Consider the following 144179-nt stretch of genomic DNA (forward strand, 5'->3'; position numbering starts at 1 on the left):
AACACTATTGTTGAGAGCACAAGTTTTGCAGAGGAACAACAGAGGTGAGTCCTAAAGGTGGAACATCAATTGAAATTTAATGTGCCAGATTTACAAAGTGTGATATTATACTAATGATTTTTCTGATTGTGTTTTAAGGCAAGCGGAGCCTGTTTTCGACTTTCCTACCCAATGTGAGTCCAAACTATTTAGCAAAAGTCTAAATGTCAGCATGTTTCTTTGCAAGAAAATTCCAGCTCATTTCAAATGGGATGTTATCTAATAGCCTTCTGTCTTGCTCTTCACTCCAGGTTGGGTGACACAACTACAGAATGTGTCCAATAGCATGCAGCTGCAGGAGGACTCACTCGACAAGGTGTGTATGTCTCATTTTATCAGGTTAGTGTGATCAACTGCATCGGAATCACATTATCAAAGTGATGCTCAGCATATTCAGTTTCCCAATGCTGGTAAAAACAGACCTCAACATGACATTGAAGCATTTGCAGTTTTAAGTAATTTTTTGTTATGTGCCGTGTCTAAACATGCACAAATAACAGAATAAATAATTGAAATGGGTTTCTGTGTTTTTCTGCAGGAGGAGGAGGAGTTCTGGATAGATCTTCAGAAAAAGTACTTGGAACCTCTGCCGGACGATAAAGTGAGACAGCAAAAGATTAAGAATGACCTGCGAGAGCTGAGAAACAAGGTAGGTGTGGGGAGCTGAACTACAGTACATATTTAACAGGAAACAACTGCGCAATTTAACGTAAATTAATCCTATCTTTCTTAATACACACAGATAAACTTTGCCTACTTCATGATGAATGCCCTGTGGCTGGTGGCGACATTTACCCTCCAGATCTCCGGGACCGTCTCTATCACGATCCCCATACTCGACTTCAACCTCAAGCCCACCGGAAAAAACATACAAATCGACCCCATTGGCTTCATGTTCATTCTGGGATTTGCGACAATGGTTGGAATCCAGTTCCTTACAATGTTCTACCACAGGTGAGCACCTACATCAAATGATTTTGTTTCTCGTCCACAGGGTTTGGAATTTAATGTTGTTCATAATGTCCATTCATCTTTTTTCAATAAAAAATCTAACTTGTTCTGTTTTTTTATTATCTAGAATCTACACTCTGATCCATTATGTGGCCTTTCTGGACACAGAGCCCAAAGAGGAAAAAAATGAACTAAAAGAAGCATACCTTTCAGGCAAAAAGGTATTTACAACTATTCTTGTTGTTAGATCTACTACTGTAACTACTAATACTACAGCAGCTACTCAGACTGCTACTGCTGCTTTTTCTTCTACTAGTGTTGCCTCTTAATACGCCTGCTGCTGCTGCTAACGTAGTAGTAGTAGTAGATAACTTTATTGTCCCGGTGGGGCAGTTGGGTTTGCGGAACAATCGCAAGGCACTTTATAACAAGACATCAGACATATGATACAAACAAATAATTATTATATCAGACACCGACAAACAAAACATGAATATACATCACACACTACAATACACTATACACCCTTGGGTATGGTCAGACCAGCTGGACGACTAGCTTATTCTGACTGATTTAAGGCTTTTATGGCTCTATTGCTTTCTGATTGTCTTTTTCTGAGACTCAGTGGCATTTCCGAACCAGCAGATAATACAGCAAGTTAAAACACTTTCAATAAAAGCAGTATAAAACATTTGGAGCATTTTGTTATTGACATTAAAAACAAGCAGTTTACTGTGTCTTAGTCTGCAAAAGATCAGTCCAAGAGTCCCAGTAACAAGAGTAACTTGCAATAATACTACAATTATCGATATTCAATCAATATTTCTTTATTCTTTGTTTATTGGAAGGGTACAAAGTAGCCTTCTACATTGGACAAAACTTTGTTGAGAACACTTTGTGAGGAAACTCTGGGGTTGTGCACAGCAATAAATATCGTAAACAGCATTTTAACATCATGACAAGTCCAAACGCCAATGATGAGTAGGATCACTACGTACAGTATGCTGACAGGACAGAACACTTAATTGCCGTCAAAAATTATATTCCTTTAATTGATGAAGCCAGTAGATGCTGTATGTACTGTTGCACTAACCACACCCTTCTGCTACTGTTGTTAAGATAAGAACAATAGTTTAGTCACCTGGAGACTAAACACAAGGAGTGTCCCAGGTGTGGTGGCATTTAAGTGAGCTGATGTTCCTTTTATCTCCTTCCAGGTCGACTCTGTCTCCAACGGCGACTCCGTCATCGAATCCAGCTCCCTGGAGGACTCTGAATCTGATGAGTTTGATAACAGTGATGACGAGGATTCTATCTACATGTAACAGACGTCATGAGGTGTAAACATAGACTCTGTGCACAACACTTTTTAGCACTTTGAAATATCCAATGTATGTGAGCTTTTACCAAAAATGTCTTTATTATGTATATTAATTTATGTTTACATCTAGGCATGTGCAATTTATTTATAAAAAGCTGTTATTGAAATAGGGTTTGTCACACAGTGCTTTGCTGAAAACCAAGTGATGCATATTCTAATTGAAATAGTGTGTGTGAGTATGTGTGTTGAGTGCAAATGAAAGTGCCAGACAGCATCAGGTCGATAAATACAAGATTGGTAATACTGTTTATGGATCTGAAGTTATGTTATATTGTAAAGATTTTTTTTGTGTGTAACCTCAGTGTTTAATACACTATAATGTGAAGAGGAATGAATGAGGTTTAGACACAGAACGGGTAATGTGAAGAGGAATGACACTGCATCTGCTGTTATAGGCAGACTAGTGTTCTTTTAATGGTTACAAAACAAGTCTGAGAAATCTGGTCAGAAGTTGGGGAGATCATCACTTAACTACAAAGACAGAAGAAAATTATACTTTAAATTTACTTTTTTTCAGTTTGACTGGAATGTTATCTTAATTGCACTAGATATAATAAATAACTAAAGGTTTTTCTCTGAGGGATAAAAAAATAAGCTGCTGGTGAAGTTACAGTATGTGGCCATAAAAACTAACAATGATCATGATGTTTATTTATATTTATTTTTGAATGAAGTAGAAATAAGTTATGCCTAACCAAAATAAAATTCTGTGTAATTTTAGAGTTGTCTGTTTGTGGCTGTTTTGTTTTTGTTGCTGTTTCTCAATAAAGCACTTTGTAATAATAGGATTGGTATTTTTTTCACATTAGACTCACATTAGTGTGGACACGCTCTAATTCTAACTTCATCAGGCTGTGTAACTTGTAAGACTGGAATAAGTTAAGTTCATTAGATAAAAACGTGTTATGTTACTGCTTCCTCTAGTCCAGCCACTTCAAGGTGCCTATTATCTTTAATCACTCTTGTCTATTTACGACTGTTGATGACTACGCCTGTATGCAGTTATAAAACACACAGTATGTATAATTATAATGTTTTGTCTCACACACACCCATTTGTACTTGTTTGAACATGTTTGGCCCAACTAAATGTGAATTCAGCAATAGTTAAAGCTATAGTGCGTAGTTTCTGTCGCACCCATAAAGAATTCTAAGTAATGACAACAAAACTGTTGGCGCGTCCACATGATACATGATACACATGATTCTGTGATCGCGAAAAAAAAAAAAAAATGATAGCGAAAATTGCCGGACGACACAATCTTCTGATTATAGCCATACTGAGAAATACAGAGAGAGATGTTTGGATCTGATAGTCTTAAGGGTGAGGCTATTTGCACCCCTGGTACAATTAGCAGTGTATGCTATTTGTACCCTGGTGCAATTAGAAGTGCTATTCGTACCCTGGTGAAATTAGAAATGAATGCTATTCGTACCCCGCTGGTGCACACAGCAATGTGTTCTATTAATACCCCGTCTGGTACAAATATCAATGTATGCTATTTGCACCCCTGTGCATTTACAGTACCTTGGCATATAGTTACACACAGTTATCCATACTACTCATGTATTAGGCCTACACCTTTTTGGAATATTATCGCCCTGACATTCTTACCCTAACCATAACCAATCCCACTCCTGTTGCCTAAACCTAACCAACCCAACCAGAGCAGGCATATTCATGAGTCTTCCCCTACCACCCTACAAAAAAAATAATAAAATTTCGCGTTCGCAGGCCCTGACTTGCGCAAATTGCATGCAAATTATCCAATCCAAAATTTTAAAAATAAGATTGCCTCACAGTGGCATCAAACTCCAAACTCCCATACCAAAGGTAAGCGTACTAAACACTCACCTAGCAGTTCTTACAGAACCTTGTTTAACTGTTTACCACTTGATTTCTTCAAGCCTCGGTTGCTAGGTAACGGTACTGTATACAAAAAAGAGGTACTAGCTAACAAACTAACGGTTGTATGCTTTCACTGAAGACAGAAAGCGCAACTGTAGTATCCATTTTCCGCTAGAAATTCAATTGTTATAAACTTTAGAGACAAAACTTTGCCAGTTTTTGCGGTCATGAAAGATGAACGTCCGCCATGATTTCGGTGCACGCGACCAACGTGTGAATAGCTCAGCTGTGTGGCCGAGGCTATTCATACCGGGGATGCAAATAGACACTCCGTAGTCTTAATTAGCTTTGTAGCAACTCATTTGGCAATGGCTTGAACACTGTAAGAAATGATTCTGTGGTCATGTAGATTTGAATTATTATTATTAGGTAAAAAAAATATTCAATATGATTGTTTTTTTTGATTTTGAGGCAAATAATTAAATTTCAAATAAAAATGTTTGGAATAAAATCCACCCATTGTAGTTAAATAAAACATAAGCATTATATTTATCTAATCCCAAATAGAGAGAATATTGAGTTAATTCAAATTAATGTAATCAGTCAAATTTTAATTGAAAAGCACTTCCTGTCAACCTAGCTAGCTAGCAGCTATAATGTTACCCAGCATGCCGTTTGGCTGTGTAAATTTGTAAATGTAAAATTATTAGTGTTAGAAATTGTTAAAGTCACAAATAGTTGTGTGCTATGGTGTTTTATCCTGTTAAAGAGAGTTAGTTGTGGGTTATTAATTTAATATATATATATATATAAAAAAAAATTATGTATAGGCCTATATATATAAAGTTACAACCATGAGTGAGAAGGGTACGAAGTTAACAGGGCTCCCGTTCTGAAGTCACTCGCAGATTAATTTGGCTGTAGTGTTATCTGCGGCGATGCACCGGTGTTACGGTATATGAAAAATTCCTATCAAATGGGAAATTAACACCGGTATACTATAATGCCCAGCACTACTACAATGGATTGAAAGCACAAAATTAATTCATTGCATTGATTGAATTCAAATCAATGTGCAGATTAATGAAGATGATTATATCATTGATATGTAGAATTAAATTAATTTTTTTTAGTACTATTTACACATTAGGGAGTTTATGTTTTTCAAATCAACTCAATATTTTTGTTTAGGTTATAATTAATTGTGTAATGTTTTCTATTTGAATCTACTCATATTAAATGGATAACTATTAAGGGTCTCATTTAATTAATATTTACTCAATACCAAACCATGTGAAATTTAATTAATAATATTGCTTGTAATCTGTTGCCTCATTTTTATTGAGTAGATATGGTGTATTTTTTCTTACAGTGAATATAACGGACATTCATTAATATCCAAAAGTTACGCACTAAAGCTTTAATTCTAAAATGTTATGATGTGCAAATAAAAGATCACGTAGTAAAAAAGCTGTAAATGTATGTTAGCCTATTCTATTTATCTATTTTGACTATTATTTTCAGTGAATACATTAATTTATGTTGGTTTTTGTTTTTGTTTTTACCAGTTTATTTAATTCACCTTATCTGGTTGGAGGCCCTTTTGCCTTCAGACCTGCTTTCATTCTTCGTGTCATAGATTGCTGGATTCCTCAGAGATATTCGTTCATATTGACATGAAAGCATCCCACAGTTGCTGCAGATTTGTAGGCTTCACATCCATGATGTGAATCTCCCGTTCCACCACATCCAAAGGTGATCTATTGGATTGACATCTGGATATATTTGTATTTTATTCACAGTAACTGTTCTTTGTAATGTGTTGTATTTCGTCCCTAATGAAGGCATGAGTGCTGCTGGAATCTCTTCACAGTGCCACTTTCTTGTAAGGCATACTCTAATAAAGGGTTAAAAAGTTGTAACTAAAGGCTTTAGTAAGAGCTAATAAAAGAGGCTTTTAGATCAGATGTAAGCCTTTTATGAGAAGCTTTGGGTAACCATGTTATGAATAATTCTTTGGCTGCTGTGTATCCTCCCCAGAATTTAATTCATCAGCCATTTATAAAAAACATGGCATTTTTCAACTTTTTGTTGCTGTGTTTTGTTGGACTGTTGGTGTGGAGGAACACTTAATAAATTACCTTTATATCTACGTTCATAAGCAGATGGCCTATTATTAAGTAAGATGGAGTAACCAGTGACATTTCGATTTGGTTGGATAATTGAATACCAGTTTGGTCTGTTTGACTTGGTGATAAAAGATCAAACCCTCATAAATGAAACTAAAGCAGGGACATTTTTGGTTAAGATTAATTAGCTGGGGCACCTGGGTAAGTCACCTGGTAGAGCATGCGCCCTTAAATAGAGGTTTACTACTCGACGCAGTGACTGCGGGTTTGACTCCGACCTACGGCCATTTGCTGCATGTCATTCCCCCCTCTCTCCCTTCATGTCTTCAGCTGTCCTGTGCAAATAAAGGCCTAAAATGCCCGCAAAAACATTTATTAGCTGATTTTTATTTTAAGGACTGATCAACACACAGTTGATCAGTCAACAGTTGAAAGATTAATTACAATAAAATGCTTCATAAAACAGATGTCAGATGAAAGATGACGTTTGGTTGAGACTAAAGGTGGGAAACAGCTACATTTAAGAAGACATGGACCCTATTTAGGAGGGCTGGGTGGTTCACTCAGGCAGACCTGTGTTTGTGTCCCGTGCATGAAAGTCAGCTTTTGTAACTTTTATTACATTGATTAGTTTACTTACGTTCGTAACTTAATTTACGTAACAAACTTACTTATTTTAACCCAAACCACAATCTTTTCCTAAACTTAACCATGTCGTTTTGTTTGAATTCATACTGCAAACAACATTGCAACTCCTGTTCTGATGCACAGTCACAGTTTTTGAGAACACTGTGAATTGGTGGTTAAGATATGCGTATAGGTGAAGCTATGCAAATCATAATCTGAAGTAGGACATAAACAAGACTATGGCAAGGGCTGCGAGAGTGTGAGTTTATTAGTTGTTGCAGAGGGGCTGTACTCTGCATAGAAAGGGATACATTTTAAAAGTTCAATGTCATTTACATTTACCTTATTATGTGGCAGTATAGGTGGTAACCACTTTCCTGACCCGGTCTCAGTGGTATAGCAGATTTTTTTAATTTTATTTTTAAAGATTACATACAGTAAGAAGCTGCATACAACTTCTTGAGATGCCATATTAAAGATGAGGTTTGGTGACATATGGTTGGGACTAAAGGTGACTATAAACTAAGATAACACAGATTGATTTTGGATAGGTGACAATGTCTTTACAAACCACACAAAGCTGGTAAACCACACCATGTAAGGACAAACTGATGCCTTGTAATCTATTATCTTCGGGAGATACTTTAGCTAATACTTCAGCTTTTGTGTGAGCGAACTTTATATAACACATAAACGGCGTATCACACAACAGGAAGATGTATAATGTACGCCCATTGAGCATTTCCAAAAATGTAATTCCTTAATATGTGTCACAGTCATTTTAGAGCGTGCCTCTGCAGTGTCCCACACCCTCATATAGCACGTCTCCTAATCCTAACTAAGACTCTTACATACACAACCATTAACTTGGCCGTTTGGGCGGGCGGAATTCTTGAACTTTATATAACAAATAATTGGCAAATCACTCAAATGAGGGTGTTGTCATGCGTGCATCAAGCTGAGTGTATATTGAAGATAAATGTAGCTGAATAACTGAAAGATGCCACTAGAGAGCGGCAACAGCACACGAGAGAAAGGAAACACTTTCATTACAGCCCCATGCACAAGACTGACACACACATGTTGGTGTCTTAGAGAACCCGACAAGATATTTCTGCTTTTATGCCCTGATACATTAACAATAAAACTGAAGGTGCCTTGGGTTGTAAGTTGTTTGTCTTCACTATGCCACAACAAATCAAAATGATGCATTCATACGGACACCGTGTGTCATCAAAAACACCAGAACATCAGTTTTAACCTTGCAGAGCTTGTTAAATTACCACAAACTGAATCAAATCCAGTTTAGAAAAAGATCACAACAAAACCTGAGATTATTTCTTCACAAGGCAATAATTGGTTCGGAGGTGAATTGCATCTCTAATCTGCTTCTCTGCAAAACCTCCAAACGGCTCAGGTCATCTGGGAGATGACCTGAGCAGAGAACAAGCTTCCATTTTCCATAAATCACAAATCTGAAACAAACTTTGAAAGGGAGTCTACTCTGTAAATTTGTATGGCTTTTTATTTCTGCCCATCCAGCCTGGTCTCACAGAATTCTGTGAAATGATCACAAACTGTTGACAGCGCATTACGTGGTGGTGGGACTGAATGTGTGAAAATTCTGTGTGGCCACCACGGAAAACAATGCCAAAGTAAAGTCAGTGAGAAGATGGCATAGCATTAAGAGCGACAACGGCAGCGAGCAGTATGAAAGCCCGAAAATCCGTGTAAGTAGGTTAGTTGGGGAGGTGGATGGGTCAAACAACACAGCACTTTCAGCCAGGAGACCGGGGATCGTGTCTCGCGTGTCAAGATTCCTAAACCCAATCACCCCGTTGTTTTTTTCCTAAACCCAACCCGTCCACTGTACAGTGCCTTGCGAAAGTATTTGGCCCCCTTGAACGTTTCGACCTTTTGCCACATTTCAGGCCTCAAACATAAAGATATAAAACTGTAATTTTTTGTGAAGAATCAACAACAAGTGGGTCCCAATTATGAAGTGGAACGAAATTCATTGGCTATTTCAAACTTTTTTAACAAATAAAAAACTGAAAAATTGGGCGTGCAAAATTATTCAGCCCCTTTACTTTCAGTGCAGCAAACTCTCTCCAGAGAAGTTCAGTGAGGATCTCTGAATGATCCAATGTTGACCTAAATGACTAATGATGATAAATAGAATCCAGCTGTGTGTAATCAAGTCTCCGTATAAATGCACCTGCTCTGTGATAGTCTCAGAGGTCCGTGTAAAGCGCAGAGAGCATCATGAAGAACAAGGAACACACCAGGCAGGTCCGAGATACTGTTGTGGAGAAGTTTAAAGCCGGATTTGGATACAAAAAGATTTCCCAAGCTTTAAACATCCCAAGGAGCACTGTGCAAGCGATAATATTGAAATGGAAGGAGTGTCAGACCACTACAAATCTACGAAGACCCGGCCGTCCCTCTAAACTTTCAGCTCATACAATGAGAAGACTGATCAGAGATGCAGCCAAGAGGCCCATGATCACTCTGGATGAACTGCAGAGATCTACAACTGAGGTGGTAGACTCTGTCCATAGGACAACAATCAGTCGTATACTGCACAAATCTGGCCTTTATGGAAGAGTGGCAAGAAGAAAGCCATTTCTTAAAGATATCCATAAAAAGTGTCGGTTAAAGTTTGCCAAAAGCCACCTGGGAGACACACCAAACATGTGGAAGAAGGTGCTGTGGTCAGATGAAACCAAAATCGAACTTTTTGGCAACAATGCAAAACGTTATGTTTGGCGTAAAAGCAACACAGCTCATCACCCTGAACACACCATCCCCACTGTCAAACATGGTGGTGGCAGCATCATGGTTTGGGCCTGCTTTTCTTCAGCAGGGACAGGGAAGATGGTTAAAATTGATGGGAAGATGGATGGAGCCAAATACAGGACCATTCTGGAAGAAAACCTGATGGAGTCTGCAAAAGACCTGAGACTGGGACGGAGATTTGTCTTCCAACAAGACAATGATCCAAAACATAAAGCAAAATCTACAATGGAATGGTTCACAAATAAACATATCCAGGTGTTAGAATGGCCAAGTCAAAGTCCAGACCTGAATCCAATCGAGAATCTGTGGAAAGAACTGAAAACTGCTGTTCACAAACGCTCTCCATCCAACCTCACTGAGCTCGAGCTGTTTTGCAAGGAGGAATGGGCAAAAATGTCAGTCTCGATGTGCAAAACTGATAGAGACATACCCCAAGCGACTTACAGCTGTAATCGCAGCAAAAGGTGGCGCTTCTACAAAGTATTAACTTAAGGGGGCTGAATAATTTTGCCGCCCCCAATATTTCATTTTTTATTTGTTTAAAAGGTTTGAAATATCCAATAAATTTCGTTCCACTTCATGATTGTGTCCCACTTGTTGTTGATTCTTCACAAAAAATTACAGTTTTATATCTTTAAGTTTTAGGCCTGAAATGTGGCAAAAGGTCGAAAAGTTCAAGGGGGCCGAATACTTTCGCAAGGCACTGTATACGGCCGTCCCGTTCTTCTTTTCCTAAACGTAACCCGTTGATGTCCCGCCCACCCACGACCTTTTCCTTAACTTAAGGGGCCGTGTTCATTTCATGGAATTCTTCCGTGGGCCCATCACGGAATCTTCTGCGATTCCGTGACACTGCCACAGATTTTGAGTTAAGGGGCCGTGTTCATTTCACAGAATTCTGTGAAACCAGGTTGGCACATCACCCCTGATAATTTATAAATCATGCTATCTGATTGGAATAAATGTGCATCTTTTTTATTTTGAAGTTTTCAGTATCAGTATACATGAGTATACAGCTCAGATGTTTCTGAAGATTCAGCTGGTTAGGGAACAACTTCTTTAAATATTTAACTTAACTTGTCTCTTGTACAAAATATAACTTTTTAGCATTAATGTAGAACCCAGAAAGAAGAAACTTCCACGGAGGTGGTGTTTATAACTGCTGGATGTCCAGCACTACATTTATTTCCAGATTAACTATTAACAAAAATGTATTTATATGTCACACTTTTTTCTTATAGAGGTTATGCCTCTTCACAGCACAGCAACTCCTTCACTCTTTTAACTTGAGTCCAAGCAAGCAGGGTTGCCAGATGCAGAATTGGGCTACTTTTGAAGTGTTGCCATGGGTTGAATTTCTCATCCGCTGGTTGGATAGACCAAGCGTGCACACACACGCACACGCACACGCACTTGCACACGCACACCTCTCTATAAGGCAGCAAATGGACTAGTAAGGAGTTTACAGACTACTAACGGAGGACAACAGAGGTAAGAACTGAGCTACCAAAGCAAAAGTACAAAACAACAGGTTAGTTTGTGCATCAGTGAAATGTTCGCAGACCTATAGTTATTTATTTAATTATAATAATATATTGTATCTACACAACACAAGGCAAATTTAGGACGTAGGTGAAAACTGCTTTTAATGTATGATGCTTTTGTAGATATTGCAATACATTTGGCAATTAAAGTATTGCTGTTGGACTTTAAAAGCAGCGCATAGCTGACCTACCCATGAACAATTGTTTCTTGTTTTGCCTGACACCTCACTCCCCTTTTACATATTATCTTCTTACTGGTTTTGTTATATTTAGTTATTGGACTATCTTTTTTCTTTAGGTCCCGCCCCCTGCTACAGGGAAAAACATCTCTCCGCTCTCCATTTTCTTGTATTGCGTGAAGGTGCCTCCCTGCCAATTCTGTCTACTAGCAAACAACAGAAAAATGCCTAAAAGCTGCTGTGTGGTGGGATGTTTGATGAACAGAAAACTTTTACTTCTAGACAAAAGTGGATACAGGTGTGAGGAATCAGCAGGAAAGATGGGAACACCGTGGGATCCTGACTGACACTAATAAAACGATATGTCCAAATATTACATTTGCAGTAAGCATTTTGTTACCATGTCAAATATCAAAATGTCAGTTTTAGGCTAACCATATTTCTGTAAGTTACCGTAAGCTAAAGCATTTTATACACAGTTTGCAACGTGTGTTGCGTGAATCAGAATGCCATGCAGTATTATGTTTTGCAAGTGCCTTAGCTTGCTAACACATAGCTAACAGCTAACTTGTCCTCTCTGGAAGACATACAGACCCTTTCCAAAAAATTAGAATATCATGGAAAAGTTTATTTATTTCCATAATTCCATTCAAAACGTTAAACTTCCATAGATTATAGATTCAGGGCCCACAACCTAAATGATTTCAAGTATTTAGTTGTTTATTTGTACATAATTTGGGCTTCCAGCTCATAAAACCCACGAAAACAGGATTTCAAAAAATTAGAATACTGTGAAGAAATCACCATTTACTTCTCAGTTTTTGCAGAAAAAAAAGAAATTAGGATCACATCAAATCAAATCAATCAAAATATGGTACTTTCAAAACGATACGTCAATCTTCAATACTTGGTAGGGAATCCCTTTGCCTTAATCACTGCCTCGATGCGCCGTGGCATTGAGCCAATCAGCCTGTGGCATTGCCTGGGAGTTATGGAAGCCCAGATTTCCTTGATGCTTGCTGTCAGCTCTTTTTGTTTTTGGGTCTGGTGCCCCTCATTTTCCTCTTGATAATACCCCATAGATTCTCAATGGGGTTTAGGTCCGGCGAGTTGGCTGGCCAGTCAAGCACTGTGATGGCATGGGCATCAAACCAGGTTTTGGTGCTTCTGGCGGTATGGGCAGGGGCCAGGTCCTGCTGGAAGATGAAATCTGCATCTCCATACAGATCCTCAGCAGAAGGAATCATGAAGTCCTCTAAAACATTCTGGTAGACTGATGCGGTGACCTTGGATTTAAGAAAGCAGAGTTTACCAACACCTGCACTGGACATTGCACCCCAAATCATGACTGACTGTGGAGATTTCACACTGGACCTCAAGCAGCTTGGGTTCTGTTCCTCAGCCGTCTTCCTCCAAACCCTTGGACCTTTATTCCCAAATGAAAGGCACACTTTACTTTCATCGGAAAAGAGGACCTTGGACCACTGGCCAACAGTCCAGTCCTTGTTATGGTGATTTCTTCACAGTATTCTAATTTTTTGAAATCCTGTTTTCGTGGGTTTTATGAGCTGGAAGCCCAAATTATGTACAAATAAACAACTAAATACTTGAAATCATTTAAGTTGTGGGCCCTGAATCTATAATCTATGGAAGTTTAACGTTTTGAATGGAATTATGGAAATAAATAAACTTTTCCATGATATTCTAATTTTTTGGAAAGGGTCTGTAGGTTGCTAAAATAATCAATAATTGATGTTTTTAGACAGCTACAGACTTTGTAAGCGTTTCAGCCCATATTTGCATATTTTGGTGCCGATCATTTTCCATTTTAGGTGTGGTTTTCAGAGTAAGACCGGATGCACTCCGTCTCTATACATAATGAAACATTCCTTCACACTAAACAAACTCTAACCCATTGATTCTGTCAAACCTTGACAAGCCTCTGATATACTAATTATTCCTTTTCATGCTCATAAAGGTTACCACTCAACCATGTACAGAATATGAACAATGGCCATTGCGTCACAGCTGCTTGTCTATGTGACGCTTTGGCAAAGGACATCCCCAACCTTACCATATTCAGAGTTAAACTAGTTGTCTTGTATTTTTTTTACCTGTATTTTGTGGTCTTTCCTTTTCCTTTTCCAGACATTGTTTCATTCCTTTTTTGTTTATACGACTTTTTTATTATTTTGGAAATGAAAGGCAACTTAGAGACTTGTCTATTGTTCGTGGAAGATAATGGGTTAAGCTGTCCATGATGCTGAAAGTGCACATAATGCATTTAAAGTTTCAGACACTTTTCATTCCCAACAAAATATGGCATTGCTTTTGTTTATGTTTGCTGTTTTTGCTCTGTTTAATTTTCATGTGAAATGCCTTTTAATGACAATGAGGATGAATGTGACTAACAGCTCGGTAAAAACAACAAGCATGCTTACTGTCTAATTTTCTTGTTAACTGTTGTTAAGCCAGAGTATTCATTGTAAAACAAATTTCGTAATGAAAAATTGTCGTTAGCCACGAGTAAAAAATTAAATAAAAGTGCATTTAAAGAAACATGTCAATTGTTATTTTGCATGAAAGTTACAGGATAAAGTTACAGCCCTTACGCGTTCCTAACATGTCAGTCTGGATTCATTTGACACATACACGCTTTTGGGTGTGGCCATTTAATTGTATCCCTGATTGTGATTCCGCTGTCATGTCGATGACATCTGGGTGGTGTAGAAAAGCATTGTTCATTTTCATGTTCATGTTCAGTGGATTGTTATCTAGATATTTACTGTGTTCACAGTAGTCAGAAACATGGATGAAGACAGGAGCTTACCTAAGTGAGTAGAGACTTTCTTAACTGAAAAAACTCATATAGCTCATATATTATTTTATACAACTGTTATAACATTTATATTATTTGTTATTTAATACTCAAGATAGGAATCAATTATTTAGTCAAAGTATACTAACTACCCACTTTTTTTTCTTTTGAAGCATACTTTCTTAATGATATTTCCTTAAGTGAACATTTTAACCTTTTAAATGACTAATATTTTGCTTCTTCAAGCTGAAAATTAGAACACATTTTAAGTCATTATTGTTCCATATGTTGATTAAGTGAAATGCATCTGAAAAAAACTTTATGAAAGAATGAAAGAATAGATTTTTATTATTTTTTACTTATTATATAGTTGTTTTTTTCTTTTGAAAGAAAAGATATATTCTGACAGTTATATTCATACTCACATTTGTGCTTGAAAGTATTTTTAAAAATAATTGCAGTTTTAGATATCCTGTGGCTACAAACAAAGCTGCTTCAAATGAAAATTACAAAAAAGTTTATATTTACACTATTTTTGCTATTAATCCCATCGTAACGCTATAATTAACACTTTAATTGCTCTTGTATAGTTATTTTTTTAACTTCTACTCTCATAATAGTTGTATATACACCTTTTTTATTTATTCTTATTTTTTGTTTTATGTTTACTTCTCTATTTATCTGTACTTATCTCCCTCTTTGTGCTGCTGCAACATCTGTCATTATCATGCCTCTGTGTATATTATATTTTTTTTTTTTTTTTTTTTTTTTTTTTTTTTTTTTTTTTTTTAAATTTTTTTTTTTTATTTTTTCCTCTACCTATAAACATGTAATTACCAAACCCACATTTCTTACCCTCCTACTTACCCAACAAGTTATCCTCCAACAAACGTGCGGACGATTACTCCTACCAAAAATCATTTTCTACCTACAGTCATCTCAGAGTTTGACATTTGGTGTCTTTATTTAGGAGGCCGTGGGATACCTGCCGTGAGGTTCCCGTCATTGAAGATGAGCAGACGCCATGGAAGATGATCAAACTGCTGAAGATCATTACTCTCTGTGTGGTCGCCTTAATTGTGTTTGGGTTGGCTGTTTGTAGCAAGGTTTGTTCTTTATAAATATATGTGTATGTTGCAGAAACACACATTTCTTTCACTTATTTACCTTTGGGCTTGCATGGGAGATTATAATCTAAATTTAATTTAACTTTTGTGTAGGATTGTGACCAGGACATTTAAGTTGTCCTCTTTATATGGTTAAATATTGATTGTCTTTCTAATCTAGATTTTAATAATTGAATTCAATATTTATGTAAAACTTAAGTCCATCTGACACTTATTCCCAAAACTATTAATCTGCCATTCTCATGAATTAACAGGTGTAAAGTACTGGTAAATGTTAATTGATTATTTTAAATGAAAGTAAGTTATTTCACTTTTCAAATCTTGAGGGAAATGTGAAGTATTATTGACTCCCTTTCTATTTCTATGAAGCACTTATATATTTTTGCCGTGCCTCGACTTTCTTCTGTTTCCAGACGTCTTTCCTCCTCCTCATCACCTTGTCCAATGAAGGCACCAAGACCCTCCCAGCTGAGCAGAAACCCGTCGCTCTGCTGTGTATCGGCTGCGCTCTCATCGCCTCCAGTGTGCTCCTCTTACAAAAGAGCCTCTGGATGGCGTGTTACAAATCCTCAAAGCTGCCGGCCAAAAAAACTGTAGCTTTGGTAAGAAAGATTTAATAGCTGTCCCTCTTCTTTAACCAAACATCCAACCTGACACACAATCCTTTAATTACCCAGCTTATGAATGTCATATAAAATGTCTTCATTGCCTCCTCTAATGTACTGCACAGCGACAAACACCTAATTTTTCCCATGTCAAACTTATCAAACTAACCCTAAACTCCATACTAAACAGATACTGATGCAGTCTGAGTTATACCAATACCATGAACAGGGCTGGACTGGCCATCTGGCATACCGGGCATTTTCCCGGTGGGCCGACGGACTTTTGGGCCGAATCGCCGATATAAATAGGCCTTTTTTATTTTTTGGCCGGTCCGGCCCATAAAGAAGTCACAGCGGCCCATTGGTTAATTTTCTTTATTGGCACTGGCCTGACCCAATGAAATCCAGGAACCCCCTTCCCCACTCCGGGCCGCAAATTTACGAATCCCACTATGGCCACGCCTCCCGGCCCTGAGACGTGAGCTGTAATAGTTATGCTGGAAGTTTAGCATTCACGTTATAATGGACAAACGACCACCAAGTGCAAGGGAGGTGCAGAGAAATTAGAGGAGAAAAAGATTAAGAATCTACAGGCGGATTCCTCAAAAATTTCGGACGTTTGGGTCTGTAGTAGCTGCTTCAACATCAGCATTACCTGAAGTAGAGGAGGAGAGGTGGCTGGCTATAGAAGCAGAAACAACGATGTCAGGGAAGAAGGCGAGGAGGAGGCATATACTGTCTATGGGAGGAGGCGAGTGAGGAAAAGATGGAAGAGAGAGTAGATGACGATGTGGTAAGGAGTAGGCAAATTAACACAGACTCTCAGGGAGGGAGGGAGGCTGTGTGTGTGTGTGTGTGTGTGCGTGTTTGTGCGCGCTCACGCGCGAGTGTGTCACGTCATAACGACAACAAGCAGTTTGGCTGTGACATTAAAGTTAGTGGCTGTCAGGTAACCTAACAGCTTAAGCTTACATTGAAAATGCTAGCGGTTGGCCTGTTGGGTAGCTGAAGAGTCTGTGGATCTATACAATCAGTGATGATACAAGCATCAGTGTTCCTTGAATAGCTTAATTAGCTTCTCTTGTATTGGTGCTCTTTTCCAGGGCATATACTACTCTCAGCTTTATTGTAGCTTTTAGGAAGGGTTATAGTTATGGTTATTGTATTTAGCAGACACTTGTGTCCAAAGCGACAAAATATGAATCTTACAATAGTTAAAATTAACAGTAAACTGTTTTTAAAGTTGCTAAGCCAATATTAAGCAAAATAGTAATAATAAAAATAATGACAATACAATATCAAATATCAATAATAAAAAATTATAAAAATACCATAAATATACAAATCATAACTCTAAGAATGAATGATTTAAGTGTAAGATCAACAGATAAGTCTTGAGTCCCCTCTTGAAGGATCCAAAATGATCACATGAACGCTGAACACTAGGCAACTCATTTAATGGAACGCACGCATATTTTAAGAGGACTGTCTGCAGGGAATTTGTCTGACCAATCACGGTGGGTGTGGGCCGCCTGGCCCAAAAATGCCAGGGCCGATTTTTTGTCCCAGTCCAGCCCTGACCATGAATCAGACTTTGTAACTTGTAGAAACCCTTCTAACTCTTTTAATTGTGAAGCTGAACTGATGCTTAACGAAAAAGAATTGCACCTTGAAAATCACTAACAAAACATTCTTCTTAAATGTATTGTCAATGTTCTACTTCTGCTTCTTCTTCAGGTCCTGTTCTTTGAGTTCCTGGCGGCTATGGGTGTAGCGATTCTCACCATAGTAGCAATGCCACACTTGGACATTGTGACCAACGTGACGATTCTGAATGGTGTAGCCATCCTCTCCGCGCTCCTACAGGTGATCACTCAGTGCTGCGCCAAAGAAAGAAATCGCTTCCTGCTGCCGTCCATCATCGCCTTAGTCCTTATTTTGCTGGGTTACGCCCTCTTCCTCTATCTATACATCACGAAGCATCGTACTGATATCAAGATGATCATTTGGGTGGGTCTGGCTGTTGGTGCGTCCTTCTTGGTGTCTTTCAACTGGTGGGAGGGCTACTTGAGACTTATCAGTGTGAACAGCAGCTCCGTCCTCCTGAGAGAGCTGTGTAGAGACACAAGAAGGTGCCAGAACATGCTAAACATCCTCACCAGCCTGCTCAGGATCGCTGTAACCGCCTGTGTGCTCGGAGCCTACGTCCCTCTGGCCAAAATGGACTGGAACATCGTGACCTCCATCCCGAGCCGTGAGACAAAAATTATAGCCATCATCATTGGGGTCCAGCTGATCTCATCTGCACTCTGCCACTGGTTTTCTTTGGTAGCCTGCAAGATGCACGCCCTGCGGCGATGCTTCATCCTGCCTTTGTACCTGGCCTCCCTGGCCGTGATGGTTCTGTTCGTCGTCCCCGTTATCGTTTACTATCAAGAGTACAGAACAAGTCTGAATGGGACTGCAATCAACTTCACAAGCTACTGCAATCAAGTTGTGGATGGAAGAAACCCAAGCCTAAATGGCAGTGTGTTCCCACAGCTGGTTTTGGATGTCACACACACTCTGTGCTTCCTGGACATGTCCAAGCTAGCTGACATTGGACTACTGACAGGTAATAAACTGGAGCTACAGTGAGACACCAAACGTTCATTATCAGATGTAAAAGTTTAAAAGTTGTAAAGTTTTCATTCACTTAAATTGCATGTATGATTCTCTTGTGGCTTTATTGGAAATTTATGAAAAAACTAAGGGGAACAGAAGCTGGTGTGGCAAGTTCAAAGAAAAACGAAATAAAAAAAACTAAAATTAGACTGTCACAGATTAATGATTTCAGTTCAATTAGAGCATTTCTTTTCCTTTAATCCTTTCAATGATTTTTCCTCAGGCTCGGCAGTGTCCTGGTGGCTTGGTCTTGTGTTGGCCACTCTCCACCTCTGGTACCTCAGTCTGTATCGCATCCAGAGGACGCAGGACTTGTTCATGAGAAGGCTATATGAAGGAGGATTTTTAGAGCAATCACTGCTTCTAAACACTCGATTTGACATCCAGACAACTGCAAAGCGGAAGAAGTAAGTTTGTGTGTGTGTGGGTGTGGGTGTGTGTGTGTGGGGGGGGGGGCATTTTCTATCCACAGCTATTCATTCTAGCATATTTTTGGGCCCTCATCACATGAGGGACCTGGGTACTCAGTCCCCTTTTTTCCCCCAGTCCGACGCCCCTGTGTGTGTGTGTGTGTGTGTGTGTGTGTGTGTGTGTGTGTGTGTGTGTGAGGAAGATCAGAAATACCCTACAAAGTGAGGTTTGTAAATGCAAGTTTTGAGTTTGTACGTGTACGATTAGTTTAGGTTTATGTTTCTGGCTTGTTTAAAGGTCCCATGGCATGAAAATGTCACTTTATGAGGTTTCTTAACATTAATATGAGTTCCCCCAGCCTGCCTATGGTCCCCCAGTGGCTAGAAATGGCAATAGGTGTAAACCGAGCCCTCGGTATCCTAAAATGAAAGCTCAGATGAGCCGTTTCTCTGCTTTGCCCGCCCAGAGAATTTGGCCCACCCATGAGAAAGAGAGAGACATCATGGCTTTCAAATGAGCAAAGTGGCAGTTGGTCAAGACCACACCTCCACTCTCCACCTTGCCCCTCCCTCTCTCCTCCTCAATAGCTACAGACAAAGAAATGGCACATCCTAAGGAAAGCTCATTGTGGGACTGGCTCTAGTGGCTGTAATTCTGCACCAAGGCTGAATTTCGGGAAAGAGACTTCAGATACAGTATTAGGGGACCACTAAGGTCTATATAAAAGCATCCAAAGAGCACCATGTCATTGGACCTTTAAGACAATAAATGGGGTACAAAATACTGGAATAAAACTTCTTTCAAATGTGTAGCAAAATACCATGAAGCATGATTGTATCTCTCTAATTTTAACTCTAAGATTTTAATTATACACCTGTGTAGCTCTGAGGCATGCTGACATGTTACATAACACTTGACAACCACTAATTTCACATAAGTATAGCCTTTGCCTTTAGACAAAACGGTGCGGCAAAATGAAACTACATGACAGCGTGTGTGTATGTGGGACTGTTTTTCAATGTAAAACTCATTTGTCAAAAATTTGAATCTTGTCTTTTCCAGATTCACACCACTCGACCCGGTGAAGGTGTTCCTATGTGCGACCATGTGGCATGAAACCTACGATGAAATGATGAAGATACTTATTTCAATATTTCGGTAATATTTCACAGATGGTTGCCTACATGGGAAACAGAAACAATCAATAGGCAGGTCATGTGTAGATGGCAACCCAACATTTGCAAAAGTCTCGTGAGATGGATGAAGTTAGGCATTGACCTTGAATGGTAATAGTTAGGATAGGTCTTAGGGCAGGCTTAGGGTTAGGGTTACGAGTTTTCGCGAGTTTTCGTGAGTTTTCGTGAGTTTTCGTGAGTTTTTGCAAACCTAAGGTTACCATCTAGACATGGCAGTAATTTACCTGTTTGTATTTTGTTCCCTTTTTTTCCACCTTCTTACTTGCATGTAGGTAGGCAAGATTTTTAGTCTGAAACCAGCGGATACATAGCATTAGAAGAAGAAGAATCTAAAATGCCACTGGCTGTCTTTGGCCTCATTGTTATCCCAATGGTTTTCGCTGTGGTCACCTGTAGAGCAGCAATATAAAGGAAGTATTAATTTGGTTTTATGCACAAGGACACTTAACAGTGTTTGCTACCTTGGGAGCTTAAAGCTTGACATACAGTAGGTACAAAAGTTTGATTGCCCCATAAACATATTGTTTCATCACTTGAGTACTCTTTATTCCTGAGATTTAACATTCTGAAAATTCATGGTAAACAACTTTTTAGCAAACTTTTTAGCAGTGTGACAACCAGTGTTGGTCATCTTACTTTAAAAAAGTAATTAGTTACAGTTACAAATTACTTCTCCTAAAACGTAATTGAGTTAGTAACTCAGTTACCACATTGTAAAAGTAATTAGTTACTCAGCAAAGTAACTGTGACGTTATTTTTTATGTTCTATAACGCTTTTACGTTCTATAACATCTTTAACGTCAAAGATGTTTATATTAACTGATTGAAGAATAAAAAGCGTCTCCTTCGCTGGAGCTCACGCTAGCTGCATTTGGGCTTGGGGTTGGGTTAGCAGCAGCAACAAGTGTTGTGTTAGCATGTGTTGATGTGAGGGGCTTCGTAAGATTGAGTTGCTTGAGGCAGACATGGATAAAGTCTTTTTTCCTGGGCATAACGTGCATGTTACATCAACATTCTTGCCTTTAAATTCAATGAGGGAGAAGTAGTGCTGCTACTTCCAGTTCAAGAACGCTACCTTTGAATCTCCCTGGCTCGTCGCTATTGTAACTCTCTTGTGTTTAGTGGTAGTCAGAGCGTGCAGTGAGACAGCGTGAGCAGGGCATCCGCCCACCCAGCCAATCATCATCGCATTTGCAATGGTGTCATCATCCCCCGTTCTCTCCAGGCAGCTGGTGTGTAGCCAAAGCCTGACACCTCACGCTTCATTCAACCAAGTAACGCGGCACTTTACATTCTCAGTAACGATAATGGCGTTGCAACGATGGGAAAAGTAATTAATTAGATTTCTCCGTTACTGAAAAAATAACGCCGTTAGTAACGATGTTATACTTAAACGCCGTTACTCCCAACACTGGTGACAACCTCCAATTTTATCGTGGTATACATGTACATCCCTTTTGATTCTTTTAGCCTTAATTTAACATCAACATCATCACCACAGTAGCTTTTTGTGATTCTTGTAACTCCCCAGACTGGACAAGTACAGGCCGAAGAAGGAAGGGGAAACAAGTGATGTGAACTTTGAAGCCCATATCTACTTCGACGACGCCTTCAGAGATGTTCCCGGTAGTCAGGGGCGCCACGTCAACGAATATGCAGAGATGCTCGTGGAAATTATCAGAGAAGTTTACGGGTAAGAACTGTGAACTCAATCTTTATTCATAGTAAAATAAAGGAATGATACATCACAGTTCATAATCAGAATGCCAAGGGATCTCACAAATTGTCACTTTAAATGAATATGAAGTATCTTTCATCCTCTGTCATCAGTATCTTCATAAACATCAATAAAGGCCTCTTTAAAAAGCAGCAGCAGATCCCTGATCAGAAGATCGTTACCACACCGTACGGAGGACGTCTGGTGGTCACCATGCCACATGGAAACAGTATCACGGTTCACTTCAAGGACAAAGAACTCATCCGCCACAAGAAGAGATGGTCTCAGGTGATAAAGAATGATGTAACAGAGTTTGATAAGTATCCAGTTTGAAACTTTTCATAGCTTAAAAATGTCACGTCACCTACGATCATTGCCTTTCCTTTACTGCCAGTGAGATGTAGTAGCGTGAAATGTAACTTTAAGGAAATAGGGTTGCTACAATGTTTATGTGACTGTGTCAGAGTGTGTTTGCTGAATAACTTTTGATATTTTACAGGTCATGTACTTGTACTATCTGTTGGGCTGGAAAGTTTCAACCAAGTGTTTCAAAAGGTGGAGGAAAGGAGGGGGCAAGGGTGAGAGTGAGCTGTATAAAGAGTTTGAGGTGAGATGAGAGAAAACACATGCACACACATGGTATGACCAAATGCATGCGTTACAATATAATACAAAATTGTGTCTGCTCCTCCAGAAAGAGAAGCACAACACCTACATCCTGGCTTTAGATGGGGACACAGAATTCCAACCGGCTGCTGTGATGCTGCTCATCGATCGTCTGAAAATGTACCCGCGTGTCGGAGCGGCGTGTGGCAGGATTCACCCCACCGGATCAGGTTGGTCAAATGCAATAAAAGGACAGGGACAAAATGAGTTTGGTTGTTGATTAAAGCTGGGTCAGAAGTATACTAGACCAATCAACAAACATCTTACAAGATAAAATATATACAAAAATTGAATTTTGTGAATAGTTTAGTGGAAGTTTTCAGAAAATCTGGTATACTTTTTTTTCTGATTGAAATTCAGAGGCAGCAACCTAGCATCTAATCATCCAACTGCATGTAGGAAGGGTTTATGTTGTCAAATAAATAGGACAATGAATTGTTTATTTTACAGTGTAAAAGTTAAAGTAACCAATGTCCAAAGTTAATTAATTCATTACCATGACAGACCCCACTGAATCATTCCTATGAAAAGTCGACAAGTGTACTCTGTAATGGATGTTGTTTAAAATAGAGCACATATGTAAGTAAATAAGTGTAAGAATAATGATTACAAAAAGTTCATTTACTGGCTTCCATCTTCTTGATCACTTCAAACTAATTTACGCTCAATGGTGTTTTAAGCCCCCCAATGTCTCCTTCCAGGCAGCGCTGCGACCATTGACTTCATATCACCTAACCCTAACCCTAACCATTGGAAGGAGATGTTGGGGGTTTAAAACACCAATAAACCTAATTTACTTAAAACACATTTTGTAGAAAGTTGCCTCTCAAGACAATCAACACTTTACTAATCAAAGAGCTGTCACAGACAACTACTACAGGAGCAGATAGTAACAGTTGTAGTAACAGTTGTGTATTTTGCTGGCAGGTCCCATGGTTTGGTACCAGAAGTTTGAATACGCTGTGGGCCACTGGCTTCAGAAGACCGCTGAGCATGTGTTTGGCTGCGTGCTTTGCAGCCCCGGCTGCTTCAGTCTGTTCAGAGCAGCGGCGCTGATGGACGACAATGTGATGAAAAAATACACCATCAAGTCCTCGAAGGCTCAAGACTACATCCAATACGACCAAGGTACGTGAAAAATCAGAAAAGCAGTTGGCCCGTCTATTTCTAGAACTAAATAAATATAAAAGTCTGACAAAACACAGAGCTAGTTTACCTGACATAAACTGTAGTAATGTGGATTTACAAGGCAAACTCATTAATGGTGTCGTGGTTAAGGTAGATTTGACACTGACAATCTCTAATGGTCCCTGCAGGCGAGGATCGCTGGCTGTGTACTCTGCTGCTGAAGCAGGGATGGAGAGTGGAGTACAATGCGGCCTCCGACGCCTACACCAATGCCCCAGAGGAGTTTAAAGAGTTTTACAACCAGGTTATTAGAAAAGCCACTCAGAATTGTATGTTATTGAGATTGTCATTTTCCAACATGAAGGGTAGTCTGATCCACTTTAACATGTGGTTAACGTTGTGTAATCACCCACGTCTTTAGTTTGGTTTAGGAAAAAATTGTGGTTTGGGTTAAAATAAATACGTTTGTTATGTAACCTAAGTCATGTACGTAATTTAAAAATCATCAACATTGACTTTGGTTTCACACAGGACACAAACAGCTGGGTGAAAGTCCTGTGTTTATTTGACCCATCCATCCACCCCGAACCTCCTAGCTTTGCGGACTTTGTCGCTCTTTATACTACCTCGCCTAACTTTTTTCTTAGAAGCAGCCATGCACGTTACAAAAATGGCTCTAGAGGGACCTGACCAAGCGGTCATATCTGACATGTTGGGATTAAGAACTGGTTGGACCTACATGTGAAAAGACAAATAAAAAAAGTGTGAAATCATTCATGCAACAATCTTTGGACCAGATCCAAATGCCTAACCAGTTCTGCTTCATGAGAAGTATTTAGCTCAATCGTTAACCGTCATAAATACCAGGTGTATTAAGTTACTGAAATGACTGTAGCTTTGTCTGCACTAACAAAACACTGCTTTCCACATCTTCCACCATGACAAGTGTGTATCATTCATTTTACAGCTCCGTGGCATTAAGCGGATTCTGTCATGTGTTTGCTATTTAAGTGAAAATTACAGTAATATCGAGATATCCTATCCATAGTTATTACAAATATATTTTAGATGAAGAGAAACAATATTAAAGGTCCCATACTACGTTCATTTTCAGGTTCATATTTGTACTTTAGGTTTCTACTAGAACATGCTTACATGCTTTATTTGTTAAAAAAACACATTATTTTTCTTATACTGTCCGCAATTTATCTGTATTCACGCTCTGTCTGAAACACTCCGTTTTAGCGCCTGTTTCTTTAAGCCCCCATCTTGAAAAAAGCCCAGTCGGCTCTGTTTGGCCAGTGTTTCCGGGTCTTTAGCATCTGCGCTATCAGCGTCTCTGCAGTCATTGCAACCAGGGAATGATGGCACTGTAGCTCCACTTCATACTCATTTATGGAATAGTGGTGATATCACAACCGTACGGACTTCCTGACAGCTCGTTTAAATGCAGTTTCTGAATACGGGTTGTGTCCATTTCTCTGTGGATTGAGCACTTTGATACTTTTACAGTATTTACATAGCACCTCAACCTGCTTTATCAAAAAAGGACCGAGCACCTCACTGTTACAATAGTTGAACCTTTAATGGTTTTGTTGGTATGCAAAATAATAAGAAATTTATTTTGCGAAAATATTGGGTCTCCATAATGTGATGGTTTACTGGCTTGAGTCTACTTTTACTTAACCAGAAACATGCTGGTTTAACTGAAACTACAGCAAGCTGCAGAAATACAGAAATATTCTAATAACTATGTCATTTTGTCAACATTTTACTGTATAATTTATGCTAATGTTTACTTGCTATTTTCAGCGTCGGCGATGGGGGCCGTCAACCATGGCCAACATTGTAGACTTGCTGGGCTCTGCCACCCTGATTTCCAAGAGAAACCTGTCCATGTCTAGATCCTACATGGTCTACCAGCTTTTCAACTTGGCCTCGTCCATACTGACACCTTCCTCCGTCATCCTTATGATTGCTGGTAAGGCTTTTTCTTGGTTTATGTTGTTTTTCTGCCAAATTTACAAGTTTAGCAGGACCACAATGGAAATAAGATTGGACTGTTTTATTATGTGTCATGTGTCAAATGTAAGCATAAGAGCTTAATTCTCAATCATGCAATTCGTAACTTGATGCAAAAAACAAAAAAGGCCAGTAGCTTTTCTGTAATCCTGTTGGCTGACAGACAGGCAGACAGACAAACAGAAAAAATGAGCTGAACACATAACCTTCTTGGAATGGATAATTGCAGTTACAAATATGATGAACTCTCCTGTTGTCCTCAGGTCAAATTTGACCCTTTTTCAAAATGTTTCTATGTCAGAAATTTGGGTTTCTTTCAACCAAATTGTCAATAACATGGATGGTTCCATACAACACTCTTCACAAGGAAAAATAACGATCAGGTCACTACTTTCATTGAATTTGGGTGTTTTGTTCAATATAATAGCATTTTAAGAAAAATTTATAAAAGAACGTTAAAAAATGTGACAAAAACATCAAAAAATATAATAGATAAAAAAACGAAACAAATTACCGGGAAGGAAGCCGAAACGTTGAAAAATATGTCATGCATGGTCGACGGGAAGACAACACAAGGGTTATAATGCAAATGAATGAGGATGCATACTATTATTATTATTATTATTATTATTATTATTATTATTATTGTTATTACTACTATGTGGTTGTAAAACCATTTTTTTTGTTTGCTTCCTGTCAATCATTCAGGTAGTTTGACTGTGCTGCTTGACATTCAACCCAACGGTGCTCTGATCATGGCTTTGATACCTCCTGCTATCTTCCTTGGCATCAGCTTCAAGATCAAGCCAGACACTCAGATTCTTATCGCAGAAATCATGAGCACCCTGTACGCCTTCCTCATGATGATAGCCGCCATTATCATAATATGTACGCAAGCCCAAAAACCAATAAAGCCTGTTGAAAACCAAAAGGTTTTTGGCTTATAAGTCTCATTTTCCATCTGTTTCTCCTTCATCAGGCAACATAGTGAAGGACCAAACCATCCTGACTCCCTCTAGCTTGTTCCTCATCACCCTTGCCAGCTTTTACCTTGTTACTGCACTCATGCATCCTCAGGAGATTGGCCTTGTGTGGTTCGGCTTGCTTTACATCCTCTGCATCCCCAGCTCCTACCTGCTGCTGTCGATTTACTCCATGGTCAACATGAACAACGTGTCCTGGGGCACCAGGGAGACGGCGCCTGCTGCTGGAGCTGCAACACAGGCAGCCAGAGCTCCACAAACCACAGCCCAGAAAGGTAGTTGAAACTAGATTAGATTATTGTGCATGCATGCATTTTGAGAGCGATAAAACCCCCAAATATTACAGCCAGTTAATAAAAAATTTTTTTATGTTGAGCACTGGACCGATTAGTGGATAATATAGCAACTTTTTATTTATTTCTGGGTAAACTATCATATATTTGTATTTGTATGTTCAAATTAATTTTGTTATTTGTTTTGTTTGATTCTGTTTTCTCACGTAGTTGCTAGTTTTATATTGATCAATGCATGTACATTTGTGAATGTACTTTATTGGCGATCAATTAACTTGTAATCTCACCTTATATAATTTTATGTAAATACAAAAAAAACATTTAAAAAAATGTATGACAAAAAAAAAGTAACACAAGTTACGTTTTAGGGGATTGATTAAAGGGCAAAACAATAACCATTACATTCCTCCACAGCGCTGCGGAGGGGGTCTGGCTAGTCCACACAGCATTCTGGGATGGGAGAGAAACATGCTCTGGTTTATTCACATTTCTTTAAACCAATCACAATCGTCATAGTCGGTGCTAAGCTTCGGGCAGAGCCCCGCTGCCTCTGCAAAATAGCCTCGGGAAGGAAATTGTTTTGGTAGAACGTGTACTTTCAAAAGTTATTTTAATCGTGCTATAGAAAACTCAGATTGGACAGATAGTCTAGCTAGCTGTCTGGATTTACCCTGCAGAGATCTGAGGATCAGTTAACCACAATCCTCAGAGTTTAAAATTCCAACACAAAGAAAGTGGAAGGTAACGGACATCCGGCCAAAAACAGTGAAATCCAATGGAATTTCCGGTGGCAACGGAGCAATCTCAGAAGTGGAACGTCGTGGATATAGACTAAACTACTACAAATACAGTTACACTATGTTTCTCCATCAGTTGTTTGAGTTGAATTGAAATGAATGATTTACTCTTGCAGCCAAAAGCACCCTCACACGGTTCTTCTCGCGGGGCAAATGCTGTAGAAAACTCTGTTGGAGAGGCAGTGCAGAAGAGCTCATCGTCAGCCGAGACATCCAGACTATGGAGGCAACCGAGCCTGACGCTCAACCCCAAAACACTATTGTGGAGACTGTGAGGAGGATGCCTGAGGAGGAGTGGAGGTAAGATCTGATGGTGGAACATTGATCGGAGGGTTAAATGGTATTTTTTTCGTCTTTATTTGATCGCACAATTAAAACCTATTGTATGGTAAAAGACATACTAATAGAGCATCAATGGATATGTGCAGGCAAGAAAGAAAGCCCAAGGGCCCAATACAAAACAATTCAGTCAAGTATGATCATAAACATTACACAAGACAAAGCAAAAGTAAAAGAGGAAACAAGAGAAAAGAAAAAGGTAAAAAAAAGAACATAATCATTAACTTATTTAAAAATTACAATAGAAATACATTTTGTGCAGCATGTTTTAGATAAATTCACACTGCCAAATTGCAGTGTAAAGTACGTATTTTAGAAATAACTTCACCATCAAATGTACGGTAATGGCCCAAAATATTATGAGTGACTAATCTTGTGAAACCTCTTCACTGTATAATGAGTTTTCAACCCTACATTGTTTGCACTGGTGTGTTTCTGACTGTCATTTCTTAATTAGTTCTGGGCAACAGGAGCCTGCTTTCACCTGCCCTAACCAGAGTAAGTACTAATATGAGGAAATTTAGAAAGAAGAAATCAAGCTTAAAATCAGTTGCAAGAAATTATGACTCAAACTCGTTCATGTTGTTTAATATTTTGTTGTCTTGCTCTTTTGTCCAGGTTGGGTCACACAACTGCAGAGTTTGTCTGATGACGTACGCCTGCGGGAGGATACCCTCGACGAGGTGCGAATCTCTCTTTTTATCACTTGCCGTAATTGTCTAATTGTAACTGTCCTCTGTCTCTTTATTACCACTGCTAAATATTATGTGTGATCATTTCTGTCCGTCCGTTTGCAGTATTGGCCAGAAATTTGTTGCACTTGTGCAAAAGTAAGACGACTAACAGTGGTGGTTCTAGGGGGGGGGCAAACGTTGCCCCCTTAATATTAAGCCTTGACGCATACATTTTAAACCCCACCTTCATCCCCAAAGAGGGGATATTACTTATGTGCAGTGATAAATAAAATGTAATGATAAACACTAAATGAGTATTCTTATGTTAATTGTTATATATGTTTCGTGTAGAACCAAACCTATGGAGGTTTGGTGTGGTGGTATGTAATGCTTTTATTTGGTACCCCTAAAATTGCATGTGGCCCCACCCTGGCCCCTCCATTTGAAATGGTTGAGAACCGCCACTGGACATTAAAGTTGGTGATCCTGTGATTATCGGGGTCAAAGATATCAGGCCAAATTTTAAGTTTTTAATCTAGTGATGTTTAAAACAGCACTGCGAAAAAGTCAAACAACATAATCCTATGAAGTAATTATGTCAAATGAAAATATTATATGATTAGGTTTTTTTCTCCAAAAACCTGGAAAGTCACGTTAACATTTGTGCAGTTATTGTCCTTATTTTAATACTTTAACTTTGGCAAACACCATAAAATACAACAAGGGTATACGATACAATGCAATATATTTTTCCAACCCTACTTTGAGGTAGCATGATAAACACATGGAACACTTTATTGAAAGAGGTTCTATATTCCTCTGCAGGATGAGGAGCAGTTCTTCAGAGAGCTGACAGCCAAATACCTAGAGCCTCTTTCTGTGAACAAAAAGGAACAGAAAAACATGGCTAACAAACTCAAGGAGTTTAGAAACAAGGTAACTATGTGCGTGTTTAAGTGGAGAATTAAACTACATGTTGGCAAAACGCTTTGATGATGCTGTGTTTGAATGTAAATAACAACAAAATTTTTTTTTTACAGATTACCTTTGTCTACTTCATTTTTAACGCCTTCTGGCTCATATCAACGTTTACTCTCCAGCTCTTGAGCTCGCCTCTCTTCATCCAAGTGCCAAAGCTCAACATCAACCTGCAATACACTGGAGAGTACATCACCATTGAGCCCATAGGCTTCATGTTCCTCCTGACCTTTATCTTCCTGGTTCTCATCCAGTTCTTAGCCATGCTGTACCACAGGTAACCAATCACCTGCTGTCAGCTCAAAGCAAATGAGTAACTTATTTTATATAAGAGTGTTTGATTTTCATGGATTTAGAAAGATCAGTTATTAATGTTCTTGTTGTTTTCTTTTCAGAATATGCACCCTGATCCATTATGTGGCCTTCCTGGATACCGAGTCCATGTCTGAAAAACAAAAAGAGCAACAGGCACTCAAACAGGTACATACAACTGCTATAATACTACTGTTACTACTAGGGTTGGGAATCACCAGAGGCCCTACGGTGCGATATTATCACGATATTTGTGTCACGATGCGATATTATTGCGATTTTAAACATATTGCGATATTCTGCCATATGTTGCAATTGAGTCCCTTTTTCCAACTTTGAAATTATGTCCGCAAAGGAAAACTTTGTCAACATGTTTTATCATTCCACTTCAATGTGCCATCTAGTGGACTGAAAAAGCAATTGATTTATTATTCTAATTTAGTAGCAAAGAGTTGAATTCTCGTGCAATTTAGATCGATACTTGGCATCTGTGTATCAATACAGTATTGCCATGGAAAATATCTCCATACCATGCTAGATTAATTTTTTCCCCCACCCTCAGTTACTACCACCATTACTAGTGCTGCTACTGCTATAGTTTTGAGCTGTCCAACTCTGTCTTCTCATTAGGTACCCATACTGCACTCTCAACTACGTTTCGCACATATGAAAAAGTTGCCCGTGGTTAAAGTTGTGAAATGAAACAAAACTGCTTGGTTAGGTTTAGGAAAAGATATTGGTTTGGGTTCAAATAGTGCCTTTGTTACTCCGTAACTTAAGTTACATACGTAATTTAAGTACATTTTGTACTGTATGTGACATCAGTTAAGAACATTATGTATGCTAACTAATGTATATAAGTTAAGTACATTATGTACTGTATGTGACATCAGTTAAGTACATTATGTATCCTAACTTATGTACGTAAGTTAAAATAACTCAACGTTGACAATTGGTTTTGTACGGGACACAAACAGCGGTTTCCTGGGTGAAAGTCAAGTTTGTTTGACTGACTTACGCAAACAATGTATGCAGACTTTGATTAGAAATGTATTTGTGATACGTCAAAAATAATGTGGGATGAAATATGTTTCGATCGAAACCTAATTGAGAATGTGAACATAAGTTTTGAGACAGGGCTGAGCTGTCCCATGTTACATTATACGCAAGGCCTTCAGTCACAGGTGAAGTAAAGGGTTTTCAAAATACAGTACAACGCAATCTAAGATATAAAACCCTCCTGTTTGGGCCACGACCATATAACCATTATAACCACACAGATACTGTGTAACTCGTACCTTTCTCAAAGCACAATACTTTGTCAACAAATCAATTTATGTGACACTATAGTGCAGATTTTACTTCATAGTAGAAGGAAAAGCAGCAATGAGGTTACTTGAAATAAATGTTCATCCCTTACTGCTGCGGCTAATATTGATAATAATAAATCTATAAATCAAATGAAACACATCAGCTCTCAGATAGCGTTCGTGCTGTGATTCAGTCTTATTGTTCATGTTCTGAACACATAACAAGAACATTAGAACATAACTACTGAGTCACAAAGTCAAGTTGTTGTTTTCCAAATGTTTGTCAAGCTTTTAGTTTTATTAGCGCATGCAAGCAAGCGCACAATGAGTGGGAGCAGAGCCATTTAGAAAGGGCCAATTAATGTGTCAGAAACCTAAACACTGATGTGACAGCATTAAACCTCACCCTTTCAGTATCATGGAAACATTGTTGACAAGGACATTGTTTAAAGATTTTCTAAAGTATTCTAGGTGTGGTAGCACTGCTGTGAACTGATCATCTGAATTCCCCGCAGGTCAAAGATGACGAAAGCGATGACGGCGAAGATTTAGTGTTTTCAAGGGTCCTCAACAGCCACGGCGATGGAACTCTGGTGTAAAGGACGAGGAACCTCACCATAACCGAAACCAGTTTTTAGCACTTTGAAACAAGCACATACTGTACTGTAGGCTACGAAGGAATTAAAAAGCTAACTGTATTATATTTAAATTCTTTTATTCGACTTTATGATATTCATAGAAACGTTTTAATGACCTCTCAAAAAACTGACAACATAGATTCCACTGAAATGATAAAACAAGCAACTTCAATTTGTTTCGCTGTGTGAGTCTTGAGTGTGATAGACGGTTGCCTGTTAAAAAATCCAGTTCTTAAAGAAGTTAAAGAATTATGCTGTTGAGTAAAATGAACAGCAAGAGATGGTTTAACTCAGCTGTACGTTTTTATAATAACCAATAATGGTTTGTGAAAAGCTATATTATATTTACAGGTTATACATTTATATTTACTGCTACATTTTAAAATCTGTGTCGTGTCTCTGTTTCTTATCATTGTCTTGAATATTTAGAAATTCCCTCGAAGAGTGTTTTTAAAGTTTGACATGAACATCAAACTGTATAAAACCAATTTTTTTTTTACTTTTACTTAACTAAGGTCATGTATATAATTTATGTAACAAACATACTTATTTTAACCTAAACCAAGATCTTTTTCTAAACCTAACCAAGACACACACACACACACACACACACACACACACACACATCTTCAGACTTTTGTACAGTAGTCTTGTAGGACCGACTATATGTCCTGAAGAACTGATCAATACTTGAAATTTAAATTGCTTTTTTGGAGAGAAGGTTGAAAAATTTGAAAAAAACTTGAAATGTGGTATTTTCTTTAATTACCATGCAAATTACGATCGTGGATGTCCAAAGACAGCATATTAAAGACACTAGAACAGTTAACATTCTTTTATTTATAAAGGACCACCAACACTTATGGCATCTATTGACAACTTTTGCACAGTTAAAAAGTTTAAACACATATTTCCTACAACCTATTTTCATACAACAGTTTCTCTATAATATTATATTATTTACAAAGTAATATGTGTTACAGAAACGTTACAGAAATGTACAACAAACAAAGAAGAACTGGGTTCATAATCCCTAATTGCAGTGACATTTAAATCAAAGTGTTAACACTGTGATCATTCAACATGATACTGCTGCTCCAGGAAACAGCAGAACAGAAATACCATGAAACCTAAAAAGCATTGAGTTCAAGGTAAACAGTCTGATTGCACAGACGTGTGTAAGTAATCCACAGAGAAACTACATTTTCTTTTTATGAGTCGGTTGCTAAGGACTAATGTTCATTGTGCAGCTTATAGGCTTCGTTTTATTATTATTATCCAGATGCATTTGTCCCATAAAAGCCGTGAATGCTCTGCCCACTTCTGAACCGAGCTTACTGTTTATTATGTACAATAAAACCCTTTGGAGCTTCTCTGATGGTAGAAAACGAAAATATGCATAGAAACCAAGTGACAGATTATTTCAAACGCTGTACAGATTCAATTCACCTACCCTTCCTTGTGACCCGTGACCACAAGACAGCGTCAAGTTATTACTGGCTTTCCTTTTAATAGTCTCACTTCCCTCTGTCTTCTTTCCTATTCCACCATACTCACCACACTTCCACTTTCCATCTGTGACTTTAATCACATGCATCAAAACACAACTTTACAGGAAAATGTGATAAATAAAAGGTTCTTTTGAATGGCAGTTGTAGAATTCAGTTTCAAAAGCCCTTCCAGGTGGTTCTCTCCACAAGACTAAAGTTATTTGCATGTACTGTCGAAATCAGTACAACCTGAGCTAAAAGGTTATGCAAGTCACTAAGCCATTATAATGAATAAAAGCATTGAAATTGTGTCTAAAATAATACATCTGTTTTCATCTAATTTAACTAAACAAACACACAAAACACATTGATCCAAAAGATTTCTAAATGTAGAAACTAAGCAAAATATTTCCTCAATACTCCAGAACTTATTTGAACATTTTTGAGATATGCTCGTTTTTATGAGCAGAATATAAAAGGCATTTTGATGATTTAAGAATGGTTTCACGCGGATTTGCACCAGACGTCACGAAATCACGAAGTGTGCAACACAATATCACAATAGACAGAAGGTTAGCTTTCTGCTCCAAAAAGAATGAACTCTCTAGCTGCTTTTATAAATGCTCAAAGAAACTCTGGGAGAACCTCAGACTTTATCTACACCCAATATTGTCTGACTCCTTTCTTTTCTGACTGTACTGTGTTTCAACCCGCTGCTGTCATCCAAGGAGCGATCGTTGGACTCGGTCGTCTGTCCATCCACGTCGTCTGCCAGAGCTCTCTTGTACACCCCTGCCAGACTCTGCCTGAAGCGCCCCCTCACGTCCAGCCCCATGCAGAAGTACAACAGTGGGTTCACACAGCTGTTAAAGTAGGCGACGCCCTTCGCCAAAGGATGCCAGATCTTCACCACAGCGTTCTTACTGTCCACCATCTTCACCAGCAGGAGGCAGTGGTACGGCGCCCAGCACAGGAAGAAGGCGGCAACTAATGATGCTAATATGCGCAGGGGGCGGGACTTCCCAGACAGGCGGGTGCGTCGGATGCCAAATCCGGCCAGGATGTAACAGATGAGGATGACCATGAAAGGCAACATGAAGCCGCACAGGAAGCGGATCGAGTAGAGAGCCAGTTTAGTGCCGCTGCTCCCCTCCTTCGCCTCCTTCACTTCCAAAGAGCACTTGCTCAAGTTGTTCTTCCCCAGGTAGACTTGGCGGTGGACGAAGTACGGAGCGCTGAAAAGGATCGAGGTGCTCCAGACGCAGACAGCCACCACCCTCGCCACCCACAGGGTGCGCCGTCGCTTGGTGAAGACGGGCTGCCAGACGCAGAGCGCTCGGTCCAGACTGATCACAGCCAACAGAAAGACGGAGCAGAACATGTTTGCGTATTTGAAGAAGCCGTTGAACTTGCAGATGAAGATGCCGAAGGGCCAGTGGTCGAAGAAGAGCTTCTTAGTGAGAGAGAAGACCCGCGTGAAGCTGAAGATTAGGTCAGCAATCGCCAAATTCACCAGCCACACGTTTGTGACTTTTGGCTGAGGAGAAAGGAGAACATAATAAATTAAAAGTAAAAATGTAGGAAGGGGAATCAAGACCAAAAGGAGAATTTCTCGTTTTGTTAGCAAAAAAAAAGTCCTGAGTGCGACCATTAACTAAAGTAAAACATCGAACCAACAGTGTGATAATACTTTTGGCAGCATACATAAGCTGAATGCTTTAATAACACACTGTATGCTCTAAATACAAGTATTGAGTTGATTTTCAGAATGCAGAAATGAGCTCAGTCTATTTTATATTTAAATATTGCAAATACCCATGCACTAGGCATATAACAGATGAACTGTGACTTGACTTTGGCTTGTTGGAGAGAAAATTATGGAGCATAATAAACAGATGTAGTGTTCAGTGGTCTGGGCTTTTATAAATCATATAGTGCGTTCCATTTACCTCAGAACTTGGAAGCCGACGCTGGGAACAACGTCACACCCGAGTTGAATGCGTTCCATTTACAAGTTGGATTTTGATTGTTTTCATTAGCTCTAGTTAGGTTAGCCATTGCTAGCAATGCTAGTTTAGAACAACGCATTAGGCTGTTCTTTTGTGCATGCAAACAGCGTAACAACAAGATAGAACAGATAGAAATTGGACAGTGCTGCGTGTACGACTGATTTAGTGAAACACAAATAAAACAGAAGTGCTAATAATTGTATGTTACGACAGCTTTCACAACTGTTGATGCACGGAGCAGCCATGTTGGATTTTTAGCACGGGGTACTCGGCGGATGCCTGAGTTCCGAGCTTGAAAATCCGAGGTCATGGGGAATGTTTCACACTTTGACCTTGGAAAATCAGACATCCGAGTACAAATGGAATGCACTAATAATATCTCTTTATGGAGATTAGCAACACACTAATGGGACAATCAGCTTCAGGAAAATATTTATTTTTTCTATTTGTAACTCTCTTGTAAATCCACCTTGAGCTTGAACCCGGCCACCCAGATCACCATGAAGTTCCCTGGGATGCCGAGCACGACGGTCAGAGTGTAGAGGACGATGGAGACGTTGTCCATGATGGCGTCGACATCCACAGTTGTCGCCTGGTCATTCTTGGAAAGCTTAAGGGTGGGAAAGGAACCATTGGGAGACATGGTCTGGCTGTAAAACAGAGAATACACTGAAATCAAAATGTAACCCATCATATAACTCCTGCTCTAACAGACAACGGGGAATAAAAACAAGGGGATATGGGGGTCATGTTGGATTAGTTAAAGGCTATATAAAAATACAGTTTGTGAAAAGGTTTGTTTCTGCAGAGCCTGAAAAGGGGTAAAACCTTTGCACAGTCTAGTCAAACTGTCGGCATTTGACAAGTTGGGGATTGGTCTGTGAGAGCCATGTGGAGGCAATCCCAGCCCACTTTTTTCAATTATCATTACTGCCCCTTTTAAAATACAGTACGTAAGTTAATTTGAAGCAAATTAAGTGGTTTTAGGACACACATGACTGGAGAAGTTATTCATTTGTAAATGACATTACATTTTATGTCAAAGCAGAATCAAAGCTACTTACAATAAGTGCATTCAACCATGGGTACAACCCAAAAAGTGCAAGAATCATACATCAACTTCTTGAAATACACTGATCATCTTCGAATGCTAAAATGAGTTTATTTTGGGGGCGGCATAGCTCAGTCCGTGTGGACGTTTGGGAACTGGAGGGTCACCGCTTCAAGTCTCTGTATGCACAAAGTGCGGATTGTGTACTGGTATTTGACAAGTTGGGGAATGGTCTGTTAACATCTGTTATAATCTACAAAGTCTTTATTAATTTAACACAATGTATGTTAACACCAGCTAGCCGTAGAATGCAGGTCTGTCAAAAAGGGTCAAACTGAATTTCACATTTTTGTGGGAAAATATTCAAACTGTTTATTACAAAGACAACTCTGTGTTTCCTTCCTGTTTTCTCTAATCTTGCAGCAGTGAGGAGACTAAAACAGGTTCCTGGTCAACCAAAGATCTAATTTCGAGGCCGGTTTAAAAGTTCCTGGTTTTGGGTTACTTCCTCTTTTACTGACATGCGAAAAACACTCCGCCCAAGAATCTTAGTAAAACATGAGGGGCAAGAAACACCTCTCTCAAACGAGTAATCTTTTCTGATCACTAGCTTTAATCTGCATATGATGCTATGAAAATAAACATTAGTCAACGGTAGGAATTATGTGTTTATGGATAATCTGTGCGTATGTGACGAGTCAGATGAGTCATTGTGCTTCAGTGTCTGAGAATGTGTCAATCTGTATACAATTGCACATGTCTGTGTGTGTGTGTTGGCTTAAAATACAATTATGGGTGTGAAAATGATCTGTTTACACTCTTTGTTTCCTGTTAAATGTTATGTGTGCCTGATACACGTAGCTTTATGTGATTTCTTTTGTATTAAGATAATGTTTTATAGTATTTGGGTCTAATATAAAGTATAAAATGTTTAAACTTTGTCTGCGATTACCTAACAAACTTCTGCACAGCATTCCAGCTGATTTGTGCATGTACAATAGTGAGCTTGCAAGCTAGTTGGAGTTGCTGGAAGGTGTATTTATGTACTTTTGTACTAAATGCCTGTGACAGAGGCTTGCAGATCAAGCTAACGCAAGCTGTACTTCTGAGGGTTCAGAGATCAAATTGATTATCTTCAATTAACTGAGATAAGATGATCCTCTCATTTTATATAAGGTAAAAAAGGCAGGTTGACTTTCACCCAGGAGACGAGGGTTTATGTCCTACTAGAAAATAAAAGTAAATAGCAAGATCAATCGTAACATTTCCCACATGAGTGGTTTATGTGAAAAGTATATAATTCATTAGATAACATTACGCAGGTCTCTTCTGTTGTTTATCATTTGCAAGCGCTCTGACATTTTTCTCAGTAGTTATGAAGCTCAGCGTAAATTCTAAAAGGAAGACTTCATATACCTTTTCCATCTCATAATGATCAGCTGTTTCATGGTACGTCACTTGTCAGTAGTAATCAGATCCAGCTGTGTCGTTAGTAAACCAATCAGAGTCGGCCATTTGTCACGGGCCTATCACAGCATGACATCCTGCTTTAAAATCTGCTCTCTCTTCCACGGTTGGCAGTTGTCGTTTCAGGAAATAGAGTGCGTCCCGCCTCCTCCCCTTCTACCACCGGTGGTCACGCCCTCGGACCTGGGTGTCATCTGTGCTTGGCTGTTGATGGTTCATCTGCTCCTCCATCACCACCACCAGTGTCTGGACTCCATCGGGGGATATGTTTGGGTTTCCTTAACCCTTTATGACATTTGGTTTCGATGGAGTCCAATCTCCAGAGATTTGTTATATTTGCATGTTTGTCTGTACAATAAATATGTTCATAATTGCAAGGAAGTCTCTCCTGATTGAAATCTTTCTTGCACATTTGAGTGAAAAATACTCATCAGTTTCAGGGGTTAAACTGAATACTTTTCTACTGCTATTCTAATTCATTCTAATTCAGCTGCAGGTCCATCATTTAAAAACTGCGCATTTGTAACTGAAGCAAAACACACGATACATGCAGACAATAAAAAATAAAGTTACATTTATTTTGAATCCAAACCTGTCAAGTATCCCGTTTTGGCCGGGAAAGTCCGGTATTTTACCCTTCTTTCCCGCCGTCCTCCCGTATTAGTATTTTCCCGTAAATCTCCCGTATTTTAACCTGCGTTATTAAAAAATAATAATACCCCGGGCCCGAGCGGAGTAAAAAAAAGAAAAAAAACATTCCCAATCTGAGCTCTGTCACTAGCCTCGCGATAACTGCCACGTGCAGTATCCTACTACAGGTACTGTAGGTGGCAGTTGTCGTGAGGTTAGTGTGTGAGGTCAGATGATGAGTGACAACGCGGGGGAAAAAAAGAAGAAAAAAAACAGAGACGGATGATGGATGCTACGACAGAGACGGTGCGCTGCCAAAACTTATGCAGGCTTTACTATGCATTCCCCATAGCAATGCAAGTTCAGAAAGGGTGTTTAGCATGGTAATGATTGTTACAGAAAATAGGATGACGTTACTCTTATGTAAAATTAACCACTCTGGCCCAGCCCACAAATACACTCCTTCCAAAACACTCCTTCCTTAAAGAATGCAAAGTCTGCAACAAATTTGTACAATAACTCACTAAAGAAAAGTTGTGTGAAATTAAAAAAAAAACTGTAAAAGAAAAGCAATATGAAATGAAAAGAATGTGAGGAATGCAAATAAAATGTAAATGTAAAGACAAGCAATGTTATAAATTGTAAATGTTTTCAGCATTCTGCATCAAGTGGTGATTTTAGCTTTCTTGTTGGGGTGGTGGGACTGCTCGAGGTGGGCACTGGAAAATGTCCCTTATTTTCAAATCCAAAACTTGACAGGTATGTGAATCAAACTCTTTTCTTTCATACTTCACACAAACACACACACACACACACACACACACACACACACACACACACACACACACACAAAAACAATGTGGCGTACCAGCGATAAACCACAAGCTTGACTTCTTGAGACATGACATGAAAAGCAGTTCTGTGAAGCTCGTTGAGACATATCCTGCACCTTTGATTAGCCACAGGTATTTACCATTTCAGTACCAACTCCCTTTATTCCTGAGACAGGTTCTGTCTAAAGTCAAACAAGGGAAAACAACCAAAATGTCACTGATAATAGTGTGTATATCCAATTTAAACGATTGTCGCTCTGTAAAATCTAACTAATATTTAAAGAAAGTTTGAGCTATAATCTTTCTTTGTTGTTCTTTTAAATAAGTTAGTTAATAAGTTGTTGCTTGAATTAGAACCAAAAAAAAAGGTGCCAGCTCTCTGAATCAGCCGCTGGAGCTCAGACATGGAATACGTAACATCGCTGACGTAATCTATCTGTTCGAGGAAGTTTCAATGATCTGGACAGAGGAACAAGACAGAGTCACTGTGGTTGTTGGTATTAGATTGTGGCAAAGTGAAAATATGTTGATATAAAACAGATGTTTAAAAATAGGGAGGGGGAACTCCAGCCTGTTTCAGAAAGAGAGGTAACTTAACCTCAGAGTCAGTTACTATGGTAACGGAGTCTGTGAACCTAATGTGGTCGGGAGCAGGCTCAGTCTCCTCCCTCTGAAACAGCGCTCTACATTTCCTCATTCAGTCAGTCTGTATCAGGTGCATTTTAGCGCAGTTTGTTATCGGCATGAATAAAAAAAAAAATAGTTGGTTTATTAAAAATGCTAGGCAGACTCTAAAACGTTTTATTTCCCAAAACATGGTTTTTCCTTTTGTCGACGATCCCGTTGATGAAGAAGCTGTATGACTTCGCAGGGAGTTAAACATACGTCGGGAGAGGATATTGAGGTCCCGACTATAGATGCATTTTCATTTCCAGATCTACCTATTTGAGCGGTATCGTTTTTCTTCCCAGTCTATCAGTTACGGAGCCTACATAACCTTATTCGTCCTCATATCGCTTAGGCCAGCTACACACTGGCTGCGTTTCAGCTGTGTGGCGTGTCTGTATTTATTTTGTCTCCCATGTTAACAGGTTAGAGCTTGCACACTGCCTGCGTGACATGCATGTCTTAGGCGCGGCTCGAAAAACGCGTGCATGCTAGAAATAGGACTGACGCCTATTTTTCACGCAACACGCGTTCAAAATAGAAAAATAGAATAGGAAAAGATGTTTATATGTCATTTTGACACAAATACATTAAATAAATGACATTTTGATGTTTGAAAGTCTCGAGGTTTTGACATAAATGCAGATATAAATGTAATTTATATTTATATTTATATAAATAACTATCGATTTTCAAATATTGCCTCCGTCGATACAGAACAAAATATTCTGTAGCCTATTTTGCCGTCAATACTGCCGACGTTGTCTTTGCTGTAATCAGATCAGTATATAGCGTTGAAGAACACACTATTATTTCATTTTGTCAATGGGAAACATGCATGTGTACAGACAAGGCTAGCAGCAGCAGCGCCGCGTCAGACATGTTTCTGGTGTGCAAAGACATAGAAAACGCCACGCAACTGACACGCAACAGAAACACCACACTCACGCCACGCAGCCAGTCTGTAGTCGGCGAAACATCACAACGATTGTGTAGTGTTCACTGAACACAAACCAGTAAGGAGTTCCGCAGTATTGCAGGTGAATGATGTAAACCCTTTGAAATAAAAGATTATGAATTATAATTCTGTTAATGATGGTGCTGAAGCCTCAGAATGGGATTAGTAGGCCTAGGACTTTTTCGCCCGCAGGATTGCACCTAAATGAAATAGATTATAGGTTCAATACCATTTCACCAGTAATATTATACTTATGACTAAATATGATATTAATACACTATATTGGAATTTACGCATTTACTCTAGCAGCAATTTTCTCCCACGCAAATTCTCTCTCTTTTGTAGTAGCCACTGTGTTGCTTTTTTAATGAAATATATGTTCAAACTCGCTGTTTGTGCGCATGAGTATTTTCGCCAACCAGTTTGTTTGTGGTTGTTACCATGGTGAATTGTAGTATCTTGGCTCCATTCATGCTGCCCTTTTATTGTAGTGGTGTACAGTGGCCGACAGGGGCAAACGCCCTGCAACTTAAAAAAACACATGCAAATAGACAAAATACAAGCAAATTAAGAAAACATCTTCATTAATTTGACAACACATGCGCAGCATTCAGCAAACGCGCTGCAAATACACACAACACAACCAAATACATAAACGTGCTGCAAATAAATGTTGTGTACAATTATCTCCATCACAAAGGAGATAATTACCAGGTATACAGAATGTCAATATGAGATGCAATTAACTTAGCCAAAAATAATCCTTATATTGTCTACGCCGTCTGGCTTCCTCCTTGACGCAGCCCTGGACGCCTAATTACGTTGGTTATATACAAATGAAATGATGCATTACCTTTTGGAGGTATGAGTGCGAACAGTGGATGAGAACAGCCTGAACAGTTACCTGTAACCAACAACTAGATGTTTTTTGACCTCCGAATCATTAGATTAGTGCTTTAAGTGAATTTAAGTAAACATCAAACTAACTGATGCTTTCTGTTTGCCATTGTCTGGCTATTTCCCTAAATACAATAAATCAGAGGTTCCAAACATGGGGGTATGGATCTCCTAAAGGCCAATCTGAGATAGCTAATATAAGAAAGAAACTAAAACATCACTGAAAGGCAGAAGAGACCACTGAAAATTTCCAAAATTAAACCAATCTGAGAAGGGAACAACTTCCTTAGCAATCTTTTAAGAAAGTACAACACAACATCAAACTTATACATCACAAATACTTTGTCATTCCGCTAGTATTTTTCTCCAGCATCTGCCTGACCTGGCCATAACCTTTTAGCTAAGTCCGTCAGATTTGCAGTGAATCATTTGATTATGATTTTACATGTCGTGCACGGTACCTTTTAAGTGATTAGATGAAGTGTAAAAGTGATGGACTCTTCAGTGACTGCTCTTTTATATATATTTATATATATATTTATTTATTAGTTCCTGGCTACATCACCATTATCAGGATGGAAAATGAACCATGTTTGATGGCTGTACTCAACTGAGGAGTCAAGCATGACATCCGTACAGTAGATTGACCTCCGATTGTGCAGTTGATGCCCCGCAAAAACATTACCCGTCTTCCTCAGATTGTTTTGATTATCAATTTTTATCAGCATAATATGGAAAGGTTGCTGTGATATATATATATATATATATATATATATATATATATATATGAAACACATCTGTAAAATTAGAAAAACTGACTCCAAAAATGTCATTATTTCTTACCTGCAGATGTTTAGCTGATGTTGCAGCGATGAGGTCAGCTGCTTCAGTGTCAGTGTTCAGAGGAAGAAATGAAGACGCATATTTGTGAGCTGTCTCGGTGTGTGTTTATGCACAGTGAAGTTCCCTTGTGTCACTGTTCCTTCAAGTGGTTTTATTGCCCAAAAAAAAAAAAAAAAACCTTCATCTAGACACACACACACACACACACACACACACACACACCCTTCCTCTTTCTCTCTCTTTCGCTTTATGTCATGTGTGTCTGGCTGCGTCTTCCGATGTGACTGCTTCTGTTTTTCTCAGAGTCACACTCACTTTGTCTCCCTGTCTCTCACACACACACACACACACACACACACACACACACACACACACACACACACACACACACACACACACACACACACACACACACACACACACACACAGAGTGGATCTCCGTCTTGTGTTAATCAGATGGCCTTTTCAGCCAATCACATTCCACTAAGCAGGGCCAATGACCTTGTGTTATTATTTCACAGGAAAAAGCAAATAATCCATCATGGTATTGTTGGACTTTAAGTTATACAAACTTTTATTTTTCTTACAAACAACTTATTACATTTTTGGGGGGTTTCCACACTTATTTCAAAGTGATTGCAAATGGATTTCGACACACACAAAAAAAACACAAATAAAAATTTGTATTTCAACTTGATTGCAACATCATTTTATGTTCCCACTAATCATAAACTGTTCATTGCTGTTGACAGTTCTGGGTCATTGCTGGGTCACGGTTTGATCACAGTAATAGGAAGTAAAGAAGAAAAAAAAGAAGAAACTGCAAAAGAGACACATAGCATAGACAGACAGACATAGACATAGACAGTTAATAGACACTTAGGGCCCTATCTTGCACTCAGCGCAATTGCCTTTGTACACCGACGCATGTATCATTCCTATTTTGCACCCAACGCACAGCGGACTTTTCCCTCCACAGACGCACGTCGGTAAATTAGGGAATGTATTTGCGCTCCTGGGGGCGGTTCAGCGAAAAAGAGGAGGCGTGTTCCGGCGCAAACATTACATGGTGCTATTCTGCAGTTTCAGAAAACAATTCCGCCACTGACCAGGAAAAACCTGGTCTAAAGTCAGTGGCGCTAGTCTAAAGTCAGTAGCGCGTTATTCAGATGCTATTTTAGGGACGCATGCTTGGCCATAATGTAGCGTGTGCACAACGCACATACACTTCTCTCATCTACAGCAGTTCCCATTTTTGAAAACCATACATAATTACAAAGGAAAATATTACTGAAAATGCGCTTCATGTGTTTGGATAGGTCAGGAGGCACTTTACAGTACAATCCTCAAAAAGTCGCAGCATTCTTTGTGGCTTGTTGTGTTTTACACATTTCCATGAATCATGGATGTGTTGATGACATAAATGAGGAAATATTAGAGGACTTAAGGAGACGTGATGTTGAACTACGGTGGGATTGGACACTCCGGCGGAATCTGGTGAATCTGGAGTATCGGTACGATGCTCCTGATGGAGCGGGTGGATGGAGATGGAGTGGGGGAGGAAAGGGAAAAGGCACAACAGGTGCAGGTGGTGCTCCATGGCTGCAGCAATCCTCTCCAGACTTGAGGAGATGCGCCCGAGTGGTCGCGAGCAACATCGCCACCCAGCCAAGACGGGCATTTATTACTTTGCCGCGATCTCGTAACGGGTAGCTCCGCTGGCGTGCGCCAGGCAAATCACCGGCCATAATAGCAAGCCACCATGGAACAAGCGCCCTGCTCTTAAAGGGAATGTGAGAAGACGCTCTGATTGGTTTATTGCACGTTACGCCCAAACCACACCTAGCTACTTCAGACCAAACCATTTTAGATTTGCGTCGGGCGCAAGAGTCATTTATCCCGCCGGTAAAATAGCAACAGCGCCCGAGATCCGCCCACAAAGCTACTTGCGTTTTGCGTTTCATACTTGCGTTTCAGATCGTTAAAATAGGGCCCATAGACATGGAAGACGACACATAGTGTTGAAGCCATTTCTATGGAAGTGATAATATAATTTATATTCAAAAAGAAGAAGCCAGCCACTCGTGAGGACGGTGAGCTAATGACGGCGAGCTAATCGACTGGGCTGAAGTGAGGAAACCTGCTAACGGCTGATAACGAAAACACTAGACCAAGACGGCCGAAAACCAAGTCACAGACATGACATGGCAGATGAAAGCGCAGCTGCGCGTGTTGACCAAAGGAGGGCGCCAAAGCCCACAGAAAAGGCTGTACAGGAGAAGATACAAAGGCTGAAAGGAGAACGCAAGGGAAAGTTGGCACAAATAACCAAACAGAAGAATGACTTAGCCAAATTGAAGGAAAATGGACACAATGTTAATTTCATTAAAGATGAAGCATTGCTAAAGTTTGAAAGATACTTAGGACAGTATGAACGGATTAATGAAGAGTTGTGCGAGTTAATAGATGAAGAAGATAAGAAAGCGGATCAAGATGCTTATGAGGACAGATATTCGGAATTCAAGGGGTTTATAGAAGACACAAACAAATGGATTGCAGCTGTCTTACAAGATGAGGAAGATGATATACGGCCACGTGATACTGTATCCAAAGCTAACTCTATGGTAAGCCACACTTCCAGTACTAATTTTGCAATGCTGAGAATTAGAGCTGAACGTGAAGCGCTGTTGGCAAGAGCTGCAGCAATGAAAAAGAGAGAAGCAATAGAACAGGAAGAAATTCACTTGCGAATTAGAAAAGAGCAACTGGAGCTTGAAACTGAGCTTGCTGCTTCAGATGCCAAATTAAAGGTGTATGAAGAATTTAAAGATGCTCATGAATCTATCGATTTAGTAGAGCCACTTTCAAAACCAAGATTGGAACCCCTGACGCGTAGACAAGAAAAACACAATGTTGACGATCATGTGCATCGTGGAGCTGGTAAGCCATCTCTTACCTTTAATCCAAAGCCAGCCACTCAAGTTGGTGCTTCAGTTAGAAGACAGTCATCGTCAAGGTTTGATGCTGGCAGCAGCACGCCGCATCTTAATCATCATGATCACACAGATTCTTCTACAGATAGCCTGCATGAAGTGCTACAGCGTCAAAACGAAGTCACCGAGATGCTCATTAAACAGCAGAGTTTGTCTCAACTGCCTCAAAGAGACATATCCACGTTTACAGGAGATCCTCTGACTTACAGATCTTTCATAAGGGCATTCGAGCATGCTATCGACAGTAAGACAGACAGTCATCAAGACCGGCTGTACTACCTCGAACAGTTCACGAGTGGGGAGCCACTTGATCTCATTCGGAGCTGTGAGCACATGAGACCCGACAGAGCTTACAAAGAAGCCAGAGACCTGCTTGAACGTCACTATGGAGATGAAATGACCATCGCTACAGCTTATATCAAGAAGGCTATGGAATGGCCTCAGATAAGGCCAGAAGACAGAAAAGGATTGAATGCCTTTGCTTTGTTCCTGGTTGGATGTTGTAACACAGTAAATGATGTCGACTACATGGAAGAAATGAACAACCCTACCAACATGAAGTCCATTTTATCCAAACTTCCATTTAAACTGAAAGAAAAATGGAGAAGTTATGCTTATGACATTCAAGAAAGAAGAAGAAAAAGAGCCAGGTTTCCTGATTTAGTGGAATTTGTGTACCGTCAAGCAAAGGTTGCCAATGACCCACTGTTTGGAGACATCCTGGATTCTACTTCAGGTAATCAGAACAACACAAAGAAACAACCAAGCATTAGAAAAAGTGAGTCTAAAAGAAGCAGCTTTGCTGTGAATGTGTCTGCCACTGAAAATAACATCAGTAAAAGCCAACCTGAGAAGAAATCTTTTGCAGTCAAGTCAGCAAGTGTCTTTCAAAGTCCCTGTCTTTACTGCCGGAAGAACCATGCACTTAATGTGTGCAACAAGATTCGAGAACAGCCTCTGAAAGAAAGAATTCAGTTCTTTAAAATGAACGGCCTTTGTTTTGGGTGTCTGACAGCAGGTCATATGTCCAAGGACTGCAAGAAAAGGGCCTCTTGTCCAGATTGTTCACTCAAGCACCCAGCTATCTTGCATGTTGTTAGGGAAGATGCGTCATCAAAGAACAGTGCAGATGACCGCTCACAAAGCACAAGTGAAGTCAGTGCTCTTGTGTCTGCAGGATGCAGAAGAGTTGACCATACTGGGGCCGGGAACAGTGAGTGTATTCTTCCCATTGTACCTGTGCAGATAAAACACAAGAAAGACACAAAGATAATCAAGACATATGCTTTCCTGGATCAAGGAAGCACAGCGACTTTCTGCACTGAGGACTTGGCGAAGAAGTTGAATATGCGAGGCAGAAAGACAGAGTTCCTGCTTCGCACTATAGCACAAGAACAGAAAGTGAATAGCTATGAACTAAGCGATCTGGAGGTGTGTGGCTTAGAGGAACAAGATTACATCCAGCTGCCCAATGTGTATACTCAGCCAGATATACCTGCAAAAAAGGCCAACATCCCACAGAAGAAAGATTTGGAGAAGTGGTCTTACTTGAGTCGAGTCCATCTCCCAAAACTTGAAGCAGAAGTTGATCTTCTCATCGGTGTCAACGCGTACAAAGCCATGGAGCCATGGGAGATCATTAATAGTCAGAACGATGGACCATACGCTGTGAAGACAGCTCTTGGTTGGGTCGTCAATGGGCCAATCAGCAGATGCCAAGAGAAGGAATCAGACGATGGCAAAAGACAAAGTTTCCTTGTCAACCGTATTTCTGTGACAAGCATTGAAGACATGCTGATAAAGCACTACAATGCAGATTTTCCAGAAAGAAGATGTGACGACAGACGAGAACAGTCTCAACATGACAAGCAGTTCATGCACACAATGACAACATCAGCACAGCTCATGGATGGTCACTTCCGCATCAAGCTGCCCTTGAAGGATGACAAGGTGAAGATGCCATGCAACCGTGGTATTGCTGAACAGAGGCTTAACTCTTTGAAGAGGAAGTTTAGTAGGAATACAGACTTCTTTCAAGAGTACAAGGCCTTTATGGACAACATACTGGAAAAGGGCTATGCAGTAAGGGTTACAGAAGAACAGTTGAGTCGCAGTGATGGAAGAGTATGGTTCATCCCACACCATGGGGTGTACCATCCAAAAAAGAGGAAACTCCAAGTTGTCTTTGACTGTGCGGCAACTTACCAAGGTGTGTCTCTAAATGACCAATTGTTGCAAGGGCCTGACCTAACTAACACCCTCATCGGAGTGTTGCTGAGATTCAGACAGGAGCCTGTCGCCATGATGGCAGATATCGAGTCCATGTTCTACCAGGTGAGGATTCCAGACACGGACACAGAAATGCTACACTTTCTCTGGTGGCCAGGCGGCAATGTGAATGTGGAAGCAGAAGAGTACCGAATGTGTGTGCATCTGTTCGGTGCTACATCATCCCCTAGTTGTGCATCGTATGCATTGAGAAGAACAGCGGAAGATGCAGCATCTAAGAGCACCACAGAAGCCATACAGACAGTCCTCAAGAACTTCTATGTGGACGACTGTTTGAAGTCGGTAGCCACAGAAGACAAAGCCGTTGCTCTTGTGAGGGAGCTGAGGACGTTGTGCGCCAGTGGTGGTTTCCGCTTGACCAAGTGGGTCAGCAACAGCAGAACCCTTCTGTGCTCCATTCCTGAACACAAACGAGCGGTTGAAGTCAAAGATCTCGATTTGGAGCATGATGAGTTACCAGTGGAACGGGCATTAGGTGTACAGTGGTGCACAAGTTCTGACAGCTTCAGGTTCAAGATACACCTGCCGGACAAGCCATGCACAAGACGGGGCATTTTATCTGTAGTCAGTTCGGTGTATGACCCGATGGGTTTTTTAGCACCACTCCTATTACCTGTCAAGCTCATTTTAAGAGATCTCTGCCAAGAGAAGAAGGGTTGGGATGAAGAGATCAACGGAAAGTCATGCCGAAAATGGATGAAGTGGCTGACCGACTTAGCCAAGCTTTCAGAACTCAGTCTGAACAGATGTTTCAAACCCCCTGCGTTTGGGCCTACAAATGCTGCTCAAATCCACAATTTCTCAGACGCCAGCCAAGATGGATATGGTGTTGTGTCGTACCTCTTGCTGACAAATGACCAGGGTGAGAAGCATGTATCTTTTTTGATGGGAAAGTCCAGAGTCGCTCCACTCAAACAGATCACGATCCAAAGAATGGAGTTGACAGCAGCAACGGTTGCAGTCAAGATCGACCAGATGTTGAAAGAAGAACTTGAAGTTCCCCTAATGGAGTCAGTCTTCTGGACGGATAGTACAACAGTACTAAAGTACATTGAAAATGATGCTCTTCGTTTCAAGACATTTGTGGCAAACCGTGTCTCTTTCATTAGAGAAGCGACTACATCGTCTCAGTGGAAGTATGTCAGCACCTCACAAAACCCAGCAGATCAGGCTTCAAGAGGTTTGAAGATCCAAAGCTTCATGGAAAGTAAGAGCTGGTTTCAGGGGCCTAGTTTCCTGCGAGACGAAGTTGAATGGCCGGAACAACCTGAACAGTGTACTTACCTGACTGAAGATGATGTTGAGGTGAAGACATCCGCTGCAGTGTCGTGCACAAACCCAAACAAGTGCACAGATCCATTAAACCAGCTCGTTGAGTATTACTCCAGTTGGCATAAGCTGAAAAAAGCAGCAGCCTGGATTTTGCACTTGAGAGGGACGTTGTGGCACCTGAGCAAGAAGAGAAAAGAGTTTGAGCAGAACATACAGCAGGGTGAGATTGATCCAGAGAAATGCAGATCCATAGTTGAACAGCAAATGGTAATGTACAAGAAGAACCTGGAAAAAAGAATGCTTACCATGGAAGATCTATCCAGAGCTGAAATGGAACTGGTTAAATACAGTCAGAGACAAGCTTACGCAGAGGAGATACAAGCCTTGCAGCCGGGAGGCTCCTGTTTGAAAAGGAACAGTTCTATCTTCAAACTGGATCCATACTTGCAAGACGATGTGTTAAGAGTAGGAGGACGTCTGAACAGATCGGCGATGCCTGAGGAGGCCAAGCATCCTGCCATTCTGCATAAACAGCACAGAATAGCCCACCTCATTCTCCACCACATCCATCAAGAGTGTGGACATGGAGGTAGGAACCATGTTTTAGCCATATTGCGACAACGGTATTGGATACCAAAAGCCAATGTTGCAGCAAGAAAAGTGATTTCAGAATGCAACCTCTGCAGAAGACTGCATGCAAAGGCAGGAGAACAGAAAATGGCCGATCTGCCTCAAGACCGTCTGCTCCCTGACAAACCACCCTTCACCAACACGGGTGTGGATTATTTTGGACCTTTCGAGGTCAGAAGAGGACGTGCAAAAGTCAAGCGTTATGGAGTGCTCTTCACATGTTTAACTGTCAGGGCAGTGCATATAGAAGTAGCCCATTCTCTTGACACCGATTCATGTATAAATGCTATACGGCGTTTTCAAGCCAGAAGAGGCCAAGTGTCAATCCTTCGTTCCGACAATGGCACGAACTTTGTCGGCGCTGAACGAGAGCTGCGTGAGGCATTATCAGAGCTCGATCAGTCTCATATCAATGAAGTCATGATGAGAAAGGGTGTGCAATGGATTTTCAACCCGCCTGCTGCGTCCCACCACGGCGGCATCTGGGAGCGTCAAATTCGCACAGTGAGAAAAGTGCTGAGCTCTGTTATGAAGCAACAGCTCTTAGAAGATGAAGGACTACATACTCTCCTATGCGAGGTTGAGAGTATCATCAATGGGAGACCTTTAACCACAAACGCAGACCACCCCAATGACCTTGAGCCGCTGACGCCGAATCATCTGCTCGCGTTGAAAACACAGCCTAGTTTTCCACCTGGTGTGTTTGCTAAGGATGATGTCTACGCCCGCCGGCGCTGGAGACAAATACAATATATGGCGGATCTGTTCTGGCGAAGGTGGACTCATGAATACTTACCGCTTCTGCAAGAACGGCAAAAATGGCTCGGCCTAAAGAGAAGTTTAAAGGTTGGAGATGTCGTCCTTGTTGCAGATTCGTTCCTACCAAGAAACTCCTGGATGTTAGGCAGAATCATGAGAGTGATGCCCGACTCCAAAGGCGTTGTCCGAAGTGCTGAAGTTCAGACGAAGACCAGCATCATCCAAAGACCCATAACTAAACTTTGTTTATTGCAGGGAGAAGACTGAAGATAAAAGAGAAAGACTTGAACAAACTACAAACACTTACCAGAGTGGATTGAATATTGAATAGAAATTACTAGTTTGAATAGTCTGTGAAAGGTATTTAGTTGTTAATATTTACCAGTTAATGTTTACCTTTCCTGCTAAAGGGAATTGAGAAACTTTTAGATGTAGAAGTGTAAATGGCTTCAGTTTAAGTTTAAGTTGATAATTGATATGTTAAGGCCTAGTCAATTAGGGACCGGGATATGTTGAAGCCATTTCTATGGAAGTGATAATATTTTGAGTTTATTTTGTAAGATCTGAGAAAACCTGTGTTGCAAATGGAACGAAGAAATTGCTATGTACACAGTTGACCAGTGAGCTAGAATAATGTAATGTGATTGGCTGTTAGATTTAGTATAAAAGAAACAGAACCGTGCGAAACAGCCAGAAGCCACTGGACTTTGGAGCAACACAGTCTTTTGACCTACACAGAACCACAGTTAATTTGTAAGAAAAGTAAAGATCCTAAGTTTGTTATACTTTATGTTTTGTAATTCATAAGTAAACAGTCAAAAGAAGCTTTGGATTCAAGACTTGTATTTACTGACGTTTTGTGTTGAGTACAAAGGAACTTTGAGGTCCTAGGCTAGTGAGTCAGCTTGCGGCACTCACACATAGCATAGACAGACAGACATAGACATAGACAGTTAATAGACACATAGACATGGAAGACGACACAAAGCATAGACAGGTAGCATGTCGACTTAATTTTGGCACAAATGGAACCCCATATATAATCTTTCTTTGTTGCTCTTTTAAATAAGTTAGTTAATAAGTTGTTGCTTGAATTAGAACCAAAAAAAAGGTGCCAGCTCTCTGAATCAGCCGCTGGAGCTCAGACATGGAATACGTAACATCGCTGACGCAATTTATCTGTTCGAGGAAGTTTCAATGATCTGGACAGAGGAACAAGACAGAGTCACTGTGGTTGTTGGTATTAGATTGTGGCAAAGTGAAAATATGTTAATATAAAACAGATGTTTAAAAATAGGGAGGGGGAACTCCAGCCTGTTTCAGAAAGAGAGGTAACTTAACCTCAGAGTCAGTTACTATGGTAACGGAGTCTGTGAACCTAACCTGGTCGGGAGCGGGCTCAGTCTCCTCCCTCTGACACAGCGCTCTTCATTTCCTCATTCAGTCAGTCTGTATCAGGTGCATTTTAGCGCAGTTTGTTATCGGCATGAATAAAAAAAAAAATAGTTGGTTTATTAACCATGCTAGGCAGACTCTAAAACGTTTTATTTCCCAAAACATGGTTTTTCCTTTTGTCGACGATCCCGTTGATGAAGAAGCTGTATGACTTCGCAGGGAGTTAAACATACGTCGGGAGAGGATATTGAGGTCCCGACTATAGATGCATTTTCATTTCCAGATCTACCTATTTGAGCGGTATCGTTTTTCTTCCCAGTCTATCAGTTACGGAGCCTACATAACCTTATTCGTCCTCATATCGCTTAGGCCAGCTACACACTGGCTGCGTTTCAGCTGTGTGGCGTGTCTGTATTTATTTTGTCTCCCATGTTAACAGGTTAGAGCTTGCACACTGCCTGCGTGACATGCATGTCTTAGGCGCGGCTCGAGCCAAAACGCGCGGCATGCTAGAAATAGGACTGACCCCTATTTTTCACCGCGGTCAAAATGCCGTCAAAAATAGAATATAGAATAGGATGTTTATATGTTTATATGTCATTTTGACACAAATACATTAAATAAATTACATTTTGATGTTTGAAAGTCTCGAGGTTTTGACATAAATGCAGATATAAATGTAATTGAAAAATATTATAAATAATTATCGATTTTCAAATATTGCTTCCGTCAATACAGAACAAAATATTCTGTAGCCTATTTTGCCGTCAATACTGCTAACATTGTCTTTGCTGTAATCAGATCAGTATATAGCGTTGAAGAACACACTATTATTTCATTTTGTCAATGGGAAACATGCATGTGTACAGACAAGGCTAGCAGCAGCAGCGCCGCGTCAGACATGTTTCTGGTGTGCAAAGACATAGAAAACGCCACGCAACTGACACGCAACAGAAACACCACACTCACGCCACGCAGCCAGTCTGTAGCCGGCGTAACATCACCCATCGTGGACATGCTGTACATCCCAGCAGATTCCTTGTGTCACATGACGTTTTTTTGCAAACGGCAGTTTTCTTTACAACATTGGTGATGCGGAGCATATTAGTAAAGCCACTGTAGCAAAGCGCCGTCAAGAGTGTGACTCGCTCTGAAACGTGTTTTAAACGTTTGTGTAGTGTTCCCTGGACTCAAACCAGTAAGGAGTTCCCCAGTATTGCAGGTGAATGATGTAAACCCTTTGAAATAAAAGATTATGAATTATAATTCTGTTAATGATGGTGCTGAAGCCTCAGAATGGGATTAGTAGGCCTAGGACTTTTTTCGCCCGCAGGATTGCACCTAAATGAAATAGATTATAGGTTCAATACCATTTCACCAGTAATATTATACTTGACTAAATATGACTAAATATGACTAAATATGATATTAATACACTATATTGGAATTTACGCATTTACTCTAGCAGCAATTTTCTCCCACGCAAATTCTCTCTTTTGTAGTAGCCACTGTGTTGCTTTTTTAATGAAATATATGTTCAAACTCGCTGTTTGTGCGCATTAGTATTTTCACCAACCAGTTTGTTTGTGGTTGTTACCATGGTGAATTGTAGTATCATGGCTCCATTCATGCTGCCCTTTTATTGTAATGGTGTACAGTGGCCGACAGGGGCAAACGCCCTGCAACTTAAGAAAACACATGCAAATAGACAAAACACAAGCAAATTAAGAAAACATCTTCATTAATTTGACAACACATGCGCAGCATTCAGCAAACGCGCTGCAAATACACACAACACAACCAAATACATAAACGTGCTGCAAATAAAAAACGAGGCAAAAAGAAAAGCACACAAACCCTGAAAACAAAGGCAACAAAAAACGCTGCATCCAGATTACACAACGGAAGTTCTCCAGGCTTCTAGAGGGAGCAGCTAAGGGGAACAGCTTGATTTTCGACCCCACGGGGAGAGAACACTCTGCCTTTTTATTAGAGTCGGGTATGGCTGCAGCCTGGAGAACACCATTAACTGTATATTACATTTATATTATTATTATTAATAACATAATATATTAATAATGTACAGTCTATGCTCCCGTCTCATGCCCTCCCGGCTGGTGCCGTCCCCGAGCTTCGACTTTTCAAAATAAAAGCTTGCGTCTGGTCCGCTATATGTCTTTGTACTTTGGTGTGTTGGATGTTTGTGAACTAAACAGTGCAGCAGTCACGCTAATGAATACAATAACTTTTTCAGCAGATGTCTGACACCCACCAAACGAGAGAAAACATATCTCAAACATAGATTTAATATTTATAGTCTAGACTATGATCTCAAAGCAGTTGCGCTCTCTCTCTCTCTCTCTCTCTCTCTGTCTCTCTCCCCCCCATGGGGTCGAAGGTTTCCCATCTCAGGGTAAATCAACTCATAGATCAGGGTTAGACTCAGAGTTTGTTAAACCTCCTTCCTGAAACGGACCCCTAGCTCTGTGTCAAACAACCACAGACCTCTAACCGCTGTGTGAGCTACGTACCCCTCCCTGCACTGTGGTGGGAACTAATCTGATTAAACATTACAAGAACTAGCCCACTGTTAGCCTGCATTGCAAGACTATTATGTAAAAGTTTGCCTATCAACAGTAAAAAGTATCACAAGAAAATAATGAAGAATTGTTTGTGTCAAAGAATTAGCGAATACAAAAAAGGAAATGATATCAGACACACTCACTCACAACAGTCCAACAAAAGACAGCAGCTTCAGGCTTTGTAGTGTAAAGAAGAAATGACCTGAGCCCAATAAAGATTTCCTGTTCTAAACCATTTTAACTTTTTCGCAGCAACAACACGCCAAAGATTTTGCTCTGAGTCTGCTCACAGCTTCTGCTTTAAAAAGGCCGACTGTTTCGATATTTGTACAGAAAAAACCTTCCACCACACACACACACATGTACATACACACACACACACACAAACACACACACACACACACACAGTACTGTTTTTTTTTTTTTTTACATTAAGTGTTTCTGGCTTCCAAATATTAGTGATTTGCAGGTAGGCATCTCAGATTAAAACTGCTGGATTTGGTTGAAAAGTGAAAGTCTTTTAGAAGTCTAAGTTACATAACAGCTCCTCTACACATGTTGAAAATATAGCCATCTAAATGCTGTTAAAACAGTTTTAGTATGATATCTTTTACAAAGTACGAATCTCCAGCCACATGAGCGATCAGTGCGTATGTGCAAGCCCCTGCAGTAAAAATTTTTTTTAAATGCTTTTCACACTGCATTCTTTTAGCCCTGGGCTAAGATATGACCCTGGGCTTACACACACATTGTTAGCCCAGCACTATAAGATTCACACTGCACTTTTACTAGCCAGAGGTTAAATGTCAGTTGGAACACGAAACACACATACTTTTCCCCGTTTCACACTGTCGACGTTTTGCCTAACCCTGCACCAGAACAGGGCCAGCAAGCCCTAGGCTAAAGTCGGGGTTAGCCCACTTGGACTGGCCAGGATTGTGCCAGTGTCAACGCTTTCTTAGCCAGGGGCTAACAGCTCCCTTAGCCCTTTGGTTAGATTTAAAAAAAGATTGCGGTTTGGGTTAAAATAAGTGCATTTGTTAGGTAACATAAGTACGCGACGTTAGTTAAGTATAATAAGTCACTTAAAATTTGCCAACGTTGATGTTTTCTTTCACATGAGACACAAACAGCGGCCTCCTGGGTGAAAGTTGTGTGTTTGTTTGACCCATCCATCCACCCCGGCCTCGTCCCTACGTGTACTTTCTTGCTCTTTATACTACGTCACCTGACTTCCTCCTTAGAGGCAGCCCTGCCCTGCATGGGGCGCTTAAGGGGTAGGCTACCCAGTGTGTTTAAAAAGTGACACGAGAATGCCCGTATATGATGGGTTGGATCAGCATGTGTTGCATAAATGTGAAAGATGTTATGAAACACGGTGGACCAGATCCAAGTCCCTAACCAGTTCTGGTTTCTTAGCTCTGATGTGTACAATTACCTCCATCACAAAGGAGATAATTACCAGGTATACAGAATGTCAATATGAGGTGCAATTAACTTAGCCAAAAATAATCCTTATATTGTCTACGCCATCTGACTTCCTCCTTGACGCAGCCCTGGACGCCTAATTACGTTGGTTATACAAATTAAATGATGTGCGAACAGTGGATGAGAACAGCCTGAACAGTTACCTGTAACCAACAACTAGATGTTTTTTGACCTCCGAATCACCAGATTAGTACTTTAAGTGAATTTAAGTAAACATCAAACTAACTGATGCTTTCTGTTTGCCATTGTCTGGCTATTTCCCTAAATACAATAAATCAGAGGTTCCAAACATGGGGGTATGGATCTCCTAAAGGCCAATCTGAGATAGCTAATATAAGAAAGAAACTAAAACATCACTGAAAGGCAGAAGAGACCACTGAAAATTTCCAAAATTAAACCAATCTGAGAAGGGAACAACTTCCTTAGCAATCTTTTAAGAAAGTACAACACAACATCAAACTTATACATCACAAATACTTTGTCATTCCGCTAGTATTTTTCTCCAGCATCTGCCTGACCTGGCCATAACCTTTTAGCTAAGTCTGTCAGATTTGCAGTGAATCATTTGATTATGATTTTACATGTCGTGCACGGTACCTTTTAAGTGATTAGATGAAGTGTAAAAGTGATGGACTCTTCAGTGGCTGCACACTGTCAGCGCAAACACAGAGACTCTTCTGCTATATATATATATATATATATATATATATATATATATATATATATATATATATTAGTTCCTGGCTACATCACCATTATCAGGATGGAAAGTGAACCATGATGTCAAGCATGACATCCGTACAGTAGATTGACCTCCGATTGTGCAGTTGATGCCACGCAAAAACATTACCCGTCTTCCTCAGATTGTTTTTATTATCAATTTTTATCAGCATAATATGGAAAGGTTGCTGTGATATATATATATATATATATATATATATATATATATATATGAAACATCTGTAAAATTAGAAAAACTGACTCCGAAAATGTCATTATTTCTTACCTGCAGATGTTTAACTGATGTTGCAGCAATGAGGTCAGCTGCTTCAGTGTCAGTGTTCAGAGGCAGAAGTGAAGACGCATATTTGTGAGCTGTCTCTGTGTGTGTTTATGCACAGTGAAGTTCCCTTGTGTCACTGTTCCTTCAAGTGGTTTTATGCCCAAAAAAAAAATAAAAAACCTTCATACACACACACACACACACACACACACACACACACACCCTTCCTCTTTCTCTCTCTTTTGCTTTATGTCATGTGTGTCTGGCTGTGTCTTCCGATGTGACTGCTTCTGTTTTTCTCAGAGTCACACTCACTTTGTCTCCCTGTCTCTCACACACACACACACACACACACACACACACACACACACACACACACACACACACACACACACACACACACACACACACACACGCATAAACAAACAGAGTGGACCTCCGTCTTGTGTTAATCAGATGGTCTTTTCGGCCAATCACATTCCTCTAAGCAGGGCCAATGACCTTGTGTTATTATTTCACATGAAAAAGCAAATAATCCATCATGGTGTTGTTGGACTTTAAGTTATACAAACTTTTATTTTTCTTACAAACAACTTCTTACATTTTTGCTGGGTTTTCCACACTAATTTCAAAGTGATTGCAAATGGATTTCAACCACAAATAAAAATTTGTATTTCAACTTGATTGCAACATCATTTTATGTTCCCACTAATCATAAACTGTTCATTGCTGTTGAAAAAAAAAAAGAGCTGCTGAGCTGGGGAATTAAAAAATACACAAATAGTGGATGAGAACAGCCTGAATTCCGAATCACCACATTAGTGCTTTAAGTGAATTTAAGTAAACATCAAACTAACTGATGCTTTCTGAAAAAAAAAGAATAAACTGCAAAAGAGCTGCTGAGCTGGGGAATTAAAAAAATACACAAATAGATGGTAAAAGTGAGTTTCTGTTCTATTGTCAAACTGGATTTTGGTTATTTTTCATCCAATCTTCAGCTGTTGAACATAGCATGTTAAAAAAGTAAAATACGATACGATACAACTTTATTGTCAGCCAAGGCTGAAATTCTTTGTGCAAAAGTGAAAATAACATAATAAAGCCCTGCAGTGCACAATGTAAAGCCCAAAGTACAGCCAGCTTATATGTTTAGCCTCAGGGAACAGAATACGTAACTGCACCCTTCAGTAAGTCATTAATTGCTCTCATTCAGATTTAATTAACCACTTTTTTTTCCCTTCTTACTTTCTACTGTCTCTGAGAAATGTTTCAATGTGCAATCGCTTCCTTCTTTCGTTGGCCCCGTTAGGCGTTGGGCTCAGGGACAGACACTATATCATCACACACAGTCATTCAACATTTCAGATTTCCTTTAAACACATTTAAGTAAAGACCAAGTATGTCTGTGTGTGTGTGTGTGTGTGTGTGTGTGTGTGTGTGTATATGTGTGTGTGTGTGTGTGTGTGTGTGTGTGTGTGTGTGTGTGTGTGTGTGTGTGTGTGTGTGTTCTCGTCCTTCAAGCTTTGTCAGGCCCGATAGAGTTTTAGACCTTTAGAATGAGGACATCAGTCACTTCTTCAATAGGCTGTTTGAGGGTTAACATTTTAGGATTAAGGTTAAATTAAAGTTTATATTAAGATTACGGTAAAGGTTGATGTTATGTAAACGATAGCCCTCACAAGTATTTAATCACAGACATTTGGTATGGGTTGGGAATGTGCTCTTATAACAGCTGCCTGCTAACATCTGATTCTGCTGCTATGCTGCCCTGTGGTGGCAGAAAGTGAAATTGTTTCATTGTGATCCCCCAGTTTTTGAAGCCTTGCTAAATATTTACAAGTGTGCAGAAAGACAACGTAGCACTACATCAGGTTTGATTCAATTTAAGGGATCAACTCCCCTAAACTATAAAAAGGTAATTGTTCACTCACCTTTAGTCCTGTAAAGAGTTTTGTTTCTGTCTCCATGATTTTAGCATCAACACCAACATATTTGGGGTTAATGGAATTTAGCTTTTGGTCAATTTGGTAAAAATGCTATGGCTGTAGACTCTTGTTTTTAGAAGAAAAACTATAATAAGTACAGTGTTTAAAATAAAGAAAGAAAAAAAATACTCAAGGACAAGAACACACACACACACACACACACACACACACACACACATACACACACAGAGTTGAGATTTCACCACAGACACATAAAACAGAAGCTCACTGCTAACTTTCTTCTTCCTCATTCACTGAACAAACACATTAAACTCTGCTGGTCATCATTTCACAGGTAAGATCAAGTATATCAATGTGTGTGTTGTCTAAAATCAGAGGTTTCCTAAATGACTTGTTTAACTTTAATATTTAATTTCTGTCACCTAAAATGAAACGTCTGTTGATTAAGTCAAAAATTTGGGTTTGGAAATCAGTATAAAATGATGTCTCTCATGGGAAATTCGTTTTGATTTATCTCGGTATGACTTATTTTACACTTAAGGCAAAGCAGAGTTAGAGGTTCAATTCCTTATTTTAAGTGCTATTATTAATTACATTAAACAACAGCATCCACAAAATGCCACGTTATATTTTAATTGCTTCCCGGAAGGCGATTCTCTTTGATCCATTGTCTGAGTAAATAAATTGTAATTTTTTTTGCATCATTAGCAGAAATAATTTTGTGAATTATTTAATTATTGCCTTTTCTCTCTCTTTATTTTTGTTTAAATGTTCAATGGGACATCTTGATTTAATTTCTATCTCCTCTAGCAGAGATGGGTGTTGGTCTGGCAGTTGTCATTTTGCTCACCGCTCTGATGCAAGGTCGGTAGTTCCTGATCGCAAATGTAACGGGTATTTCAAGAGGTGGAAGTGTCGTTTTGTTGTTGATATTTTCCAGTAAAAGGAGAAGGATTGTGGTAGAGAGAGTATTGCATATCCTGTTGATTTGTCACAAACATCTGCATTTTAAATACTTCAATGTTGCCCCTTCAGGTGTCTTTTGTCAAATTTGGGGTGTGACGCTGCCCAAAAGCATCATGGGCCTCAGTGACTCCTGTGTCACAGTCCCATGTCGTTTCCAGATCCCCAACAATGAGGAAGCAAACATCCTAAACTGCTCAGATGGCGGGATTTGGAGGAAAGGAAGCATGGCCGGTCCTTTCGTCTTCAATGCACGCACTCCTCACTCTAACACCATACAAGTAAGTGGTCCTTTGTGACACAAAACTCACGAGTTATCATTTAAGTGAACTGCTACCTCTGAAGCAACAATCAAGCAATTTGTTAATTAATTAAAATGTAACAAATTTTCCGCTTACTACTAAAGATTTATTGGGCCTAAATCATCAAAGGTGTCAGTGCTGTTTTCATTAGTAATGTCACTTGTTTAATTGTTTAAGAAACAGGAAATTACAACATATTTAGTATGTTTGGGAACTTCTGATCTTCAAATGAAACGTTTTTTAGGGGCTAATACTTGGGGACTTAACGAAGAAGGATTGCACTACAGTGTTCCACAGTTTCTCCGAAAACTACAGCGACAAGTACTTCTTCAGGCTGGACTGTTCAAACCACGTCAAGTTCAATTTTGTTGATGGAGTCATCATTACCTCCCTACCAGGTATGAATGGATGTGATCAAAGACAAAAAATATATTTTTTTAAAAAGGTAACTGATTCTGTCTCATATTCATGACTAACTAGTGCGGTGCCCATTGAAAATGTGCCTGTTTGGAACGGGCCGATTGCTTGGCCTGTGGTATTGCTGCTTGTAGAATTCTTCAAAACCAAATTGTACCCCAAAATTACTTACAGAAGGACCCCAAACCACTTCATATGCACCTCCCCTGTATACCCTACTACTGACTTACAGTGTAGGCTACTTCTACATCAGAGGAAGACCTTGTACTACTGCATTTACCTGACAGAATCAGAATCTAATCACAAAATATCACAATGACAATGTGGAGTAATTAGATATTAGCCTCATGGACTCATGGCAGTGTGCTACCCAACTGGCCTGTTATGAGAGCTAATCAGCACATATCTGCGATCATCAACCACCAGAACCAGACCGTGTGTGTGTGTGTGTGCGCGCGCAGAGAGAGAGAGAGAGAGAGAGAGAGATAGATAGATAGAGACAGAGAGAGACCGAGAGAGAGAGCGAGAGAGAGAGAGAGACAGAGAGAGAGAGAGAAACATTGTCGTTTGATTGTTAACGTAGTGCTACTTTGCATGTTTTTGGGTCTGAGGTGTATGTCACATTTTAGCTGCCAAAGCTCTGCTGCTCTTTATCTGTCTCTGGTCCTGCTCACTGCTCACTCAGTGTGAGAGGGGGAGGGGCCAGCGGCTAGAGCAGCAAAAGCCAATGTGTGCTTCTTTTACCGACGATATCTTTTGTGTTTCTTACCTAAACAACGTCAAACTTGGCACCGCACTTACTCATGCCCATAGCAAGACACCTGTCAAGTTTGAAATCCATCGGACTAACGCTTCAAGAGATATGCACTTAACACACACACACAGACAGACAGACGTTCCTGCAATTTATAGATAGATAGATTGCAAAATGATTGACCATAACTTAATCTGTCACTAGTCTCACTTTACAAGACCGTCCTCCACAGCGCTGCGGAGGAGGGTCTGGCGAGTCCACACAGCATTCCGGGATGGGAGAAAAACATGCTCTGGTTTAATGGCATTTCTTTAAACCAATCACAATCGTCATGCCCAACAGAGCAAAAATAGTCTCGGGAAGGAACTTGTTTTGGTGGAACATGTGTACGTTCAAAGGTTGTTTTAGTCGTGCAACAGAAAACTCAGATTGGACAGATAGTCTAACTAGGGACCGTTCGGTATTTATGGAATGGACCACCGGAGGAAAATAGGGGAGAAAATTCAAAAATTTCAAAGTGGCTTATTTGGTGCATATTTTTCCATGTAGCTCTTTAGTCTCGGCCCTCCTTCGCTACCAGATGGGTCTGACCCATGAGTTTGCTGTGGGGAACGGGGAGCACTGCCCCCCTGGTGGCTGAAACAGGTAATTGCATTGTTTAAAAAATGAGTGGAATAATGGCATGACCAGATATTTTATAAATATCTTAGCTAAAAAACACAAAACACCTAAATGGTGGTAGGTAATACATCTGATTTCATATACTGCTTTAGTAAAAAAAGTATTTCCTGGCTGACGATACGAGCAGCAGGATGTAAAAAACGAAAATAACTGTTGCACTATCTGGACATCTTACCGTGCCAAGGTTACAATAAAGGTTTCCTAAATGCCACATTTGATGTCAGCTTACTAATTGATTGCGGGTTTTGTGTAGATTTGGACTTTTATACGTTTATTCCACTTTGTTTAAACGGCGAAGTGGAGGAAGCCTAGTGACGAGTCCATAGCAACCAGTTTGTGTGTTGAATGTTACCCAGAGTGCCTTGCTGAATGGTCTCAATGTTTTATTGTTTTATTTCATGTGAATACTAGTTTACTAGAGGAGTAACTTAGTAATTTAAGTAATGCAGTAATGCAGGAAGTGTGCATTTAGTTTCCATGCTTATTGTGTTTCCACAACAACGTTAGTGAGTAAATCTACTGAAATGGCCCCCACACCATAACAGAGGAGTGGGATAAGAGCAGAGGTTTAGTCACGTATGTCATTGCTGTAAAAAACAATGATAATCTGTATATTTTTGCCAAGCGCAAACCAGTACAGAAGGTATCAATAAATTGTTGGGGGAGGGTCATGTCTTTTTTCCAGATTGTTTTGGAGGGTCATAGAAAATTTGTTACTGGCGAGGGGAGGGTCAAGTTTATTTTGACTAAAGGTCCCCAATCTCCTCCGGTGGCCCCTTAAAGAAATAATGAACAGTCCCCTAGCTGTCTGGATTTACCCTGAGGAGCAGCTAACCATAGTCCTCATGAAATCAACACAAAGAAAGCAGACGTTAATGGATATCCGGGCGGAAATAGCGTGATCCGGCGGAATTTCAAGTGGCACCGGAGCAATACAGGAAGTGGAACGTCGTGGATATAGACCAATCTGTCACTAACTCCTAGATTGTTTGAGTGTTTGTTTGGCTTAGCAGCAGAAAAAAACCCACTGTCCACTCAGCACCAAACAGCAGACGGACACAGTTAGCGACCAGCTGGGGAACACGTGGAGCATTTAGCAGCTAAAGAGACAGATAACTTTCTAAGGAGTCAGTGGAGTTTAAACCTGAGCAAAATATCAGGTCTGTGAATGTCTCTTTGTGATCTCTGTAATGTGATATCTCATTCCTCCCTACCAGAGCCGCCTTCTCCCCTGCTGACCACTGTGAATCAGGTGTTAGAGGGGGCCCAGGTGAGGCTGCAGTGTTCGCTCCCAGTGCCTTGCCCTGCCCTGCCCCCCTCCGTCACCTGGCTCCCCCGAGACTCCGGCCAGGAGCAGACACAAATGCAGCAGGTTCATTCATTCATTACTTCATTCTTTCATTCATTTACCGAGGACATTATAGGTGCAGGTTACTCAATTATTATACTCGTGATGAGGCTGACTTCATTCTAGATTTTTCTCATCGTCAACAAATTCCTTGAAATGTTTTCCGAGTCCCCTCCTTTTCATTTTGCTCTCAGCTTCGAGGTGAATACGTGAAGCTCTAAAAACAGTTCACAAATATATCCTTTCATTTTTAAAATAGCTAAATCATCTCCTAAAACTACCACACGTTGCTGGACGAAATTGTGCATTTGTTGGGTACTATTTTCTGCTGCAGAATAATAATAAAATGCACAAACTACAGTGTGTTATCGTGGTAATGGAGAAACATGTCATGTAGTGTGGATTATTCATGAAGCCAGGTCCTGACAGCTCTGCTGGGGAAGGATCATGATTTTTGAATCCCTTATTTGTCTCTCGTGTAAAAAATAAAACATTTTCTGCAACAGAAATATAAAATATACTAGGGTTTTTAAAAAAGAAACGGAAAATAAAGAGTCACGTAAGCCGTATTGTTGAGTACAAGTTCGAGGTATTTATAATTTACTTCCATTTTATGCTACTTTATACTTCTACTCCATTACATTTAGAAAGGAAATATTGCATGTTTTTTACGTCACTACATGTATTTTACAGCTATGGTCACAAGTCACTTTAACAACATATGATCATATTATAAAATATGATGAATTGTTTCAGATTAAACTACCCAACTTTATAACAGATTTAAAATGAGCTTCACTGCTGTTTTATAATTCCATTAATACTATGATATTAATAGAGCATAATTTTATTTTTACATCTTATATACATTTTGCTGATGATGCTTTCACTTAACTTTGTGATGTCGGACATTTAATGCACTTTGCACATTTGTATTGCCACATTTACTTAAACAAACTTCTTCCTCCACTGTTCCCTAACTCATTTATATTATAGCTTCTTGAGTATCATATAGGTAGCTTTTTGTTATACACTGTGCTTTATTTCATCAACTTTTCAGTAATTTATTTGTTTTCCCATCTCTTTTTGCAAAAGCAGAGTGTGGAGGATGGACAGACGATCATGACGTCCACACTGACCTTCATCGCCTCAGCCGAGCATCACAAGCAGAACATCTCATGTTCTGTCTCCTACCCGCTGACAAAAGGGGGCAGCAGCCAGCCGTCTTCAGCGACTCAGAGTCTCGACGTCCTGTGTGAGACACTCAGTGTTTGTGTTTATATGAACCATGCAGAGGTAGAAAGAGTACCACAGTGGCCTCTGCTGCAGTAGCACAGGATGTTTTATTCATGTGGAAACAAAAGCCCTGATATCCAAATACATTTGAGCGACTACAATAGCTTTTATTTAAAATGTGGACCTCTCTGAAAAGTTTTCTCTCCATTGCTGACAATTCATTAGCATCAAAGCGTACTTAAAGGAACACGCGACTTATTGGGAATTTAGCTTATTCACCGTAACCCCCAGAGTAAGACAAGTCGATACATACCCTTCTCATCTCCGTGCGTAATGTAACGCTGTCTGACGGCTCCAGCATTAGCTTAGCCCAGCACAGATCCTGCAGGTAACTGGTTCCAACTAGCCTACTGTCTGCCAAATTGTGACAAGGACTAACGTTAACATGTTCCTATTTACATGTTGTGATTTGTAGAGTCACAGCATGTACCTAAAACAACGTAACATGAGACACAGCCATCTTCTATCCGTAAACGAACCGGGAACTATATTCTCAGACAGGCTTGCTGCGAGCATATCACTCCGCCCAATTACTATATTCTTCCGCCTGAGAATATAGTTCCCGGTTTGTTTATGGTTAGAAGATGGCTGTGTCTCATTTTACGTTGTTTTTTGTACACGCTGTGACTCTACAAATCACAACATGTAAATAGGAACATGTTGGCATTATTTTGTCACTTATTCGGAGCAGTAGGATTACGGGAACCATTCACCTGCCTGTTCTGTGATGGGCTGATGCCGCTGGAGACGTCAGACAGCTTTACAGCACGCACAGAGATGAGAAGGGTATGTATCGACTTGTCTAACTCTGGGGGTTACGGTGAATAAGCTAAATTCCCAATAAGTCGGCGTGTTCCTTTAAAGTACCAAAAGTAAAAGCACTCGTTCCACAGAATGGCCAATTTCAACAATATATAAAAATGTGGCGCAACTACTTCGTATACTGTGGTGTAGCTTAACCTATAATAATACATGATTGTATTTGTTGAATATATTTTGTATTAATAATCTGAATCTTTAAAGTGGCCAGTAACTAAAGTTATCAAAATAAATGTAGTGGTGTAAAAAGTACATATTATCCTTTAAATTGAAGTTGAGTAGAAATTAAAATTAAGTACAGTTTAAATGTAAGTCGTTACAGTCCATAACTTAGGGGACTTAAAAAGGAGGGGAAGTCAAAAAAGTTTGGTGACCACTTCCTTAGACCAAATGATCACTGAAAGCTTTATTGAGGAAACAATTTAACTCTAAAAAGTCACTCATTTAGCAACACATGGTTGTTTTCTCTTTGAATTTCTGAGTAATACCCACATACTGTATTTATGATTAATTTATTCATTCAGTTCTTTTTCCCTTACTTCTTTCCTTCATTATGAAGAACACTCATGCTGATTTATTGCCCATTAGGTTGATAACTGTGTTAGATACAGAACAACGTCAACTTGTTTCAACATGACTTCGTCTCACTTGACCTGAAGGGGATTTTTCTTTTTCTTTTTGAACAGACGGAAGTTTTTCCTAAACCAGTCAGTGTTTCAAGAGCTGAACTTGTCATAACTTGGTGTTGACGAAAGCAATGAACCACTCAAGTGTTTGGCTGCATGACACAAGGTGCCTTTGTTACTGCATTGCAGGCAGTGGTACTGTGTTGTGATAGTGGAGAAAGAAGTACTCATCTTTTACTTAAGTAAAAGTAGAAATACTCTTTGACAGGTAAAAAGTCATGCATTTACAAAAGTGGTAACATCAAAATGTACTTCAAGTACCACAAGTAAAAGTACTTATTATGCAGAATGGACTATTTGAAAACAATTAAATAATTGAATTATAATTATCGATGCATTAATGTTTATATCACTCACTCAAGGTGGATCCAAACTTTTAATTACTTTAAACACTGCTGGGTAGTTTGTGAATCAATAAAGTCTTATCTTAATGTAAAAATAGGTCATCATTTATTTGTTGATTGTGTTTTGTATTATTAATTAACAGTTTAAAGGTGCGGTAGGTAAGCCTTATAAAACTAACTTTCTATCATATTTGCTGAAACTGACCCTATGTTCCAGTAGAACTACATGAAGCAGGCAATAAAAAAAAAATCTTGCTCCTCTGGCACCACCTACAGCCTGTAGTGCGATTTGCAAAAATCCACAGCTCCCTGTTCAGATGCACCAATCAGGGCCAGGGGGGGTGTCTAACTGCGTGTCAATCACGCATTCATTCTCCCTTGTGGGGCGAGGGGCTTAGGAGACCATTTTGGGCTTTAGCAGAAAGGGGGGAGGGATTGAGAAGTTGTCGATGATGTCGAAAAAAAATTTGGGGGGGCATTCTTAGGCCTTTATTCAACAGGACAGCTGAAGACATGAAAGGGGAGAGAGAGGGGGAATGACATGCAGCAAAGGGCCGCAGGTCGGAGCTATCTGGGCGGCCGATGTTCACATTTTTTGGCTAAGTCCTGGATCTTCACAATCCTACCTACGGCACCTTTTAACAGGGAGAATCTCACATGCACTCACATGCACTCATGGCCGGCCCAGCTACCAAAACAAAAAAAACGAGAATCTCTGATTACAACACACACAAAAGAGAGGAATTGTGACTTTGTTCTCTGCTCATGATGCCTTTACTCCATTATATCTTTACATTGCAAATATGTGTTTGCTGCAATATTAATGTTCTGAATGTTGTATATAGTCCCTTTAACAACAGATATCACTGTCTGTTTTCCAACAGATGCTCCTAGAGTCCCCGTGGCAACACTGGTGACGTCTGGTCCTGTTTCTGAGGGCGGGGCTGTGACGTTTACATGTTGGAGTGATGCTAACCCCCCTGTGAGCCTCTACACCTGGTACAGAGCCGACAGTGGAAAGGTAAGAGACAATCTTTCAGAAACTCATTTTTTTCACCTGCTCCATGTGGACAAAAGTATGTGGACAATGCTCTTCTGATACATTCATGGATCTTTAATCTGCAGGTGTTTGTCGGTTTGAGCTCAACCCCTTAGCTCCAATGTGAAGGGGGTCTTAATGCTGCAGCATACAATGATATTCAACTCAAAGTGCACAACACCAGCTACATATAGAAATGATTTTCTCACTTTTGTGTGGAAGAACTTGACTGGCACAGAGCCCTGACGTCAAACCCATCCAACACCTTTGGGATGAACTGCAACACAAACTGCAAGCCAGACCTCATTACTAAACAGTTTCTGATGTTCTTGTTACTAAATGGGAAGCAATCCCTGCAGGCAGGTTCAAAAGTCAGGTGCAAAGCCAGAACCCAGAAGAGTGGAAACTTCTATAGCAGCAGATTAGTGTTCATGTCTTTGAATGAGATGTTTAGGGCTGCCTCCTCTTATAGTTGATTAGTCGAATAATTGGTTGTTTTGGTCTTAGTTTACTAATATTTCTGTGGTCGATAAGTCACTTTTTATGCTTTTTTCATCCTAAATTACTTATTTCCAATAGACTTATGAGCACATCTCTGTTTAACACAAAATTTAAAGTGGTGGTTTTGCATGATTCTTTGTGGAGAAACTCATTTTTACAGATCTGTCGATAATTGATTAGTCGACAAAATTATTTTATTAGTTTATTTGTCAGGGACAATGCAGCGTACATTATTACATACATAATTATCATAATCAAAGCCATAACAATATGTGTAGATGTGTTGCATAAAAGGTTTCTAGCCAATTGGCTAATTTGCAACCCCAGTCCGCAAAATCATATGTGTGTTAGTCGACTAACTACGATAAGAGATCCAAGCACATCCTATTCAGTATGCAGTATAAAATCCAGATTCTTTCAAAAGCTGTACTTTGGTTTTCCTGATTTACACATGTATGAACTAAAACAGCACAGAGGACTACTGTGTTTTTTTCCCCAAAAAACATTGCCTCTCTCTAGCTTTGACATGTTACTGGAAAATGTATCACCTCTCCTCATCTTAGTTGACTAAGAAGGGGGAAGGAGAAACGCTGGTCCTGCAGGTCCATCAGAACGACAGCGGGCAGTATCTGTGTGAAGCTCAAAGCCCGAGGGGCTCTCAGAGGTCCCGACCTGTGTCTCTGGAGGTCAACGCTACTACAGGTTAGAGTCACAACACTAGCAACGCTATAACAGCTTCATCATGCCAGTGCTCTTACTCTGGTCATCGGCACAAGCACTGACTTGGAATTGTGTCTGATGATTCGGTCAGCAGTCAGTGAATCAGGGAATATCTTGTGAATACTGATTCATAAGTGAGAGTAATCCAATTCACTAGAGAAGGATTTACCACCCACTGATAAAGGAAACAGAATGTGAATGAGATTAAATCTACAGTAAAATACACACAAACTGGCAAGAGAGCATTTTTTTTTTTTTTTGGTATTTTGCAACAAAGTTAAAGGTGCAGTAGGTAAGCCTTATAAAACTAACTTTCTGTCATATTTGCTAAAACTGACCCTATGTTCCAGTAGAACTACATAAAGCAGGTAATAAAAAAAAAAAATCTGGCTCCTCTGGCACCACCTACAGCCTGTAGTGTGATTTGCAAAAATCCAATCAGTGTCAATCACTGCTCATCCACACACATTCATTCTCCCTTGTGGGGGGAGGGGCTTAGAACATTTTGGGCTTTAGCGGAAAGGGGGGGAAGGGACTGAGAAGTTGTTGATGTTCACATTTTTTGGCTAAGTCCTGGATCTTCCCAATCCTACCTACAGCACCTTTAAGTAAAGCTACAAATTAAAGTAAAGCTGCAAAGTAAAGCTACAAAGTAAACAACACATTTCATAACAGGTTAACACAATACATGCATACAGCAACAAGCAACATAAACAGAAGCATATTAAACTAGAAGTGCAGACCTCTGCCAAGACATGCCCTATTTCACCAATGTTAATGCAGTTTGAATGTTCTGTCTAGAAGTTCTTTTTCAGATTATTCCGACACCAAATGAATCGCAATGTTAACAAAAGTGAAAAATAATTTGTGCATCTGCCCCATGATTTGGATCCACTCCAAAAGTAAATGGGTTCTTCCTTGGCCCCTTCCACCTCATTTCCACCGATAAAAGCAGTTTTATTTTTATTTTTCCGACTCTTAATAACCTGTTGTCTTGTTGTTCAATTGTGTTTTAATTCTGTTGCTCAGGCAGCAGCGAGAGTGGTGTGATGATTCCCTACATTATATGTGGAGTGTTGCTGGTCCTCTGCATTATGACTGTCGCTGTGGATGTGTACAAGTATCAAAGGTAAGAATGTAGTGTTTGCCATTTCCACCTTCTCATTTCCCTCCTCCACATCTCCCATTGTTTTAGAGCAGTGGTTCTCTAACCTTTTCAACAATGTACCCCCTTTGAAATATTTTTTTAGTACCCCGTCACGAGCGAAGAGCATTTTTGGTAGAAAAAGAAGCATATGTAAAGAGGTACATTAAGGCGCTGCACTGTCAGTGTCTGATTTACTAAACAAAGACCATGTAACTGAAAAACACTTAAATGCTACTATAAATGTTTAGAAACCATAACTTAATAAATGTATTATTATGGTATAATTATTTCAGGGAAGTATGCATGACTGATATATTTTTTTAAATTACCATTTTTTTTTATTTTTTATCTCAATTACCCTGCAGTACTCCAAAGAACCAACATGACATCATGACTTTGCATAAACATACACGCGACTTTCTAAAGCCAACTGGCGTGTTATCTGTACGCATTTTGAGCTATCCGCGTGTATGTCTACGCTGTATACAGCGGACGGCAGTCTGCAACGTCACAGAGTAAACATACACACCACTTTCTAATGCCATGTGGTGTGTTATCACGAGGCTACGCGTTATCGCGAAGGTTTATGAAATGTCACACGTGGGTTGGGTTTAGGAAAAGAACAAAAGTGGAAAAGAAACGTCACATGCCAGAACTGGTTGTCAGGGGACAAGGGTTGCAAATTAGTCATGGCTATAAACCTGTATGCATGGCATCTACTTTGTATTCTTTATAAAGCAATGTTCTATGCATTTGTCCCTGTCAAATAAACATTAAATAAAAAAAAAAAAAAATCTTCAGGAAAAGAACAACGGGGTTGGGTTTAGGAAAACAACAAACGTGGAAAGGAAACATGACACGCTGGACACGATCCCCGGTCTCCTGGGTGAAAGTCCTGTGTTTGACCCATCCTCCACCTCGACCATCCTCCCTACGCGGATTTTCGGCCTTTCATACTACTCGCTACGGCGTCAATTCACACGCAATCGCAAGGTAATGTAAGTCAATGGAGGCCAAACGCCGTTGATAAACACGCTAAAAAGCGAGTATGCGTCTTGATAACGCCAATAATGGCATACGAATTGGCAAGTCATAGATACGCCACTTCATGAGATCTGTCTGAAAGAGGGGTACATGTACCCCCATGTCAGAAACACAGTTTTAGAGGGTTAGAGTTTTCTTACTGTAATATTATATCAAGATGTTGTACTTGAGTTATAAGACACTCCCAGTTCTTGAAAATCAGACATGCTGTAATTTATGACACAATAATTTATGTTCATCTTGGTGTCTTAGTAATTTTGGTTAACATTCCTTCTCTGTTTGTTTTTCTTCTCGTCCCAAGTATTTCCAGGAGGCTGAAGGTAAGCAGAAACAGTTCACCTCAATCAGAGAAAGTGGCAGGCAGCCAGACGAGAGACAGTGAAAAATGAGTCCCCGCACAGCACTAATACTAGTAGATCTGATAAGGAGTTTTGACATTGTCTGCATAACACGGTCTAGTCACTGTCTCGTCTGGCTGACATCCTTCGCCCTCTCAGTTTGACCGAAGCAGGAAGTCGGGGTGACTAATGTTACACATATGTAATACGTTTGTTTTTTTGTCCTTTGAAAAAGTGAATCTCTTCCCTGCAGCATTCACAAAATAAACAAACAATCTTGGTCTTATTCATTTTCAAAATATACAGGTGTAGGAGTACAAAGTCTTAAACATACAAACTTCCATTCATGCTGTTAAGGGTCTCTCAATCAAAACAATAACAAAAGACTCAATTTGGTGACATCGTGAAGTATCATGGGATCATGCGAGTTGTTGTCTGAACAACCCTAACCCTAAGCTGTTGCTGTCATTGCAGTTAGCTTCTCCCGGTGAGGATTCCTTCAGTGTTCATCGGTCAGGAGGGTTTTAATGGGAGCCAAATTATTTGCAGAAGTCTCCTCCTCTCCAAAATAAATGGACCTGGTGATTGAAACCGGTAAAACAATGATGAAAGACACAGGCTCGTTAGTGGAGAGGCTGCGAGCCGCTAACGCTAACGTTTGCTCAGCTTATTTCTCTGACAACTTAAGATCAAGATGTTCGAAGACTAAATCTTTCATCTGCTGAAAATATAGAGTTAAAAAACAACCAAGATGTAAAAAAAAAAAAAAAAGATCGTAAAAATGTGTCTTAAAACTGGATAAAAAGTCCATTTATGACAGCTTCTGGCAGACAACCATAATGCTGACGCATGCATAAAGGGGATAGGACGCCATTGACAGGCGTCCGAATGTAATGGGCCGTTGCCTTGAATAAAATACAAATTTCTCTGGGTTTGAACCTTGTTGGAAACATTTAGTATAATGTAAGTACCAAACTCAACAAAATATATAACATAGGTCTAGTTGTTTTGTATATCTTTATAAATCATAAGTTACCATATAATCAATAACATAGTGAGAGTAGAGGGAGGCAGGCCAGTACAGCCCGATCCGCCAGGGGAGAGTTCAAGCACGATCCGGCACCTCTTTCTAAGCTAACCTGCCTCTCTTAGCTATGCTATTATAATTCTAGACTGCCGGGGAAGTTCCTTCCTTCCTATGACACACTGAGCTGCTCTCTCATCTCTGTTTTCACTTGTTTCCTTTTGTATGCATCCTGTCCCAAAAATTCTTGTTACTAACCTATCTCTGGGGAGTTTCTCCCCGGAGTCCTTATGTTTCTTCATAAGCAAAGCTCTGCGATTCCCTGCAATGCCCGGACGCGTCCTGCTGCGTCCTGTTGCGTCCTGTTGCGTCCGCCGCATCCACCCATGCTCTGCAGTGCCACGTTACATCCCACAACGCCCTGCTGTGATGTTCATACGCCCAGAGTAATCAGGATCCGGTATAGGAGACCACACTACTCAGTATGACACGACGTGCCCTGCTATGACATGAACTTCCACGACTACCTTCAAAGTCACTGTTCCATTATCTCTAATGTGACTATTACGCCACTGTTCATCACACCTCCAACCGGCCCCGTCAGACACCGCTTACCAAGAGTCTGGGTCTGCCGAGGTTTCTTCCTAAAAGGGAGTTTTTCCTTGCCACTGTCGCAACAGCCACTGCTAATGCTTGCTCTTGAGGGAATTACTGTAATTGTTGGGGTTTGGGAATTTAAAGAGTATATATATATATATATATATATATATATATATATATATATATGTATGTATGACAAATTCAACAATTACTGGAAATGTTTTCAATGCCTAATCTTGACACATGCAAAAAATAAATGCTACTTTGAGTGTGGACGTTTATACGTGACCTGGAACAGTCAATTTTACTAATTGCTCCACTGCCAATGTAATGCCACAACATAATCACAGTTTACTTTCCTTTACTTCCTCTTTTTATAGCCCCTCTAACAACATTACACAGAGTAGTGAAATTCAGTCATGGTATTGCTCTCACATCCTGAAATACTGAAAACATGCTCAATGAAAACATCCAATGCTGCGGTTAGAGTTGTTCAAAGCACCTTTTTTTTCAACTTTCCCAAAGTAAGAGTCAACATTTACTTTAAATACATTTCACTCTATGTGGGTGGTTGATGTCAAATGAGTTTGGGCTTTCAGGCAAGTTAAAATGTGTTCATGAATATGAAGGAAGATGTTACCTGGATTAATATGATTTCTTTCATTTTCTCAGCAGATTGAGCTGAAGGGGGAACAAACCTATTCTGATCTGAGGACCTGCAGTGTCACTGCTGACTATGACCAACTCCAGGTATCTGCAAACCTTATATACATATTCATGGTGATAAATCATCTTATTTTGTGTTAAAATCAGACAACACTAGATTTCGACACGAGATATCTAACTAACTGTTGTACATGTGCACATGTGTCAGTTGTGAAAAGTAGGATTAACATTAAAAATAAATTGAGAGGAAGCAGAAAGAAAAGGGTGATGTAGCATAACAGAGACACTAAAGGCTCACTAAAAAAGGTTTGAAGCCAAAAGCACGACTCTGTGATCAGGCTGGTAAAATAAGAAGTTTACCCGAGGTCGAAAATAGGCAAAAGTCGAAAGCAGGTAGGGGAGGTGACAGTCAGTACGTTTACATGCACACCAATATTCCACTATTATTCCGAACATGACAATATTCCGAATTTGATACAGGTCATGTAAACAGCATATTCCGGTTGGATATTCCGAATAAGGCCTTTTTCCGAATATAGCATTTCCGATTAAGATGTGGGAAATTCTGGTATTATTCAGGTTTTATAGGCACTCTTTGGACATACAGCGCATTCGGGATATGCATCTCAATCAGGGATATCACGGCAGGTTTATGTCAGCTCTGTGCGTTGCTATGTGGTTTCTGTACACAAACCAACCATCCAACAGTTTGCAAGGCTGCAGACCCGATAAGAAGGAGAAACACAGCTAATTTTTTTAATTATCAAAGACTTGGATATCAACAGGTTTTTGGATATGCGCACACATCGCTATGCCGACCTTTTCAAGAAGTTGGTTGAAGGAATGAAAGAGGGAGATTGTGTTTGCACAGTCCAACAAGTCCGCCATCGCTGGTGAACTTTGAAAAAAATCGTATTTTGCACGGCTACATTTAAACGGGAATATTAGTGGAATATTCACATTCATTAGCCATGTAAACAGCTTAGTCGGAATATTGTCTTTTTTGGAATAAGGGCAAAAACCGGAATATTATGTGCATGTAAACGTAGTCAATGAATGGAAGCGGGCCGGTATCTGTGTTACCAACCCAACCTTGGTGTTACTGAGCCGATAGGGAAGTGGAACAGGTGTCCAGGTGTTACTGCAGGTGGCAGTGCGTTAGTACATGGCAGGGGAAAAGCAGATATGGACAATTTTCAAAAAAACCTCAGTACTTACTGAGATGGCCAAAATGTAAAAAAAAATGTCATACTGATCCCGAAAAAATTCTACAGTATGCATTGGACCAGTCTACCTCGCTACAAACCCTAACCCACAATGCAAAGTGCTGGTCACAAAAGCCCGTCATTACTTCCACTTTCAAAAACCAGAAATTGGCAAAGCGTGGCCTAGCACACTGCAAAAATACTGCAACTGATTTTCTTTTAAAAGTTCTCGTTTTGTTTTGGAGGTTTTTTTTGGTCATTATACAAACATTTAAATTAGCAACAGTATATACTTATCTGTGTGTTCCTGTACTCTAATGTGTGTGCATTTTTGTTTTTGCCAACTAGCCGCGAAAGCCTAAAACGATGCCCTCTCCTGACGTTTCCGACTATGAGAACACCATCGCCCTGGAAGCAAATTTCAAAAATCAACCCGCCACCTAAGTTGACCTGAAGAATTGGGTTGAAATGTTCCTTTTAAAGGAGTCTAAATATGTATGTTAAAGCTTCAGTTTTAGATAAACATAACAATATTATGTGTCCGTACATGTCAAATGTATCTACTCCATATTCCTTATCTACTTATTTTTTTAGCATTCTTTGAAGCATGTTGCTTTTTCATCTACCTTGGTAACAAGCAGCACACAGTGCTTATGACAACATAAACTTCTGTCTTGGTTGGAAAATGTAACAGCTGCATAACATAACTGTCCATATATGATGATCTAATCCCCCTCGCACAGAATCCAGAATGAGATCAGAGTAATGTCCGAGTCTCCGCCAGCACATCAAACTCCCACATTCTCAAGAAATATCACAGGAAGCGCTTCCACGCCGGTTACTTCAAACTTTGCTTTGAATTCACGCTTCATTTATTTTCTATGGTGCCGATCTGACTGTTGTCTGGCTGTCATGCTGAATGCCTGCCTAATGTGATTAAATTGGTGGCAGTTTAGTCTGTGTGTGTGTTTGATCCCTAAAAATAGACAATCTGTGTCAAAGCGTCCGTGGGCCAAATGCCAAAACGTGTCTTTTCATGCCTTAGCTATTAGGTGGTAATGCAAGTGCCAGCTTGCATCTTTTTTTTTTGCTCCGTTGTTGCCAGTAATAAATGTAATAAGAAACATCATCAGATAATATTTTTGAAACTTTCTGTGTGCTCATATCAGATTCACAGAGCAAAAAAATAAAAAAATGAAGTTATTTGCATGCAGCCTCACCCATTCGCCCATTCACTGCTGCATTCCTCACATTCCTCCATTCAACAGAGGTCAGGAAAGAGAGTGAGAGAAAAAACACAGATACAAAGTGGATGATATCCGGAACGTGGGTGGTTGGGGAAATGATTAGTGGGCCTGTGAAAACCACTATTGAGGACAATAACACACACACACACACACACACACACACACGGCCGCTACACTACCCCATATGGCATTATCTTTGATGACAAAAGGAGGTTGAGCGAGTCATCTCTGCAACCGTTATGACGTATGTTTCCGTGCATCACTTTCACTGGCCCAAAGTTCAGCAGTTCAGCATTTGATGCCATACACCATCTGTGATATGATGACAGCAACATAGACATAAAAAAAAAGTTTAGTTTTTGGGGAGGTTTGAGGATGCAGGATGCAGCTCTCAAGTTTCTGTATCCTGTTGGGCGGAAGTTTATCTATCACAAACATTTCATTAGAAGCAGGAAATTAGTAGCTTCTTGGAAACTCTGCAACGTCATTCCTCAGGTGCTGTTTACCCACTGACAATGCAGCTTTGACACAAGCCAAGTTAAGTGAGTAATATAAAGATGCTACAATTTAGCTTTTTTAGCTGACACTTTCACCCAGAGCTACTTCAACTGGGTGAGTAAAGTGTGACTTATTCAACAGTTGGTCTCTGAAAAATGTCCATTCATACAGCTAATTTGCAGTAGCAAACGTAATAGTAGGAAAAGCACCACCTGGATTATGGATTTGTTTCGACATAGGACACGAATGACTGCCACTGCAAAATGTAGCCTACAAATGAAATATATCTGCAAAATATTACTGTCAACACATTTTTTTAGTTTTCCTACAATATCTACACTCTGTAGAAGTACTGTAACTAAACCATGTTAAAAACATTTTTATGTTCAGGGAATTTAAAGCACTTGGAGTTAAGGAAAGATAGATATCTTGGTTAATTATTGATAAAGTCTACACTGACTTGAAGCACGAGACAAAAAGACTTATATACAATATTTAACCAAAATCTTTCTTTGTGTAAATAGCCTAAAACTTGTGGTGCATCCAACCATCCACCACAATCTCGTCCCAATAAGTGCATGCCGGTTGTATTTTCTTAAAACTCTGAACAAAGCCTCTCTCATCTGTTTTAATTGGTGTCATGAATTTGTATTAGGAATTATAACACTGTTTTCCTTTCTGGATATTTATCTTTGTGAACCTACTTTGAACCAATCCTCATTTTCTATGGAGCTTCTTTCTTAGCTACATACTCTCACGTCATCAAAGTGAATGTAGCGATTGTAAGAACATGTATGTATTCTTGTAAACCTTTAGAACATTGTGAACTGAACCCTGCTTCGTGTCGCTTTGTTCTCCAGAGATCTCGTATCTGCTTTCAGAATTTGTAAAAAAAAAAGTAATTTCTTTTCAGAATCAACTCGCAGATGTCAAGCCAGTAGATCACACGTGTCAAACTCAAGGCCCGCGGGCCAAATCAGGCCCCTCGCAGATGCAGATCCGGCCTGCATATCAATTTAGGTTCACAATACATTTTGTCCCAACTACTTTTTGACACTTTTGCCGACATTTTTATTATTTTTTTCTGACGTTTTTGTCACTTTTGCTGAAATTTTTGTCATTTTTTCCAACATTTTTGGCACTTTTGCTGAAAGTTTGGGCGCTTCTTTTCTGGGATGGCTGAGGAACTTTTTCCTGACTTCTTTAGGACTTTATATTGTTTATGTTTTAACTGTAAGTGAGAAGACTATATAGCCCTATTCGCACGGGATAAGTATTACCTGGTAACCTCCAGTCATTTGTAATAATTGCGGAGGTTGTCTGTGATCTTAATCCCGTGCAAATCGGTCATGTCTGTAATTTGTAAAGTAATAATTCCCCCGCAAATGACCTACCATATTTCGCCGAAAACGGAGGTCCTGTGATAATATTAGTCCCGTGCAAATCGGCATCTCTGATTTGTCCAGGATTTGGCGGGGCTGTCTTTCAAGGTACCTATTTCCTTCTTTTGCGCCTTTTTATCCATCTTTCGCGAAGAATGGAGGGTGCGTTGGAGTGTTTTGACAGTGTTTTGGGTGCTGGGTCATGTCGCTATACATCATATACTATTTGCAGAAAGAGAAAGATGAAAACCACCACAAGTGCGAAGACAAAAAGAATGATTAGATGGCGATGGATGACATGTATTGCAGCATGCGGTAAGTATATTGTTTATGTTTGTATCATACATCTAGAGATAACGACAAGACATCTCCAAGCAATAGCTTATCAAAAATAATGCACAATCAAGCGAGGGGGCTCACTTCATAATTAGAGGTTAATGTTACAAATAAATCAAGCTTAAAGGTCCCATGACATGGTGCTCTTTGGATGCTTTTCTATCAGACCTTAGTGGTCCCCTAATACTGTATCTGAAGTCTCTTTCCCGAAATTCAGCCTTGGTGTAGAATTACAGCCACTAGAGCCAGTCCCACAATGAGCTTTCCTTAGGATAAGCCATTTCTGTGCCTGTATCTATTGAGGAGGAGAGAGGGAGGGGCAAGGTAGAGGGTGGGGGTGTGGCCTTGACCAACTGCCATTTTGCTCATTTGAAAGCCATGATGCCTCTCTCTCATGGGTTGGCCAAATTCTCTGGGCGGGCAAAGCAGAGAAAGGGGAGGTAACCTTGCTTGTTATGACCTCATAACAAGCAAGATTCCAGAACGGCCCATCTGAGCTTTCATTTTCTCAAAGGCAGAGCAGGATACCCAGGGCTCGGTTTACACCTATCACCATTTCAAGCCAATTGGGGACCTTAGGCAGGCTGGGGGAATGCATATTAATGTTAAAAAACCTCAAAGTGAAATTGTCATGCCATGGGATCTTCAAAGCTTGAGCTAATAGATTTTAACCTGGTGAAATGTTTTGTTTTATCCATCTAACCGGACCCTGCTTGACACCACCCGGAGAAAAAAGTGAGAGAAAGAAAAAGGAGAGGTCGCAGTTCGGACGATGACTGACTACCCGGTTGAGATTGTGTGCGTGTGTGTTCTCGAGATCTGACCACACACAAACACACATAGCAGAGCTACCCACACCCATGTTTCTACTGTTGCTTAATGTCAGTAAATTTGAGTAAAATCACATTCGCTTATCCCGTTCGAATGCGCCAGATGAAAATCAGACGTGGGTGGGTAATTTATAATTCACATGAGGTCCCTAGATAATACTTATCCCGTGCGAATAGGGCTTATGACACATGCAATAATACAGTCAAAGATATTTTACTTTTTCGATTAAATAAAAGCCTATCAATAAACTAAACATTTCCGACCCTTGATGGGATTCTTATTTTGCAGTGTTGCCCTCTGGGAAGTTGAGTTTGACACCCCTGCAGTAGATGATAGGATACGAACTACAAAACAATCTTGATCGGATTGTTTTATTACAGTGCCAAACCAAAAATAAAAAACAAAATCTGAATGGAATATGAGTGATTTTAAAAATAAAAGTTGAAATATCACAAACAACTTTTAACGCTTGGCGACGCCTGGTGAAACTACCATGGCATCATCTTCAATGTGACACTAGTTGGATCCTTTCATTGGCAACCAATTAGAGGAACATCTGCACTTGTACACCATAGTGTACGTAGTGTACAGCATAGTGCGCCGTAGTTTTGCCGTGTGCCATTTTTTTCCAAATCTGGATGAATAAAGTGGCTGTTACTGATGGTAGTTTGGCTATTTAAACATGGCAGGATTTTGTAGGATTTCCTGTGTCACGCTGGTTACTGCAGTGATTTATTAACTCCACCTTCTTGTATCGGCTCAGCTCGATCGGGACCTCGACCGAGGTGGTAACAATAAAAAAAAAAAAAAATGACATTACATACATTGAAAGAGTTGTATGTTTGATCTATGGTCTACTAACTTTCTGTCATATTTGCTGAAATTACATGAAGCAGGTAATTTAAAAAAAATAATCCGGCTCCTCTGGCACCACCTACAGCCTGTAGTGCGATTTGCAAAAATCCACAGCTCCCTGTTCAGATGCACCAATTAGAGCCAGGGGGCGTGTCTAACAATCACTGCTCATGCACACGCATTCATTCTCTCTTGTGGGGGAGGGGCTTAGGAGACCGTTTGGGCTTTAAAGGAAGCAGAAAGGGGGGGAGGGACTGAGAAGTTGTCGATGTTCAAATTTTTTGGCTAAGTCCTGGATCTTCCCAATCCCATCTACAGCACCTTTAACTTCTTGCTTTTTTACAGAATATTTTGGTTTCACACCCCCTGGTCTAAATATCGATGATGATTAATTTAGGGGATTGCTTCGGTGCTGCCGGAACATCTGCCGGATGTCCCTCATTTTTAGCTGGATGTCCGTCACCTTCCTCTGTCTTTGTGTTGGCCTTCTAAACTCCGGTGGATTTATGAGGACAATGCTTAACTGCTCCTCAGATCTCTGCAGGGTAAATTGAGACAGCTAGAGTTTTCTGTTGCACATCTAAAACAACTTTTGAACGAGCACATTGTTCCACCAAAACCAGTTCCTTCCTGAGGCTATTTTGCAGAGGCACCCTTATTGCGCCCAGCGCTTAGCGCTGCCTATCCCAGAAAGCTGTGTGGACTAGCCAGACCTTCCCCTGCAGCGCTGTGGAGGTAGGTCTGGCAATGCGAGACTAAACACCCGTGGCGTTTTGGAGAATAGTGCAAAGAAAATAGTTTTGAGCATGAACGCCTTTTGAAGCATCTATGGAGGCCTGGTGTCTTATAAATAAGGCTTCAAGTTGTGGATGGACAGAAACTCTGAAGCTGAGAAGAAACTGAAACTCACTATTGCGGTCTGTAACGCCGAGGAGAGGTGATAACTCTCTGGCGGGTTCATATGAGCGACTTCTTTCACATTGTAATCTTTTCGCATTGTCATTTCATACATTGTTCGTATAATAATATTGATTATAGCCACTTTAATCAGGCTTCATCCACAATCAAGCCAAAATAGGTAGATGACTGGAACAGAAAATTTCCCTCATGTACAGAGATGACTTTCACTGGGAGAACTGACGTGATCCTACAGATGCATCTGGCAAAACCTTTGAGGAGTGAAATATCAACTGCAGAATTTCACAAACCTCAATTTCCAGAAAAAAATGATTCATAATGTATGCTGTTTCTTGTATGTTTTCTCTCTCTTTGGCAAGTTATAAAATGGAAAAATATTTTTCAAAAATCACTGTTCTTCAAAACTCTGGAAATTCCACAAGAGCAAACACGCACTGAAGGTGCCAAAAATTAGGTGAGTGATGTTATGATAGCACAAAATTTCAGTCTTACTGAGTTTTATTTCCTGTCATAGCTTTTACATGGCATGGTTATTACATGGCAGTAAGCCACACTGCAGTCATACGGCATTCATTCACTATGAATTAAAATGTACACATAATGGTGACATATACATTGACAAAACAAACAAACCAAACTAAACAAAAATACATGATGACAAAGACATTATTCATCCACCTCTATACTGCATTCAATTTAACAGTGAAAGTGTATGGGTGACCACAGACTTGTAACTGATGGAGCAGCTGGGGTTCAAGAGCACATTCATTGTGGTTGAGAGTTTTTCCCTCACGCCCCTTTACAGGAGCAAGCCGGTCTTTGTTTACTTTATTTCATCATCTATCCTTCATTTCATATTAATGGAATGTGCTGCTGTGATGTCAACACTTCCTCTGCACATTGGACTTTTTTCTTTTTTTCCTTTCAGTTTTATGATTTTCTATTTCCTTTTAGCAGAGTAATACATAGCTGAGAAGATATTTCAGGAACGACTTAAGAGAGGTTTTTAGTGTCCAACACTCTATCATATTAATAAATTATCTTTTATTCTTCTTGTCACTTTCTGCCGTGTTAAGTTTTCACTTCATTCACTTTCTGATATCAATCCCAATGCTGTGGGAAGAAGAGACACAGAAAGTGAAACAAAAGAAGAAAGTGAGGTGATGATAGACTACAGAGGGAGGAGGGGAGGAGGAATTGCTCAATTTGGTATTTTCTCATTATTCTATTGTATTTTATGTCTGATTGATTTCTTTCAGAATCACAACTCAACAAACAAAGACATTTGAAGCTTTTTTGAGATGAGGAGGGTTAGTGGAGTGGGGTGGGGGGTTGGGGGAGGGTAGGGGGCTGGCCAGCGTGGGCGTTGATGCTTGAATGGCGACGATGGCTGATGACTCAGGTGATGTGTCATGCTGCTATGCTATAAAAGGGAACTTTTACATTTTGTCCACACACACACAAACACACACACGTACGGTACACACACTGGACTCAGAAGGAGGTTTGTTTACTACAGCGGGAGCAGAAAAAATGAAATGTAAGTTTGTTAATGATACTTTTAGAGAGTGAATGAAGGTGTGTGTGTGTGTGTGTGTGTGTGTGTGTGTGTGTGTGTGTGTGTGTGTGTGTGTGTGTGTGTGTGTGTGTGTGTGTGCGTGTGTGCGTGTGTGGGTGTGGAGGGGGGGCTTTACTGCACTTGGTCTTTACTCTCATTTTTTAGCCTCAGAGTTTGAGAGTGAGAGAATGAATGAGTGAATGAATGAATGAGTGAATGAGTGACTGTGTTTGGCGGAAACACAATGTTAGCTGCAATTTAAAGTGTTCAAATGTGATTGAGTTTCATTTAAACTTCACTAACTTTTTGGTGTCAGGTGTGAGTGTGTGTGTGTGTGTGTGTGTGTGCTGGGGCTTTCCCTGAGTAGTTTGACCTTGCAAACAATTTGATTGTGTCCAGCAGCATCACTTTCATTGTACTCTTAAAACTTTTTAAATATTAAATATTATTTCATCCTAATTGTTGCAATATTCTCATATTGAAACTTTGTAAGTATGTATATATGGAAACATGTGAGTGGTGTCATGCCGCTATCAGATACATATTATTTGTGATGCTTGTGTCAGATTAGGAGCTGGTAGAGTCAGATATTCTTGCTGTGACTAGGTCGAGTCCCCGACCAACAAGAGCTTTTACGATTTGGTGACATATACATGGTGATTGGTCGGTCCCACAGAGCGACTTCCTTCTTCCAGCTGACCGCACCAATAAGGAATGGTTGTGTATGTAAACACAGTTTTATGAATGAAAGTGAAACTGGAATCACATGTGGGCAGTAAAGGTGTTCTTCTGTCATTGTGGGTCAGACTTTGACATTACATAACACTCTCATCAAGTCAGACACAACTAGTCGATTACCAACTAATTACTAAAACCTGCTGACTCGTAACACCAACAGCAGCCAATAAGTGCATGTGCCTGTGAGAAAACATATGAGTCAGGTAGGCAGACAGTGATGTCATCATCGGACATCATCAGGGCACTTACTGTAATGTAATTTGCACACTCACTTTTTGAGGATAAATCATATCAAGAGATGGAGTCAGTGTTTATGACAGTTGGCCCAACTTCCGGGTTGAATGATGTCACACTGTCTGTGTCAAGCCTGATGATGTATAAGGAAACTGCAACATGTGAAATTGCACACAGCAGTGTGCATACTCATAGCTTGAAAAGTCCTAGCTTGTTAAACAGACGTTGCATATCTGATATTATCATTAATAAACATTTTCTGAAACAGGACAGATGTTTTGGGTTAACTTCTTTAATTATAGGGAGCTGTAGGTTTATTTTGTTCAGGATTCAAATTAACTTGCCGATAATTGAATTGATCATTTTTGGGCTTTATTGTTTTTAAGATAAGAAACACTTTATTGTATTTTACGAGGGACAGAAATTTGTCTTTGACAGGGCAGGCTCGAATGCAATAAAATACATATCAAAAACATAAGATACATAAAAAAAACTGTAAAACATTGACAATACAAAAATGCAAAACGTGTGATTGTAGTGGCTTTCCTAAGTACTGACCGGGTGTAGAGTTCTGTTAGGGGGAGTTTGTTGGGAGCCAATTATTTAGCTGGTCTGATTAAGTAATTATTATGTATATTTTAATGTATTAGCTAAATTGTAGCAAAGTTGCAAGAGTTAGCACTACTGTATGAAACTTAACAATTAGCCGTGATAGAACATTTGGATTGCAGCCTGCTGCGTTTCTACAGTATGTTATGGTTATGGAATATAAAACTTAGTGTTATATCAAATTATAATCACTGTATTTGCAAGTCAAAACATGACCCCGATCATCTAATATGACGATGAACAGATGTCTAATGTCTTGCTGTTGCCAGGTGGGAAGAAAAACAACCCACCTGGCGTTCTCCCAAAATAACATCAGATTTTTCTTCTTGGGTGTAGCAGAAACAAGCTGTAAATGAAACACTGACAGATTATCACCTTCTATAGTTGTTATGGTACAGAGACATCACATTCTCATGAACAGGTTTGTATGGTATCGTACAAATTTAGGCGGAAATACGAAATTCGGCTAGTCCTGTGATGACTGGTCACATGACAAAAGATGTCTGCCCAGCAGTAATGAGTTAGACATCCAAACGACTTGTTAACATTAGAAAAAAGATAGTGGTTTGGATTAAAACACTGGTCCCCCTAAGTACTACTCCCGGGACACAAACACACATTTCCTGTGTGAAAGTCTTGTGTTTTCTCCAGGAAACAAACTCTGCTTGAAAAAACCTGTGTTTTATGACACAACCTCCTTCCTATGCAGTTTGCGTAGCTATATGTATGAATGGTTAGTAAGAAAAGCCTGAAAGAGAGAGATTTGGAGTCATGTTTTTGTCCAATTGTTGATTGTAACTCCAATATTCAATCTTCTTTTAGCTCTGTTTTTGGTCTCCACCAAATGGTGAAATATCTATGTATACTATGGTTGAAATATCGGGTTGTTCACTGCCAAATGATTCACTAAGTCCACCGGATAGTTGCTAACTGTCAATCTGCTGTTGTGTGCAGTGTTTTTTTTTGTTGCCTGCCGCTGCTGGAAAAAACTTTAGATGAGAGTGAATGAGAGTGAACCAAAACATTAAAGCCGCAAGCCATAAAATCAAAAGATACCAGAGTTTGGTGATCATTTGCTGTGCGTTCATCACAGACAGCGACACCTTTCACATGTTACATAATCATTTGGTCCACTGTTTGTATACAAATATTTATTTGAGCAGCTTTAAGTTTGTCAATTATATTGTAATGATTCCCATATGTTTTAAGGTTTGTAGAGCTTTCTTAACACATACAGGAAGCATGTCTATCTAAAAACACATCAATGTGTTCTCACCATAATGATGTTAGTTTAAAAGTCAAACATTAAACTTGTGTTTTGCCAGTTCCTTGAAAGTGAACAGTTTGTTGGTATGTTGGTTGGTGTTGGGGGAAGTTGATTGTGTATATGGGGCACACTTCCTGCCAGACGCCGTTAACATCCGTTCAGAAGTTCATCAGAAGTTATTCAGAGTAAACGGTCCGGCTGAGGAAATGAGGCATTCACTCTGTCAAAGAGAAAACATAGTAAACTCCAGTGTTACAGCATCTGACTGACACGACATAGAACGGAAACTGAGGAAGTATGTGAGACACTGCATGCGTGTGTTGATGTTTTGCGTGTGAGTGAGCGGGTGGTGACGAAATGACCTGCTAAATACATTAAAAGTTGATCCATTGACTCTGCTTCTTTAAGCAGTTCTGCTGTGAGCTGTAATGCTGTCACAGCTGTTTACTCTGCCAAATACATGACTGTACACTACACTGCCTGGGGATGTTTTCTTTGTAGGAAAGAGGCTTTTTGCTGATGTCTTCTTCAGTAATTTCCCAACTGCCTTCTGAAGCTGTTCCAAATTTCTTGTTTGTGCTGGCCGACAATGACCTGACTCTTTATTGGATGTCGAGAAATTGTACAATAGCTGACATTTAATGGGGTATTTTTTTGGCAGGATTGCTTTCCAGGCATTGATTCATAGGCCAGTTTCGGACGCTTGAGCTGTAAGTAAACATCTGTGTGTTGTCATTTAGGGCTGTAATGGGATTATATGTGTTTCGTCTATTAACATTGCTCCACTTTGGAAGCAGAAATCATCTTATTGTTGCAGTTCTTCATGTTATGAGGCAGAATCCAGGCAAAGTTACAGGTCTCACTTCCAGATGTTCCCTCACATGAACTCACCTGAGTGCCCCACAACTGTCCAGTGGTGGAATTTAGTATCCTGTTCTGCCTTTGAGAAAATGAAAGCTCAGATGGGCCAATCTGGAATCTTGCTCCTTATGCTCCTTATGAGGTCATAAGGAGCAAGATGGCACATACTAAGGAAAGCTCATTGTGGGACTAGCTCGTAGTGGCTGTAATTCTGCACCATGTCATGGGACCTTTAAGTAAAGGATCTGAATACTTCTTCAACCACTGCAACTGTCTGCCGTGGAAATGCTGTCAAACAGACACCAATCCTGCTCCCAGAAAGTACCTTCCTACTCAAGCACAGCTGCTTTGAATGATCTGCTCATTATCAAGCAGCTGAAGCTTGTCAAGGGCTTGATTACGAGTGAATGATTAGAATCAGGTGTGTTAGGGTAGGGAGCTACATAAACATAGGGCAGGAAGCGAGCTTGGGACCGGGAGGTTGCTGGTTCAAGGATAAAATCTGGGGAAAGTGAAAGAGCAGCTCTTGTCCCTCCCTCATTGCTGCCACTGAGGTTCCCTTGATCAAGGCCCTTAACCTCAACTGCTCCAGGGTAGCTGCTCAGTGGCCAGCAGATTAGACTGTGGTTGTACTGGGCAGCTTCCAGGTATGAATGCGTGCAACTGAGTGAATGTGACAGGTCGTCGTTGCAAATGAGAAATTGTTCTAAATCGACTTACCTGGATAAAGGTTAAAAGAACAGTCGTAGAAACTATAAAGGATTTTTTTTTTTATATAGTAGAAGCATAACCAAGAATCTTTTTCTTTTACTAAACAAATCAAACTGCACATCTTTTTTTTAATCTTTTATTTCAGAAACAATGTATTTGGTATAAGAGTGGACTGGATCTTTTGCTCCCATTGACCTTTGGCCTTAATTACTGCAGTTAGTGTTTAAATGACAGTAGAAGTGTTGAAAGTGCACAGTGCTCATGACAAAGTGAATGTTTCCCCTCTGAAGAATGCAGCCTAAGGCGTCTCCACGGTGACGTCACTGCATAGATTAATCTGAGTCAGACTGCTGCACCAGCTCCCCTCGCCTTTTTCAACAAGAGGCCCAGAGCTGGGGGGCGGGGGGGAACCCACAGCATACCTCTCATTCCTTCTCCCTGATCTAACACTAACGCACAGTTCATTTCTTTGTAGCCCTGGGTTACGGGATTTCTGAAGTTGCATTAACCAGCGGATAGATTTACAGACATGAGCTTTCTTGATTAAAGTGTTGTTTCCTTGAATAGAGATCATTGATGATTAAGACAGCTTAAGAGACAAAGACTAAACAAATAACAGGGGATTTGTGAGATTTAATTATTCTCAGATTTAGTGTCCCAGGTTCAAGAGCAATAGGAGTAAAAACTCTTTTGTTCCATGTGCAATAACTCATCATAATTTGCACATGTAATTTAGACGTTTTTAGAGATTGCTGATGTAGTTTTGTGTAAAATTGTGTTCGGTATGTTGTATGTACAGCAAACATTTTTGTACTATTTTTATATTGTTGTCTTTTTGTCTATTTGCACATGGGTTGTCTATCTTGTACTCCTGACTGCAAATCAAGTTTCCCATCTGGGATGATAAGGTGACTGAAACAGTGATTGATAGCTTGATGATTCTTATTCATGCATTTATTAAACACAGGGTGATGTATTCAAACACTGAGGCCCATTCATGAGGGATTACACAGAAAACATTGAAGCCAAAAATGATCACAAATACTCATAACTAAGGGCGTCCGTGCCCTAAAAACGAGAGTGTTTTGTTGATTTTATGCCTCTGTTGGTGGACTGGTCAAGGCAGAAAACTAAAACTAAAAATGTGATTAAAGCTGCATTGCACTGGGTCAAATGACGATGTAATGTGTAAGGTGTTGCTCTTAGTGATAAACTTGCAGAATTATAACTGGAGTCTGAAGTTCCCCACAGCTTTACGGAGCTTTTAAGCATCATTAATACCACAACTTCTGCTTCATTAACGTCATTTCAGCAGCAGAAAAACAGTTGTCCGTGAAAAAGCTTTAAAAATTGTTTGCGTTTGACACATAAATGAGCAAACAGATTTTGCACAGTTCCTCCTTGGGCTCATCTGAAACAGCAGACAGACACGGCTAGCAACTAGCTAACTGCTAAACATAGCCAGATATTTTTCCAGGAGTTGGTAGAGACCAAAAACAGAGTAAATATTGGACTTAGATACATCAGGTGGTAAGAAACACGACTATATTGCCATCCATCTATCCTGTGATGCAAGAATATTACTCTACTTCCGCAGATCATTTAAACAACTAATGCTGGCGTTTATTTTGCTGAGATGATTATTTGCAGGACCTCAAGACATGTCTTATGTTTCCCAGAAATACAAATTATCAGTCTGTGGAAATCTGTCTGTTTCCTTCTCTGACGCTGACACACATTCAGCCACTGAATATCCAGTAACAGTAAGTCAGCGTCTGACCTACATTGATCTCGAAACCTTTTTTCACACCGCAAAACTTTCATCTCAAATCTGAACTGCTCTTTAAATGTCTGGAACACAGAATGCAACTTATGTCTGATGCAAAAATGAACTGGCAGTGATGCTGAAATAAAACCCATTTTATTTAGGGTTTATAAGGCTTTTGATTTTGACTGAATATTGGCCTGTCCCTTCATGCAAATTAGGTTTGTTGTTTAGGTTTGACCTCATTGTTTTGCTTGTTCTTCTTAAATCATTTCCCTACTGTTGCGGCAGATACAGACTGAAGCATTCACGAAAGCAGAGTACAGCTGCCTCCGGATTAGTCATGTTTTCAAAATTAAACAAAAATGTTTTGATGCAGCTTGGTGGTTTTATGTTTCTGAACTCTCCAGTGGCCACCTGTTGTGATTGTGAGTGCAGCTGTAAATACAGTGAGCAACTACTGCTGAATGATGTTCTGCTGTGTCGTTCTTTGAAATGACGTGTTGCTACATGTTGAGGGGCTGCGACACTTTATAGACCAGCCAAGATAGGTCAACACATTGCAGCTTAAGAAAATACATGCAAATAGACATTATAAAAGCAAATTCGGTAGAAGTTTTCACCACAAGAAACTGTACAATTACAGAGACATCTCACTAACGGTCTTTTTTGAATCTGTTTTTGTCTTTTCAGTAATTTATGACTCCACGCCTTGTCTCGTCCACCTGATTCTATTGGTTGAGCTGTTTGCCCATTCATCATCTCGTCCCGCCCACAGTTCTTCTCTCTGTGGCATGTTTAGATCAATGATCCATCAGGTGGACATGTTGACAATCTTATCCAAAGAACTCCATAACTTGGTAAGATTTCATATGATCGCTAACTAAAAAGGGACTTATTATTCTAGTCCTTATTTTCTGTCATATCTATAATGTTACAGTGTCGGATGTTCATATTTAACGTGGCCAAAGTTTCAAACAATGAGTTACACGTATATGTAAAAGTAATCCCTGTGAGCAAAAACCTCAGATTTCGGACCGTACTGAACGTTACACTTCTAACTGTTTCTTCTACTTTCAGCTGACGTCAATTTGTGCCTGATTTCTTTGGTCATCTGCTCCAGGCACGTCACTGCCGTGTTAACATTACATACACTGCTACATGTAGCTAAATGCTATCGCCAGGGAAAGCTTTATGCTACGTTTACATGTGGCCGGCTATTTTCATAAACTGACATTCCAACCTCTCAGTTTTCAGAAAAGTGTTCGTTTACATGTACCCGTGTATATATGCCGTCAATGCCATCAAGAGCATGCCAGACCTGTAGGTGGCAGTGTAATGAGAAGCTCAAGCCATCGTTAGCCAATCAGAATCCCGACAATAGCAACAACAGCAACCAATCACGTCCTCCTTCTCTCTCTCGGATGCCTAAACCTCCATTTGTCTCAGTTTACATGCAAACGTGCAAAATCTCCACTTTGGCCGGAGGTTTTAGAAATAATCGTTTTCTGTGATAAAAACTGGGTTTTCGTGTAAATGAGAGGCCAAACCGCAGGAAAATATCTGCGTCTTCCCTTCGTGTAAACAAGGCTTTAATCTTGGCTGCAGAAGTTGTTAATTTCTCCCCAATTTCGGATCACATTCCTTCTGGAACATGTTCAATTGTGTGGATTTTGGTTTAGAAGCAGTGGTAGAAACCCAAAATACAAGTATGACCCTGAAAATGAGCATAACAGTTCCCCTTTAATTCTCTTGGTATCTTGAATCTGTGCTGTATATTACGGTGGCCGGGAAGTGCAATGCAACATTACAAAGAATGAAACACTTTTACATTTTGGAAAACAAAATAACATTTTGGAAAACAAATTTACATTTTGGAAAACAAAATAACATTTTAGAAAACAAATTTACATTTTAGAAAACAAATTTACATTTTGGAAAACAAATTTACATTTTGGAAAACAAAATAACATTTTAGAAAACAAATTTACATTTTGGAAAACAAAATAACATTTTAGAAAACAAATTTACATTTTGGAAAACAAAATAACATTTTCGAAAACAAATTTACATTTTAGAAAACAAATTTACATTTTGGAAAACAAAATAACATTTTCGAAAACAAATTTACATTTTCGAAAACAAATTAACAAGATGCAAAACACTTTTACCAGTCCCCAAACAAATTTACAAATGACAGATTCTTCACGCGGAAGGAATGTACCACATACCGGAAGTGATGAGGTTTTGTATACATGTCGCCTTGACTACGGCAGTTATGGATCGAATGCGTCAATAGAGCCGCCATCTTGGAACAGGGAGAGCACTGCCTTATATACTGTCTATGGGCCGGTCCTTAATGCATCAGCGTCAATGTAGGCAAAGGTCTAACGGAAATAAAATCACTATAAATCGTCAAAATCTCATGCGATGTTCTAGTTTTTTTAAACAAAAAGCAAAGAGACTAATTAATGTGTTAATACAAAGAATATTTATTATAATCAGTTCACAGATATGAGTACAAACGGAAACTTCACCCTTCTGAACTAAGAGGTTCTGCTTCAAAGTGAAGTTTAAACAGACTGAAATGTCCAGGCTCCCCCCTCCCCACTAATGATTCATTTATTTCTGCATGTATTTATTTATTTAACGAGACTTTAAAGTCGTGTTTCGTCGATCCACAGTCCGAGTCCCGCCAGACTTTCGCACTACCTGTAAACTTGATTTAAACTTCAGCAGGCTGTGACAGTCCGCTCCGTTCAGTCCTGGATCTGATTCTCCCGGGCTTCCCTTCCCTCCAGCGGGCCCAGCAATACGGCCTGGGTCTCCAGCTGCGTGGTGTCGGTTTTGGCTCCCAGGAATGGGCAGTGAGCTCCAGGTCCTGCAGCTGCAGACGGACTCAGCTGCCCCCTGCTGTAGCTCCGATCCGGCGGCGGGTCGACATGTTCCTGTGTTTGCCGTCAGGTCCGCGTCATATAAAAACTCCAAACACCGAACTACACGTAAAGTCACCATAAACTTCATTCACGCCATATACTCACTCACAACAACACAAATTGACTGCGCTCACCAACAACACCTCATCACTTCCGGTATGTGGTACATTCCCTTTCCGTGAAGAATCTGTCATTTGTAAATTTGTTTCGGGACTGGTAAAAGTGTTTTGCATCTTGTTAATTTGTTTTCTGTAACGTAAATTTGTTTCGAAAAATGTAAATTTGTTTTCTAAAATGTTATTTTGTTTTCCAAAATGTAAATTTGTTTTCTAAAATGTAAATTTGTTTTCTAAAATGTTATTTTGTTTTCCAAAATGTAAATTTGTTTTCTAAAATGTTATTTTGTTTTCCAAAATGTAAATTTGTTTTCTAAAATGTTATTTTGTTTTCCAAAATGTAAATTTGTTTTCCAAAATGTAAATTTGTTTTCTAAAATGTAAATTTGTTTTCTAAAATGTTATTTTGTTTTCCAAAATGTAAATTTGTTTTCTAAAATGTTATTTTGTTTTCCAAAATGTAAATTTGTTTTCCAAAATGTAAAAGTGTTTCATTCTTTGTAATGTTGCATTGCACTTCCCGGCCACCGTAGTATATAGCTATTGCATCAATCTACGGGGTTTAAAGTACTATATTTTGTTTTAACTGTCATTATGATAGAATAGATCAAAAATATTATAAATAGATGTATCATGATGTAGAGTACAATACTTAATCTCTAATAATGAAACAAAGAAGCAACCAAACAAACAAAAACAAAAAAATCATAACTACAGTTTGTTGATAGAAACTACAAATAGCAGACAAAAATCATAAATTGTTGCAATTAATACATGTTTTTCAATATATAAGTATTTCATGTGATTGTCTGAACAGCCATTTTATTAGAAGTAATTGTTCCTCCATATAAACACAAGGCAGTTAGGGGACAGGCTGCTCTCAGGGTGTTTAAAATATCTGTTATATCTCGGAAATGTTCCCTTTTTTAAAGCAACCTTCATTTCTCATCATGTTACCAACAGACAGACGAGGAGCTCATAAACTTTGAGGGTGTGGAAAATAGACTGGATGGTCTTCCTCATATGCAACACACTGCGGCCCATTTTAATTCATTGAAGGTAAGTTTCTGGAATCAAGGAATTAATTTTTCTGCAACACTTTACTGTATAATGGCTGTGTGTAGTAGGTGTATTTATATTTTCTCTCTCTGTCTATTTTATGTCTCCACAGGTGAACGAGTCACTCTCCAAACTGTTTGTGTACACTCAGTCCTTCAGGCTGCATGTTGGCTGGTTGAAAACAGCCAAAGAAAACGTCAGTTTATCCTCCCAGTCAGCAGAGCGCGTCAGCTCTCACCTCCTGCAGCTCTCCAACCTCCTTAATGCATCTCTTCTCCAGGTGAGAAGACCAGCACGGTTTAGTGTATTTACATGGATTAGATGGACCTACATAAAAAAATTAAAGAGCAATAGTAATAAGTCACTTTTTACTCGAGTTCAAGTTATAATCAGTGATAAAAAAGGGAGATCTTAAAATTTGATAGTGAAATGGATGTTATGAAACGTCATTTTAAAATAGAAAGTTGCATTAGAAAATGCTTGCTTCGGAATCAGGAGTTTATTGCCACAGTAGTTACCCTATGTGGAATTTGCCTTGGTGATAGGTGCATACATACACAAACAAACATACATTTCTTCATCAGAGAGATAAGAAAAAACACAAGAAATGACACATGGAATAACTAAAGAAATGCTCATAACCAAATTTCAGATGAAAATGAAATGAAAAGTGAAAAATCATTACGCTGCATTAGAGACGCCTCAGCTCTGATTGAATGTTTTCTATATGCTATTAAGAGTACCAGGAGCAGGCAGAGAAACGTGATTTATTTTTTTATTCACATAGTACTGTCTGGATATAGTGACAGTTTGGGCAAATATGACCAAATGTTATTTTCTATGAAAGTTACCAACTGTAGCTTTAAGCACCATCATATTAGTGTTGTCATGAATTGTCTCATTTTAAACGTCACATCTAGGTTCATCATTTGGTTCAATTCATAATAAAAATCATAACGTAAGAGAGTATGAATTAATAAAGTTTTACACTTGAAAGAGAGCTCTGACTGCTCCATGGAGATGTTCTGTAATGCCTACTACCATAATCACACTTTACACTACTTTGGTTGAACTGAGCCTTTACATTGTAAACTTGGATGGTACGAGGCTTTTCCTTGACTTTTCCTTCCTCTTTAAGTCCTTCAATCTACATTAAAAACAAATTGTCAGTGGCTACCAAAATGACCCATATGACAGTCTGACTTCTCATGGCAGGAAAAGCATAGGTGTTGCTAATCACATTAACGATGACTCTTTTCCACTAAGTGTCCCTGCAAGCCATGAAAGTGAGTGCATGCACAATACAAGGAACCTCAAACTAAAGCAACAAATTCAGCCATCATTAACTTGATTATTTACACCTGTAGTTTTCCAACTGAAAACAAGTCTTCTGTGAAAAAGGCATGTTGGTAGGACAATATTGTTTCTCAGGGCCTTCCGAAACTGTTCAAAAACACTTAACACAAACATTGAAGGTTGAATCTGCCACGATTGTTAAAATGTATTAAGATTTAGACTAGAAGTACTTGCTATAGTGCATAGTTTCTGTCACCGCCAGGAGGAATTCTAAGTAATGACAACAACACAGAGAGAGTTTTGTGGAGCTTAATTAGCTTTGCATCAAGTCATTTGGCAATGGCTCGAATGTAACAGACGTTCATTGATATAAAATTGTCGCACACTAAAGCTTTAAGGTTAGGAAAAGATAAAACCAATTCTTGAGTTTGATAGGGAAAAGTCAGATGCTTTGTCCAACCATCCAACCCAACCTTTTTCGGTTTTGTGGGGTAAAACATCACACTACTTCCGCGTTTGCTTGTCAGAAAATCATAAACATTGGTTGTTTTAAACGTTAATGTTTTTACAATTATAAAGTAAGAGAGTATTGAGAATCTAAAAGACGATTGGATGGGATAAACAAATATGGCTGAAAATGATAAATTAATGTTGAAACGCTTAAAGTATGGGGTTAAACTAAGTATCTTTGAAGTGTTATAACTGATTTTATGTTTCCCTGGGGTGGAGTTCCCATTAAACTCTTGGGGTGTAAATTGTTCAGTTAAAAATGTTTAACTTCAAGCTGCTGCCTAAACTTTAGTCATTCTTTCTGTCTTCAGATCAGCGAAGAGATTCCTCAGTCACCATCTGCTTCCCTCCCCATCGTCTCCACGGCCTTCGATGTGCTCCGGTTCTCCGTTGAGATCTCTGAACGTTTACAAGTCTTTTGTAACTGGTCAAAAAGAGTTTTGGTGCATCTCCAGAGACTATCCCACTGCCCTCGACATTAATAAGCCTCGGTCTTCAGCTTATAAGCAACTGCTGATGTCGTCCCACAAAACCACTGTTAACTTCATCCAGGGAGGAATCTTAGATGTGGTCCAGACTAAAATATCTCAACAAATATTGGATGTATTGCCATGAAGTTTGGTACAGATATCCATGGTGCCCGGAGGATGCATTTGAAAGACTTTGGTGATCCCCTCCAACCCGGTCTCACGGCAGTTCGTGTAAATGTACACGTTATTCTTAATCTATTGATACGTGTTCACGGAGACGTTTTTCTCGTTTTTTACGTGTAAATGTCACGTTATTTTTTACGTGTAAATGTCACATTATTTTCTCGGGGAAAGGACGCCGGGAGGCAGCCGAAAAGGTCGCTCCATAAGCCGGGAGGCGCCCGCGAGACGTCCCCAGCGGGCCGCCCCACAATAACGGGATGGCGGAGGTAGGGTTTAGGAAAAAACTTACGGGGAAAGGGCGCCTTAAACGCCGGGGAAAGGGCGCCTTAAACGCCGGAGAAAGGGCGCCTTAAACGCCGGGGAAAGGGCGCCTTAAACACCGGGAGACGCGGCACAGTAACACGCGGGACAAAACGCCACACGCAGGGACGCCATCCCCGGGAAACAAAGCGCCGCAAACGGGACGCGATCCCCGCTCGCCCCCTGTGAAAGTCCTGTGTTGTTTGACCCATCCACCACCCCGACCAATATCCCTACGCGGATTTTCGGCTTTTTATATTACTCCCTACAATTTCGTGCTGTGGCCACGAAATATGCTTCCCATTGAAATACATTAGTTCACATTTTCGTGTTGTCCAACACGTAAAAAACGACAAAACTTCTCCGTGAACACGTATCAATAGATTCAAATAACGTCACATTTACACAAACTTCCATGAGACCGGGCTGTCCCCTCACTTTTTTTGTAGCGCCACCCACAAGTCAAAGTGTCCATTTATCAGGTGAAATATCCCAACGTCTACTGGATGGATTGGCCTAACATATTTTACAAACGTTTAATGCCTGTCTCACACTACAGGAGTTTTAGGCCGATTTATACCCGATTTACCCCTCCTGAGAATCAGAGAAAAAAATCTTGTCGAGGACCTTGATCGGTTCCTATGTTCGGCGCAGATTATCTGGTAATGTGAGGCGTTCACAGATCGAATCTTGCACCTCCCGATCTGCTCGCAGACACATCGGGGCCGCCCCGATAATATCAAACATGTTTGATATCTAGGATTATATTCGGGCGTGAAACGACTATTATTACGTCAGTACTTCCACAATAGCCAATGAGAGACAGGTCTGCAAGGAGACGGAAGTGACGGAAACTTTTGAAAATGTCCGCGAAAGCAGCTGTAGTACGGGTGCGGTGGACAACTGAGTTGGAAGAAAGGATGGTGGAGATGTGGCAACAGCACGAGTGCCTGTTTAATGTATCATCAAAAGAGTATCATAATCGGAACAAGTAAGAGAAGAGCTGGGGAGAGATTGCTTCAGATTTGGACCTACCGGGTCAAAGTTGCTAGCGCACTAGCTAGCAAATGTAAACATTAGATCTAGGTCAATGATCATCAGCTACATTCAGGTCTAACAAAAGATTCTTTGCACATAGTTTGTTTGAATAATATTATCGTCCACGCTCGTTTTATTTTCTTTTGTTTTTTATTGGTACAAAGAATAAGTATTACTACGTGAGGTGCTAAATCTGGCAAGATAATCTTAAGAATATCTTGTAGTGTGTGATGCCCCACTATTTTCAAATCTTGTAGTGTGAGCATGTTTAAGATTTGAGGGAAGAAAATCTGCAAAGATTCTCCTCAAGTGTGTCCTGCAACCAGATTTCAAAATCAGTTAGGATTTTAAAACTCCTGTAATGTGAGCCAGGCTTAAGGTATAGCTTTAAAGATAGATAGGTCAAACCTCTGTGTTTAACCATCTTTCTTCTCTGCTGTACTCATTTTCTAATGTGTTGCTTTGCTAGCGTCTTTGATAAACCAAATCTAGTGTAACGAACAACAACATCTCACCGCCGGTCAGTCCGATTGCTAGATTGGTTGGTGCCATTTTTTTGTGGCCCAACAGATAAATTAGGTCTTCAACCTAATTTTGGTAATAGTGTTGACATATGAAAGCATCAAACATGCATTTTAGATGAATGAGATTGAGAGTATATCCAGTTCTTCCTCTTCCGTGTTTGCTCAGTGCTGTTAAAGTGTATGTAAATTAGAGATGCACCGATTACAACTTTCTCGGGCGATTTTCTTTGAGTTAGGCCAGCCGATACCGATTTTAGTTTTTTCTAACCACTTTACAGCACACACAAATATTTATTTTCTATCTTTTCTTTAATAGAACATTTTGCACAGAACATAGAACATTTTGTTAACAGATAATGGATCACTATAAAATAGAACTATATAAATGACTCCTGGTGTGGGAAATTCACACACATCTAAAGTGCAGTGGTAGAACAATTTCCTCCCCCACCCCTCCTCCACACAGTTGCTAGTAGCCACGGAGGACATGAAGGAATAAAAAAACATGATTAACTTTTCAGAAGAGGTCATTATCTTCAGTCGAGTTTCTGCGTGCCGGATGACACAATCTTCTGAGCATATCCATACTGAGAAATGCAGAGAGAGTTGTGTGGAGCTGATAGTCTTAATTAGCTTTGTAGCAACTCATTTGGCAATGGCTTGAATGTAACAGACATTCATTAATATCAAAAAATTACGCAATTACGCAAGTTTTAAACATTAGTTATGGCTGAAAATGACAACAGAAATAAACATTTTTGCCTATTTCACATATCTCCGCACTTCAAATCAACTGCCAGTTGTCTACAAGGAAGTGATTTTTGTGTTTTGTGATTCAGTCTATTGATGCAAAAGAAATTGCAAGATGTTGAGTTCTAGATGCATCAATTCAGCAGCAAAACAGAATGTAAGATTATTGCATGTTTAAGTAAATATGTATAAGTCTCATTTTACATGAGGCCTTTTTAAATGTGCGGTACTAATACACTGTGCAGAGGCACTCCCACAAGTGACTCCCTTTGTTTACATTCGCAGTGTTGATCTCAATGAGCTATATGATAAGAAAATGTTGTGGAACAATTAACATTTTTCTACTGTTGTTTTTGTAACCTATTTAGGATGCTATTTATGAGCTTTTTATATTATAGTGCGGGATGCAGGCATCTCATGTTTTTCTATGGGTTATCTATTGTGTAATATTTAATAATAATAATAATAATAATAATAATAATGTATTGTCATACTGTAGTGCCTTTTACAGTAGTATTTATACATTTTGAATGTTTTGTTTTTTTACATTTTACTTGAAGTCATTAATAAATATTTTCACTTGAACCAGAGATCTGACTGCTCCACGGAGATGTTCTGTATTGCCTAATATAATCACATTTTACACTTCTTTGGTTGAACTGAGCCTTTACATTGTAAACTTGGATGGTATGAGGCTTTTCTTGATTTTTCCTTGATTTTTAAGTGCTTCAATCTACATAAAAAAATAGTTTGCTTGTCGATGGCTACCAAAATGACCCATATGAGTTTTTTCTAAGTGTTTTCTGAGGAGGCCTTTATTGTTTTATTTTTTTTTACAGCAGACAGGTGTTATGTGAAAGTGAGTGCATGCACAATACAAGGACCCTCAAACTAAAGCAACAAATTCAGCCATCATTAACTTGATTATTTACACCTGTAGTTTTCCAACTGAAAAAACATCTTCTGCGAAAAAGGCATGTTGGTAGGACAAAATTGTTTCTCAGGGCCTTCCAAAACTGTTCAAAAACACTTACTACAAACATTGAAGGTTTAATCTGCCACAATTGTTAAGATTTGTTAAGATTTAGACAACATTAGTTAGGCATAGTTTCTGTCGCCCCCAGGAGGAATTTCTAAATAATGACGACAACAACACAGAGAGAGTTTTGTGGAGCCTAATTAGCTTTGTATCAAGTCATTTGGCAATGGCTTGAATGTAACAGACGTTCATTAATATTAATTAGTTGCACACTAAAGCTTTACGGTTACGAAAAGACAAAACCAACTCTTAAGTTTGATAGGGAACAGTGTGCAAAGCCAGATGCTTTGTCCTACCATCCAACCCAACCTTTTTCGGTTTTGTGGGGTAAAACATCACATTACTTCCGCTTTCGCTTCTCACTTGTCAGAAAAACAGACGACCATTACTGTCATTTTTCACAATGCTCTCTGTGAAGGTCAGCAGTCCAGCCCAACTAGCTAAGGTAGACAGCTTCAGTTTACAGCTTGATTAAGTAAAGCGTTACTGACACTTTCTGCCTGCATGGCAGCTTTGCCTCTAACAAACGTTACAGTAAAACTTAACTTCCGCTTCTGCGATGCAAACGCTCATAAAGCACTGAGGTTAAAAGCGTCCGCACAAGGCCGAGTGACACACATGGGAATGTACACTGCAGTTCAGCTATGGACTGCATATGAGACCTGAAGTAACAAAACATTGACTTGCATAATGTCAGCATGTTGAAAAGTGGCCACAGACAGATGATCTCACACATGGACAGACTTTCGCTGTAACTAACGCCGGCCTCCAGGGAAAGTCTGAGTGATCCTGCAGTTGTACGGACTGCGGTCACTGGTAACAGCTGAGAGCTTGCTCTACAACCCACAGGGTGTTAGAGGGAAATTCTTTGACTGGAAATAGAGAGAGAGGAAGGGGGGGGGGGGCAGAAAGAGACATGTTTTGCATGCAGTGAGAGAAAGTGACAGGTTATAATTTGTTGACTGACAGATCAACAGTTACATTATTGTCTCTGTCACAACAGGACATAGATGGAACAACACACATATTTTCTTCATGCTTTTGATAAAACATTTTATGATGTTCTTCTTTCTGCTGCCACAGGACACTGTTCACGGCAATATACAGTCAAAAAGCAGCTCAGTGGGTTCCTTTACTACTAACAGATGGAGAAGATAAAAATAAAAAAAATAAACTATTAATTTAGCTGCAGATCAGTTCTGACCAGAGTTCCTCCAAATAACAATCCAACTTTCACCCTGATTTTTTTTCACCTCAATTTGTGCAACATGACTCTATGTTATATGTTACATGCAATGAAACTACTTTTTACTAATTAACCTTGTGAACCATTTTTCACTTCCTTAATTTTTTTTGTTCGTTCAAGTGAGTAATAATGTCGGGAGCAAAGAAGGAAGTCATAGGATTTGCAGAGGGGAAGGGTTAGGGTGGATGGGTCGGTCAACAAAAAAATCTGACTTTAGCACGGGACAACGCTGTTCTTTTCCTGTTTCTAACCAACAGTCAACTTTGGTTTCTTTTAACCACAATCATTCCCTATCCTTAACCAAGTGCTTATTATTCTAACTATGACAACAAATCTCCCCTAACCCAACGTTGTAGGCTAGTCATTTTAACCTAAACCACAATGTTTCCTTAACAAAGTATTCACACCACGATATTTCCCTAATCCTAACTGAGATGTTTTGGTTTCTAAACTCAGCCAAACCTTAACCACAGTGTTGTCACATCATAAAATATTTATTTTTCAACAGTGATTTATGGTTTTGGAAGACGCAAATGAGTTTTTATATTTGTCGTCCCACAGGGCACAGAAAAATTACGTTTGTTTTTTTTTTTATTTGGAGGACTTGTCCCTGAAATAAGGCTCCTTAAAAATACCATTACTGTGGCTGAAGACTGGTTCTATTCATCGCGTAATTTGTTTTTCTTTAACTAAATTTGCGTGCACAAGTTAAAATGAAATGTAATGCTGATTAAGGATTTTTTTCATAGTGCACTTACCAAGATTATGTCTCAAAGATAATCATACTGGGAAATTTGGATATCAGCACATGCCTGGCCTGAATACTGCATGATTCGCCTGTTATCATCACCACACATCAGTCCTATTTACCTTTGTCTGTGTTTTGACACATGGTTAGACTGTCCATGCAAACACACACAAACACACTTTTAATTTGACATCGCAAAAATGTCCTCACACTTAAACTGGTCTTCACAAAGATAGAAGTACAAGAACAAGCGCACACACACACACACACACACGCATGCCACTCTCCAGGATCCAGAGGGAGGACGGGGGGGGGAGGGGGAGAAGAGGTGAGGACAGATCACTTTGAGATAAAAGTTGCAGCTGCAGCAGACATGAAATCCTCCAACGCGCTAGTCAGGCAGTTTAGAGAGTCCCTCCTCTGACTGCAGACTACAACCAGACTCTCTCGGAGTCTCTCAGACTCCCACGGTTTTGTACTAAAGCTGGAAAGAAGTGCAGCAGATGAGGTTCTGTGGAGGATTTCCTGACCTGTTGTTGGACAGATTTCTAACTGAAGATCAACAGCACTGAACTGAACTACACCTGCAAAAATGACAGTAAGTCAAAAACTGGTGATGCGCTCACTGCTCCGAAACCGACATGAGGAACATTTTCATAGATTAATGGGTCCGTTCACTCAATTTGTAGAAAGACATTTTCTCATTTACCTGTAGTTGTATAACCATGCAGATAGTTCAGGTGATTTAGATTCTGCGATGTCTGAAGATAATTGAATTTGTGGTGCTCACAGCATTGAGCCCCAATATAAAGAGTTTTCATAGTTTCATTCATACTTTCTCATAAAAATACTGCTTGCAAAGCAGAAATCTCAGAAAGAGAGAGAGAGAGAGAGAAGAGAGAGCGAGAGAGAGATTTGCCATGATTTGATTAGATTAGATTAGATTCATCTTTATTGTCATTATGCAGAGTACAAGGACCAGAAATGAGAATGTGTGTGTGTGAAGTCCACAATGAGCTCTTTGGTCTTCTTGGGGTTGAGAGCCAGGTTGTTGTCAGTGCACCACGATGATAGGTGCTGGACCTTCTCCCTGTAGGTCGTCTCATCGTTGTTGCTGATGAGACCAATCACCGTAGTGTCGTCTGCAAGCTTGACAATGATGTTAGAGCCATGTACAGGTGTGCAGTCATAGGTGAAGAAAGAGTAAAGGAGAAGGCTTAACACACATCCCTGTGGTACGCCGGTGTTCAGGGTGATGGTTGAGGTGGTGTGATTGTCTAACCTAAAAGACTGAGGTCTGTTGGTTAGGAAGTCCAGAATCCAGTTACAGAGGGAGGTATTGATGCCCAGTTCACTGAGTTTGGTGATCAGTTAGGACAAATAGAAAATCAACTATCTGCATGGAGAGATTGTAGTGGAAGTTTCCTTTGCAGCAGGGGGGGACATTTCAGAGTTTAGTAAATTGAAACAAATAAGACAGACTGAGACTAAGGAAACTTCCACTACAAGATACCACTACAGAGGTACATAAGAAAATAAAAAAATATATATTGTAATTTGGGTGAACTGATCCTTTAAATCATTATTAGATGTAAAATGTTGTGTGTCTGGATTATAATTTGATAATTTCATAAGCGGATACAATACACAAAGATGAGTGTATAACTGAATATTTTTAATTTGTTAATTAACATATTTTGAGGAATCATAGTTAATGTCGGATGCAGTAATATTTTACTTGAAGTGCATTGTGAATTGTATATTTTTGTGTTTATTTCATTACAGCAATTATCTTTGTCATGATTATCGTCATTACAGTCCATAATGGGCTTTTGTTACCTTGTAATGTCACAATCTCATAGAAGTTAGTATTGTCGAAATATACATTTTAACACTTTTAAAGAACATTTTAAGAATTATTTCAGGTTGCAATCAGTTTCTACTTCTAATACTATTGACAGCTTATAAAGTAATTCATCTAGAAACTGGAAAATTATTGGAAGCAACTCAGTGTACGTTTAATGATTAATATGAAAGAGGAACAAAGTAATTCCTCCAAAAAAATATTTATTAAGATGTTTTGCAGTAAGATGCTACAGTAAATCAGTGACATGTTGAGGCTTCGATGTCTAATTTAACACACCGTCATCAACTATCAACTTCTTCTATTGCACAACAACTAACTTATATATTGTTTTATGTATTATGAATGGCAGTAAATGCGTGCATTTACATTATTTACAGAGATTATGTTTAATAATCCTGAAACCTGTGGAAAATGGATTGTAAAATATTTCTTCTAGAGCGCACGGGGAGTGAAAGGAAAAGCAGCTGGTCCCCAGCTCAAGTATTTGTTTAAACACAAGAAGAAAATGCATGTCATTTCACATGCTGTGATCTTGTCATTCATCACTCTGGTGTTTGTGGTCCACAGAGATCCATTTCCATGTAGAGGACCACACACACACACACACACACACACACACACACACACACACACACACACACACACACACATACACACACCCTTCAGTCACAACCTTGTGTAGTGCAGCGTCCCACAGAGAAGCTGTTGGGAGTTGTTCTGTTCTGGCTCAGACTGGTGTCCCTTCCCACTCGTTTAAACCTGAGCAGCTCCAAGTGCGCCAGCTATGCTGCTCCCTAGATACGCTCCTGATCCTCCACAGTGTGTGGCTGTCCTGTGTCATTCACACCATCAGCAAAATCTGAATTGTTCCTCTTATGTAATGCAACTTCTGAATTAGGCACCTTCTTTGGTCCAGTGCAGGCACTGCTAACATTTATGAATCATACCTAGCACCGAAAACACTCCCTACTTGTATATTTTACATCTTAAAATGTAAAAATGTTAAATTTTTGATCCCAAAATGAGGCGACATTGTTTTTTAAGTGTAGACGAAGCCTCGGCAGGTATTCCCAGCATGTGTGTACGGCATATTGACGGCTCAGTTGTTCTCTAATGAGCTGTAATGAGCTGCCCCACGTTGGGATGCACGCTGACACTGAAACCTAGCCAGGGCCCAAGGGTGCCAGCTGTGGTGGAAACATCGACGTTCCACCAGACAAAACAAAGATCTGTGTGTCCGTGTGTGTGACAGGATTTCATGAGGCTATTAACAGACATGTTTATACCAGTGGATCAGTGTTGCTGCCAGCATCGCCATGACGACAAGCATCACTGCAACGGTTGTGTAACATTCCAAAGAGATGCAAGGGACTAAACAAACTCTAAAAAAGAAGCATTTTTAACCTCTTAAATGTTGTTTATGCAGACTAGGGATTTACTGATTGGTCTACATTATGACGTTATTAAAGTGAGGGTAATGGTAATGGAGTAATTTCACCTTAGGGTCCTTCGCACCATGACCTCGAGCCAAACACCCCCCTGGAAGCTTTTTTCACCTGGGTCGAATATTGGACGAGTTAGTGTTATCAGCTGAATAGCTTAGCGCAGGGGCTAATGGATCCAGGCTTGTATCTTGTAAATGACCCCACTAATAATACCAGAAATGATACTAAACTTCTACACTAGTACAAATAGGTTATTTACTCATAAAACGATGGATTGGAAAGTTTGTAAGTACACCAGAAGTTTATGTAAATAACACTTGCCTGCTGGCTTCTGCTCTCTGCTGTTGTTGCTGCTGCTACCTGCAGTTACAACACCGAAAAGAGATACAACAAAAATATTTATTAATTTAACTTTTTTTTTTAAGTAAGTGCTGTAGTATAACTAGCAGGAGACAAGTTATAGTTGAGGTAAGTTTGGAGACATTACCTTATTTAATCATTAAATTAATACATATTTTTGTTATATCTCTTTTTTTGGTGTTGTAATTTGTAGACGACCCTAAGCACTCTAGCAGCAGCAGCAGAGACGAGAAGTCAACAAGCAAGTGTTATTTACATAAACTTCTGGTGTACTTACAAACTTTCCAATCCATCGTTTTATGAGTGCATAACCTATTTGTACTAGTGTAGAAGTTTGGTATCATTTCGGGCATTATTAGTGGGGCCATTTACGAGATACAAGCCTGGATCCATTAGCCACTGCGCTAAGCTATTCAGCTGATAACGCTAACTCGTCCAATGTTCGACCCAGGTGAAAAAAGCTTCTGGGGGGGTGTTTGGCTCAAGGTCATGGTGCAAAGGACCCTAGGGTGAAATTACTCCGAACCATCACTTTAAACCATCACATTTATTTTGACATGTCATACCAGATGGGGATATTAACAATGATTTTAGCAGTTACGGTGTCGGTAGTCTCACATTGCCAGACCTATGTCCACAGCGCTTTGTCAGTGCTGCACTATGGTCTGGCTTCACCACCTATTTATTCTGGGATAGGGGAAAAAAAACTGTCCAGCTTGTTTGTATTTCTTTAAACCAGTCACAACCATCCTGGCCGGCGCTAAGTCCCGATAGCGGAGAGAGCAAGAGAGGAGGAACATCCGGCGCATAGTGTCAAGCTTTATCCCAGAAATGTACATCTGTTGAGCCAGACTTTGTTGTCAGGGTCCTGGTCTTGTGAATGCTGGCTCCACAACGTGCCTTTTGGTGCCGTCCTGACTTAAATTCGCCTGGTGAAATTTTCTCGAGGGATAAAAGATAACAAGTTAACAACAGCAGTCTGCAGAGTTGTAAAATATATACTGTTCAGTTTGAGCGGTACCATGTATCATCATAACCTTTTCATGTACGTTTTAGTTGTAGCCCAAACAAGATATAGGCTACTTGTGTCACAAAGTAGACATTTAGGCCCTTTAAATCCTCAGGCTTGATACATACACACACTTTTGGTTCAATTTTAAAATTGTCTTTGGGGTGGACTTTGGGCTTTTTCACTTTGTAAACCTATAAAACTGGCCAGTGCAACCCAACCCAAAAACCTATAATTTCCTTTAAATAAATAAAGACATTTGCACCATAAATGGATTGAAAATGAAGTGTTTGATGCTCAAAATTTCAATTTTGCTAAAAAGTGGAGATCTCATCACCCCCATGTTGAACCCAAAGTTACACCCTTGTCTCCACCACAGAACACATAGTAGCTCCAGTCTCACCACTCTCCCCAGATGATGAGATGCACCTCAGGTGCGTTTGGAGATGTCCTCAGTGTCCGTGCCAGGCAAGCAAAGAAAAACGCCACAACCCAAAAAAGAAACAGCACACTCAAGACTATTTAGAATAAACAAAAAACACTAGCTTGCAGTTATTATTCAGTGATACAGCAATAGAAAACCAGGGTTTTTTTTTTTTAGATCAGTTGTGTTTTTTTCAAGATTCAATGTTCATTTATTGCCATTCTATAAGACAGGGTTGAACAGTGAAAAACAAGTTGTTGTCCCTCTATGCTACATACGAGAAAAAAATACAAAAAAAAAACTACATTTTATGATGGAGTACGGAAGATGAGTTAAAGAGTCTCAGCCTGAGGAAATAAGCTGCTCTATTGTCTGGTGGAAAGCGAATAATGTATCGCTTGTCCGATGGGCAAAAACCGGAAAAAAGAAAACCTTAATCACGGGTCCGGGATGTAAAAAAAGATGTTCTGGGTGCTTTAATCACCCGCTGCAGAGCCCTCCTGTCTTGAGCAGTGATCAAACCATGCCAATTTAAAATGTTTCCAGTCAAGATGCTTGCCATTGCTACTCTGTAAAAGTTGACAATGAGGGGGTGCACAATGTGCACCCCCATGTCAAAACAGTCTTTTAAATCTTCCTCACGTTTTTCTTGTTTGATGGAAATCTAACTTCTGCTCCAAACTAATTTAATGTTGCTTTTTTGTTTCTTGTGTGTGTGTGTGTGTGTGTGTGTGTGTGTGTGTGTGTGTGTGTGTGTGTGTGTGTGTGTGTCTCCAGGCTACCACGAAGCTTCTGGACGAGATGTGCCATCTGACGGCTCAGTCTCTGACAGCAATGGACACATCGGAGCACTTCAAGGTCCTAAAGCTCCTGGGTGAAGGCTCGTATGGCAAAGTCATGCTGGCTGTACACAGGAAGAGAGGTGAGGGGGGAGGGGAGGAAACTAATTTTCATCATAGCCTCGACACACCAAAAAAAAAGACACCAACATCGATATCTTTCCTGTGTGTTCTCCAGGTACTCCGATGGCCCTGAAGTTCTTCCCTCGGGAGTCCACGTCTCTTTTCTCTTTCCTGAGGGAGTACAACCTCTCGCTGTCATTCTGCACCCACCCGTCCCTGACCAGAGCCCTGGGAATCGCCTACTCAACACCTTCACACTACGTCTTTGCCCAGCAAGCAAGCCTCTTTGGCGATCTCTACGATGTCATCTTGCCTGAGGTACGCGGTTATTTCAACAGAGCTATTGGGTGTTGTGTGAAAAGTACAACGCATGCTTTTATTTATCATGGTTTTCATGGACCGTGAAATGGTGACATCTGATTTCAGTATGGCTCACATCATCTTTTCCTCGCATCATCCCCCCAACCCTTCTTCCTCCCCAGGTCGGTATGGAGGAAGACTGTTGTCAGCGGGTGGTGTCCCAGCTGTGTGGCGCTCTGTCCCACCTGCACTCTCTCGGTTTTGTCCACAGAGACCTAAAACCAGAGAACGTCTTCCTGTGCGACTCTGCCTGCCGCTGGGTCAAACTAGGAGACTTTGGCATGGTCAGTATAAAAACATATAGCGGCCCATACTACACTCATCTGTCAAATGATGACATGACAGATAAATGAATTATCATACCAACAGGTGAAGGCCAGGGGCGCCAGGGTCCCGGAGGTCTGGTACAGCTCTCCGTACTGCACCCCGGAGTCCGAGATCGCTCGCGGCAACGACGACAGCTGGAGGAGCGTGAGTGACGGGAATGGCGATGGCGTTAATAAGGAGGATGAAGAGAAGAAAAAGAGAGTTTGGGTGTCTGTGGAGCCCAGCACGGACAGCTGGGCGCTGGGGATCCTGACCTACGCCATGCTCACCGGCAGTCACCCCTGGGCTGAAACAGCCAGCGACTGCCGCTCATACCTGAAGTATCTGGAGTGGTTTGACAGAGCAGAAGGCCCCGATGATGAACTGAACGTGTGGGCAGAGCCGCAGGGCGAGAGCACACAGGACGTCGTCCATTTAACCGGGGAAGAACTTGGAAAGAGAGGCCGCCCTCCGGTAGCGCCGCAGTTTGCTTGTTTCACCCCGCTGGCCTGCCGCTTCTTCAAGTCGCTCCTCGACCCGAGGCCGCGGCTTCGTGGGCAACCCGAGGTTGCGCTGAATTACCTCGGAGGGGACTGGGTGATGGAGAAGGAGAGTGCGAGGCTGGAGGAGGAGAGGAAGAAGAGCAGAGGGAAAGGAGCAATCAGGAAGATGAAAGAGATGGAGGGGAGAGGAGAGAGATGAGGAGTCAAAATAATGAGAACACTGAGATAATGAAGCAACTTTTTTATAACTTTTACGTGTGTTTTATCAAGGATATGTGATGTTTAGCTTCAATTTATTAAACTAATAACTAATATTGTTTTTAGTTTAAAAGTTTAGCGAACCTGGGCGCCCAGATAGCTCAGTTGGTAGAGCGGGCGCCCATATATAGAGGTTTACTCCTCGGCGCAGCGGCCACGGGTTTGACTCCGACCTGCGGCCCTTTGCTGCATGTCATTCCCCCTCTCTCTCCCCTTTCATGTTTTCAGCTGTCCCAAATAAAGGCTGAAAATGCCCCAAAAATAATCTTAAAAAAAATAAAAGTAAAACCTACCTATTTTATTGTGCCATCAGGATCACAATCTACGAACACTGTAGAGCCTACAGTAGATAAACACATAAACATTCTCTAGGTTCAAGCTCCTCAAATATGAAAATGTGCTGCTTTTCTTTGTTTTCGTGTGTCTGTAAATTAAATATCTTAATTTGAACAGTTGATTAGAAAAAAACAACACACAGCATTTTTAGCTTTCAGAACATGTGGGCATTTTTCCACATTTTTATATTTGAAGTGGTTAATCCAATTAATCTTAAATACAACATGTATTCCAAACCATTCGATAACATAGGTTGTTTATTCCTACCCACTATTAGGAGCATTTTATTTTTTTATTTAGTTTGGTTAGGTTTAGGCAACAAAACCACTAAAAGAATATTACTTTTATTTTCTTGTGTCTGTTTGACCCATCCGGCAACCCCACCTGCCTTCTTACACAGAATTTGCCGCTCTTATACTTCCTGCTTTGCTTCCGTCATAATTACTACGGCCGCTAGAGAGTGATGTCGCCTAACAATAAAACGTAAATATGTCTCGTAATTGCGGCTTGTACAAGCAACTTATGGAGTCGTTTTACAGGGAGGACAGTCTCAAAATTATTGTTGCAGCCCAGATAAAAAGAAAAAGTCTAATATTATTATATTTTAGCGTTAGTACAAACAATACAAAACCAAGATGCTGTTCCTCAAATGCATCTGACGGTCTGAGAGCTACTGGTGATGGCATTAGTTTTTGGCAGTTAAATAATTCATTTAACAATATATTTTTGAGAATTAAAACATACTAACTGTAGCTTAACGATCACATTGAAATAACTTGAAACAACAGTGCAGCAGCTGCAGCTCTGGGGATCATCAGTGTTTATTTGTGCTGTAATGCTACCATGTCCTTGTAAAAGATATATCTTTAGCTCACTGCATCTATATTTGGGTTCAGACTATTGAGAGGATTCATCATGTACTGTATATAGACGGCCGTAAACACGTCTGAGAGGTGCAGTGCAAAAACCAAAACACTTTTTTGACCCGGCTTCAAAGAAGAACTAAGTGTTTCAAAGGGCAGACATAAGCAAATATCTACCAAAGGCACTTTCTGTAAGTAAATATTCATATGCTGCATGTCTTTTAGTAGCACTTGTGTAGCACTGGTAACACTGTTTGGTATTTTAACATGGTAGCACTTTGTACATAACTGCAGAACTGCGCCTTCTTTTCTTTTGTACTTTAAATGTATTAAATCGAATGTTAGAAGTTAGAATTTAATGAATCAAGTTCAATATTGCACAACAAAAATACCGTAATACCAAGTGTTGCCGACTCAATGTAAATGTGCAATGCAAAATACTTGTTTATTTACTACAGACATTTGCAGTCTTTAAAATGTAATCTAAATGCAATAAAGTGATTGTTTTGGTAAAAGGCTCTTTTGTGAACAAAATGCATCATCCCATGATTTTACTGTACACTTTAAAGACTCACATCTGCCATTGTTCTGCAAACAAATTGATTATTTGACATGATTTTAAGTAGGTTGACCTTAAAAATCATGACTGGCATGCTCGTAAGATTATACACCAATGCAAAGCACACACACACACACACACACACACACACACGCTGTGAAGAGCATCTAGAGAGCTTCCCCAGATGTTTTCAAAAATAGATCCACTGTCGTAAATCTAACTCTACAACCTTTCAGCACCATGTATGTGCCGCGGCTCACAGCTCTGACCCCTCAGCCTCTTAGTTCAGCCAAGTCACACACTGTCTCACAGGGAATCCAGTTGGAGCAATAGGTCAGGGTTTATCAATGCAGGGGCTGCTGTGGCTCTGAGTTGTCTTCTACCAATCGGAAGATCGGTGGTTCGATTCCCTGGCCCTGCTGTAACATGTTGAAGTGTCCTTGGGCAAGACACTGAACCACAAATTGCTCCCGATGCTGTGGGTCAATGTTTATCTGATGGAAGTCACTTATGATAAAAGGGTCAGCTAAATGAAATAAAATAAAAATTATCTGCAGAATTACACTGTTGATGTGAAAAATAATCCATCTAGCTAAACTCTGCAGATCATACATTTCAGGCTCCTAATGATAAAAAATTCAGATTCTGTTCATTTTTTGAACCGTTTCTCTTTGAAAACCTGAGGTCCTTTGGCTGCACTTTCATCCAATGACACAATCGCTGGCTCGTTGTTTATTCACACAGTCATACTCTGCTGCATCCCAGGCTGAGACAGTGGCAGGAGCCGGCTACTGTACAATTAGTTTGCCAGAAAACATTTGATCTTTGACTCCTCCGTGGAAAAGGGAGCGTCGACACTGGACAGCATTTACAAAACGAGAGGACAGTTGAGGTCAGAGGGAGAGAAGGAGCAGCGACAGACCAGCAGAATGCTGAACCGCTGCCCAGGCTAATAAAAACCAAAGGAGTCGTATATAAGCCGAGGTGAGAGAAAAAAAAACCTGCTGCAGGATATACAGCCTATAAGGATGTCAATACTGCCCTTATTCCCCATATCACTTTAAAAATAAAGGGCAGACATGGTTTGGTGGGGGAAGTAGCAAGCCTAGGTTGGGATTTTGGGGGGTGTGGGTGTAAAATGAGTCTTTCATTACACTCTTGTGTAATTGCTTCTTTTATAAAAATGTCAAAGAAATTGTTCAAAAAACTAAGGGCAGAAACCTTATTTCCTTCAAACCGTTTGAACTTTGTTTTAAGCTTTGTTTATTTTGATTTTATTTTTCTTGGCAGCACTAAGAAAGGAGAGCTGTGATCTGAGACATCAGTTTAAAAAAAGTAAATCTGACTTTGTTTACCTGATCCGTCCCTCCCTCTTATAGGCCTCACTGACAACTCCACATCTCATGTTTTACCAAATTCAACCTTGCAAATCCATTGTAAGTACACTGTCATATCTTAAATCCTCCAAAATGTTTGCTTGTGACACCCTTTACACATCAGCTGGATAAAAATCACCTGCCACCTTACCAATTTTATCCCACTACCTTATAGTCCTTGAAAGTACTCATCCTCACCCTCTGTGCAACCTTGGGACCTGAAGGAGCACTTTAAGAGACAGCAAAAAGAGTCACTGTAGCAGTTGTCTACCAATCGGAAGGTCGGTGGTTCGATCCCTGGCCCTGCAGTCCCATGTCGAAGTGTTCTTGGGGCAAGACACTGAACCCCCGAAATGCTCCTGATGCTGCGCCATTGGAGTGTGAATGTGTGTGAATGTTTATCTCATGAGCAGTTGGCCCCTTGTAGGCCTATGGCAGCCTCAGCCACAGTGAATGAATGTGTGTGAATGGTTCCTGTACTGGTTCCTGTGTAAAAGCACTTTGAGTAGTCATTAAGACTAGAATAGTACTTTATAAATACAGTCCATTTACATTTGACATTAATGCAGAATTTGCAGTTATATAGAGGCCCTATAGAGTCCTTCCCCATCCGGTGTACCACCATGGGACCTTTGGAAAACATGTGTATACGGTAGTGAACGGCGAGAGCCAAATAATTGTTTGATCCCATTGAATTGAGCCATGAATTAAATACATAATATTCATCAATTCAAAAGAGAAGTTTGCAAGTCAAGAAAGTCTCAGTTTGTCGTAAAACTGTTGAAGTATAAAACTGTGAAAATATGTAATTAGAAAGACTACTCATCCTGAAGCTTGCTGAAGCTATGATGCCTGTGTGATTGGTACCATAACGTTACTCACACGAGCAACGGGTATTGCTCGTTCTTTAAAGATGATAAAAAAGACACTGGATGAAATACAGTTGTGGAACAGCGCTAAGCTAGCTAGCTAGCGAGCAAGCCAAGCAACAAGCCCGGTGACGTATATTGTGCTTTGCACAAAACCAAGTGGTAATTCGACAAACTGTGACTTTCTTCAGTTGCAAAATTATCTTTAAAATTGATAAACATCATATGTGTAATTCATGGCTCAATTCAAATGGGATCAAAAAAAATATTTGTCTGTCCCCGTTCAATACCGTACATTTTCTTTCCGAAATAAGTTCTTAGGAAGGAACCTCTCCTCTCAGAGACACATATTACTAATAAGTATTCAAACACACTGACCCACTGTCCATAAGCAGTCCCCCCCCCCCGACACATTCCACCTAAATCAAGCTGTCGACATGTTGGTTCAGGTTTCCCTGAACACTTTAGCTTTTAACATTTGAACTCTCTGTCCCCACTCCGCTCCCTGCTTATCCCTGCAGCATCTAAACCACAACAGCATCCAGAGCCAAATAATACGTCATTGCTGGTATGAGCCAATAACAAATTCTTGATGTTATTAAAGTGGAGTTGAGATAAAGAGATCATCTGTGTGGAGGAACAACTCCAAGTTACCTCCCAAACCAAACCTGAGCCAAAACTCATGAATTAGCGAGCTTGTTAAAAGGAGACAGTTTTATTACCGTATTATCGCACTTAAAGGGGCAGGTCGGGACCGAAGGTGGGGGCGCTGGCCGGTGGCCCGTAAACTATTCCACTCCTGACATTTCACCTGATATGTTGCATTAACGCTGTGTCCTTAAGTATGCCAGGGTTGTGTATCGGCCAGTGTGACTGTGTGCTGTGGGTGTGTGTGTTTTTGCCCTGCCAAAAGTATGAGTGAGAAAGAGAGAAAAGAAAAGCTAGAAGCTGACAAGAGGACACATCATAAATATATCATTTAAACACTGTAATAAATACATGGAAACATCACAAAATGCCACATAATATGAAATATGGTAATATTGTGTTTCCACGGTGGAATTTACAAGTATCTGCTAATAAAAGTATGTATACTGTTATCACATACCTGAAGACTAGCTGAGTAGTACTGCTGGGCTGCCTTCAGGTGCTGCTGGAAGTTACAAGACTAAATTATTATGTAAGTTCAGGTTTGTTCCTTGTCCTGCCAGAGGATTTCATTAAGAGGTCTAATGAGTGTGGCAGACTGTAGTTTTATTGGACACACAGGGACGTATCCCAAGAGTTCAGTATTATTAATAATATTTGAATGACTTTTTACAGGTCCTGCTGCCAAGTTTGTTTTAATTACATTAATCGTGAAACTGGCGCCTATTTACCAGCAGGGTTTCTCTGACGAAATGGCTTACGCCTACTATACACTAAAGACTGAAAAGACTTTGAAAAGACTAAAGTCTGACACCATCTCACATCTTAAGACGAGCTGTCATAATGTCATTGAGTTTTCTAGTCACAGACTTTATGATTTTGCAAAGACTGGGGATCTTGCACAGTCACAATTTGCTAGATTACAACTAGACTGTTTAGAAAGATAACACCAAGCTAGATAGTGGGCGCTAGCGTTCGCTGAAATAGAAGGGAATGTTGCTGATTTTCTGTGGCGACTACTGTTTTCTGCAACTACTGTGGCTAAAAAGCACGTCATCACACCAGTTATGTTTAGCACCGGACTTGAAAGTAACATGTATTCTGCTGGCGTGGTAGCTTCAGAGCAGCAAGTGAACGCAGACTGGCATCTAATTTGGATTTGAAGGAGGCCAGCGGATCTCCTGTAATGTTTTTTCTGACTGCGACACCATCTCTGGGCACCTGCTCTGAATTCACAACTTCACAACCTCAAGCCAAAAAAAAACCATGTACGTGTCTGTTTATTTTATGAATTGCTGAAGTAGGTAGCTTTAAAAGTGATGCTAAGCTAAGATTAGACTTAGTGATTTATAAGTCCTACAGGAGTGTGTTGGCCATCTGCCTGCCTGTCTGTCTGTTTGACCCCTACCAGACAGACTAGACAGACAGACTGACCCCATGTTGGTGTGTAATGAAAAATCCCATGTTACACTTGAGTATTGTACAGTTTTGCATGTGAGTTACAGGTTTAACCTTTTAATCTGATCGCTCATCACACTGATGATGATAAGTCCTCTGGAAAGGGAAACTTAATCTTCAGCGAGCATGCAGGGATATCAAGTGTATTGTGTCCTGAATTTCTCTGTAATGTATGTTTGGCTGAGACAAGGATCCAAATGAATCCATCAAACGGACATGTGGGATGGTGTTTCGGAGAGATTTGCTGCTCGGTTTCAGACGATCTGGTGACCCAGATAAAAAGAGGAGGGAGACTCACACCAACACACACACACACACACACACACACACACATAAGCATACAAGTGGAAGAAAAAAATCAATCAATACCGCTCTGTAATATTACTACATGAAAGTGTTACGCTTAAGATTTCATCTAAGTGAATGAGCAAAAGCACGAAGAGCAAAATGTACCTTAAGTATTAACGTAGAATTAGTTGTTGCGCAAAGTTATATTATTCTCATATTATTTGATTACTGATGATCTAACATTTAGCAGGTGGAGCACATTTTAACAACTTATTTAGTATCATATTTTATAAATATATATATAAGTACTCAAGTAAGTGAAATAATCTCAAAATTATACTTAAGTACAGTACTTGAGTAAATGTACATAGTTACTTCCACCACTGCACACACACACACACACACACACACACACACACACACACACACACACACACACACACACACACACACACGTGTAAGCCTACAAACCTACAAGAGGAAGATGAATCGAGTTCCTGATGAAGCTCAGCAGAGGCCACTGGTTTCCTCTTGTCGCCCTCAGTCTGTCCGTCCAGCTGACTGTCGCTCTCTTTTTCAGTCTGTCAGCAGAGCTAAAAGCTACTGCTCAATGAGGTCATGGCCTGACCTTACGCAATATTTCTCACTTCCACTAAGACCCACTCCCTGAATCCGTGTGGGGCCAGTTAGGTAAGCCTCTCTTACCTAACTAGCTTCTTACAGAGTGTAAAATGGTGGTGGTGCAACAGCCAGGGACAGTGGTGGAGGAAGCATTGAAAGCTTTTATGTTAAAGTAGCAATAACACAATTTGAACAAATGCTCAAAATACACTTAAATGCATAATATGTCACTTTTTCGCATTAAAGTACTTAAAGAAAATGGTGAAAATTAGTGACGGAATGACGTCAGTGCAGTCACATGAGGTCTTTATTTTAGTAGTTTTACGTGACTCACCTAACCCTAACCCTCCTCCATCATTTACTAACCCTAACTATGTATTTCTGTTCTTTACTAGTTCTGTTTTATAATAATAAGTACATGTTTAAAACTGCACCTTTTAGATAATTTTTGGGGCATTTTTAGGCCTTTATTTGACAGGACAGCTGAAGACATGAAAGGGGAGAGAGGGGGGTATGACATGCAACAAAGGGCCACAGGTCGAAGCCGAACCCGGGCCCGCTGCGTCGAGGAGTTAACCTCTATATGCGGGAGCCCGCTGTACCAACTGAACTATCCAGGTGCCCAAAACTGCACATTTTGAGTTAAATAGAACAGTCACATGATTAAAATGTCCAATGCTGTCACATTTTACAGTCACGTAAACACCATCATGAGTGTTTAAACTTCTTAAACAGTTGTTTTTTGTCTGTTTCTGTATTTATTGTTTATTCTTATTAATGTTTAATATGTTTGTGTGTATGCACCAATCACCAAGGCAAATTCCACTTAGTAGTAACTACTATGGCAATAAACTCCTTTCTTATTCTGATTTCTGATTGGCGTATGTTGTTTGGGGAAGTCGTTGAGCGACCTATTCTGTCGTTAAGTATGAGGATGCGTTGCAGATATCGGACCTCTCAACAGCCCAAAACGTTGAACCAACAAGCTGCCTTTCTGTCACACTGACTTCCTGCTTTCTTTCAAAGGTCAGTTCATCCCCCTCTCCTCTCATACAACACTCTCTCGGACGTGTTTTGTCACACAGGTCTTTATCACTGATCGTCTCCGTCTTGCCCTTCAGGTATAAGAGGCTACTCCACATACAGCTGCCACATGGCCCGGGAGATTAATAAAATAGTTCATGTTGCACTCATGTATAATATCATTAATCCTTGTGTTGTCTAAATGTTTATAGCAGAAATATGGGTTTCTTTTTAACTACATAATTTGGATTACCCAAAAAAATAACACAGATGATTCCATACAACGCGCATCGCAAGTACAACAAAAGATCGGATCTGTACTTAAAAACTGAAATGTTTTGAAACAGTATCCCGACTGAACATCGACCCTTCTTTGATTATCCTTCCTTTAATATTAGCCTAAATAATTCATAATTTCTGCTTTTTTAACTCAAGAATTAGGTATAATTTTCTACAAATTAGTTTTTTTATTGATCATGAATTCCAAAAATAAGTAATAAGTGTAAAACTAGTTATGAGTTGGTGTTGTTGTTTATACATGGTAGTGAAAAGAAGCGTTAAACATCCAAAAAAAGCATTGAATAAAGCGCCAAAAAAAAAAGAGACAAAAACATCTGAAAAAGTGTGGATTTTCAGTTTTGAGCGGGAGGACGATGCATGGTTGAATGGAAGACAACACAAGGGTTAAATAGCCCTGGGCATTTTTATAGTCTCTATGTTCTAAGGTCTTGATTTTTTCAACTTACTGTAGGAGATTTGGGTTCACATCCTGTTAGAGATCATTGGTTTTGTAAATGGTTTACCACACCAGAGTTTTGGCACCACCCTCAGGATTATTACCAATGCTAATTCAAATCTAGCAGGAGATAAATAATTCAATTATACCTGAAAAGAAATACCATTTCTCTCATAGGAGTGCAAACAGTCTGAAGGAATCTGAATGTGAGGTCATCACTAGGTAACAGCTCTAAGTGTTCACAATAAAAACAAGACATCACATGTCCTTTGAAAGGATTTATTGCCTCTTTCTCATTAAATTAGTCATGAATCAAAACGTGTTAGTCCCGTGATTTTACAGCCAGAGGGGAATGAGTGAGAAATGGGAGACATTTTAGTTATATTTCAGCCAGCAATGTAAACACAACATATCATCTCAATCAGCCTCGTATCTTAATGCCAATTCAATTTCAGTTCATGTGATTTTAATCACAACAAACCGTAAAAATCTACGCAAAACAAAAATAATTTCACAGTCGAGAAATGTTTGACAATTCATATGTCAAAGTCCTGTAAACACCGTCTGAATTCACAGTCAGCCATAAGCCTGTTCAGCACAAATTAACATATCATTTGCTGCCATTAACACATTCATCGCATGAAGCAAGACAATCATTTTGTTTTCCCCGCCTTCAGTCCTGAGACTGGTGTGTTCAAACCTCCGACAGTGTATGTTCAGAAAAAGAGCATTGTTAATTTGACTTTACAGTCTGAAATACACAACGTGGGGATAACTGCATCAGGTCCTTCAGGTAAAGTCACTCAGTAATAAAGTAAAATAAAGGAATAGTTCCACATTTTGGAAAACATATAAACAAACCAGATACTTTTTAATTATTGAGACTTTTTTGTTCCTTTTGGACGGAGCCATGCTAGCTGCCCCCCCGCCGTTTCCAGTCTTTATGCTAAGCTATCAGCTACGGTACCCGGCTGCTGGCTTCAGCTTCATATTAAATGCACAGACATGAGAGTGATATCGACCGTTTCATTGAACTCTCAGCAAGAAAGCGATTAAGAGTATTTCCCAACATGTCAAAGAGGATTGGGCATCGAGAAGCGATTCATACTTGGGATCGTTTACATTTTTTTTATTGGAATCGTTTGGAGGATTTAGTTTCAAATCCGATCATCGGTTCCAAATTTAACATGTGCAAGTTTTGGTTTCCGTAGAGGCCAGGCGCTTGTTGTGTTGCAGCCAATGGAGCACAGTAAGCGGCGCTCTAGTGTGGCTTTATTTTACATTGAAAAAAGCCCAGTAAAACTGCAAAACACCATTGAATCAAAATAAAACTTTCCTCTTATTTGCGAAATAAGCACGTGACCCGTTTCAGCTCCGCCCCTCAAAGAATCGGAATCGTTAAGAACCGGAATTGTAATCAGAATTGTTAAAATCCAAACGATGCCCAACCCCTAATGTCAAACTACTCCTTTAAGCTCCAAATATTTTCTTCAGATTGTCTAAATCTGCTGTTAAACCTCAGAACAGCTTCTGCATCGGGAACTGTATTTTTACTTCCTGTACAGTTTATCAAGATATATTCTTACTTCTATTACACATTCAGCATTTAGCACTGAGGGAATGACCATGGCTGTTTCTGCAGGTCAACTACAGCTCCCTATAACAAGTTGCCTCATTGTCATTTCACGAACATGAAAAGCAGGTAAACTGATTGCGTGTGCACTTCTGGAGATATCGCACTCCACTTCCACTGTAACTGAAACACTCAAAACTCGTTTTCATTTAAACAGAAGAGCGGTTGTTACAGAAGGGGAGCATTTGGGAGGTGCAGCTAAATGTAAATATGGTGGACATTAATAGCTTACTATACGTTTATGCCAAATGACATCTTTCCTCTGATGATCTCCGAATTGGGCCTTAAGGAAAGTAACATACTTTTTGAGGCTAAATAGGACTTTCTGATAACTAGTCGGACATTCCTACTGCTGCTTTACCTCGTTTATTCAATTCAACTGGATTTTGTAAATCGCCATGTTAATTGGGATGAGGTGAAAAAAACAAAAATAATATAAAATCAATGAAGAAAGCCTCTAAGTATTTAAGTAGTTTTAATTTGCTGCCAGTAGACGAACACCCATCGCCAAATTCAGCAAAATATGTTCTCGGCTTATTTAATTCTTAAAATAAAATGCAGTAAAAGTATGTAAACTGTAAATAATTGACAGAAATTAATAGATGTATGGATCTGGCTACTGATTTCAGTTTTACAAATAAAATAAGCCACCCAGTAGTAAACACAAATATGATTTCACATTGTAAACAAATGTTAGAGTTAATACGGCAGACAGGAATGTTTTTTTTCTACCTACAGTACGTCATCCCACTTTAAGCGAGCTCTGTGGTTCTATGAACACACTACATACTGTGCAATGGATAGTTCCTGGTTTCCGTGGCCATAAATACCGGCAAAGGCATGATAAAATGTGATTTAAGCCAACGATTTTTAAAGTGGGAAACGGGAAAAGTTTTCAGATTAATTCATTAATGACCGATCAATGATATTCAATCTTTTTTTTTTTTTTTTTTTTAACAAAAGGCTTCATAGTCCAACGAATACCATTTGTTCTGAAATGCACTTTAAATTAGCCCTTTTCTCTTGATTTGCCTTTGATATTTTGTTGAGGGACAGCGTTACTTGCAGCTAACTGAATTGATGTCAATCGGTGGGTATTCTGTGTTGAGATGGTGCAAATAATATTTAACACAGGTCTAATATATTTCTCTTGTGTTGTTATTTCACATAACTAAGAATATAGAAGTGTAAAAAAAAAAAATAAGCTGCGTCAAATTATTTAGAGGGACATACATGAGGGGGTCCCTGCTACGTTCTCTGTCCTGTATCATGGGTCCTTGGCTGAAAAACAACTGAGAAACTCCAATTCGAGCAGAGGGTTGCCTCTGCATTCATTTGAAATCTTGACAATTTCACTTTCATATCCCATAAAGCAAAGCTAATCTGAACATTTCGAAGTCGCACCTTTAAATTCACTTGCATTATTATATAATGAAGCCACGCTTTAGACAAACAGTAGTCGTTTTAAATACATACATTTTGAGACGCGTGGACAAGGCAGTACCGCTCCCTGCATCAGTGTGGGGATGGGGGACGAGTCATTTAATCCCCCGTTTCGTCAAAAAACCCTAGTATTATGTGTCTTCAATAGGGTTGGGTATCGTTTGGATTTTTACGATTCGGATGCCGAACCGGTACTTTTAAAACGATTCTGATTCCTAAACAGATTCTTGAAAAACTGAAAAATGACATTAAAGAAAGGCTCTTTTATAGATGCGGTAGCCGTAATATGCTTTTTCGTCTGTTTTGGTGAGCCCAGAGGGGAAATATGGCATTTTAAAAGTAGCCTACATTTACGGTGGCTAGCAAACGGTAGACTACAGAGAAAGTGTGATATTTTTATGTCCGTTTCAGAGCGACAGAGGGAAAATATTTCAGTCGACCCATTAAGTGGAACCGAAATTTGCGTTCCATTCCGGTCCGACCTACCGGTTGCGTAGGAACCGGGTTTCGGTACCCAACCCTAGTCTTCAACCATTCTTCAGGACTCATATTTAAAATAAGTTAGACAGACTGATGCTGTAATTTCTAAATTATAATCATGAAAATGATGAAATCCCAATTTCATTTGAAAAGAAACTGTCTTACAGTTAAAGTAGCCTTCACTTAAGCAGAGCTTTGCAGCTCATTTACTCACAGCAGGTTACTGAGATGTAGCACTCTGCAGTGGCTGCAGAGGGAGCCGTTGCACTGAGAAAAGCATCAAAGATAAAGCTCTGCTCAGACAGCCATCTCCCGGGGGAGGTGATGCAGACACATAAAAGAGGAACACCTGCTTCTCAGGACGTCACACATAGCCCTTAAATATTTTTTTGGGGAAATGGCTCATTTCATTTAATGGCTTTAAAAGAGATTAGTGCTTCATTTCCTGTCAAGAAAATTTGAAAGGACTCTTGAATTCTTCCTGAATGAAATGATGTCGCGAGTTGCTTTTACAGCTCTGTGAAGGTTCACGTCCCTGCTGCTTTGGGATCAGTGAGTGGGAGTTAGTCTCAGTGTGATGCACGGGAAGCTACGGACACAGATGCAGGTGAGATGGAAATCAAAACGGGCGGAACAGCCGGCGACGACTCAAAACTGGATCCAGTTTCCGGAGTTCTGTGGTTGGGATTGTTGTGGAACGGAGCTGGGAACACATAAACTGATGTTGGGTTTTATCTGTGTATTCTGATAATGTTGTATCACTTATTAGAAAAGGACAATACCAATGTTTTGCATGTTATGACCTTTTTAAAAAAAAAAAAAAAAAAAAAAAAAAAAAAAAAAAAAAACATACTAAACTAAATAAACTAAAAAATATGCCATTTTAAAAACTCAAATGTGTATAATGTATAATATGCACAAAATGTAAACATTATCATCAAACATCTAACACAGCAAGTACATTTACATTACTTGGCCAAAAGTATATGGACACTCATTTGTTTGACATGCTCAGAGACTACTGTCAGCTCACTGTCAGATCTTTTTACAATAAGGAGTCCCCTTAATTACTAATAGGACTATTGACCGATTTACTTTTTGCCTGTTACAGTTATTTACCCATTTTTTATTTTCATTTAACTGTATTCACGCATGAGGCGGTGCTAAATCTGCAATGGAAAATGGAGGACGGGGCACCGCGGCCGAGCCGAGCCGAGCCGGTACTAGCAGTGGGTAAGCGCCATATGTAAAGCCAAAACATCTGGATCCCCTCCTGGTGGCTGGCTGCAGTATAGGCCATACATCCTGCCCCCTCTATGGTTAGTGGGACAAAATAAAAAATAAAAAATAAAAGTAATCGTCAAATAATTGTTTTCCCCAAAGACGGTTTTGGTCATTTTAGGTAGTTCTTATCATGCTAATGTTCGTTCAAGTGTTAATTTGTCTGATAAGTTTGGTTTTATTGGTTATTTGATGCTATAAAAACGGGGTGAAACGTCATGATTGACAGCTGGGATTGACGGGGTCGGGTGTATGGGTTCCACCACCTGATCACTACTGGGCAGACCCTGGTTTTAATGACGGCGCCCATATCTGGGATATTTTGGCTTCACTTTTGTACAGTGGGGAGGTAGTGGAGCCGTGTCATCCATCTTTATATACAGTCTAAGGTTGGATCTTACTAATGCTCTTGTGGCTGAATGGGAACAAATCCATAGGTAAAGTCTTCTCTGAGTCATATATATGTAATGTTGTGTACACATACTTTTGGCACACAGTGTTTATTACAAGAAATGAAGTTGTCTACCTTGCCGGAGCAGAGAAGTCTCCCCAAAGATCTGAACTAGCGTTTGACTGAACCACAGTGTTAGAGTTACTACTGTCCAGCTCCAACAGGCAGTCTGACAGAGATACAGGGAGAAATACAGAGCTCATTAAAAGCAGATCACAAACCGACACACATTTCACTTCATTTTCTGCAGCCTGAAGCTCTAAAACGTACGACTCATTTAACAAGCGACTAATTTCCGCAGCGATTAAGAAAAATAGGTCACTCCTGTTGGTTAAAGCTGCACAAAGATTCTTAATGTGAAGCTACAACTGTACCCCACACGCTGCAAATATGTTAAGTTGCTCAATCTCCCAAATTAAAAGTGAATGTTGGCTATGTTTACTGACAAACACTAATACTGAAGCACAGCAGCCTGGTGCATCTTCAGTTTGACTGAGGGGGCCATCTACCTGTTTCTATGTTGTGATTGGATGAGCCTGACGAAGGAGGAGGGGCTATCTTTCCTCCAGGTGGTGGTGGGAGCAGTCCAAACCCACCTGCGCCTTGTGGGCGGGGCTTATCCCTCTTTTTACCTTGCTAGAGACAGAGAAAAGAAAAAATTACATCTCTCAGAAGTATGAGTTTTAACCAGCAGTTTCGTTTTAACACAATTTTTTTAATTTCCTTGTGTTTAAAATCGTGAGTTTTTGTTTCCCTACCGCAAATCAAAATTGCCTTTTGAGGACAAATGAATTAAGCGATTGATTGAGTGATGACTGAAGAAGAGCGAGAAAACTTTTCTATTTTTAAAGAGCCATGTGGTACGAAGTTGGCAGCTAACTGGAAATTATGACTTGATAAAATGCATTGCATCTCCAGTCACACTCAAGCTCTATTTTCAGTTTTATAGGCAGCATGAACTTATTTCTAAAAAGCCTATTAACCCTTGTGTTGTTTTCACCGTTGTCCATGAACTTGTCATTCTGGGTCAAAATTGAAAAATGCGCTTTGTTTGGAACTTTTTTTTTCCAAAGTTTTTTTTTTATGCTTTTGGCACGTTGAAGTTTTTATCCCTCTTTAACGCTTTTTTTTTTTTTTATTCGTGGTCAATAAACCTACCTAAGTTTTGAGTTTGAAAAAAAAAAAATGATATGAATTATTTTGTCTAATAGAATAGTTAAGATCAGAGGATGGTGAGTGAATCAAAACAACCAAAATTCAATGGAAGTAATCAATAATTTTACCTGTGAACAACATGGATGCATGTTGTAGGGGTTCCGTACAACGTACATGCATGCATCCAAGTTATTTTGGGGCAATTTGGTTGTAAGAAACCCATATTTCTGATTTTGAAAAATGGGTCAAATTTGACCCGAGGACAACACAAGGGTTAAATGAATGTGTCATTTCTGATTCATTTTGATGAGTTGCAGGCAATTGCAGGACCAAAAGACCATTACTTTATGCACGTAGTTTTAATTAAAAGGTTTTGAAAATGTAGTAAAAGCTGGACATTTTGAGGTTCTTACCCCTATGTTGAGTGTGATGGTCTGTCCCTCTTTAAAGCCCAAGTCCAGTTTTGGTCCTGAATCCCCGAGCTGGGCGCTTTTACTGAATTCAGTGTCCTGTTTCACCCATCTGCAGGGAGGCAGAGAGACAAGCAAACCATCAGCACATATACACAAATAAACAACACATCTCAGCAGTTTCCGGGAAAACTACAGCACGCAGCTTTCCACAAGTACAGTACTGTAGATCTCGAAGACGGCATCCCGTTTTGGCATGGACTGCTTATGCTGCAGATGGTTGTGGGACAGAGGGAAACATTAACACTGTCAATACTTTGGAAGGCCAACTAATTATAGCATGCATGTGAAATGTTCAGTCTTGCATTCATTGCTGTGAATGTTCAAGCTTGTAACCAATCATTACATTGATTTCAAGAAGACATTAATCACCATTTTACACTGAAACCACCGGGTCACTGCTTACTTGAAATGGTCTTGCAAGGCCACGTTAAAATCGAAAGCGTCCCCTCGGTCCCCGAAGCCAACTCCTATGAAAGCACTGCGACCTGCGGACAAGAGGTGATGTTACAGTGACTGACATGCAAAACAGCCAACATAAAGTTCTTCAAAACCACATCCTTACAGGGAATTTTAGGGCCTGAAAACAGGCAAGATTCATAGTCATTTTCACGTGCACATCCTCACCGTTGTCATCCTCTATCCGCAGAACAAAGTATCGGCTGGAGTCGCTGACCGTTTCCAACGCAACGCCGGGATACTCCCTTAGTGGTGCCTGGGCAAACAGCTCCCCTGCAGGACACGAGGGGAAATGACAAGAGATACATGCAAACTAGTGAACCATCCATCCATTTATCCATCCATTTTTCTAAACTGTTTATCCTGGTTAGATGCTGCATTCATGTGGTGTCGGAATAATCGGAAAGATAAATTCCCGACTGGGGAAATGCACGCAAATTCCTCCTTAAGTTGGAAAACAACGGCACGGAAAGTTTGCGAACGTTTTGGTACGCGACTTGCCGAGTTGACGTCGTTTCACGCAGAAACATCGCGGATGAAAGTAAATGTTGGATTGACAGTAAGAAACAATTCACATATTGCATATTCATTTGTTGCTCACATGTCATTTTTGTAGTATGGCATTAGGTTGTAAACATTAGCTGCTAACCACGTAGAGTGACCTAGATTAGTTACAAAAGTTATTATTTAGTGGCCGGGTTTGCTCAGTGGGTAGAGCAGGCGCACATAAACTTAGGTTTATGCCTTGATGCAGAGGTCAAGGGTTTGAATCCGACCTGTGACGATTTCCCGCATGTCTTCACCCTCTCTTTCCCCCCTTTCTCACCTAGCTGTCCTGTCAAATAAAGGCAGAAAAGCCCAAAAATAATCTTGAAAAGTTATTATTTAGCCTTAATTCTGATAAGTCAGGTAAAGAAATATTTCAGTGGTTTTAGGGAATGAAGTCAGGGATGCTCTGAGCAATAAAAAAAGACACATCTTCTTTGTATTATCTACTGTATGTGGTTTTCACATTATGCCTTAGGCTTGTAAACATACCGAAGTCGGAAGAACAGCAGGGAATGAAGCTTGGCGTTAGGGCTGCACAATTAATCACAATTTTATCAAAATCGCTATATGGACTAGTGCAATATCCGAATCGCAGGCGGGGCCCTATTTTTGTTAAAGGCTAAATATGTGTCAAAACATTCTGAATGAAGTATTCTGTAGAAACGTCCCGGCCTACAAATCCTATCCTACAGACTAAAGAAAAATAATTACAAAAAAAAAAAATTTTTGGTACAGATCCTCGCAAAAATCGCACTATAATCATTTTCATTTTTTTAGATTTTAATATTTTTCAATGAAAATGAGAATAATTATACAAAAATGATCATTCCCTCCAATATCGTGAATCATATCGCAATATCAGTCAAAATAATTGCAAATTAGATAATTTCCTCATATCATGCAGACCTACTCAGCATACATTATTTCAGGAAGACTTCTAAAAGCTTTCTCCTCTCTCTCTTTCCTAAACTGATCAGCTGATTCGGGGTGTTGACTCTTCAGTTAAACCAATCCGAGTTTGCCATGAATTCCATGAGCCAATCGCATCACTGCATCCCTGCATCCCTGCATTAAAAAGCTCTTCTTCTCTCTGCTGCCATCAGTTGTCATTACGGGCAAATCAAGCGACCCTCCTGCACCCCATTCACCTCCAGTCGTCATCATTCACAGCACCCTGGGGCCTCCTCCAGAAGCCCCACTACCGTACATCCATCCAGTTCTTACGGTTCAATTTGATTACGATCCTGTCAGTGATTTGAATAGATATCCTGATGCATCCCAATGCATCACCTCCTCAATATTATTATATAAACACTGCTACACATGGTTTTCATCAACAAATTCAAGCAGATTAATGTGAACGCCAATTTTCATTGTATCTGCTCTTAAAAAAATTAAAATAAAAAAACACTTCCCGAATGTAGTGGAGTCTCAACACAGCAGACAACAAACAAAAAAAATAAAATGATTATGGTCCGTCACTGCGCTGCAGAATCATCCAGGTCTGCATCGCGATGCATCGATGCAATGATTAATTTCAACGCCCCTACTACTCATGGCTTCTCTACCCCTTATAAAATTATTTACATAGCGATGGAGACTAACCGCCAAAGACTCTGTGCATTAAAATCTTGTGCATCATGTGATGAATAAATGTATTTGCCCCGGTCAACAAAGTCTCTCCTGATTGAAATGAGACCACCCAACATTGATTCCACATGAATGCACCAGAAGTCCCTGGGGGCTGAACAGGTAGCCAATATACCACAGGACTTCTGACAATTTATACTGGGTAAGTCATGTACAGTTACTCAAATGTAAATGAGTTTCACGTACTGGAGTTTTAAAGTACAGTACACAATGAGGTCATACCTGAGACCTTGTCCTCCAGTTTGACATATGCCACTTGGCCCTTGGCGGTGACCCTCATTCGACCAGTCCAGTCTGGAGTATCCAGCTTCCAGTCAGCTGCCCTGTACACAAACAACAAGTTTACTCATAAAAATGTATGTAATAACAGAACATTGATTATTAACTATATAGCGAGCTGTTTCACAAAGAATGTGTTGTCTTTTTTTCCACAACTTGAACCAATAAAATCTGGATTTCAATAACATCGTCCAGCTTTGAACCAACACGGTAGTTTTAAAACATCTTACCATCCAAAACACATTACAGCGTTTTGCAAAATACTACCATGAGAGAATGTCTAAGGCTATAAGTGACAGAAAATTAAAATCAATCAAATCTGTGATAGTGTCTTAGATTTATATCGCTGTGAATGATACAAAACACATTACACTTTTCAGGGGAAGTATTAATGCATGTTTTACCAAAAGAGATGTCATCACTAACCAGTAATGACTAACATTTTTGACCCCTTAAAATGAAGTAATGTCTACTTGTGTGAACCCACATAACACCTTATGGCTTTCATATGGATGTGGCATCAACCAAAGACTGATTTTATGTAATTTGAAGGACTTTTAGGGATAAAGAGGTGAAAGTATCCAGTATGCCTACACAAGAAAAGTTGCAAAAAGTTATTTTTTTTTTTTTTATCCCTTTAATCATCTTGTGTCCCTTCAGATGTATCTTGGAAACCACTTACTAAAACCAATTCAAAGATCATAAAAATCATATCAGAATAGGATTTATTGCAAAGTACGTTTTCACTTACACGGAATTTGCCTTGGGGTTAGGTGCATACCATGCATACATAAACATATTACAAAAGGAAATAAACAATAAAGCAAAGTACTGTCACAGACAAGGATATGAACATAGAATATAAATATTTCAAGAATATATGAAGACGCTGGTGGTCATTTAGATGTATGTAATTCTATTGTTTGGTATAATCTCCCTGCATGCCCACCCAGAAAGTGTTACCTTCTGTCTGATATGCCTGCATGTCTAAAATAAAGTTCAAATCTATATTAACAAACTCAAGCAAAATTCACAGAAAACTTGGACAGCGTTTTTCTCAAATCAATAGTGTCACTGTGTGAAGGGGACATCCAAGCTGGCAAATCGCCCGTATCGACCCGACAAAATGACAAATACCCCCGTCACATCTGTGACAGCTCTACCGCTCCGAATAACAACGCGGCAAATATAACCAGCCACGATTCAAACCGTAAACATATTTATAACTGGAAACAGATTTTCATTTCCAAGCTTCCAAAAATCACAGCATAAAGCCCCTATTCATGATTTTTTAAGCATGTTCTGGCAGCGAGCAGTGAAAGCGAAATGCCCGCAGCGAGCGACACCAAACACCGTTAAACCATATTTTGCAGCGCTGTTAACGCCCGCAGGTTATTTCTTTACCTGTATGCGCGGTTAGAAGCTCGCGGCGGGATGCGATAAACGTTGACATCGGGTTTCATGCACAGGATCGACTCGTACTCGCCCTCGGCCGCCATCTTGACTCAACTGTTATTGATGTGGGAGTTGTGGTGGTTGTGACTCATTTATTCGGTTCTGTTCAGAGGAGGGGGTTGTGTGTGTGTGTGTGTGTTTGTGTGTGTGTGTGTGTGTGTGTGTGTGTGTGTGTGTGTGTGTGTGTGTGTGTGTGTGTGTGTGGTTGTCTTTTGACATTTTAATTAAATATTTAATATAAAATGAAATAGGCCTATGTGATAGCCTACAGTCTATGGTTGAAATGCCTCACAAATGGTACATTACTCTCGTGAAACTGCTGAACATTTTTTTTTATAGGAAAATAAGAAAGTTTCCGCTATTTTTTTATTTATTTATTTCATATCAAAAGATGCAAAGCAGCTTAACAAAATTGTGTATTAAATAAAAAAAAAAAAAAATAAATAAAAAGAAAATATCGTGAGGGGGCGTGGACTTGCTGGTGCTGAAAACTGCGGAAGCGGAAGCCGTCGTCGTGTCGTATCCTCGAAGATTCCTGAAGATCTACTCAGGGTTAGTCTCTTATTTTTGCTGCAAATACTTATATTTAATGCACAAAATAACGCGCGGCCAGTTGGTGATGTATTGAACTTAAAGCAGCGGCAGTTTCTCGAAATACGACCCTTCATTTTATCGCTGAAGTCTAATATTTAAGATCAATCCAGCTGGCTTGACAGCATCGTATGACCGTTAGCCATATTGACGTCTGCTAGCCGTCCTCAGTCGCTCTCCGTGGTCCTGAAAACACGAAGTGTGAATCCTCACAGATACCTTACTTGCAAGCACGTCGACTTACAGTTGATAGGGTTTAGACTGATCACCCAGGTGCACTATAAATGAGGTTTTAGCTCATATTTTCTCACACCAGGATGCTGGCAGCTAACTAGCTTGTAGCTTAGCCACATTGCTAACTTAGATGAGGATCTGTATTTGTGGCAGTGGTCATGATAAACTGACACGAACTGTCACATACAGCAGGTGTAGCCACTCCTTTAGTGTAGCTTTGCAGTCACACATTCATAATTGTAAGCTTGCCATTGTCACTCAGTGCCAACCCATTCCTCAGCTCGTTTTTATGTCGACTGGTTCCTCCCTGCAGCTGTAGGATCTGGTTTCGGACAGCCTGAGACAAGTCAATGCAGTCAGGGGGAAGACAGAGCAGCAGGATGTACTAGACCAGCACTCAAGCAACATAAAATACATCTTTGACAGCCTGACTTTAGAAAAGGTGTGTGTGTGTGTTTTATTTGATTGTGTGTAAGAATGTGTGTATATTTGGGTGTTCTTCTTTTCTGTGCTGACTCTGTAAGCATGCAATATTGTTCACAAGTTTATTTCTGAATTCAGATTACGGTGGTTTGAGTCCCCACCTCCCCCCCCCAGACACCATGACGTCCTCTATGCTCCGCAGACAGCTGAAGAACCTGGTCCAGAACTACTCTGAGGCTGAGGTCAAGGTAAAATAAACTGAATTCGAGGGCATGGAGAAACTAAGTGAACCGTAATATTTTCCATTATAAGTCAGCTAAATTTTTTCAGATAGGAGAACGTTAAAGTGGCAAGAGAGATGGGGATAACCTATGCCTGTTAGTCAACATTATATATGTGTCATTTAAATACAGCTCTGTGGTTTTAAACCATTTGTTGTCTATACAACATGAGTTTGAAAGGATGTACCCACCCAAGGGTCAGTTGAGTTAAAGAGGTGCAAGATCAATAGAACAAGCCATTCATTCAAAGTATCTACAGCAGTAAACCCATACAGTTCTCTTCAGTCACAGTGAGCCATTATGTTAAATCCTAATCGTCCGATTTTTATAATCAGGGAAATATGGGAATACGTTTTGGCAAATATGCTGATCTGATGAAACATTATCTGTAATAGCCTGGCAGAACAGATTATTTGAAATGAGTTGACGGCAAGGATGGCTTGCTACACTGTAACCGGTGCCACAATTTCAAAATTTGAGCCTTTTTTTGTTACAAGCTTGCATCTGACCTTTGGACGGCTGCAACCTTATATTTTTGACATTTCTTGCTTTGCTTCTTTTGCAGGTGAGAGAGGCGACATCTAATGACCCATGGGGCCCATCCAGCACTCAGATGGCAGACCTCTCTGATCTGACCTACAATGTGGTGGCCTGCAACGAGATCATGACGATGCTCTGGAAGCGCCTGAAAGACGACAAGAACTGGAGACACATCCACAAGGTAATAATAACAATGCACAATAAGTGTATTATGTACCGAGACTGTAGTTAAAAAGCCACTTCATACATGTAATATTGCAGATGTTATGTCAACCTTAAAATGTCACTGGATGCATAGAAAGAGGACATTTTCAAATACACCCATTATTTGTAAATGCTGATGGAACCTGTAGCACCAGGCCCCTCTGTGGTGTCTCAGATGGATATGTTATCAATTATATATATTTAATTCAAGCTGAGAAGGTCACCCAAAGAATCATCCGTAGCTTTCTTTTTTTAAAACGAAGGCTCTGACCAACATGATCAACATTTCTCTGGTCTCAGACAATAAATACATAGTCCATCTTTTTTTGTTACCTAGCATTTCATGCCACCCTTTGATTTAGCAAGAAATGTTAGTATATGTGATCAAAACCAGGATATTCTCTATTAGAGTCATATACATGTTAGGGCTGCCCGATTATGGGGAAAAATTATAATCCCTATTATTTTGGTCAATATTGAAATCACAATTATTTAACACGATTACTCCTTGACTTTTGAAAAGATGTTGCAATTTTTGAATATCTGCTTGGACAGAATATTTTTTGCCCGGTACATTTGGCCAGTAATTGGAGCTGCGTTGTTATTTTTCTCCTTGTTGTTATTTCATTGATCAATCAACAGTGAACAGTGAAAGGACTTTGATCTGTGAAATTTCCCTTAATAGAACAGTTTGAACTACAAGACAAAATAAGAGTTTACTTGCAAAACGTAATGTGCAAAGTTCGATTACTTTTGTTTTTGTGATCGTTAGGAGCCAAAATCGTAATCGCGATTAAAATTTTATTAATTGCATAGCCCTAATACATGTACAGGGATACTCATAGTTTAAAAGATTCAGATCTTAACATTGCATTGTTGTTGTTGTTGTTGATGTTGAGGTTCCACCTCAACTAAAATGCATTGCCATTAAGTGAAAGCACTCTCCGTTCCATTGCATTGCATTATATGATATGATTTATTTATCTGATCTTTAGTAGACATAAACTGCAGCACATATGTGTCTTTGTATTTGCACATCAGTTACACTAGTGTCCACTACTAGCATTGCGTTTTTTGAAGCTTTTGCATATTGTTTATCTTTTCCTACCAAATCTGTGATTTTACACAGATTTTAGTTTGTTGTTTTATCCTATGAATTCCACACTTATATGGAAGCTGTTGCAATCAGTTTATTTTTGATTCAGTGATATACATTTTTGTTACACATGTTTGTTCATTGTCATGATTTTCTTTTTCTTTTCATACCAGTCCCTGACACTGCTGGAGTACCTGTTAAAGACCGGTGACGATCGTGTGCTTCTGAAAATGAAAGACAACATCTACATCGTCAAAGCCCTCACGGAGTATCGCTTTGTAGAAAAAGATGGCAAAGATCAGGTGACTCTTTTAGTATCAATTTAAAGGTTGCATGCGATGCATTATGGTTATCCGTTATTGGTACTGTAATATTCATATCATCATACACCTATTAACCTCTAGACTAAGTTCACACTTAATGAATGAAAACGGGTTGAGATTCATGTTTAGTGTCTCCAACAAATGTAAGAATCCCTTGTTTCAAAAGCTTTCCAGATTAACAATGCGTTACACTTTTAGACTTAGACTTGTACCATTTGTTTTCTTTTTAAGCCTTAAAAGGGCTATAGTCAAATCAAAGTCTAATCTAAGCATATCTGTTCCAGGGTGGAAATGTGAGAGAGAAGGCCAAAGTTGTCCTTGTTCTTATGGAGGATGATGAGAAACTAAAGGAGGAGAGAGACTTTGCCCTCAAGACCAGAGAGAAGACGTCAAAAAGTTCTGCTGGTGAGCCCTTCTGCTAAATGCCCATTGTTGGAACTGTTTTAGTATAATTCTCTTTATTTGTCTGTCTCTCACACAAATCTCTTTCAATCTCTTTTCCACCCCTTCTAACCAGCCTCATCCACCGACACCGTCACGGATCCTAACTACAAGCCAGTCTACGTTCCCGGGACCTCAGGGCTTCCATCCTTAGACAACATACCCTCAGTGGCTGACTTGGCCGCTTCCTTCGCTGCCCGCAAAGAGGAGCGTCTTAAACAGGAAGCTGAGAAGAAAGAAGCAGAGAGGAGGGTAAGTTAAATAGCAAGTACAGTACAGAGGTCAGATTTAGCAAGTGGACACAATACTCTGAACACTTTACACCAGTGTAATATAATGCATTCGAGAACAACACTACAAACCATAGCCTCAACAGTTATATTAACAGCCCTTTAACAAAGTCCCAACAAACTCGACATTCTATACAACATTGAAGGCAAAAGTTTCAATCAAAAAATGGAGCATTCGAAATGAGATTACGCAGTTGTTCACAAACTAATATTAATTGCAATTGATTACTCTGCCTACAGTAAACAAATCAGTTTGATCTCAAGAGTACAGGTTTAGTTACACCACTAATGTAATTATTAAGTCTTTGTGTTAACTTCTCTTATATTGCAATTGTAATATCCTAGGCCAAACTGAGTGAAGAAGAGCTGAAATGGGAGGATGCCGGGAAAGGCAATGACGCAAAAGGGGGTGCCTGGGGAGGAGAGAAAGCAGAGGAGGTGAAAGAAGACCAATGGGGAGCCCCCCAAGAACCTAAAGAGGCCACAGATCCATGGGGCACATCAGCAAAACCTGACACAACTGACACAGAAGCTAGCAGTGATCCTTGGGGTCCTCCAGCCAAAACTGAGGAAGATCCATTTTCAGCGCCAAAAACAGGTGAAAATTCATTTGCTGCCCCGAAGAATGGAGAAGATCCTTTTGCAGCACCAAAAGATGAACCTGATCCTTTTAGTGCATCAAAAGATGACCCGTTCAACACCCCAAAAGATAGTTCAGACCCGTTCAATGCACCCAAAGACAAGGAGGATCCATTTGCTGCACCAAAAGATAAACCAGATCCCTTCAGTTTGTCTAACAATGATCCATTCAACACCCCAAAGAATGATCCATTCAACGCCCCAAAAGATGATCCATTCAGCACACCAAAGGATGATCCATTCAACACCCCAAAAGATGATCCATTTAATGCTCCAAAGAATGACAAATTTAATGCTCCAAAAGATGATCCTTTTAGCACCCTAAATGATGATCCTTTTAATGCCCCAAAGGATGATCACTTTAATGCTCCAAAGCGCGATCCTTTTACCACCCCAAAAGGTGATCCTTTTAATGCCCCAAATGATGACCCATTCAGTACCCCAATAGATGATCCATTCACTGTGCCAGCTTCAACACCCCCTAAGGAAGACCCATTTTCAGCCCCAGCGTCATCTAAAGACGACCCCTTCACAGTCCCCACAACACCACCTAAAGAAGATCCTTTCTCTACACCGAGTAAACTTTCCCAAGACGACCCTTTCGCTGCAGCAACAACCCCACCCAAAGAGGATCCTTTCTCTGCACCGTCCAAACCTACAAAAGACGACCCTTTCACTGTAGCAACAACCCCACCCAAAGAGGATCCTTTCTCTGCACCGTCCAAACCTACAAAAGACGACCCTTTTGCTGCAGCAACAACGCCACCCAAAGAGGATCCTTTCTCTGCACCGTCCAAACCTACAAAAGACGACCCTTTTGCTGCAGCAACAACGCCACCCAAAGAGGATCCTTTCTCTGCACCGTCCAAACCTACAAAAGACGACCCTTTTGCTGCACTAACAACACCCCCTAAAGAGGACCCATTCACAGTGCCATCCAGTCCACCAAAAGGGGATGCCTCCGATCCCTTCAATGCCCCTCTGGTGAGCTCGCCCCAAGGCAGTGCAGATTTGTGGGGAGCCCCTGCTAGTTCTCCACCCGCCACCGTGTCAGATCCCTGGGGGCCGCCATCTGCTCCAAAGGAAACAAAGAGCGGAGATCCCTGGGGGGACGGGACAAGCCTCTCCTCACCCATTGATCATTCTGATGCATTTGGAGATTCATCCAAACTGGACAATGACCCATGGGGAGCCCCAGGTAAGAAACTAACAAATAGATGCTTCTAAACTCTCACTAAACTTCTTCAGTTTTTCCTCCGTATCCCATTGCCTTCTTTAGCTTTCTCAGGTATCATCACAACTTCGATCAATTGATAACAAAATGGTCATATATTGTGGAAAACGTAACCACTGTGTCACCAGAATCTTCTGTCACTGACCTCTTCACTGAGCGGATTGACTGGCTTTACAAAGTGTAATGATTGTATGATTGAGCAGCGTCAAAGCAAGGAGAACTCTCAAAAACCAGAAACGACAGCTCAACTTGAAGAATCTGAAACGACGAGAGGTCACGACTTACGATTCCAATATTTTTTTCAGGTTGTAGCCCTCCCATTAAGCATCACTAGAAACAGCTTTGTTTAACACTGTATCGGTGAAATGGCAAGGGCCCTGACTAAGAGTTTAAAGGGCACCAGAAGCAGACACTCGCTATCTGTAAACATCAGAAAACGGTCATAGGGACATGTCAAAAGTCATTGTCCAATAGGCATTGCAGGGCCATTTGCATCCAACGCCAGAGACCATCCTTGAACCGAGACGAGGGGTTACGATCTCCCCCTGTATACTAGTACTTCTATTACATGGAGAAGGCTGTGTGATACGGTTTAAAGCTCTTTTGAAAAGCTCATAAGTGAACCCTAATGTTTAGAGTATTGTATCACTACACTACATAACAAAGCCATTATACTGAAGTATTTCTCTTATCTGTATAGTGTTGTTTTGTCCTGTTTGAGCTTTTTTGCTTTATTTCCCTGTTTAGCTGCAGCTCTAGTTAGCACGGATGATGCGTGGGGTTCACCTGCTCCACCCTTAGACTCCTCCCTATCTAGTGACCCCTTTGGAGACGGTGCATCTAAAAAAAGTGATCCTTGGGGTGCACCAAGCAACAATGCGACAGGTAAATTTCACTTTGCACTCTGTCTGAATGCTTATTTCTGTGATTCATCCATTATTGACGAGAGCAAAACCTCATTGCCTCATTTTTGTATTTAGCAATAAAATGCTCCGCTCTGATTAAATCATCTAAATCTTCTGCTTAGTCTGCTAAAATGCACGCTTGTTCTGAATCAATAGAAGTCTATGCCAGCTTGCTTGGTGAACGGCTGAGAATAATGACTCTAAAACGTAACTGTTTGTGTGCCTGCATCTGTGTTTATGTGTGAAATATATATGCTTTTCTTATATACACTTAATGGTCATTTTGCACGCATGACCGTTTTCTTCCATTTTCTCCATTTCACCTCCATCTTCCCATCAGTCAGCAGTTGGCTAACAATCGTAATCAACTAAAACTTCTCTTCCACTTTGCTCTCTCTTCCTCTCTGACCTGTCCCCAAAAGAAAACACCTTTTAGAGTAGAATTGGACCTTTATTGTATTGCAGGAAAGCAAACGGCGCAGGAAGAGAAGTTGCATGAAAAGACTGCGTCGTTTCTGGGCTGTGCGGGGGCGTCGCTTGTTGACCTGGACGATCTATTTTCTTCTAACCCCGAACCCAAACAGCGCCCCCTCGTCAACAAGCTCGTCGCCCAGACCCAAGCCATCGGTAAGGACAGAAAAAATGCTCCACTCTGGGTGACCGGTACCATTTTTGACAAAGTCAGAGTTTTCATGTGGATTTACTTGTGGTGCGCTTGATTCAAACGGATGCACGGTCAACTTCAATGACTTGAAAATCCCTGAAATACTATAAATCAGTAACTCCCTGGTGAAATGTTTGCCACTACTGTTCAGCTGAAGTCCAGAGAGAGAGACTGCGAGAAGGGCGGAGGAAGTATGAGTGACAAATTAATATTTATCAATAGGTTTGTATGGAAAAGCGTACTGTGATTATGTGTTTTGCCTAACCACCCCGGCCCTGTGGCTGTATAGTGTATAGATGTTGTTGTGTAAGTGTGTGTGAGCATTGGTGACCTATTGAAGTTCAGTATAGAGACTAGTGTATATTACCCAGCAGGAATTTTAACTCCTTTTACCCCTCTCTCTGCTTTGGTGAATTTTCTCTTTGCTGGAATACTTCAAACTGTACATCCCTCCCTCCTTCCCCTCATCCCTCCATCCCTCCATCTCCCTATAACTCCTAATTTCCCAGGCGCTTTCAAAGCCAGGGGCATGACATCTGGCCCTGGGGTCAGATCAGGAACTGTTGCAGGGGGGTTCCTTCCTGAAACGTCATACTGCAGTCCTTTTGGGTCCACCCATGCTCCCTCCTTTGGTGCACCTTCTCCCACTTTTGGAGCTGCTAATCCTTCCAGTGAAACGCCCCTATTTCAGCTACCGTCCCATACCATGGGCTTAAATATGCTTCAGGTGGCTCCTCCGTTCGCAGGAACTGGAATGGTACAATCCGTTTCTGTGGGAGGGAGTCCACAAATGGGCCTTAACATGAACCCCCCCTTTGGAGGAGTGGGAATGGTGCATCCTGGATCCCCGGTGGGCAATCCTTGGGCAAACCCCCTCTCATCGGGAACAGGAATGGGTCAGTCCAGTTTCTATGGAGGAAATCACCAAGCAGGAGTGGCTCACTTGGGAGGATCCACTCCACTAGGCGGCGGGGGAGTCCCCTTCCAGCCACAGTTTCTCTCAGGCAGCGGGTCAGGTGAGACCTTGAACAAAAACAACAATCCATTCCTGTTCTGACACCTTGCCATGTATTCATGCATGTATTATATGTTTTAGCCTCTTAAATGTATATGTTGCAAACATTTTCCAAAACATAGCATATATTTAGATTGCTTTATTATGCATCTCCAGGCAGCCATTGGTTTTCAGTTACCCTCGTCATGAATTTTCCATCATCATTTTCCCTCAACCTTACAATATATAATTTAAATGTATTTCAGTTTTGTAGGCAGGGACTACAAGATCTCGTATTGAAAGGCTCGTGAAAAAGATAATGTTAATTTGGCCATTTCTCGTGTTGAAAAGGTTGCTTTTCAGCAGCCGACTCTCAAAGCTCGGATGTCATATGTCCTTGAACGCACCAAGAAAGAAGACCAAATAATGAGACGAGAGTGCCTGCTCCTAACTGATCCAGCTTGTAATAACAGCATTCATTTGACAAATGTGGTGAGCTGAAATCAATGACAGCCTGGAAGGTAGGAAACGGTATAAACCCTTTATGATATTCTTTTGGAAAATGAGCAGTAGTTACATGCATATAACCTGTCAAGGCTAAAACATGCAAAACAACTTGTCAGATCCTTTAATTGAACCCCTCCCCTTGTGATCTACACATGCCCAATCAATATAATAGCCATGGTTTAAATGTATGCAACACAATGTATTACAGAAATGCACACAAATCTGTTGGCTAGACCAGCAGTCGTATTCCTTTTCATGCACAAGTTTGAGAAACAGAGAGCACCTAAATATGAGTGTCTGTGGAAATCCTGAAGAATTACTGTGGATGGGAGTGTTGAGCTGTAAAACACTGACAGAACTGATCAAGGAAAGACGTCCCTGTAGGTTATCATTAAGTGTGTATGTGTTTGAACAAGGCAGACTTTGTGTGTGTGCGTGTGTGTGTGTGTGATATTGTGCTGATGTAAATACTAGAAGTAATCACAGATAAACCTTGAAATATGCTGTATATTAGAGTGTTACAATCATGAGTAACTATTTATTGATCTATTTATTGATTGATTTATTGCTTGATTATTTATTGATGCAACAATGCAGCAATGGCCTCCAACAAAGTTCAGGTTCACTTTCATTACAGTGTCACTATCAGGCGGGTTGACCTGATGGTATTTATTACAAGTGATCTCAAGCATGATTGGCTTCAATCTGATACGGCTGTTCAAGAACTGCACTGTCAATCAACTCGGTAACCAATGGTGGCTTTCTCTTCACTGTTTTAGATTCGTAGTCGTTCTGGATTTGTTGTGTAATTGAACATGTCTCCTCTGTATCTCTAGGCATTATACAAGAAACCGAAATGTCTGAATAAAAACCGAATTTGAACATATCAACCGTGTGTGTGTGTGTGTGTGTGTGTGTGTGTGTGTGTGTGTGTGTGTGTGTGTGTGTGTGTGTGTGTGTGTGTGTGTGTGTGTGTGTGTGTGTGTGTGTGTGTGTGTGTGTGTGTGTGTGTGTGTGTGGAAATATTTCAATACACCTGCATTGCTGTATCTACAAACGGCTGCTTCCTTGTGGCTGGAAATACATTTTTGACTTACAAAAAGTAGCAGGAATAGCCATAGTTTATGAGATGTTAAGACAGAAATGACTTCTAGGAGGTCACTCAGTTTTGAATTGTTAGAGGTCTTTGTGTTTCATGAGCCTGTATGTGTCTGTCATGTATTTTTGGACTTGAGTTATAGTTAATAGAGAAAGATGAGGATGAGCAACAAGTCCATAACACTATTATTATTTCTCAGATTTAATTTTGTATAAATTAATTTATTTTGCTGTGTATTCAAATTTAAAGCTGTGTTGTAAACTGTGACAGTATACAGTACATTTGAGAAATAAAAGTATACAATATTACTGTATAACAATACTGTTCACTGTTTTTGAACTGAATTTCTTGTTTATTCTATTTGCTCAACTTTATCTTTCAACCCATAAAAACTGGCCTACTCTCACCACCAGAGGGCAATACATACACATATTAAGACAACACTGAAACTTTACATATACATCCAGTTGATGCCACTGTCATTTGCAAATCACTTCAAAATAATACAATAAGGCCACATAAAGAATATCCTGCTGATGGAAAATGAATTCTGCTTTAAGTGCTTTTAAAAATAAATTCATAAAGTAATCAATTTACTTCATATTAACCTTCAGTGCACATACACTGAGAATGGAGTTATGGAGACATTTTGTATATTTAAACCTAAAAGATTGTACTTAGTTGCATTTACACAAGTATCACCTTCAACTCGGCAAGTCGTACCATATTTACCGCCGACTCCCGAGTTGTTCTGACTCGAGAGTGCGCCCACATGGATTGTTTTTCATAATTCTGACACCACACGAATGCAGCATTTAATTGCTTGAGCTATATAAATATTTTAGCCTAGAAATCTAGACGCACCCTAGCGGCAGCAAATGTAATTTGCAGCCAGGGGGGTCTAGCAACTTTCCGTTGGCTTGCGAGCTGGAAAAACCAAACTCTGGCCTGGCCAATCACATTGTGTATGGAGTTGGTGGGCGGGCTTATGGCTGCTGCTGTTGGCGAACAGCGGTCTTTTGAAACTGCTTTGGCCGCGACTCTGGAAGACTTGGAGTTAAGCTTTTCTTTGAGATAAGAACAAAGAACGGCACTCAAGTCATTCTTAAAAAAGGAAGATGTGTTTGGAGTTTTGCCGACCGGATACGGCAAAAGTTTAATCTATCAACTAGCGTTGCTCTGGTTGGTTGTAGCTCTATCCTATTACGTACAGAGGGATTGAGCCCCATCAATGGTGAGTTCCAGACCCAACATCTTGATGTGGGTTTGGCTTGTCAGGCTATAAATATTTAAGACTGTCCCCTGAAAAACAACCTCATAAGTCGTTTTTATTTCTAGCAGCAATCATGACTCATAGACTACGTTTACAAGCTGTCAATTTTCGGGTTATGGTCGGGTTAAGGTCTCTATTCGGGTTTCTGAAACATTCAGAATAACCCGTTTACATGCGTGAGCAGAGAGAGTTACTCCTACATGGAATTTGTAATCAATTGTCAATATCCAATAAACGGCGACGCACGGTTAGCGTCTGGACGTAGCCTACGGACAACCTTAAAGTGATGGTTCGGAGTAATTTCACCCTAGGGTCCTTTGCACCATGACCTCGAGCCAAACACCCCCCCAGAAGCTTTTTTCACCTGGATCTAACATTGGGAGAGTTAGCGTAGTGTAGCGTTATCAGTTGAATAGCTTAACGCAGGGACTAATGGACCCATGTTTGTATCTCGTAAATGACCCCACTAATAATGCCCGAAATGATACCAATAAAATTGAAAATAAAATTCAACAGCAAGTTTTACTCAACTTTATGAAACAAAGATCTACGTCACATTCTCTGTAACATGCTGGAAGTTAAGTAATGTGAACTAACCTTACTGATTTTCACCCCAAACCTTTTCTAAACCTAAGTAGTTTTGGTGTCTAAACATTGTTTTTTTTAAAACACGGTCGTTATGTTCTTGGATTACGTTTGTAGATATGAAGACGTAAAAAACACTCTTATTTCCTGCCATCCCTTTGGGCGCTAATTTATGAAACGCTCCTATAGGTCGTATTGGAGTGTAGGAATAAACTGTAACTTCATCTTTGGTCGAAAATGAGTTATTGTCATTTTTGGGATATTCAAGACCTCCTTTATTATGTGGAGAAATATCTTGAGCCAATTTTATTTTTATTTTTTTCGAAAAACCTGGTGAACATTGATTAATGAAATAGGCTAGCATATTGGTCAAATAAAATGTTTTTGGACCTTATATTATTTCCTAGGGATATTGAATATCGATAAAATATCATTATTTTTATTATCATTATAATGATTTTCTCTATTCATTTCAGTTCATTGTGGGGCTGGGTACATCAACTACAGTATATTGATTATTATGGAAGAGCCTTGGGCATGGCTCTTTATTTGTTGGCAGATAATACAGAGGGTATATATAAGGCAGAGTACAGTCGCTTCCAAATAAGGGTCAAAGGTCAAGTTTTTTTTTTTTATGTACAGACTTATCATCATTAAAACAGGTAATAGCCAGATTTCCAGTGTCCTACCTATAATACATTTGCCTAGACAACAAAGACACTATAAAGCCATTTTTCTCAGTTTCACACTCTGGCGAGTTAAGGTCTTTTGCCTTTGCAGGGCAGTATATCGCCGTATGGTTTGCAGGACTTGTTAACATATTCATTTGTTTCAGGCCTCTGGCGTTCTCACAGAGTCAAACAAACTTAACTCAAGCAAGAAAAACCTACAAAGTTGGAATAAACTGTTCCAAACATGCTGTTCCTGGCGGCTCGCTTGTTTTCCAATCAGAGATTCAAACTGACGACTTTCAAGTAATGGGATTGCCTAAAGCCAGCTGCTGTGTATACCGTACAGCTGTATGCTGGTTTGTGTTATTAAGAAGGGTTGAAGTTTAGAGAGCAGCCCGGACCATGAGACCTCAAAACACCAACACTATCACACTTATCTCAATCCAAGCTGTTCCACCACCGTACCAGATTAATCACTATAGGAGCGGAGGTCAGGGGGTTATGAGTGAGAGGGGGATAGATGAAAAAAACTAGAGAGAGAGAAAGAGAAAGCTGTGGATGAACAGACACTGCATATGGAGCAAAGGGGAGGGAAAGTAACAGATGGACTTGTGAGGATTAGAGAAATCTGGGTGCGTTTCTGATGGAAACTCACCCAAGACGGAGAAGGGAAGTGATGAGCACAGAGGAAAAGGTGAAGGAAAACCGAATTCCTGTTCGAGGAGAGGCGAAGGAAACACAGAGAGTCTCAAACACGGTGAGTTGAGATGTTTGTTTGAGATTTTTTATTTTTTTATTTTGTTGAACTGATCAAAAGTTGAGCGTGAACAGCAGCTGGAGTTTTCCAATGAAGGCAAAGATTTCAGCTTATCATGCTGAGAGGATACCGATACAGGGAAAGCAATAGAGTGTGTATTCTACTTTTATTAACTGTGAATCTCCTGCAGTTTAAGTGTGGATATATAGCCATGGTTTTAGTGTCTCTGTAGTGAAATTTAGATCACTCAAACAACTACTAAAATCACAAAAAAAGAATGTTCTCTTAGCTGGGATAGTACATTGAGTGTGTGTCTCAAAGCTGTTTGCTGGCATTAGTTAATCCGTCAACTGTTGTTAACATAGACAGGTGTGTGGAGACGTTACGTCTACAAATGTACAGTTACTAAAACTGCTTCAGTGTACTGTACAGATTATAGTTCCACAAATTCAGAGGGCTGTATGTGGAAAAAATTGCACAAGATAAAAGGAGAATGACATCCTTCTGACATTATTAACTATAACTATATATATATTCTTAAGACAGACAAATCACCTGTAAAGCCTCTTGTTTTTCAGATATTCTGGCTGTTTAGACACTGCTCAGGTTGAAGGTTGGTCAGAGCTTTGATGGGAACTTCTGGACCTTTTTCACAGCAAACATTTTTGACTGGTCATAGTAGGAAAAGCACACAGCTGAAATTGATAACCTTAACGATGGCTCCATTCCATCAAGTGTCCCAGTAAGCTATTTCAGTGAGTCAGCATGCACAATACCAGGGCCTCTCCTAAGTGGAATGCAGCCATCATTAATGGTTTTGAATACACCTTTGCTTTTCCTACTATGACACGTCAACATGTCTGCCGTAAAAAAAGGTCTATTAGGTCAGAAATTCTTTCTACCAATAAGAATGATAAAGCTGTCATTTGTCCCGCCCTAACAGGTGCAACAACACTAACAGGGGACTCAGGAGGATGCCACTTGATCAGTCTAACCACACCCACACAGTCCTGCGAAGAGGTCCAATCAGCCACATTGATTGAAAACACCTGTATGTGTGTTCAGGGCCTTTAAAGGTCCCATGGCATGAAAATTTCATTTTTTTTAGTTTTTTTAGCATTAATATGCGTTCCCCCAGTCTGCCTATGGTCCCTCAGTGGCTAGAAATGGCGATAGGTGTAAACCGAGCCCTGGGTATCCTGCTCTGCCTTTGAGAAAATGAAAGCTCAGATGGGCCAATCTGGAATCTTCAGGTCATAAGGAGCAAGGTTACCTCCCCTTTCACTTTGACCGCCCAGAGAATTTGGCGCGCCCCTGAGAGAGAGACATCATGGCTTTCAAACAAGCAAAGTGGCAGTACGTCAAGGCCACACCCTCACCCTCCACCTTGCCCCCCCTTATCTCCTCCTCAATAGCTACAGACACAGAAATGGCACATCCTAAGGAAAGCTCATTGTGGGACTGGCTCTAGTGGCTGTAATTCTGCACCAAGGCTGAATTTTGGGAAAGAGACTTCAGATACAGTATTAGGGGACCACTAAGGTCTATATAAAAGCATCCAAAGAGCACCATGTCATGGGACCTTTAAACATTGAAGACCTAGTGTGCACTGATGCA

At 40.0% G+C, this 144179-nt stretch overlaps 9 protein-coding genes across 17 annotated transcripts in view; 7 read left to right on the forward strand and 2 right to left on the reverse strand.

The window, feature by feature from the left end:
• The window catches only part of LOC120571333 (chitin synthase chs-2-like), a 9466-nt gene extending 6375 nt beyond the window's left edge, over positions 1-3091 (forward strand). Inside the window, exons 17-23 of the mRNA XM_039820218.1 lie at positions 1-44; positions 139-173; positions 291-355; positions 578-688; positions 782-993; positions 1118-1211; positions 2208-3091. The exon at positions 1-44 is cut by the window's left edge and continues 146 nt beyond it. Coding sequence (XP_039676152.1) covers positions 1-44; positions 139-173; positions 291-355; positions 578-688; positions 782-993; positions 1118-1211; positions 2208-2315 — 669 coding nt within the window. The 3' untranslated portion in view covers positions 2316-3091. The remainder of the gene's footprint in view (positions 45-138; positions 174-290; positions 356-577; positions 689-781; positions 994-1117; positions 1212-2207) is intronic.
• Positions 3092-22004: 18913 nt separating this feature from the next.
• On the forward strand, positions 22005-32347 carry LOC120571334 (chitin synthase-like). The gene is made up of 16 exons (XM_039820219.1): positions 22005-22011; positions 22189-22323; positions 22535-22642; positions 22730-22871; positions 23629-23829; positions 24018-24133; positions 25642-25810; positions 26560-26739; positions 26831-27109; positions 28041-28224; positions 28721-28761; positions 28882-28946; positions 29763-29873; positions 29978-30192; positions 30311-30395; positions 32053-32347. Exons 2-16 carry the CDS (start codon positions 22249-22251, stop codon positions 32134-32136), a joined length of 2055 nt encoding a protein of 684 aa, XP_039676153.1. The 5' UTR covers positions 22005-22011; positions 22189-22248; the 3' UTR covers positions 32137-32347.
• A 648-nt stretch (positions 32348-32995) lies between these two features.
• LOC120571335 (C3a anaphylatoxin chemotactic receptor-like) lies at positions 32996-57567 on the reverse strand. Of its 2 annotated transcripts, none has more exons than XM_039820221.1 (3): positions 57434-57567; positions 36144-36324; positions 32996-35202 (listed from the first exon to the last, which is right to left on the reverse strand). In XM_039820221.1, exons 2-3 carry the CDS (start codon positions 36315-36317, stop codon positions 34312-34314), a joined length of 1065 nt encoding a protein of 354 aa, XP_039676155.1. In that variant the 5' UTR covers positions 36318-36324; positions 57434-57567; the 3' UTR covers positions 32996-34311. The 2 variants fall into 2 exon arrangements, with proteins under 2 accessions (XP_039676155.1, XP_039676154.1); XM_039820220.1 differs by lacking the exon at positions 57434-57567 and adding an exon at positions 43020-43163.
• A 2054-nt stretch (positions 57568-59621) lies between these two features.
• si:ch211-171h4.5 (myelin-associated glycoprotein) lies at positions 59622-76479 on the forward strand. Of its 5 annotated transcripts, none has more exons than XM_039820222.1 (12): positions 59622-59710; positions 60190-60240; positions 60412-60620; positions 60886-61039; positions 63711-63865; positions 64940-65096; positions 67871-68007; positions 69090-69228; positions 70276-70375; positions 71739-71757; positions 74072-74149; positions 75619-76479. In XM_039820222.1, exons 2-12 carry the CDS (start codon positions 60192-60194, stop codon positions 75712-75714), a joined length of 1293 nt encoding a protein of 430 aa, XP_039676156.1. In that variant the 5' UTR covers positions 59622-59710; positions 60190-60191; the 3' UTR covers positions 75715-76479. The 5 variants fall into 5 exon arrangements, with proteins under 5 accessions (XP_039676156.1, XP_039676158.1, XP_039676157.1 ...); XM_039820224.1 differs by having other exon boundaries at positions 69129-69228; XM_039820223.1 differs by having other exon boundaries at positions 59653-59710; positions 60187-60240.
• A 6324-nt stretch (positions 76480-82803) lies between these two features.
• Positions 82804-95703, forward strand: LOC120571338. The gene is made up of 5 exons (XM_039820228.1): positions 82804-82877; positions 89774-89940; positions 93096-93191; positions 93304-93471; positions 95309-95703. Exons 1-5 carry the CDS (start codon positions 82871-82873, stop codon positions 95477-95479), a joined length of 609 nt encoding a protein of 202 aa, XP_039676162.1. The 5' UTR covers positions 82804-82870; the 3' UTR covers positions 95480-95703.
• Positions 95704-101663: 5960 nt separating this feature from the next.
• Positions 101664-110438, forward strand: si:ch211-171h4.3 (serine/threonine-protein kinase SBK2). Its single transcript, XM_039820229.1, has 5 exons — positions 101664-101893; positions 107178-107322; positions 107418-107620; positions 107785-107946; positions 108032-110438. Exons 1-5 carry the CDS (start codon positions 101888-101890, stop codon positions 108668-108670), a joined length of 1155 nt encoding a protein of 384 aa, XP_039676163.1. The 5' UTR covers positions 101664-101887; the 3' UTR covers positions 108671-110438.
• A 9636-nt stretch (positions 110439-120074) lies between these two features.
• On the reverse strand, positions 120075-128904 carry necap1 (NECAP endocytosis associated 1). Of its 2 annotated transcripts, none has more exons than XM_039820230.1 (8): positions 128761-128904; positions 127300-127400; positions 125047-125151; positions 124826-124907; positions 124363-124471; positions 123304-123430; positions 122870-122963; positions 120075-121780 (listed from the first exon to the last, which is right to left on the reverse strand). In XM_039820230.1, the coding sequence occupies exons 1-8, from the start codon at positions 128853-128855 to the stop codon at positions 121711-121713; spliced, it is 783 nt and encodes a 260-aa protein (XP_039676164.1). In that variant the 5' UTR covers positions 128856-128904; the 3' UTR covers positions 120075-121710. The 2 variants fall into 2 exon arrangements, with proteins under 2 accessions (XP_039676164.1, XP_039676165.1); XM_039820231.1 differs by having other exon boundaries at positions 120075-121765; positions 128761-128901.
• A 365-nt stretch (positions 128905-129269) lies between these two features.
• LOC120571341 (epsin-1-like) lies at positions 129270-139063 on the forward strand. Of its 3 annotated transcripts, XM_039820234.1 has the most exons (12): positions 129270-129363; positions 129950-130078; positions 130198-130307; positions 130906-131061; positions 132354-132482; positions 132788-132908; positions 133021-133196; positions 133580-134503; positions 134576-135071; positions 135855-135992; positions 136478-136639; positions 137186-139063. In XM_039820234.1, the coding sequence occupies exons 3-12, from the start codon at positions 130239-130241 to the stop codon at positions 137731-137733; spliced, it is 2919 nt and encodes a 972-aa protein (XP_039676168.1). In that variant the 5' UTR covers positions 129270-129363; positions 129950-130078; positions 130198-130238; the 3' UTR covers positions 137734-139063. The 3 variants fall into 3 exon arrangements, with proteins under 3 accessions (XP_039676168.1, XP_039676166.1, XP_039676167.1); XM_039820232.1 differs by having other exon boundaries at positions 133580-135071; XM_039820233.1 differs by lacking the exon at positions 129950-130078 and having other exon boundaries at positions 129309-129363; positions 133580-135071.
• Positions 139064-142306: 3243 nt separating this feature from the next.
• LOC120571342 (germ cell-specific gene 1-like protein) overlaps positions 142307-144179 on the forward strand; it is a 13350-nt gene continuing 11477 nt past the window's right edge. The window contains exon 1 of the mRNA XM_039820236.1: positions 142307-142562. The gene's annotated coding sequence lies outside the window, so the exon portion shown is untranslated. The remainder of the gene's footprint in view (positions 142563-144179) is intronic.

This window comes from Perca fluviatilis, chromosome 13, assembly GCF_010015445.1.
Source record: "Perca fluviatilis chromosome 13, GENO_Pfluv_1.0, whole genome shotgun sequence".
In the NCBI taxonomy this organism is placed as follows: Eukaryota; Metazoa; Chordata; class Actinopteri; order Perciformes; family Percidae; genus Perca; species Perca fluviatilis.

Coding starts and splice junctions, on each gene's coding strand:
- LOC120571334 (XM_039820219.1), top strand. CDS start 22,249: ATGCCACATGGAAACAGTATCACGGTTCACTTCAAGGACAAAGAACTC. Junction 24,134..25,641: donor TTAAAGAGTTTTACAACCAG/GTTATTAGAAAA, acceptor TGCTATTTTCAG/CGTCGGCGATGGGGGCCGTC. Junction 30,193..30,310: donor TTAGCCATGCTGTACCACAG/GTAACCAATCAC, acceptor TTTTCTTTTCAG/AATATGCACCCTGATCCATT.
- LOC120571335 (XM_039820221.1), bottom strand. CDS start 36,317: ATGTCTCCCAATGGTTCCTTTCCCACCCTTAAGCTTTCCAAGAATGAC. Junction 35,203..36,143: donor TGGCCGGGTTCAAGCTCAAG/GTGGATTTACAA, acceptor CTTTCTCCTCAG/CCAAAAGTCACAAACGTGTG.
- si:ch211-171h4.5 (XM_039820222.1), top strand. CDS start 60,192: ATGGGTGTTGGTCTGGCAGTTGTCATTTTGCTCACCGCTCTGATGCAA. Junction 60,621..60,885: donor CTCACTCTAACACCATACAA/GTAAGTGGTCCT, acceptor AACGTTTTTTAG/GGGCTAATACTTGGGGACTT. Junction 68,008..69,089: donor ACAGAGCCGACAGTGGAAAG/GTAAGAGACAAT, acceptor TCCTCATCTTAG/TTGACTAAGAAGGGGGAAGG.
- LOC120571338 (XM_039820228.1), top strand. Junction 89,941..93,095: donor CCAAAGAACTCCATAACTTG/GTAAGATTTCAT, acceptor TGTTACCAACAG/ACAGACGAGGAGCTCATAAA. Junction 93,472..95,308: donor TTAATGCATCTCTTCTCCAG/GTGAGAAGACCA, acceptor TTCTGTCTTCAG/ATCAGCGAAGAGATTCCTCA.
- si:ch211-171h4.3 (XM_039820229.1), top strand. Junction 107,323..107,417: donor GGCTGTACACAGGAAGAGAG/GTGAGGGGGGAG, acceptor TGTGTTCTCCAG/GTACTCCGATGGCCCTGAAG. Junction 107,947..108,031: donor AACTAGGAGACTTTGGCATG/GTCAGTATAAAA, acceptor TCATACCAACAG/GTGAAGGCCAGGGGCGCCAG.
- necap1 (XM_039820230.1), bottom strand. CDS start 128,855: ATGGCGGCCGAGGGCGAGTACGAGTCGATCCTGTGCATGAAACCCGAT. Junction 124,472..124,825: donor GCCTTGCAAGACCATTTCAA/GTAAGCAGTGAC, acceptor GCCTCCCTGCAG/ATGGGTGAAACAGGACACTG. Junction 123,431..124,362: donor CCATCACACTCAACATAGGG/GTAAGAACCTCA, acceptor CTCTGTCTCTAG/CAAGGTAAAAAGAGGGATAA.
- LOC120571341 (XM_039820232.1), top strand. CDS start 130,239: ATGACGTCCTCTATGCTCCGCAGACAGCTGAAGAACCTGGTCCAGAAC. Junction 130,308..130,905: donor ACTCTGAGGCTGAGGTCAAG/GTAAAATAAACT, acceptor CTTCTTTTGCAG/GTGAGAGAGGCGACATCTAA. Junction 135,993..136,477: donor ACCAAGCAACAATGCGACAG/GTAAATTTCACT, acceptor ATTGTATTGCAG/GAAAGCAAACGGCGCAGGAA.